A 144179-nucleotide genomic window follows, 5' to 3' on the forward strand; every position below is an offset into this window, starting at 1 on the left:
AGGGAGCGTAAGGCTGAATACCTCGAAGACCCATTAGGAGGAAGTAAGGACCTGTAGCGGGTATATACACAATTTCTTCAATAGGAAGCCAACCTAGTGTCCATTCTATTGTCCCGTAGTGGTGGCGCGAAGGCGGGCTATCCATCCTCCAAACCCCTCCGGCAAGTTAAACCCTGAAACCCTTGTGTTGAATTCTTCAATGCAGCTTTTCTCTGCAGATCCATAACTCATATACTGAGGGTGGTGGCACAAGTGCTCGATCATCCACATTTGTAATAGCAAATTGCATCCCTCGAAGAAGTCTGCCCTAGCTTTACAAGCTGTGAGAGCTCGGTATATCTCAGACACTATCATAGGGGCGAGAGTGCTATTGGTGTTGGTAACCAGGACCTTGACGACTCCAGCCACCCGCAAATCGGTATTCCCGTCTTCTTGGGGAAACACCACAAAGCCTAAGAATGCTACCATGAAAGCGAAACGCCTATGCTCATCCCATTTTGTTCGGTTCCCTTTACTGCAAACCCCGCTTTCTGGATCATTGAACCCTCCTACATGCCCTTAGTTCTGGTATATAAAACGTAGAGTGGAAAAAACCCCTTCCAACTTGGAATATGGGATTCCCTTGCTTATCTTTAGCAAATCTATGAATTTGTGAGAGTTAACGGCCCTTGGAGTGATTAGATACTTATGCCTCAAACCTGTAGTACTTTTCATATAACCTGTTATCTCTTTCAAGGTTGGGGTGAGTTCAAAATCCGAGAAGTGAAATACGTTATGGGCCGGGTCCCAAAACGTAACCAAAGCCTTTATGACATCTTCTCTGGACCTGATTTTTAACAACCCGGTAAGACCTCCTAAATGTATATTGACCTTGTCTTGCTCTGATTTTCCCAGATCTTCCCACCACATGTGCAACTCCAAAGGGATCTTATTCATAACTGCAATTGGCAAACTTGGACTCGTGCTCATTCTGCACATTTATTAGGGTGATTAAGCAAAAATCAAGGCTCATTTGACTCGAAGACAAAATTGACACACTTTTTCTTTTCCCCTTTTTTCAAAAAATAAAATCCGGTTTTGCAAATACGGCCTTTCAGCATCTCGAAGAGGACATTCGGCTATTTCTGACAAGAATGGAATCACCCTAACTATTTTCAAATAAAAGTAAATTTTTTGTTCTTTTGGATTATTTTTGCAAAAAGGAAGTTGAACCCGATGGGGGTTGCCTACGTATCTCACACCATGTGAGAATCAAACTGGCGTAGTTCGGGCAAATAAAATGAACTATTTTCGAAAACAAAACTCCTTTCTCATTTTTAATTCGTTTTCTCTTTTTCTTTTTTTAAAAATTCGGCAGAGTTTCAGCGCTATTTGGACACTGGTTTTTCTTTAAATATGTGATTCACTCTCTTAACCCTATACACTGCTATTACTTTCCCAAATTCTCTCCTTTCATTCCAAATCCGGTCAGCATGCAAATCCGAAGCAAATAAATGCGCAAGTAGCAAGGAAGATGCATCAGGATGGTCTTTTTATTTTGGGTGCACCTGTCCTAGACAGACCCAACCCCTGTGTTGAGTCTCCAAAGTCAGAATGCACATGATGCAAACAAACGTTCCTACTAGGGATCCGGCATGAGGTATTGTTATACTAGGTTTAAAAACCTAGGTTTATTTGTTCTAGACCTGGCTTACCCGAGCGGACAACTCGAGCCGAGGGGGCTGCGTACCGGTAACCAAAAGATCATCCGGCTTTGCAACTTGTCCGAACCTCGTTCTATTTAGGATTTGACACTAACAGAAAGAAGTCACGACCAACATGCACTCCTCAGGAGGGAGAAGAGAGGGGTTTCGTAGCAGTTTATATATACAATTCAGACAATATCAAAGCGGTAAAAAGCAACAATTAGCACATCAGGCCCAAACATGTAATCAAATCAGATAATAAATAAAGCCAAATAATAACAATTATTCTAAGCTCGAATTCTGAACCCTGAACCAGAGATTCTGGGTTCGGTCCCCAGCGGAGTCGCCAGAGCTGTCACACCTCCTTTTTCCTACACCCGAAGGTATATAAGGGAGTTTTTCCAATTAAAGTGACATTATTCGAAATGGAATTATTTAATTATTTCAGAGTCTCCACCTGGGATAATTTATGGTGTCCCAAGTCACCGGTTAAAATCCCGAATCCAGGAAGTTGACTCTTATTTAATGGTCTACGAACACAGAAATCTGGGTAAGGAATTTTGTTAACCCGAGAGAAGGTGTTAGGCATTCCCGAGTTCCGTGGTTCTAGCACGGTCGCTTGACTATTATATTCGGCTTAATTATCTGATTTTTAACAATTATGAACCTATGTGCAAATTTTAGTTTTAACCGATGTTATTTATTTTTAGAGAGAATTGCAACGTTATTAAAATACGTCTCGAACCACGTCACATAAATGCACCTATGACTTTTGACATATTTTTCACATCGTTGAGATTTGAATTTGGGTCACATAAATGTGCACCCGAGTTTAGGAAAATCAGTTATTAAAATAATACGCCTAAAAATGACTACGCGTTTGCAATTTGCGGGGCCATGAAACTTTAATTAAATGGCACGCCTCGAATTCTAAGGATCAATACATAATTAAAATAAGAATCGCACAATTGTGCTTTTTGTTTGGCACGGCACACCTCAAATTCATTAAAGCTTAAGGGTTTCTAAATTAATTTATGAGGGGTATAATTTGTTTATGTTATTCAATAACGCGCATCCCAACTAGTTAACAATCTAACTAATCAACACTAAAAAAAATAAAAAAATCAAAGGACCTTTTATGCCAAATTTAGACTTACGTTACAAGAACAAATAATTAAAAGACCCAATCCCCTTTCAAATTGGGTCCAAAGGGGAGCCCACTTACTTGTTGTGTATGCTACTGAATCAGAGATTTTTGGTGACTTAAATCGCATTACATATGAGGCTCAACACTACAAATAGAGGCAGCTATAGCGCTGGGACCCATGGTCGAGCCCCTGCGAGAACCGAAAGCTGCACACACACTCATTAGAATTAAATATTGATCCTATAAAGCTTACATAATAACAAGAAATGTTATTGCCTATTTTTCAATGATTTTTAAGGTTTTTGGGGCCCAAGTTGAGCCCAAATCTAACAATGGAGAAGGAAATGTTATATGGAACCTAGATCGAATCCCCCCCTCTCGATTTCATATTAATTCAACTATAGAGATTGCAACGAAAACTTATTGTTCTAATTCAATATGATATTCAATTAATACCAATAGCCCCGTATTTGAATTCTGATCACCCAAAAAGAGTAATTAGAAGCCGATTTGTTAACCTACTCTAGATCCAAAATTATTCTAAACTATCATGACCATGTCACTTAAAAAGACTACTGGGTCAAAACAAGCCCAAACGAAACTCGTATTGAATTTCCAGTAACAACAAATAACCTCACAACTTCAACCAATTCTTGTTCACCTAGGGTATTCTGGCTTCACGGTGGCCTTAAAAATATATGAATTATACTTGTTGGAATATACAATGTAAAGAAACAATCAAACTTTAAGAATTTATGAGACAAAATCAAGTTTCATTCAAGATCTGATTAAACTTCAAGATGTTTATGTTTGCAGAATAGCAGGTTTGTACGAGAAAGACCAAAATATCATGCTATATCTTACCTTTATTGAAAGCAGATTTCTAGAGCAATTAAAGAGTGATACAAAGCTAAACTAGAACTACTACAATATGAGTTGGACCAAATCAGCCAATGTACAACTTATGGCTACAAATACTTTCAACAACAAACCAAACAACCTCATTCCTGAAATCATTAGCCACCATACTCAGTTATGCATGCCAAAGATCAAAAGTGTGTACCTGGAAATGGAAAGAAACAAACGATGGAGAATCAGCAGTAGCAGTAGCAGCTATCAACAACAATAACAGGAACAAACACAGCCCAGACTTGGTAAATGAACCCAAGAGATTAACCCCAAAAGACCAATGGATTAGTAGTTTCAACAGTTTTATCAAAAATTAATCAAAAGATTTCGATGGAACAGTACTTTTCTTATTGATCCTTTGGGCAGTTTTGATCTCAGAAGGTCTAAACTCTCACTCTCACCAATGTCTATATCTCAGTCTTCCTCCTCTTTTCCTACTCTATCTGTGTGTGTCTATTTAAAGACTAGGACCAACTCCCTTTTATTCAAATCTTTTCTCTTTCCAGCTTGTATATTCCCTTACCATGTGTATCCTTTAGCCTTTTAATCACACCCCTGTTCTTTTTTTATTTACAACTCTTAAAAGAGTCCTTAAACAAGTGTAGTTTCCACTATTAATACCCTTTTCTATTTTTTAATTCATTCCACTAACCTAGTGCTTTTAATTAATTCATTAATGCAATTTCTACCCTACCACTACTTCTAAAGTTAGGTAAACAATCTCTTTTTATTGAATAATTCCTAGACTAACCTTTTAAGTTTATAATTATTCAATTAGGATCTCTGAAAGTTATAAACATTTACAGAACTGCTAGGCAATAAAACCAAAGGGCATCAGTTTCTGAAACCTAAATAGGTTTAGCATTGAAACAGAGTCAAAAATAACCCTTCATATGAACAATCTGAACTGACATTAGCAAGAAACGAAACCTTTGACACATTTAACATAATCATCTTAACAAGTAATCAAAACATCACGAGGATACTAATATGCTGCCTATTAGAATAATACAAACCTAAATTGAAAATTGACAACCTATCTATTCAAAGGCAAATTCATGAACTTAAACAACTATTCACAGAATTTGTAGAACAAACCTACAATCAGAAATCAAAACAAACAAGACCAAATAAATTTAAAAAAAAATTTGAAATTAACAGAAATAAATATGGATAAATAAACTAACCTAAAGCAAAGAAATCGGGTTCGAAGCTAGTCATAACTTCACTCAGAAAAATTGACCAATCAAAAATACATGTAGAAGAGAAGGAGAAGAGGCAGAGGTGAAATGAATTCAAAGAAGAACAGAAAACAATAAAAAGGAACTCACCGGCTAAACTTGAAATTACCCTTGATACCCCGATTCATCTGAAACTGATGTTACTCATTTGTTCTTTGTCAAGAACTAATGAGTAACATCGGTTTTGTAGTGAATCGACCTTCTAATCATAGAAAACTAGAGGCTTGACTCGATGCATGTCATCAGGTTCCATGGAAATTGATTTTGAATTTTTAGGGTTAAAACTTGGATTTAAAATTCGACGAGTCTTGGTTAGATTCGAAGGAAACCATTATGGGATTTGTAAAGAGGGGGTCAAGGTGGTCATATGGTGTTAGTTTGGGGTTGATTGGGTAAACTAGGGTTCAGGTCCGATCTTTGATCTGAAATTCGAGGGATTTGGCTAAAATTCGAAGGCAATGGTTTGGGGATTTGAGATGATGAGGTGAAAGAGAATCAAGGGTGTTAATTTGGGGTTGTTTGGGCCACCGGAACCGCCGTGAGGCGATTTCCGGTGGGCGGAAGAGGGCGGCGTGCGGTGGTGCCTGTTCTTGATCTCTGAAGAGATGAGTGAGGGGTGTTTGGTATATTAAAATAGGGAATTAACCGGGGCCATTGGATTTGAGGGGATCGACGATCCAGATTGATCAAGGGGAAAAATGGGGTTGTTTGGTGGCTAAGTGGGTGGTCCGGGTATGGGAATGGGTCGGGTTGTGGGAAAGGTTTGGGATCGTTCGATCAGGCTGATTCAACGGCCCAGATTAGAGCATGTCCAAATAGCGTCGTTTTGGTTGAGGCTGGAGACGGACCGGGTTGGGGGAGACGGGTCTGGGCTGGTTTGGGGTGTATTTGATTTGGGCTTTGGTGGTTAAATTGAGTTTGGCCCAATTTGATTTCCTTTTCTCTTATTAATTCTTTTTCTTCCTAAATTGTCTTCAAAATTAAAACCAAAAATCCTAACTCAAATTATAAAACCAAAAATTGACTTAAAATACTAATCCACTTTAAATAATATTTATCACAAGTAATTAAATACTAAAAAATAAAATAATCACACAATTTGACATTAAACACTTTAAAAATACAAAATACATTATTTTTTGATTCTTTCATTTTTGTAAAAATAAGTAATTTACTACTCAACTAAAACATTATAAAATTAAATACTAAATGCAAATGAAATGTAATTTTTTGTATTTTTCATTTATTTAAACATACAAACATGCACGAACTCATGCAAATAATGACAGAAAATACTATAAAAATCCATAAAATTGCAAACAACGGAAAAATTATTTTATTTTGAATTTTTTTGGGAGTGATTCTCATAGGGCAAAAATCACGTGCTCACACCACTGAGGTGAGCAAGGATGAAGTGGAGGTCCTTCCAGAGGACGTCTCGCTCGGTAAAGAGTGGGTGATGAAGATGGACGTGGGGATGGACATCGTGGAGATCTTTGGCCAATGCTTGGGGAAGGTGGAAGGCACCCTTAACGTTCTTAAGGGGCACACTCTTGAAGAGATTGAGAGTATCCGAAATGACTTAGAGGGACGTACACAGATTGAGATGGAACTAAGGCAAACCATCACTGCCTTAGAGTGCAGACTCATGGAGGTTTTGAGTACTATCGATGCTATGAAGGCAAAGATAGAGTCACTCGAGAAGTATGTTAATGCTAGCGTGACCGAGGTAGCCAGCAATGTTGTGGTGACGAGGGAGGCCAAGATCGAGGCTCCCAAACCCCCAGTGTTCAAAGGTGTTCGTGATGCACAAGAAGTGGAAAACTTCCTTTGGCACTTGGAGAACTACTTCAGGCACGGAAAAGTGAGGGACGGCGAGGCCAAGATCAATACTGCGGTATTGTACCTCTCAGAAACTGCCATGCTATGGTGGAGAAGGAAGATGACCTACGTGGATAAAGGTCTAGGAAGATATTATCGGGTACTTATTCTTCACGGTGACCTTATTAAGTGCTCAGTCGTCTATGCACAAACGCAACGATCCATCCTTCTTCTTCTTCTGGAACAATACTGGTGTGCCAAAAGGTGCTTTTGATGGGCGAATGTGACCAGCATCTAGCAGCTCCTTCAATTGTTTCCTGAGCTCCTCTAGCTCGGGAGGTGCCATACGATATGGGGAAAATGCGGGTGGCTTAGCCCCTGGCTCCAACTCAATCTTGTGATCCACCTCTCGCCTAGGCGACAGGTGCTTAGGCAACTCCTCGGGCATGACATCTTTGTTTTCCTCAAGCAACTTCTCTATGCAAGTCTTCTTCTTATGTAAGCTTCCACATGGCATTAATATATGCCAAATGGCACCTATGTGGCATGATGACATGGGGGGTCATCACACTCTCTCCCACCTAATATTGCAACGACTGCAGCGCAATGTTGCTGCATAAACTCTCGGATCTTATCTTTGAATTGCCACAAGTTTTCATATCGTTCCCACGTGGCCTCCTCCGGTGATTGCCCTTTCCAATGGACGAGGAACATAGCAGTGGCCTTTTGCCCTTGTTTTCGCCTGGCCTGATAATCTATGATAGCCTCAATCTCCCGATCATGCGAGGCGGTGATAGTCATTGGCGCCCGACTTGATTGGCCCCTACTCGGATCATCCTTATGTTCATGATATGGCTTAAGCATGCTAGCATGGAAGACAGGGTATATCTTGAGATGTGATGGCATGTCAAGCTTGCATTAGATCTTGCCTACCTTGGAGATGATCTTAAATGGCCCCTCATACTTGAGAATCAGATTCTGATGCATGCCCCGTAGTGCCTTGAACTGGGTTAAACTTCACCATGACCATGTCCCCAAATTTATAGTATGTGGGACGCCGCTTACGGTCCGCAAACTTCTTCATCTTCTTAGCTGCCTTATCCAAGTAGGACTTAGCAGTGTCGAGCTCCTCCTCCCATCCTTTGGCCATATGATAAGCCCCCAAACTCTTTCCCTCGAACGCGGCTGGTAATGAATGTGGAGTTTGTGGTTGTTGGTCTGTGGCTAGCTCAAATGGTGTCCGCCCAATGGACTCACTCCGCTGTAAGTTATAAGAGAATTGGGCGGTGTCTAGGAACTTTTCCCAATCTTTCTGATGCGCGTTTACATTATGCCTCAAGTAGCATTCTAGTAAGGCATTGACTCGTTCCATTTGTCCATCCGTCTGTGGGTGAAAACTAGTATAAAAGTGCAGCTCCGTACCAAGTATGTCAAACAACTCTCTCCAAAAGTTTCCAGTAAAGCGGGGGTCTCGATTACTGATTATATGCCTTGGTAATCCCCAATACTTCACCACGTTCTTAAAGAACAGCTTGGCGGCTTCCTTGGCTGTGCAACCTGATGAGGCGGGCATGAAGGTGGCATATTTGGAAAATCTATCCACGACCACCATAATAGTACCATAACCATCGAACTTCGGTAAGCAAGTAATAAAGTCCATAGTTACGCTCTCCCATGGACGCTCTGCAACTGGTAGTGGATCTAAAAGTCCTCCGGGTTGTTGTTGTTCAACCTTGTCCTGTTGACAGACAAGACAAGTCTGCACATAGCACTCTATGTCATCATGCATGCGTGGCCAATAGTAGACTGACTCAACCAGGGCCCTAGTGCGACGTTGACCTGGATGACCAGCCCATATTGTGTCATGACTCTCCCTTATGATCCGTCGTCTAATGTCTCCAAATTTAGGCACGTAGACCCGCCGACCTGTGGTAAGTAGTAGGCCGTCTTCTATCCAAAACCGTCTCGTCTTGCCTTTGTTGGCTAACTCGATAAGCTGTTTGGATGCTAGATCATGCTACATGCCTTATTTTATAGCCTCCCTAATGTCCCATCTCGCTGAAGTAATTGCAGCAAGCTCGACTTTCCGGCTCAAGGCATCGGCTACAACATTACCTTTTCCCGGCTTATACTCCAGTGCATAATCAAACTCGGCCAAGAAATCCTGCCACCTAGCCTGCTTTGGTGTGAGCTTCTTCTGTGTCTGAAAGTAGCTAGTAGCCACATTATCAGTCTTGACCACGAACCTCAACCCGAGCAGATAATGTCTCCATGTACGAAGGCAATGCACAATGGCAGTCATTTCCTTCTCTTGTACCGTGTAACGCCGCTCCGTCTCATTTAACTTGCGGCTCTCAAATGCTATGGGATGCTTATCTTGCATCAGGACACCCCCAATGGCAAAGTCTGAGGCATCTGTGTGCACCTCAAAAGTCTTGGCAAAGTTAGGTAATGCCAAGACTGGCTCCTCTGTTACAGCTGCCTTAAGGCATTCAAATGCCTTTTGACAATGCTCCGTCCAAACTCATGGCTTGTTCTTCTTTAGCAACTCAGTCAATGGTGCGGCCTTTGCTGAGTATCCATTGATGAACCGACGATAGTAGTTAACAAGACCAAGGAAGGATCTCAACTTAGTTACCTTTATAGGTGCCTCCCACTCCTGGATAGCACGTACCTTAGCCTCGTCCATGCGTAGCTCTCCATTGCTAATGACATGACCCAAGAAGTGCACCTTTGATTGTGCGAACTCACATTTCTCCCTCTTGATGTATAGCTCGTTCTCTCGCAAGACTTGGAAATATCAAGGACTTGTGTAATAATTAATATTTACACACTATCCCCTAGGAGACTAGTATATAAAGGGGGTCATTCATTTGTAATTCATCAAGCAAACAATTCAAGTTCTCTCTAATACAAAGTTTCCTTTAACAATTCTCTTGTGTTCTTTCTTTCATTCTCTTAGCGATCTTGAGTGTAGTAAGGCTGACTTGACATAGCAAGAACGTGAGCAAGTTGTGCAAGATCGTGAGCGAGTTGTCAAGTGTCGCACGTGTACTTAATTAACAACTAAGGACGTGACACTAAGCTAATAGCGTTGTAATTCTAAAATACACGGTTTTGTAAGTACATAAGTTCCAGGCTGGTCAAGGTGAAAAACACGATTTTATAATTATAAAATAGACCCTCTCCCCTCCCCCCACTGCTAAGTTACCTGGTACTGCTACAACATAACATGTATATTTGATTGTTATTACTAATTGAATTTTGCACGTTTTTCATTAAAGATGCAGAATATTATTATACGTTATTCAAAAAATATTGGCATGAACGAAAACATACTCTAATAATTAATTTCCAGGTTGACAACTAAACTTGATTTTCATATATACAAATTTCAATTGAGATGGAAATCACGTTGGTACGTGCCCGAATATGATTTTCACCGTTGAACGGGAAGGTATCAAAGCTATCACAAAAGGCAACGAAATAGGAAAAAACTATACTTGGTATTTTGTGTAATAAAATTTTATTATTTAACCATAAGATTATTTAACTTATAATATAACTCTTTAGGTTAAATGACTTGGTTTGGTGACATTATGGGTGTCTAACGGGCCGGGTCAGCCCGTTTTTCGAACCGGCCCAGATGTAAAAGGGGGCCAGATAGGGCTGGGTTAAAAGGGTAGGGGGTTTGGTCCGTTCACCTTGGGGCTACCGATTAACCGGATCGGTCAAATCCGGTCAACGATTTTTACTGTACAACCGGTTAACCGGCCCAGACCGTTATAACGGCTACTTAATTTTATTTTATTTTAAATAATGGGGCCTTTGAATTTACTCTTTTTTCGTTAATTTACTTGTTGTTAAAGGTAAACCTTTCACTTTGTAAGTTTGAATTTTGAAATAAACACAGCACTTGCAATTTATAAGTGCAGTTTTTTCCCATTTTCATTGTATTCTTTATATTTTTACTTTATATTAATATAACTTACAATAGTTATACAAAAACAAAATACAAAAAAAAAATTAAAAAATTACGCTAACCCGGTCCGGCCTGGCCCCTTATACCCTAACCCTTACGGTTCATTTTTTACCCGGATGAACCCGGAACCGGCCCGGAACCGGCCCGGAACCCAACCCGTACGGTTCCAAATTTTGCATGCTCGGCCCGACCGTTAGACACCCTTAGGTGACATGCATATGTACTTTTCCTCACATAGGGTTTCTTGATGTGAAAGGATTAGACCACTTCCAATTTGTGGCATCCAATTCTAACCAATGACCAACGTTTAAAGAAGGCCCCCTTTGTGTCTCATTTCTTTTTCCTTACTCTTCTTTTCTTCAAACTAGTCATATGCCCCTCTGGCACATATATGGATGATGAATTCTTGGCCCAAAAAAAATTGTTCTTTAAATTGAAAGTGAAATAATTCTCCAATAGAAGCCATGTACGAACACCTTCTAATTTTCAATACCCATATGCTGCTGCATCATCCGTGGGCAACTTTAAGGTTCAGCTAAAAACACACACTTATTATCAGCAAAAGGAATCAAACCAACATCCATGTTTAAATTACCAACAATGACACATTTAACATCAAGTTGCAACCAAGCATTACAGCGTATAGCAAGAGTTCAAATACATTCTCCAATGCAAGAATTACATATAGATTCCCACAACATCTACATTCTCCATTAATTTTCATTGTTTTTTTCCTCCTTTTCACTAACCCTTGAGATGGGACCAAGGACAAAGTGAATCGCGATACTTTCTTATCAACCTAATATACATTTAAGGACAAGAAGAATGTTCGTATACATAATCTGCACCAAGAAACCATTATTCCATTACAAGTAGCAATAAAACTATGACTAAGATATGAATTATTTGTTATGGTATCCCGAGTTTGCATCCAGGTGATTGCTATGTCTCCAGCAAGTTGTTCACCAACAAGAACATCTTATCAGTTCCCAAGCCAAGAAACATTAATATATTATGAATTCTATATCGTAGAAATATTCTCCACGTTTGGTTTACCATTTGTTGTGCTGGTGCTGGTTGCAGGGCGAATAAGGTCCAACCCATACACATGGCCCATTTTAGCACGTTTTGTTTCCAGATATTTCTTGTTTTCTTTTGTAATGGGACACAGAAGTGGGACCCTACCAGAAATTGCCAGACCATAACCCTTAAGCCCTCTATATTTTGCAGGATTGTTTGTCATCAACTTCATAGTTCGAACACCAAGATCCCTCAACATCTGCAGAAGGATACAAGTTTAGCTTTGCTATACGATGCATAGATTTACACACAATTTAAAGCATGATGCAGAAAGAGCTCAATACCTGCGCACCAATCCCATACTCTCTTGAATCAACAGGCAAACCAAGCTCTTCATTCGCTTCAACAGTATCACGTCCAGCATCTTGTAAATTATAAGCACGAAGTTTGTGACCCAAACCAATTCCTCTACCCTCATGACCACGGAGGTAAACCAAAACCCCCTTGCCAGCAGCCTCAATTTGTTGCATTGCAAGTGCCAGCTGGTTCCCACAGTCACATCTGGCTGAACCGAATATATCTCCTGTGAGGCACTCCGAGTGTACCCGGACAAGAATATCTTGGCCGTCTCCAATATCTCCCTGTTCATTCCACAAACTCGTCCAAAATCAGTTCCAAAAGTGAAATGAATTTGCCAATCCAATATTACCATACTTTGCATTAATATAAATTTGCTACAAGGATGCCTAACTATAAGATGGTGTAAGATACAATAGCACATGTGCTCTTCCCCTTCACAATTAAGAAAAAGATGGAACCTCATGTTTCTACTAGATATACCTAGTTTTGTGATTACTGAAACACAACAAACTGAAATGTACATACAATTTCAGACTAGTCCTACCACTGCTGAAGATATATGAGAGAATATCCCCAAAGGTGCTCACCTTAACCATAGCAATGTGCTCAATTCCATCTATTATTGACCTGAAGCAATGGGCAGTGAATGGACCCCACATAGTAGGTAATCTTGCAGCAGAAGCATGCTCTACCAACTGATCTCTTTTCCTCCTATATCTGTAAAAGGAAGTTGTTGTCAGATGATGTACCAAAATTTAATGTAGTAGAAACAAGTGGAAGAGGGGCTAAAAGAACGCTTGCTTTCAAGCAAATTGGTTTGCTGGAAAAGCAAGGATAAGGAAAGTCGAATCTAGCCAATTTTAAGATATTAGTGCAGCTAAGTGCATACCAAAAGAAAAAAAAATCAGAATAGACTTCTTATTCAACAAGGAAACTATTGACTTAAAGGGGAACTGACTGATGTAAAAGCGGGGGAAAAAGAACATTCTTAGAAGTGGTTTAGTTAAAAACATAATGTGGATTAATAATTAGGAAGCTATTACAGCTCCGTGCTCCTGGCTATCAAAATAGAACTTTAACACAGTTCTTGGTTTCTCTTAAAGGGATAAGGGGCATGAACTTTTGCATAATTTCTTATGCAGTTAGGATGGAAGAAAGACGAAGCTAAAAAGAAAATAGATCTAGAATAAACATAAAAAAAGCTTCTCATTTCAGAACCATCAAAAGTATCTGGTCATCATGTTGTAGAAGGACAAAACAATAAAGCACCAAGGAACTATTCAGCAACAACGATTCCTAATGAAATCAGAAGGACATCTGTTAACTACCTGATTAAATCAGCAACTGATATGACCTTCAAGTTATGTTCTTTTGCAAATTGACGAAGCTTAGGCAATCTGGCCATGGAACCATCTTCATCCACGATCTCACATATTACTCCAACGGGGTCTAAGCCAGCTAACATGGCAAGATCCACAGATGCTTCAGTATGTCCAGCTCTTTTTAGAACCCCACCTGGCCTATATTTCAAAGGAAAAATATGACCTGGTCGGTTGAAATCCTCAGGCTTCGAATCTCCAGATGCAAGTGCCAGTACTGTCGTTGCTCTATCTTGAGCAGACACCCCTGTAGTTGTTCCATGTTTTGCATCCTGTGTGATTGTTTTACCATCAATGCTCCATAAGTATCAATTTAAGAGGATACTACTAGACTAGGATACTGAAAGGACAACCAGCAGCAAGAGGAAGCACACACAAGGAATAATTCTCAAGAAGTCTTTTGACCAGAATCCCAGTAAGAAATTAAATGCTAGCAGTAAATGTTTTTCAAAAACGAGCCGTAAGTATGTTGGTTTACATGTTTGCCATTAACAAATGTAGAAGTAAAACAGAGAAGTCAAAGATAGTTGTACTCCACACAGCTGCAAGAATTGCAAGACTAGATCCTTAAAATATCCCCTGAGGAAACACAGTATTCCGGCATTGACTGGGAGTTAAAGTTACTGCATTTAGGAAAGTGGTATCTGGAGTAGTCGGGGCTCGAAGAGACTCGGAAACTCGGTGCAAATCAAAAAAAAAACACGCTTGCATACACAAGTTAAACATAAATTTTAGAATTTCTGTTCTCCTCATCTCTCAAAACAGAACAAATCCACTGTGATTCATTTGATATGTTAAAATTGGGAACACTTAGGACATATTTTAATTTTTCATTTTCTGAATTCACGAAGTCATCTTGAGGTCACCACGAATACTTGCTAATTACATATCTTATGTATCCCAGCAATTACGGTGTTGCACTAAGGTAGTATTCTTTCTATCTACAGGCACCCCACAAATTAGTACTAAGCATTTTTTAACTCTTGTAGCGAATTCATAGCAGAAATTCATAACATTCTTTGGGTCGTAAGATTAAGATATCAAGCAAATTAGATACTTCTGAATGTATCACTAATCCAGATTCTGAAATGAGAACTAGCCAGCCAATAAGTAAATCCCTTTGCCCCCCTTCCTCCTCCGACAAAGAGACAGGCATATGTGAGTAATTAAGTTAATACATACCACTGAGACTGTAAATGCTGTACAAAGTTTCTCCTCATTCTTTTTATCGTTTACCATCAACGGAAGTTGTAACCTCTCCAAGTCTTCTTCTAACATGCTCACACAAACTATCCCAGTTCCGTGCCTCACAAAAAAAGCCATAGCTTCTGGTGTAGCTTTGGATGCAGCCATTACTAAATCCCCTTCATTTTCTCTGTCTTCATCATCTACAACTAGCACCATCTGCAAAATGGATTAACTTATTTTACACAACATGAGAGACAAGCTTTTGATGAATTTTAAGAACCTTCTTCTTTCTTTTTTGATAAGTTTAAGAACCTACTTTTCCTTGGCGAACGTCTTCGATGGCCTCAGGAACAGATGAGAAACCTTGTGTCGGCCGATCCAAATCGAATTCATCATTATCTAAAGGAAAGCCATTTGTTGTGGGAACAACATCTGCTGCTAGCGTTCCAAAGGCTACAGCATCAGGTTGAGTCTCAGTTCCAGTAAAGAGACTACTGAACAGAGAACTGTCACCCCTGTATTGAGAACGGGCATCTCCTTCACCCGATAATAACGCAGATCTAATCTTAAAATCGGTCTTGATGTTAAAGTGTGCTCTAGCATTAAGCCGTATGAATGACTCTGAAGAGACCCCATTAACAGAATATACATCTCCAGAGTGCAGTCCATTGAACACCTTGAAGTTCTTTAACGCTCTACAACAAAAGTGAGCAATTCAGGGAGATGAAAAATCGATCTTTAAACGGGTGAATGTAGAATGGCTCAACCACACTACAGATTGGAACATTATAAACTAAGCTTATGCCAATAACTGATGTTAGCAAGTTTGATCGCTAAATGTGCTACACCGGAATAAATTTTATAAATCCATTTTCCTGCTTAGCATCTTCTCAGTGCTATCCAAAATCTATTTGCTTAAAGTAAGATCAGAAGTAGCAACAAAACTGAACCTTTTTTTCTAAACAAAAGACTTCATCAATATACACCAATTGTTACCGTCTGTGCATAAGTTTTCTGATACCAGTACGCATTAAATCTCCTAAAATCTAACAATCATCTATGCAAAAGCGAACTCCTAGCACGCAAACGTGGACTCTTGACACCTTCAAGAGTTCTGTTACTCTTTCTCCCCATATAAGCCCAAAGACATAAAAGCATACAGAAACTTAATAAACCCCTTTTTTTGCAGGAAAATTTTAAATCTTGCTTCAGTTGCTACTGTTAAGCCTCAATCCTTACTAAACAAAAAGGCATCAAAAGATTCCATGACCAAGGCAAATATAAGGAGTCTTAAAAAGCAGTAAAAGATGCAGATGACTCTCTAAGTAGAACAAAACAACAGCATAACTTGCACGAACAAAGGTTGTTGAATCCACAGTGTATTCACATAATAAGAACAAAGTCCTCAAACTGATCAAATAAACATGCCCAAAAAAAGAATGAATCCGGTAGAAGGACTATAAAACCCCAAAATCAAATTAGAAATACAGCTCAATTGAAAAAACACAATTCTCAAAGAAAAACTTACTCGGAGCTAGATAAACATGTTGAAGAGAGAGAAATGTTGATGGAAGCCATTAATGTTGTTTGAACGAAAACAAGAAAACTTCAGAAAGGTTTAGGAAATAGGTTGGTTGGCAAAATTAAATGCTATGGTATTTTGCTGGTGATGTTCTATTTCTCACTGACCAATAGGAATCTATATATAGCTGCGCACAAGTGGAATATTATATCCCAATTGAATACTTTATACTTTGTCCCAACAAATGTTTCTTTATTTTTTTAACAGCATGCCGTTTTTTGTTTTGTTGATAATAAAGGTAACTAATGTGGTTCATATTCCTATCAAAAAGTATTGTATGGATAATCCTTTGTGGCCACGGGGAAGAAAGAATTTAAAGTTTATGGGTTTTAAAATTGTTATAGAATTGCTCGTTTTAGTCTTAACTAAATATTTATATATATATATATATTTAAATATAAATACAATATTTAAGAAAAAGTAATTGGGTTCAGCCGAACCCGAAAACTATATGGTAGCTCCGCCTCTGTGTTGTGACAACTAATTTAATATGTATTGGCATGAATAAAGACGATTGCCGAGTATATTGGTATGGGTCATGCTTCAGCACGATTACAAGCATGGATCCTCATAATATTCTAGTATTAAACACTACAATTAAAAATTAGGCATGTGGATGAATGAGTTTGCATACAAAATATTTGAATTAGGAGTGATTATTAATGCATATAGGCATAGCGGGGAAATAATGTCGAATAAACTCGAAATGCAAATTTTTGAAAAGTTTTTGCAACACTCCATGTTTGGAGAGACAAAAATAATACACCATCTTATCATCTTTATGGATATTTATAATATTAGAGGAACAAATATATTTGCGCTACTTTATAGAAATATGATTTTATTTTCTGGATAATCACTACTCAAATATTAGTAAAATTTGAGATCAAGAGCAACAAATCAATTAGGAAGTTCTAGTCAGTGGACAACAAATATATTTACGCTACTTTTATTTAATCAAAAATTTGATCCCTACATCTACAATTCTACATGCATGCTAAATGTCTACTAGTTACAACAAGTTAGGAACACCTACTAATGTGCTTAAGTAATATACAATACAATACTGGCAATTTGTTATTTTTGTTGTATAACTTTTGAATATACGTGATTAGGACATAGTAAATGGTACCTCTCTATGTTTAATTATTATTATTTTATTTATTGGGAATTTCTGCAAAAGAAGGTCTCAAGTTTGAGCATTGGATATATAATTATTTTTTTACGGAATATTTAAGCCTTTAGCTGGAATTTTTTGATGCAAATTTCAATCTAGTCGAGTCTCATTAGAACCGTAATGATAAAACAGAAGGATAATCAAACCAAATTCAAGGAGAAAACAAGAACAATTTGAGTTATGAAAGAAGGAAGAGGAATGGGCAGAAGCTATGGCCCAATCATACTTGTCTGTTATTAATTGCACATATAACCCATTTGTGGCTTTTATCAGATTCCTATGCCAAACTGTGGGTTGGCGACTGGCTGGCTGTTACGTTCTGCTGGACCAATCCAATTGCAATAAATAAATAAATACACGATTCAGATTCAATCCCTGAACCCAGTTTCACTTTTGAACCAATTTCCAATTCCAATTTTGGCTGCTGGTCAAAGTGTGGCCCACTTGCGTCTTCTTTTACTCGTTTTCACTTCGCTTCATCCCTTTTTATTAGTCCGTTGTACTCCCTCCCTTTTAATTTAGACCAAGTATTTTAACTCAGCATAAAGTAAAAAAATAAAAGAAAAAAAATATGTAAAGCTTGTGATCTTAAAAGTTTAAGTGGTAAAAGTTTTATGGGGTTATAAAAAAATTTTATTAAGGATAAACGGATAAAATAAAAAATTTAAAATTGTATTATTTTCAATTGTAAAAATATGTCATTCTTTTTTAAACAAACTAATAAGGAAAATGTATTTGTGAATGTTCTGAACATTCACAAAGTGTAATATACGAGATTTTTAATTCTCCTCACTACACAAAAAGTGGATTACACGTTATGAAGTAAAAACTTTGGAGAACAATAGTCAATTTGGTCAATTTTGAGTTTATATCGATAACTATTCTTTGATTAGGGAAATAATATAATTTCTTTGATTAGGCAACTAAAAACATCATCCGAAAAAAGACGTCATTTACCTATTCTTAAAGAGGAAAGTAGTTGGAATCTTTGTTATACAAGAATAACGAGTTGTTCGAAGAAATTTGAACAATCAATTTAAAATTTTGATGCGGTGAGAGAAGTAGATTGATACATTAAAAGTCTTTGTTACAATCTTACACAACTAAAATGGAAAATATAATACTTTCACATATTTAAGTCGGTTTTGGTGTTTAAACATGTACTAAAAATATCTTTTCCGTTAGAAGATTGAAGAACGAACTTAAACGAATAGTTCTAATACCATGTAAAACTCGATCATCTAACTCAAGACCTTTGAACAATAAATAAAGTAGTAGATGAGAATATAAATCCCTTTACAGATCTTTATTATATAAATAGATGATGAAACAGTGTATTCTACAACAGTTAAAATTATAACCTTTAATCTCTAAAATTGGTGGAGCAACATGCTTGATAGGATTTAACAAGACGTTTAAAAAGAAAAAACATATTTTAAAACGAACGGCATGACGAATAGGTGACGAAGATTAAGACCTTTCAAATGGATCATGCTGTGGCAAATTGGTAAAAGGAAGTTGGTGAAGGTAGATGATCTGGTCCATGTTAACGTGATAACATTCATTGGAGAAATAAACTCACACTTCCACCCAAAAAAAAAATCCTGCTTATGGGTCTCCCTCACCGATCAAACATTTTCCTATTACTAAAACAATAGAAATTAGCTATGGATAAATTCTGTAGCTAAAAAATTAAATATGTTGCTAACAGGGGCGTACGCTGAACTTTCTTTTAAGAGATGTCGTATTTATATAAATAAAAAATAAATTACTTTCCTACAAGTTAAAAGCTTGACCCAATGGTTTAGTTGAATATTATTGCAAAGAGAGTAGGGATTCAATTTTCTTAGTCTCAAATTTTTAACAAGAAAGCCCTCTCAAATATGTTCAAAAAATAGAATATCTGAGTCCATTCTCCAACCTACGACCTTTACAAACCCAAATATGAGCATGACCAATGAATCAAGAAATACTCTATGCCTGGAAGCGGTGTGCCGGTGTTATTACTATTCATATTGCTCCATTTTTGCAAGAATATTAGTATAAATATTTAGTATTTCTTTTCGGTGAAGCGGGGTCGGATGAACCGCTTCTACCCATTTGCGTCCCCCCGGTTGCTAATCATATTACAACTACGAATTAGCGATAACTTATTAAGAAATTCTATTAGCTACAAGCAATTTAGCGATATAGCTTTTTTTATTTTATTTTTTGTTATATAACCTCGAATGATGAATTAGTAATTGCCCGAGCTGGCTTGGCGTCAGTGTTATTAGATTGACATATAAGTACTGTTTAATATTCTAGCGTACCTTATTTCAATTTGCTTGTGATGTTGTGCTTAACATAGTTGCAGACAGCATACGTACTACTGTACTAGAGACACTTAGAGTTCTGTGCGAAAGCGAGAATATTTTTAGTGAAAAAGCCATGGAAAATAAAAAAAAAGAAAATAAATGGGCACAGAAAAAGAATTTAAATCGTAATGGTTCCAGCAATAAACTTAATATAAACAAAGGACATGCATGGAATAAATAATTTCTGAATTTCGGTAGGAAACAAAGGGGTCGTTTGGTAGGAGGTATTAGAAAAAATAATGCAAACATTAGTTTTATGCATTACTAATATCTTGTTTGGTACCTTTTTTTCAACTTGTGTATAACTAATACGTATTAGTTATACATCATATTTGGCATTATCCTATGCATAAGTAATACATAGAAAACCATGGCATTAGTAATACCAAGACTTTAATGCATGCATTGGCATGGTTAAAGACAAAATTATCCTTAAAGTCCCTTAAAGCTAGAGAATATGGAGGGCATTTTTGTAAGCAACTATTTTTTTTAAAAAATTATGCAATGCATTATAATTTTAATACACCACACCAAACAATAGATAAAAAATAATATTTGCATAACTAATGCTTGCATTACTAATACACATTATTCTGCATTGTTCTTATACACCCTACCAAACGACCCCAAAGTAATATAATCTGGTGTGGAAAATGTCAACCACTATTAAGGGTGTGTTTGGTATGAAGGAAAATATTTTTTATTTTTTTCATATTTGGTTGGTTTAAATGTTTTGGAAAATATTTTCCCCATGAACTCATTTTAATGTTTTCCCTAATCAAAAGAAGAGAAAATATTTTCCAAAACTCTTTTTCAACTTTTCTCATCCTATTCTCCATCCCCATCAACCCACCCCACACCCCTCACCTACCCACCCACCCTACCCTACCCCATCCAAAATAAAAATATTACTATTAATAGTACTTTCTTTTCATGATGTAAAAAAAAATTCTTTTATTTCAACAAAATATTGTAAAAAGTATCTTCTTTTATTTCAACAAAGAGTATTTTTCATGATGTGAAAAAAATATTTTCTTTCATTTCAAAAAAGAATACTTTCTTTTCATGATGTAGAAAAAGTAATTTTTTTTCATTTTAACAAATTGAGTATTTTCTTTTCATGGTGTAGAAAAAGTATTTTCTTTTATTTAAATAAAATTTGTACTTTATTTTCATGTTGTAGAAAGAGTATTTTCTTTTTCAACCAAAAAAAAGTATTTTCTTTTTAGTTATTGAGCACAAATTTCAACGTTTTTTTGCATAAAAAGTAAAGTAGCACATTAGTTCCTTTAGGTTTGTGTGAATTTTTAGAAATTCTTAAAGAAAATAGAGTCCAGAAAACGTTAGGTATTTGGGGGGGAGGGGGGTAAAGAAACATGTGGACTTGGGGAAGGGGGTAAGGAGAGTAGCATAAAAAAAATTATTTTCTACTCTCGAACCAAATACTAAAAAATATTATCCGGAAATAATTTTTCACTCACCAACCAAATAAGGGAAAATTGGGGGGGGGGGGGGGGGGTTGGAGGAGGAGTAAAGAAACATGTGGATTTGGGGAAGGGGGTAAGGAGAGTAGCATAAAAAAATTATTTTCTACTCTCTAACCAAATACTAAAAAATATTATCCGAAAACAATTTTCCACTCACCAACCAATTAAGGGAAAATAAGTGATAAAGTCACTCATTTTCTATGAAAATTTTCCTTCATACCAAACACACCCTAAATGTCACAACTTTAGACCTTTTGATGTTGGGAAGTACTTGACGGCTCCTCTTGGGGGCATCCTTTACCATTCTGCTCATGTATTTCCTTCAATATTTTTTGTTGTAATTAAGACGTGCATAGTGCAAGGTAGCAAAAAGAAAGGAGAAAAAAACAAAGATGGATGAAAATTGAGATCTCTCCTCTCTTAATTTAGAGGTAAAAGTTCTTAATAGAACATGAAGCCATATGCAATATGAAAACAGATTAATTGGTTCAGTGCCAAATCCCGAATAATTACAAAAAGAAGAGTGGAAATCATAAGGGTAAAGAACTATGAATAGACTTGTCTTTCAGGGGTAAAGAACTATGGTCCAATCATACATGTCTTGACTTCGCACATCGCAACTTAGGATGGTAGAGAATTATAGATATACTTTGGATAAGTACTGAACTTCTCGAAACAAGTCCATAGGGTAATTTATGACTTTTCTGATACATAAAAATGTGACATTCACAAATTCGACTTTGAAGGATTTCATGATATCTAAAAGTCCACAAATTTGACTAGGTACATCCCTGCTCAACATTGGATGAAGCTGAATTTGGGATAAACACGTTAGTTCTGATTATCATTTCAAAACAGAAATGAACAAATTCATGATAAAATGATCAAACATCACAAATGAAGGACAGAAAAATGGTGTAATCTGGCTAGGAAAAAATGCACAATGTCAGACAAGCGTGTGACTGCGTGATTGTCATGCCTTTTTAATACTAGTATCACATACAGTCAAACTTTTCTGTAACGATCATCCTCTATAATAACACGTTACTATAAAAAGTTCTATCTGGAACCAATTTTTCAAATTATATTATAATATATGTTCTCTATAACAAGTTCTATAATAGTACTTCACTATAACAACTAAAAAAAATCCGGAACAAACGAGACTGTTATCGTTAGGCTTGACTGTATTGCTCATCCGATATCCGTATTTGTTTCCTCTGAGCCTTATTTATTTATTTGTAGTTAGACCGACTATGTTGTATGAAGCAGAGTGTTGGCCTGTCAAGAACCCTCATGTCCAAAAGATAAAAGTAGCTGAGATGAGGATATTAAGGTGGATGTGTGGGCATACCAAGTTGGATAAGATTAGGAATGAAGTTATTCGAGATAAGGCGGGAGTGGACCCTGTGGAGGATAAGATGCGGGAGGCGAGGTTGAGATGGTTCGGGCATGCTAAGAGGAGAAGTATAGAAGCCTCAGTCAGAAGGTGCGAGAGGTTAGCCTCAGTGGGTATCAGGAGGGATAGAGGTATGCCTAAGAAGTCTTGGGGAGAGATTATTAGGCAGGACCTTGCGCAGTTGGAGCTATGGTTGTTCAACGGGACGGGACGAGACGACATTTAGCGGGGACGGTGGTACGGGACAAAACAGGACGGGACAAACGAGATGAAACGGTAAGTCCATCTCATCCCGCTAACAAACGGGATGAGATGGGATGGAATGGGACGGAACGTGACGGGTTCGCGGGCCTTAAGTGCGGTTTTAAAAAATATATATTTAAGCATTAAGTTTGGCAACGTCTATTTTTTTACAATTACTAAGTTTTTAAAGTTTGCAACGGCTAGTTTTTTGACTTATTTAATAAACTTAAATGTTAAAACGGAAATTAGGAAAATAAGTAAAGAATTATAAAATATTAAAATAAAAGACTTGTAATGAAATATTCTAGTAATTATAATAGAGTTATAATTTATTTAATATAATTTCAAACTATTAAGTAACTAAGACAATTCATACAAAAAATTCAACACTTAGAGTCTTTTATTTTATTAATAGAACTTTCAAATCTCACATACAAATATAATTCTTTTGAAGAGCACCTAATCTACGCAGCCACCTTCTAGGAAGGGTTCTATTTGAATTAGGTTTCTTAGTAGCCAATTATAAATTATCATACTAATATTTGTAAGCTCCTATACCGCTTCTTTGTAACTTATCTATAATTTCTCTCGGATATTGTTCTGGAATTGGCAATATTGATTGATGTTCCATGAGCTCTATGTCGTCATCGCTCCCAGTGCTAAGTATCTCATTCTATTCTTCTTCTTCCCTAGTGGTTAATTTGTCAAAACTAAGATTTCTTCTTTCTGAATTAATCCAATCTCTGAATAATACAGAAATCTCTAGGATGTCCTCTGCTAATGAATGTCTATGATCTCCAATTTGAAATCTTTTCGCGCTAAAAACACTCTCTGATGCTACTGATGATGCTTGAATAGCCAGGATATCTCGGGCCATTATTGAAAGTGTTGGAAAAACCTTGTCACGTTCCCTCCACCATGCCAAAGGTTGTTCGTTGTCTCCTTCGTCTTTAATACTTTCCAATCCTTGATTAAGATAGGAATCAAGTTCATCATCAATAGAGGAATCAAAACATGTTATATCATCCATAGTTTCCCATAGAACTTCTGCTCTAGACTTAGAAGTAGAAGGAGCAGTTTCACCATCTGTTGTTTCTATAAATTTATATTTATCAAATATTGATCTAGCATAAGAATAGATGTTAGCTTGGCAGTCTCGAAAAATGGTTGTTCATTTTCTTGAATTGTTAATTCCCATAAATTTTACGAACAAGTCCCTTTGCACCTCTTAGTTTTAAAGATGGGTTAAGTAGAGTAGAAATTAAATAAATTTGGGGAATAGGGAAAATACTTTTTAAATTTGAAATCATTTTATTAATGGCCGGTGCATAAGTTGGATTTGTTTTATACTTACCAAATACAACAGAAATTCCACAAATATACCATAATATTTGTGTAACAGTAGGATAATATATACCAGAAAATGGTTTTGTAGCATAATAAAAAAATTTAAAAATTTAGTAAGCTCTTTGATCTTATCCCAATCAGAATCAATAATTTGATCAGCGGGGATACCATTATGCATGCCAAATACCTTTTGTATAGGCACTCGATAATCATAAGCAACTTTAAACATTTCATAAGTAGAATTCCACCTAGTACAAACATCTTTTGGAAATTTTCTATATGGAAGGTTAGCACTAGCACATTGCTGAGCAAATTCACGAAGATTACTCGCTTTATTAGCACGAAAAATATAGCTGCAAACATGTAGTATTTTACTACAAGCATCAGAAAATAATTAATATCATCTTTTACAATCAAGTTAAAAATATGGCATGCACATATAACATGAAAAATTGCTAGATTAATTGGACAAAGCCTACTTTTTAAGCTAGTTGTTGCGGTTGTGTTAGCAGTAGCATTATCCAAGGTGATAGTTAAAACTTTATCAATGAGTCAATAAAAATCAAGTATTTGTAGAACAGTAGTTGCAATATATGTTCCTATGTGTTTTGAATCGATAAATTTATAGCCAATAATACGTTTTTGCATGTTCCCGTGATGATCAATCCAATGAATTGTAACAGTTAAATAATCACAACCATTAGGACTACGACCTATATCAGATGTGATAGACACTTTACAATCTAAGTGAAAAAATACACAACGAATATACTGAAGATATTCGGTTTGAAATTTAAAAACATCATTTCTAACCGTGGTCTTAGGAAAACCTTGAAAAACAGTATTATAAATTTCTTGTATATAATGCACTGGGTACATATTACCCAGTGGGTACATAATGCACTGGGTATAAATTTCTGGAAACAGCCTCTCTGCCCATCGGGGTAGAGGTAAGGTCTGCGTACATATTACCCTCCCCAGACCCCACTTGTGGGATTACACTGGGTTGTTGTTGTTGTTGTTGTTGTTGTTGTTGTATATAATGCACAAAAGTAGGGTGAGAAGAAAAAGTAAAAGGTAAGCCACAGACAGCCACTATAATCACACGATCTCTATCTTTGTTATAGGGGTGTAAAATAGTACCAGAAGTAGGGTCAAACTGTTGTTGTAAAAAATTAGAACCCCCGCCAGATCCACTAGGAGTGTCAGTACCAGTGCTAGGATCCGTAATTTTTTTGGCTTCTATGTTAGCTTGTTTCCATAAATATTTGTGCTCCTTAAGTAAGTGCTTGGTTAAACCCCCCGTCCCACCACTTTTTTGTGTACAAATCGTTGCTTACATTTTTCACATATAGCATGTGATTGACTTTATCATGTTTAAAAAATTTCCATACAAGTGATGTTTTGGGACGTTCAGCCTTAGGCTTACCCCTTACAGGAGGTACAGGGGTAAAGCTCTAGACCGAGATTGACTCTGTGTTGGAGCTTGTGTTGCGGGACTAGTGGGTGTTTCATCTAATTATTCTTCTTTAATTTCTTCTTCCTCATTTTCTTCATCCTCATTTTCTTCGTCCTCAATAAAAATATCATTGTCAAATTATTTTTGTACAATTTTATGATCTAGTTGTTCTCCGAAATTAATATTATAACATGCGGGGGGTTGGGAAAATGAAGTTTCATCAACATGAGTCATTTCATCTATATGTTTTCTAATTCTAGGAGAAGGGTTAGGATTAGGACTAGGATTACAATTACTACTACTTTCACCTTTACTGTTTTTTCACTACTTTTTTTAAATAAGCCAAATATATTTTTAGGTGTCATAATTTAAATACGAAATTAAATTTAAAAAGTTAACACAAAATTAAACACACAAATGAAATACGAAAATAGAACATGTAAAGTAAATACAAAAATTAAGCACTAAAATGATATGCAAAAATTATATATTAAAATTAGGAGATGGAACAAGTGCTCCGTGATTAAATATTGAAACTTGAAAAAATTGCCCAAAATATTGCTCCAAATACTTAACAAATTAATTTGAAGCTTGAAAGTTGCTCCAAAATTTTGCCCAAATACTTGAAACTTATCATTTGATAGTGAAAAAATTGAGAGAATAAAATAGATAGAATGTAAGAGACTTGAGAGAGAATGATTGATTTTTGTGGGAAAAAATAAAGAAGGATGGGGGTATTTATAGTAGAAAATAGGGTCAAAATATAATTTAATAAACTTAGGGGTTATATTAAAAGTTTGGGAGGGGAAAAGGAGGTTGTTTGGGGGGGGGGAGTGGAGGCCAATTATAGCCATTTTGGCCGTTGGGAACGGCTATTTTGCAATTGAAGTTGTTGCCCAATGACTAGAATTCAAAAAAAAAGGACGCGGGACAGGCTGGACGGGACGGGACGAAACGCGACGGAATGGTCATCCCGTCCCATTCCGTATCCCATTTAATATGGGTCCATCCCGTTTAGAATGAAGTGGGACGGCCCGTCTCATTGGACAACCTTAGCTGGAGCTGACTAAGGACATGACCCTAGATAGGAGGGTGTAGAGGTCGAGGATTAGCATAGAAGGCTAGTAAGTAGTCAAGCGTTTCTCTTTGTCTTACCTAGTTCGTGTCACGACCCGAATTTCTCACCCTCGAAAGTCGTGATGGCACCTACTAATATGAGCTAGGCAAGCCAAACCTTTAATCTAATTACTTCATTAACCAATTATTTTTTTTAACAAATATAAGACGATAACGTGGTAACAACGGAAATTCAAATTTAAGCGGAAGACAACAATAGAATATATGAAAATTGCATCTATTACAAATACTTAAGCCTTAACCACCCAAAACCTGGTGTCACAGTGTCACAGACTGTCTAAGATTGCTACATACAAAGTCTGAAGAAATAACAGTACACTGTTTCTGAATAAAAGGAAAATGAAATAGGAAATAGGGATAGAGGGAGACGCCAGAGCCTGCGGACGCCTGCAGATCTACCTTGGGTCTCCGTGTGGACTGAAGGTAGACTCCAACTACGGTCCAAGAGCTGCTCCGGGATCTGCACATAGTGCAGAGTGTAGTATCAGCACAACCGACCCCATGTGCTGGTAAGTGTCTAGCCTAACCTCGGCGAAGTAGTGACGAGGCTAGGACCAGACCACCAAATAAACCTGTGCAGTTATATAATATATAGCGGAAAGTAAAGCAGGAATAAACAAGTAAAGATGGGAGGGGGAAACATGCTTCGGGGAATAACAGGTAAAACAGAATATCAAGAGAACTATAAAGGAATCGAAATCCAACCACTAATAAGAATAAGGAAAACAAAGGCAGATTTCACTTTCTTTTCACATCTTGTTGCAAGCGTGCAACCCGATCCCATTTCCTGTATCTCGTGGCAGGCGTTCCACCCGCTCCCATTTCATGTATCTCGTGGCAGGCGTGTCACCCGCTCCCATTTCATTTATCTCGTGGCAGGTGTACCACCCGCTCCCATTTCATTATATCTTGTGGTAGGTGTACCACCAACTTCTATTTTATTATATTTTGTGGTAGGCGTACCACCCGCTCCCATTTCATTATATCTTGTGGTAGGCGTATCACCCACTCCCATTTCATTATCTCTTGTGGTAGGCGTATCACCCGCTCCCAGTTACAAGCCAACAATAATCACAAGGGAAAACGGCAAAGGAACAATGATATTTCAACAACATCCTGGCAAGGGAACAATAATATCAAAACAAACATCCCGACAAGGGATCATTAATATCAAACAAACATCCCGGCAAGGAAACAATGGTGATAATAACATATGAAGTGCAATAAACCACAACGGAGTCAAAAAAATTATAATACAAGACTTAAGGGCATGCTTGACACCAACGTATAGATACTCGTCACCATGCCTATACGTCGTACTCCGCAATTAACATGTAGCAAATAAGACACAACTCTTAATCCCTCAAGCTAAGGTTAGACTAAACACTAACCTCGATGCCACGAACACAACCCAAGTTTCAATTATAGCTTTACCCCTTGATTCCACCGCCAATTCGCTCGTATCTATTTAAAAATTACTTAATTACATCAATAAATGCTAAATGAATCAATTTGAATGATGAAAATGAATTTTCCAAAGTTTTACCAAAAAAGTCAAAAATATCCCCCGGGCCCACATGATCAAAATTCGAGGTTCGAACCAAAACCCGATTACCCATTCCCCCACGAACCCAAATATATAATTTGTTTTAAAATCGGACCTCAAATCGAGGTCCAAATCCCCAATTTTTGAAAAACCTAGGTTCTACCCAAAACACTCAATTTCCCCCATGAAAATCATTAATTTTGAGTTGAAATCATGTTAAAAGATGTTAATGATTGAAGAAAATGAGTAAAAATTAACTTACAATCGATTTGGAAGAAGAATTATTCTTGGAAAATCGCCCAAAGGAGTTTGTGTTTTGAAAAGATGTGAAAAATGAGTTTAAAATCGTCTAAGTATAAAAGTTGCAGGTCTCAGATGTGGGAATTGCGAACAGGGGTTTGCAATTGCGAACCCCGACCTTTGCTAGCTTGGGAATTGCGAAGGGAAGCTTGCATTTGCGAACCCTTAAGAAATTTGGGGTTTTCGCATTTGCGACTTCAAGCCTTCCCAGCATACATCACATTTGCGAAGGGGATCCTCGCATTTGTGAGGTCGCATTTGCGAAACATAGCTCGCATTTGCAAGATAAGGCAGGCCTGGGCTGGTTTGCATTTGCAACCAAGCCCTCGCATTTGCGAGCCATGCGAAGCCTGCAAGCCTGATCATACTAGCAAACTTTCTGCAATTTTTCCAAGCTCAAAATGCACCCCGTGGCCTATCCAAAACTCACCCGAGCCCTTGGGGCTCCAAACTAAATATACACACAACCTCAAAAACATCTTACGGACTTGTTCGTGTACTCAAATCATCAAAATAACATTATGAACATCGAATTAAACCTCAAGATCAATGAAATTTCTCAAAACTTCTTTAACCATCAAATTTGCATTTAAGGTCCGAATCACGTCAAATGGATTTCGTTTCTTACCAAACTTCACAGAATTATCTTAAATCACATATAAGACCTGTACCGGGTGCCGGAACCTAAATACGGGCCCAATACCAACATGTTCTAATCAAAATTCATTTCCAAATCCTTTAAACAATTTCAGAAAATAATTTTCTTTAAAAATTCATTCCTCGGGCTTGGGACCTCGGAATTCGATTTCGAGCATACGCCCAAGTCCCATATTTTCCTATGGACCCTCCGGAACCGTCAAATCATGGGTCCAGGTCCGTTTACTCAAAACGTTGATTGAAGTCAAATTAATTCATTTTATAGTCAAAATTTATCATTTTTCATAGATTTTCACATATAGGCTTTCCGGCTATGCGCCCGGACTATGCACGCAAATCGAGGTGATGCTAAAAGAGGTTTTTAAAGCCTCGAAACGCAGAATTCCTTTTAAAAATAAGTGAGGTCATCACATTCTCCGCCTCTAAAACAACTGTTTGTCCTCGAATGGACAGAAGAAGGAAGTACCTGAGTTGGGGAAAAGATGGGGATAACGGCTCCGTATATCAGACTCGGACTCCCAGGTTGATGCCTCATGAGGCTAACCTCTCCACTGAACACGAACAGAAGTAAAACTCTTCGATCTTAGCTGACGAACCTGCCGGTCTAGAATAGGTACCGGCTCCTCCTCATAAGACAACTCCTTGTCCAACTGGACAGTGCTGAAATCTAACACGTGGGATGGATCGCCGTGATATTTTCGAAGCATGGATACATGAAACACTGGATGCACGGCTGATAAGTTCGGCGGCAATGTAAGTCTATAAGCCACCTCCCCCACTCGATCAAGAATCTCAAACGGGCGAATGAACCTAGGGCTAAGCTTGCCCTTCTTCCCAAATCTCATCACGCCCTTCGTAGGCGATACTCAAAGCAATACCCACTCACCGACCATGAATTCCAAATCACGAGCCTTGCGGTCGGCATAACTCTTTTGCCTGGACTGAGCTGTACGAAGTTTGTCCTGAATAGGGGTGGACATCGGTCGGTTCGGTCGGTTATTATAAAAATACTGTTCGATTTATCGGTTTTGTAATATTAATAACCAAATCAAACCAAAATATTTACGGTTCGGTGCGGTTTTTTCAAAGTTTGGTTCGGTTATTTCCGGTTTATATTTTCGATTTCAAACGGTTGTAGACTTGTAGGAACAACGAAGTCTGTCCTTATATAATTATGTACAATACAATTAAATCTACCACATATATGCAAACAATAAGCAACGCCTTTCAAATTAACATACAATACCACCTTCATTGCAATACTTCACAGACTAGAGATGCATCAAATACTAGAGTATATGAGCTGTCCATCTTGACATTGACTACATTCAAAGAAACAGATAATAAATTGCTCACAATTCACTTCCAGAAAAAAGATGGATCTTGTACTGGAAAATCCACACATGGACCTCAATAAAACAGTATTGATATAGAATGGTACCATACTAGGTTTCACAATTTCATTCACTAGAAACTTCTATATCGAGTAAAAGTGGAAGCACTTTAAGCAAAAGCATAGTATCTACTGATCAGTCAAATGTAAGTGCTATTTTTTTCTAAATAAAGCAAAATCTGCCGCTTCTTTTCCTTCTTCTCTGTTCCATCAGATGATTTAACTTACTACTTTTTCTTTCTTCTTCTTATTATTATTTGATCTATTATTGGCAAACCATGAGATAAGATTATATAAAAAAAATGTCTAAATGGTATATTTTATATGTAATTTCTTTGATTGTGAAGTTTAGGTAAATAAACTTGGGGTTTAAGATATTTGCTAAAAAAGTGATTCGTTTTGTTTGATTATGAAGTTAAAAAATGAGTAGAGTTTTTCCATGGAAAAATCATTAAAATCTTGGTTTCGAATGGCTGCTTTAATTTTCTCTTCTTTTCTTTTTAAAATTGCATAGAGCATTTACTTTGTTTTAATTTGTTTTTGGGATTGGTTTCATTTTAGGTCAGTGACTTTCAATATTCTGGTTCCTCCCAATGCCTCTGCTAAAGTTACTTTGTAGTTCCTTATAAGGTCATTCTCGTCTCTTTTGTAAATGTCGTGGGGCTTCTCGTCGATTACAAATGCTAGGTCTTTACGTTGCAAACACCTGGGGATTCAATGGGTCGATTACAAAATTTTGATTTTTCGGTTTAACCGAAAACCTAAATACAAAAACCACAAATCGCACCGAAAAATTGAAAATTAATAATTTTAAAATCGTGAACCGACCAAAAAACCGATTAAATCGAAGCCAAAAAACTGAAATTCACGGTTCGGCCGATTTTTTCGGTTCGGTCGATATTATGCCCACCCCTAATCCTGAATGATCCTGACCTTGTCCAAGGCATCCTGTACTAGATCTATACCCAACAACTGAGTCTTTCCCAGTTCAAACCATCCAACCGGAGACCAACACCGCCTACCATATAAAGCCTCGTAAGGAGCCATCTGAATGCTCGATTGGTAGCTGTTGTTGTAGGCAAACTCTACTAAAGACAAAAATTGATCCCACGAGCCTCCAAAGTCAACGAAACAAGCTCGGAGCATATCCTCCAAAATCTGAATAGTCCGCTCGGACTGCCCGTCCGTCTGAGGGTGAAACGTTGTATTCAACTCAACCCGTGTGCCCAATTCTCACTGAACTGCTCTCCAAAAATGGGAGGTAAACTGAGTACCTCGATCCGAAATGATAGACTCGGGCACACCATGAAGGCGAACAATCTCCCGGATATAGATCTTAGCTAACCTCTTGGAAGAATAGGAGAATGCTACAGGAATGAAATGCGCTAACTTGGTCAGCCTATCAACAATAACCTACACTACATCGAACTTCCTCTGAGTCCGTGGGAGACCAATAACAAAGTCCATGGTGATATGTGTAGACACCTGATTTTTTACCCTCCCCGAGAATTTTTACATTTTTAGCGTGAATATGTGAAATTGGGTCTAATATAGCTATTTTAACTATTTTACTTTATTTCGTTGCAAAAGGGAAAAATTACAAAAATATATATATAAATTTTAGTTTATGTATTTCTCATAAACTTGAAAAATACAAAAAATAGTACCTTATTTTTGTACTTTATATAATTTCGAAAATTACCAAAAAATATAGTTCTATTAATGTTTTGTAGTAATTTTTTTTTTTTTGAAAAAATATAAAAATATTACTTTATATTTTATCTTTATATAAAAACGAAAATTACAAAAAATAGTTTTATTAATATTTTGTAGCTATTTTAATCTTGAAAAATATTTAAAAAAGATATAGTTTTGTTTTAAATATTAGTCTTATTTTTGTAGTTATTTTTATTTACATAGGATTAGTCGAACAACGTCGTGTTCTTATTCTCGAGTCCGGGCAAAAGAATAATATTCAGGTTCAAACTACCCGATTTTAGGCCTAATTTTCGGACCTAGCCCATAATAATCCGAGTCCACCACACATGGGGGACACGCGTGGGGAACGCGGACGGAACACGACACACGGGGAACCCCACCACGCGTGGGGGACACAAGTCTTGAACCCCACCACGCGTGGGGCTCATTTTTCTTGGCAGAAGGTTACAAATGCACGGGCAAAACATTTGACAAAGGGGACAGATTTTGAAATTTTGGAGGAGGAGCACTGTTCATCTTCCTGCTCCTTTGAAAAAACCAACGGGGAATTTTTTTTGGAAAAAACCAGAAGCACTATTGATTCATCTTCTCCAAAAGGAGAAGAACAAAAAACCCTAACGAACCCTCACCCAAAACCAGTCGGAACCCGACCCAAACCAACCAGTCCCACACCCTCACGACCACCGTCAACCACCAGCTTCCCCTTCGTCGTCACTGTCCAGTCGACGACCAAACCACCAGCGAACATCACCGGAAAAACCAGACCGACGACACCAGCCCCCTCGTCGTCATTTTCCGGTCGACAACCACCCAACTCAGCTCCTTCCATTGCATCGTCACCCCCCAACGGCTGAAACACCAGCACAACAGACCACCAGCTCCTGCTGCGTCGTCACTGCCCAAGCGACCCATCCAGTGACGCCAGTCCGTCAGCTTCCTCCACCGTATCCAGCCTCCGTCAAGCAGCGACTGCTGCTGCTTTCCCGGCATCATGCCGCCCCGTCGACCCGCTGCCGTTACCAGCGCAGTCCTCGACCATTGCCCAGACGAGATCCCCACTCCCTCACATCAAAAACACTACCACCAAAACGGGCTCGCTACCAGCTCCCTCCATCGCCCAAATAACCCACTGCCCGTCAAGGTCGTAGAGAGAGAGAAGGTGAGCGTCGAGGTCGTTGACAATCTTGGTTCGAGTTTTCATTTCCGTTGAGGTCGTCGTTGTTCGTCGAGGTCCGTTACGTTGAGGACAAAGAAAGGTTCGTTCCTATCACTCTCTTTTATTGATCCATAGATATATTACACGATTCCGTGAGTTTATGAATCTACTATGATCCTAATGTTGGTCATTGATTGTATTTTGTTTAAGTTGGGTTTTAATGGTTGAACTATGTGTTGAATGCTTTATTCAGCATATTTCAAAAAGAAAAGAAACAAAAACATTACAAGTTTGAGGTCCAGTTTTATTCTCTCTTTGTTCTGTTCTTGCGTGATTACATTTTTAGCCGGAGTGATACTTGAATCTCGAATGAATACGTGATATTGCTTTAGTCGTAAAATTTCCATCTTTTGATTCTCTGTTTCGGGATTTTCCCTTAGCATGCTTCTAAATTTCTGTGATTGAATGATGTAGCGTGAATTTAGTTTGTGTATGAATTATGAAACTGTTAGTTCTCATGAACGAATGAGCCTTGATCGTTATTTTTATTAATTATTTTCGGTCGTTATGAACATTCGTAGCTTACTTTAGGCATGTATACAAATCATCATCGTGATTAGGGGTACGGTTCCCATGACATGGTTACAATGCCTAAAATTCGGGGGTACATTTTATGTGACCCGATTATAATGACTTTCAGATCTTAGTGAATAAATTAGGATTTTTTAGAGGCAAATAAAGTAGATAATCATAGTTGTTTTTAGGCTTGCCTTTAATAAAAATGAGACGAGCCTCGACACACAAAAAATGCACAAGCTGCGGGGCCCTCCAAACGTGTCTATTAAAATACTTAGAATTCGGGACAGGCCGTTTAGCGAAATTCCACGGCCTTACCCAAAATAATAATACGCTAGTCGCTTTAGGCGCGCCTTTAATAATTTAATTTTCTTAAACTCGGGTGCACATTTATGTCACCCAAATCCAAATCTCAACGGAGTCGAAATGTGTCTCTAATCACGGGTACATTGATTGTGACGTGGTTTGAGATGCATTTCCATGACGTTGCAAATTCCTTTCAAAAAATAAGAATGAGATGAGCCTCGCCAAATAAAATACAAAATAGCGGGGCCCTCAGTAAATATTTGCTTTAAAATTATTTAGACTTCGGGATGGACCGTCTAGTAAAATTCCACGGCCCTACCCAAAGTAAATGATACGCTAGTCGCTTTAGGCGCGCCTTTAATAATTTATCTTCCTAAACTCGGGTGCACAGTTATGTGACTCAAATCCCAATCCCAACAGAGTTGAAATGTAGCTCTAACCATGGGTACATTGATTGTAACGTGGTTCGAGATGTGTTTCCATGATGTTGCAATTCTTGTTAAAAATAACAGTAAATGATAAAAGCAGTTTAAAAGTTAAATTTTTCACATAAGTTCAATATATAAAAAATCAGATAATCAAACCGAATATAACAAGTGAGCGACCGTGCTAGAACCACGAAACTCGGGAATGCCTAACACCTTCTCCCGGGTTAACAGAATTCCTTATCCGGATTTCTGGTACGCAGACTATAATATGGAGTCATTCTTTTCCTCGATTCGGGATTAAAATTGGTGACTTGGGACACCCTAAATCTCCCAAGTGGCGACTCTGAAATAAATAAACCAATCCCGTTTCGATTGTCCTTTAATTGGAAAAAACTCCCTTGCACCCTCTCGGGGGCGGAAAAAGGAGGTGTGACAGCTCTGGCGACTCTGCTGGGGACTAATGACCCAGAACCACTGGTTCAGGGTTAGAAATTCGAGCTTAGATAAATTGTTATATTTGGTTTTATCTGATTTTTACATGTTTGAGCCTAATGTGCTAAATGCTGCTTTTACCGCTTTGATATTATTTGAACTGTACATATAAACTGTGTCGAAACCCTTCTCTTCTTACCTCCGGGGAGAAGCTCGCTGGTCGAGACTCCCTATTCTGTTAGTGTCAATACCTGAAATAAGAAAGAGGCCGGACAAGTTACAAAGTCGGACGACCCCGCGGGTCCCCGGTACGTAGCCCCCTCCTCGACTCGAGTTGTCCACTCGGGTACACAGTCTAGAACAAATACCCAGGTTATGAACCTAGAATAACTCAGCTTCATTTCGGATCCCTAATAGGAACGTTTGTTTGCATCACGTTGCATTTGACTTAGGGGACTCAACACAGGGGTTGGGTCCGTCTAGGACAAGCAACCTGAAAATAATGGACCATCTTTTGGCATCCTATGTGCTACATGCTGTATTTATTCAAGGGTGAATGAGTCATTTGGCGGACCAATAATAGTTTAGGACAAATGACACTCCTTATCATGCTGATCACGTCAAATAAGAAAGTTGCACGATTTTTTAGATAAGCATGCTATTATGTTAATTAAGCACATGAGGAACATTGTGGAATTCAAGAAGCCTTGGTATTCCACATGCCCCCCCACGCTTCGTTTTTCGGGAAAAGCACATGGGGAACATTTGTGGAATCCAAGAAGTCTTGGAATTCCCTATGTCCCTCATGCCACATTTTTGAAAATAATAACAAAATAATAATAAATAAAAAAGAGCATTGAAAAATTCAAAAGATTTTGTATGTTTCATCATTTTCCACAAATTAGAAAATCGTGAAAAAGAGGAGAAAATAACAGTGTAGAGATATAACTACTTATTTTTAGAAAAAAAAAAACCAATGTCCAAGTAGTGTCGAAACTCTACCGAAATTTTGAAAAAAGAAAAAAGAAGGAATGTTTTTTATTAGTTTGTTTGTTTGCTATGAATGGAAAATAATAGTTTGTTTGATTGTTGTGAAAAAATAGAAAACGGAAAAAGGTCTTCTCAAAAATAGTTTGTTTGCCCGAACTACGCGGGTTTGATTCTCACCGGATGTGAGATACGTAGGCAACCCTCATCGGGTCCAACCCCACCTTTTGCTAAAATAGCCAAAAACAAATTAAAAAAAAACATGTCAAAATTTCAATTCTGTCATAAAGAGGTCGGGTGATGCTGTTTTGTCATAAATAGCCGAATGTTCCCGAAAGGGACGCCGGAAGGCTGACTTTGCATAAACAGCCACTTTCTGGGTCATGTTTAGGATTTTTGGTCTAGTTGACCCACACAGCCATATAAATCTTCGTCCCCGAGGCGCTGAAGGGCCGTGTTTGCAACACCAGGTTTTTTTCTGTAATTTGAAAAGAAGAAAAAAAAACAAAGAGTCAGCGGTCAGGTGAATACCGTTTGAATTTTGTCAAAAACAAGTCAAGCCAGATTCGGCCGCGTCTTAAACCGTTCTTGCCGAAATAACCTTAGAGTATCTTTCAGTTGTCGAAAGGTTATTTTCGTAAAAGAATGGATGAGTTTGTAAAAGTGTCAAAATAATCCTCCCTGGCCTCAAATTCATGTGAAATTTGGAAGGGGCCACATTTGCAAAAATAACCATTTGGTTGCATTTGTCGAACAGAGATAGGGAGCTAGCCTTTTGTTTTTGAGTTGATAAATCTCTTGATCAGAATATATGGGTTGTTTGATTTTCGAGTTTGTAGGTCATCTTTAAACCTTTGAAACCCAGTTTGTTTATTATGAAAATTGATAAGAAAAATGTTTATTATTGTTTATCTTTTATTGGTCCGAACTACGCACGGTCTGATTCATGCGGGGTCATGATACGTAGGCAATCTCCATAAGATTCGACCACAACAAAAAAAGAAAATGAAAAAAAAATCGAAAAGAAGGAAAATGAAAAAAGGAGAAAAGGAAAGAGATGAAAAAAAATGGAAAAAGAAAAGAAAAATGAAGAAAAAAATCGAAAAAAAAAGAAAGAAAAAAAAGGAAAAAAAAAAGATGTTAATAATGAGGACCGACTGGGTCCATTCTAACCTGTTTGTTTCGCAAAGAATGTTAAGGTGGTTGGTTTGTGGTAAGCTGGACAATGGCACCCAGAATCCTTTACTGGCATCTCATGATACACACTCTGCGGGAATCAGGCCTGATAATAGAAGCACTCAAATCCTATTGGGAACTTGTTGACGGAGGTTGCTGATATTGAAGCTGGCAATGGTCTTGACAATACTGATGCAAAGCTCAGTGGCTAAAATGCCAGTTTTGATAAAGTGGGAGGACGCTCCGTTCCTTGGTTAGCAAGAAAGAGGCATTTGGTGGCTTATTTTGTTGTCATTTCTTTTGTTCAGATTATTAGGATTGTAATTCGGATTGTGTCCTGTGTCAAACTTTCTTATCTTTCCATTTTTGTCATATCGGTTTGTTTAAGTTTTGTCCAGGTTATTTTAGGATTTCATTCTGGTTTGTTTTGTTTGTTTTGTTAATCAAACCATTTCACCGGTAGTCTAATGCAAAATCCGGTCTTTTATTATTTCCAGTCATCTTTTTGTTTAGTTCTTTTATCATTTTTGTTCAGTGCCGATTCTAGTGACATGACATGCGCACACAGTTCGGGCCTAATCTTAAAAGTTAATCATAAAACCCCGAGAAGGTGATCAAAGCATTTAAAGGAAATAAGGACGGTTTGAGATTATTCAGAGCCCGAGTCATATGGAACTGGGGGAAGTAAAACATACAGAAAAACCGTTAAAAGCAAGACTCGCCAAATTGGCATGAGGGCCTTTCATGATAATGAGAGTTAGAGTGTCGCCCAACGGTGCTTTAGAAGTGACAAATGAACAAGCAGGTGTTGAACATAATTGTCAAGTCCGGCACCATCGGAAGAGACTATAAATCTATTGTTTAATTGTGTTGTTTGCACTTGGCATGTTTTGAAGACTGGAATGACGAAGGCATTTTGTTCTGCTACCTAAACACTTTATCCTTCATTACCCCTCTTGAGCCTTATTTATTTTCTTTCATACCCCTCGTTCGGAATCAGTAGCAACGAAGAAAAAAAAAAGAAAAAAGAAAGAAAACGACAAAACGAAAAAAAAAAGAGAAAAAAAAACGAAAAAGAAAAGAAAAATGATAACAAAAACAAAAGAAAGTCAGAAGAAAAAAAAGGAATTGGGAACTACGTTTGACCTGATTCCTCAAAGAAGATACGTAGGCGCTTCACGGCTCGGTCATAGTTTTGAAAAATGAAAAAAAAATCAATCTATTAAGATATCCCCAAGCAAGAAACTGGGGCAGAGGTTGTGTTCGTTGTAAATAAATCTAATTCCGAAGGTTGTAACTAATAACCCAAAATTAATGCATTTTTTGAGCCTTTAATATCCTTTTTTTTCTAGCCCTATCCAAAAACCCACATTACGGTCCAAAGAAAGACCTTTTGATCAGTCTTCAAAAGATGCCAAGTCAGACAAACGAAGAGTCTTACCGGTGAACATAACATTTTGTTCCACAGCAGAAAGGACTCTAATCTCCAACAGAAAGAGTCATACCGGCAACACTCCAAATCCCCAGCTAGAGAGAGATATAAAACGAGAGAGTCTTATTGGTGAAAACCTTCACAGGCACCATAAGGCGATGAAAGCTGAGAGACAAACCAAAATGAGAGAGGCTTGATAGTGAAAACCCTTCGGGCACTACAAGTCGAATAAGATTAAGAATCAGATGGGGAATTGCCAAACGAAGATCTTGAAAGATGATTGACGGCAGAGGATAGGCCACATGTGCATGTCATGACCAATAGAGTCGGTATCTGCGTTTGATAGATTTTTATTTATAGTTTCTTTTGTTAAAGAGTCATCTTTTCCTTTGTCTTTTATTTTGTTTCTTTTTATCTTTTTCCTTTCATAGAAAACTTCCCTAGTAGAGTCTGTTTGGTCAGAACCAGTGGGAAATGACTTCAAAATAGGCCATCAACTAGTACACCCAAGTGGTACAAGGAACAGGCGCAAAACCCGTGTCAAGAAGGGTATCCCCATCAAGATGAGATTGATAAAAGGGATGGGCCAGTGTCAGCAATTAATATCATCCCCAGCAAGTTTTGATAGCATAATGGAACACAAAGCTGGGAAAGGAGAAAGAGGAAACCATCCACAACAAGAGTGGCATGACCGCTTACCATGTTTTTAAACTAACAAAATTTTCTTTGATTTAGAAACAGGGAAAATGAACGTTATTGATGGCGGAAAGACATGCCATAAAGAAAATCATCAAACCGGGGCAGAAAATTTTCTCATTGTGAAAATTTTCTTGAAGGCGGGTGCCCATTTGGGGAAGAAGAAAGATAACACCAGTCTCAAGGGAGCTGATCTTTGAACCAGTGTTATCCCCAAGTTTTAATAAAGGAAGTTGAATCCTCAGCAGACCGAACAAAAAGATTGAAACTTGTGTTTGGAAAGGCAAAGGGCCAGTGTCGCTCCCAGCAGGCTTCAGAAGAGTGGAGCACCAATTTTGAAGGAATGCAAATCCCCCAGCAGTGTTATCCTCAACAGCGTTATCCCCAGCTCATAACACTTATCCCCCAGCAGGTAAGTAAATAATCCCCAGCAAGTATTGAGGTAAGACATTTTCAAGTTTTAAGGATATTTTGGGTTCATCCTCCCTCGAATAGGATATGTTGGGTTCATCCGCCCTCAAATAGGATATGTCGGGTTCATCTGCCCTCAAATAGGATATGTCGGGTTCATCTGCCCTCAAATAGGATATTCGGGTTCATCCGCCCTCAAACAGGATATGTTGGGTTCATCCGCCCTCAAACAGGATATGTTGGGTTCATCCGCCCTCGAACAGGATATGTCGGGTTCATCCGCCCTCAAACAGGATATGTCGGGTTCATCCGCCCTCGAACAGGATATGTCGGGTTCATCCTCCCTCAAATAGGATATGTCGGGTTCATCCGCCCTCAAATAGGATATGTCGGGTTCATCCGCCCTCAAACAGGATATGCCGGGTTCATCCGCCCTCAAACAGGATATGTTGGGTTCATCCGCCCTCAAATAGGATAGTTCGGGTTCATCCGCCCTCAAATAGGATATGTCGGGTTCATCCGCCCTCAAATAGGATATGTCGGGATCATCCGCCCTCAAACAGGATATGTCGGGTTCATCCGCCCTCAAATAGGATATGTCGGGTTAATCCGCCCTCAAATAGGATATGTCGGGTTCATACGCCCTCAAATAGGATATGTCGGGTTCATCCGCCCTCAAACAGGATATGTTGGGTTCATCCGCCCTCAAATAGGATATGTTGGGATCATCCGCCCTCAAATAGGATCTTATTTTCAAAGTTATTGTCTTGCCAGGCGCCCACCTGAATAACGAGAGGAATACATTTCTGTCTTTTCATTTCTGTTCTAGGTCACCCACCAGTATAATGCAGGCATATCATTTTTCATGTCCTTACTATTAGGCGCCCACCTGCACAATAAGGGAATACATTTCATGTCTTTACCACCAGGCGCCCACCTGAATAACGAGAGGAATACTTTTATGTCTTAGTTTAGACAAGCGCCCACCTGAATAACGAGAGGAATACTTTTTGTCTGTCCATTTCATATTTTAGGCGCCCACATGCATAACAAGGGAATACATTTCATGTCTTTACCACCAGGCGCCCACCTGTATAACGAGAGGAATACATTTCAGTTTTTAAATTTCATGTTAGGCGCCCACCTGCACAACAAGGGAATACATTTCATGTGTTTACCAACATGCGCCCACCTGAATAACGAGAGGAATACTTTTATGTCTTAGTTTAGACAAGCGGCCACCTGAATAACGAGAGGAATACTTTTTGTCTGTGCATTTCATATCTTAGGCGCCCACCTGTATAACAAGGGAATACATTTTGTGTCTTTACCATTAGGCGCCCACCTGTATAACAAGGGAATACATTCCACGTCTTTACCCATAGGAGATGCATTTCCTCCTAAGTTTGTTTTAGTTTCACCCATAGGAGATGCATTTCCTCCTAAGTTTGTCTTTACCCATAGGAGATGTATTTCCTCCTAAGTTAGTTTCACCAACAGGAGACGCACATCCTAAGTAAGTTTCACCAACAGGAGACGCACATCCTAAGTTAGTTTCACCAACAGGAGACGCACTTCCTAAGAATAGTTTCACCAAGAGGAGACGCACTTCCTAAGTTAGTTTCACCAACAGGAGACGCACTTCCTAAGAATAGTTTCACCAAGAGGAGACGCACTTCCTAAGATAAGTTTCACCAAGAGGAGACGCACTTCCTAAGAATAGTTTCACCTATAGGAGACACACTTCCTAAGAATAGTTTCACCTATAGGAGACGCACTTCCTAAGAATAGTTTCACCAATAGGAGACGCACGTCCTAAGGAGACGCACTTCCTAAGTTAAGTTTCACCAATAGGAGACGCACGTCCTAAGGAGACGCACTTCCTAAGAATAGTTTCACCTATAGGAGACGCACTTCCCAAGAATAGTTTCACCAATAGGAGACGCACGTCCTAAGGAGACGCACTTCCTAAGTTAAGTTTACCAATAGGAGACGCACTTCCTAAGAATGGTTTTACCAATAGGAGACGCACGTCCTAAGGAGACGCACTTCCTAAGATAAGTTTCACCCAGAGGAGATGCACTTCCTAAGAATAATCTCACCAATAGGAGACGCACTTCCTAAGTATAGTTGTACCCAACAGGAGACGCACTTCCTAAGTATAGTTGTACCCATATGAGACGCACTTCCTAAGTAAGTTTTACCAATAGGAGACGCACTTCCTAAGAACAGTTTTTCCCAATAGGAGACGCACTTCCTAAGTTTATTGTACCCACAGGAGACGCACTTCCTAAGTTTATTGTACCCAATAGGAGACGCACTTCCTTAAAGTTTAGTTTTGCCCATAGGAGACGCACTTCCTAAGTTTACTTTTATCCCATAGGAGACGCACTTCCTAAATTAAGATTTCACGCATCACCCATAGGAGACGCACTTCCTAAGAATATTTTACCCCTAGGAGACGCACTTCCTAAGTTTAATTTCATACATAGAAATGCACTTCCTGAATCAAGTTTTCATTATTAGGAGACGCACTTCCTAGTCTGGTTCGCTCAGGTTATATTTTTGCTTTAGGAGACGCACTTCCTAGTCTGGTTCATTTAAGATTTCATTCGTAGGAGACGCATTTCCTGGTTTGAGTCATTGAGATTTTACCCATAAGAGGCACACTTCCTAATATTGATAGTTCATTTATAGGAGATGCACTTCCTAGTTTGGCTTTTTCAGGTTATATTTTATTTCAGGAGACGCACTTCCGGAATTGAGATTTCACCCTTAGGAGTTGCACTTCCTAGTTTGATTCATTTTAAGTTCGACCATAGGAGACACAATTCCTAGTCCAGTTTTTGAAGTTTACCCGTAGGAGACGCACTTCCTAATCAAGGTCTTTCAAGTTTTTTAGGAGACGCACTTCCTAGTTCTAGTCACTAAAGTTTTCACCCTTAGGAGACGCACTTCCTAGTTTAGCTCATTCCGATTCAACCATAGAAGAAGCACTTTCTAGTTTGAGTCATTGAGGTTTTTATTTTAGCAGACACATTTGCTAGCAAGAGTTTTGGTTTTACTCGTAGGAGATGCACATCCTAGCCTAGTCTTTAGTTTACTCTCATCATTGCATCAGTAGTGTAAGTGAGTTACAATTTTGCTAACGACTCACAAATCTTCCCAGTACAAACTGGGTTAGGAAATTTTGTTTGTTTTGGTTGTCAGGGACCCGCCTGTAGAATGTAGGTTGTTGTATGTCGAAGATCGAAGAAGTTAGGAGTCTGCCTGTAGAACAGAGGAATATTTTTCAAGACCAAGCAGTGACCCACTGGACGGCAGAAGGTTACAACAGAAATCCCCAGCATTCAATCCAAGTTATAAATAGCAGAAGCTCGCCTCAAGAATGCGGGTCAACAGTCTGAGATGGTCAACAAAAGCTGGTCACAAAAAAAAAACAAGAAAAAAAAGGGAGAAAAAATGAATCCAAAGTACGGAAGTGGAGAACATATGTGGTCTGCTCAAGAACTAGCACCTATAACTCGCAAGTATCAAGGTTCAAAATCCAAAGTCTATATGAAGCACCATTCAAGACTCAAGACCAAGTTTCAGAAGACTTAAAGATAGGAATCCTTGTAACTAGCAGCTGATAGGCTTAGTTAGTCTTTTTCAGTTTTCATTTTTGATGTAATGACAGGACCACGGACCGGAACCTCAACGGAACGGCACCTCGATCGGCTCTTCACCTCGGTACACTCTACCATCTCTCTCATTTCCGAACTACACGTGGCCTGATTCCTGTATAACCAAGGATATGTAGGCAGCTCAGATACCAGGGCTCGGTCACATCCCCTTCCTTTCCGTAGTGTAGTCCCTCCAAGTAATGGTCGGGTCAAAAACATGTCTAGTCGTTCTTTGTCGGAAAACTCTTCGTGTTTCCAGTCAAAGAGGGGCAGCTGTAGACACCTGATTTTTGACCCTCCCCGAGAATTTTCACATTTTTAGCGTGAATATGTGAAATTGGGTCTAATATAGCTATTTTAACTATTTTACTTTATTTCGTCGCAAAAGGGAAAAATTACAAAAATATATATATAAATTTTAGTTTATGTATTTCTCATAAATTTGAAAAATACAAAAAATAGTACCTTATTTTTGTACTTTATATAATTTCAAAAATTACCAAAAAATATAGTTCTATTAATGTTTTGTAGTCATTTTAATTTTTTTTGAAAAAATACAAAAATATTACTTTATATTTTATCTTTATATAAAAACGAAAATTACAAAAAATAGTTTTATTAATATTTTGTAGCTATTTTAATCTTGAAAAATATTAAAAAAAAGATATAGTTTTGTTTTAAATATTAGTCTTATTTTTGTAGTTATTTTTATTTACATAGGATTAGTCGAACAACGTCGTGTTCTTATTCTCGGGTCCGGGCAAAAGAATAATATTCAGGTTCAAACTACCCGGTTTTAGGCCTAATTTTCGGACCTAGCCCATAATAATCCGAGTCCACTACACATGGGGGACACGCGTGGGGAACGCGGACGGAACACGACACACGGGGAACCCCACCACGCGTGGGGGACACAAGTCTTGAACCCCACCACGCGTGGGGCTCATTTTTCTTGGCAGAAGGTTACAAATGCACGGGCAAAACATTTGACAAAGGGGACAGATTTTGAAATTTTGGAGGAGGAGCGCTGTTCATCTTCCTCCTCCTTTGAAAAAACCAACGGGGAAATTTTTTTGGAAAAAACCAGAAGCACTATTGATTCATCTTCTCCAAAAGGAGAAGAACAAAAAACCCTAACGAACCCTCACCCAAAACCAGTCGGAACCCGACCCAAACCAACCAGTCCCACACCCTCACGACCACCGTCAACCACCAGCTTCCCCCCTCGTCGTCACTGTCCAGTCGATGACCAAACAACCAGCGAACATCACCGGAAAAACCAGACCGACGACACCAGCCCCCTCGTCGTCATTTTCCGGTCGACAACCACCCAACCCAGCTCCTTCCATTGCATCGTCACCCCCAACGCTTGAAATACCAGCACAACAGACCACCAGTTCCTGCTGCGTCGTCACTGCCCAAGCGACCCATCCAGCGACGCCAGTCCGTCAGCTTCCTCCACCGTATCCAGCCTCCATCAAGCAGTGACTGTTGCTGCTTTCCCGGCATCATGCCGCCCCGTCGACCCACTGCCGCTACCAGCGCAGTCCTCGACCATTGCCCAGACGAGACCCCCACTCCCTCACGTCAAAAACACTACCACCAAACGGGCTCGCTACCAGCTCCCTCCATCGCCCAAATAACCCACTGCCCGTCAAGGTCGTAGAGAGAGAGAAGGTGAGCGTCGAGGTCGTTGACAATCTTGGTTCGAGTTTTCGTTTCCGTTGAGGTTGTCGTTGTTCGTCGAGGTCCGTTACGTTGAGTACAAAGAAAGGTCCATTCCTATCACTCTCTTTTATTGATCCATAGATATATTACACGATTCCGTGAGTTTTGGAATCTACTATGATCCTAATGTTGGTCATTGATTGTATTTTGTTTAAGTTGGGTTTTAATGGTTGAACTATGTGTTGAATGCTTTATTCAGCATATTTCAAAAAGAAAAGAAACGAAAACATTACAAGTTTGAGGTCCAGTTTTATTCTCTCTTTGTTCTATTCTTGCGTGATTACATTTTTAGCCGGAGTGATACTTGAATCTCGAATGAATACGTGATATTGCTTTAGTCGTAAAATTTCCATCTTTTGATTCTCTGTTTCGGGATTTTCCCTTAGCATGCTTCTAAATTTCTGTGATTGAATGATGTAGCGTGAATTTAGTTTGTGTATGAATTATGATACTGTTAGTTCTCGTGAACGAATGAGCCTTGATCGTTCTTTTTATTAATTATTTTCGGTCGTTATGAACATTCGTAGCTTACTTTAGGCATGTATACAAATCATCATCGTGATTAGGGGTACGGTTCCCATGACATGGTTACAATGCCTAAAATTCGGGGGTACATTTTATGTGACCCGATTATAATGACTTTCAGATCTTAGTGAATAAATTAGGATTTTTTAGAGGCGAATAAAGTAGATAATCATAGTTGTTTTTAGGCTTGCCTTTAATAAAAATGAGACGAGCCTCGACACACAAAAAATGCACAAGCTGCGGGGGCCTCCAAACGTGTCTATTAAAATACTTAGAATTCGGGACAGGCCGTTTAGCGAAATTCCACGGCCTTACCCAAAATAATAATACGCTAGTCGCTTTAGGCGCGCCTTTAATAATTTAATTTTCTTAAACTCGGGTGCACATTTATGTGACCCAAATCTAAATCTCAACGGAGTCGAAATGTGTCTCTAATCACGGGTACATTGATTGTGACGTGGTTTGAGATGCATTTCCATGACGTTGCAAATTCCTTTCAAAAAATAAGAATGAGATGAGCCTCGCCAAATAAAATACAAAATAGCGGGGCCCTTAGTAAATATTTGCTTTAAAATTATTTAGGCTTCGGGATGGACCGTCTAGTAAAATTCCACGGCCCTACCCAAAGTAAATGATACGCTAGTCGCTTTAGGCACGCCTTTAATAATTTATCTTCCTAAACTCTGGTGCACAGTTATGTGACTCAAATCCCAATCCCAACAGAGTTGAAATGTAGCTCTAACCACGGGTACATTGATTGTAACGTGGTTCGAGATGTGTTTCCACGATGTTGCAATTCTTGATAAAAATAACAGTAAATGATAAAAGCGGTTAAAAGTTAAATTTTGCACATAAGTTCATATTTGTATAAAAATCAGATAATCAAGCCGAATATAACAGTTGAGCGACCGTGCTAGAACCACGGAACTCGGGAATGCCTAACACCTTCTCCCGGGTTAACAGAATTCCTTATCCGGATTTCTGGTACGCAGACTATAATATGGAGTCATTCTTTTCATCGATTCGGGATTAAAATTGGTGACTTGGGACACCCTAAATCTCCCAAGTGGCGATTCTGAAATAAATAAACCAATCCCATTTCGATTGTCCTTTAATTGGAAAAAACTCCCTCGTCCCCCCTCGGGGGCGGAAAAAGGAGGTGTGACAATATGCCCATTTCCACTCAGGAATCTCAATCTATTGAAATGAACCACCGGGCCTCTAATACTCGTACTTAACCTGCTGACAATTTAAACACCAAGCCACATATGCAACGATATCCTTCTTCATTCTCCGCCAATAATAATGCTGCCGCAAATCCTGATACATCTTCGTGGAGCCTGGATGAATAGAGTACCGGGAACTATGGGCCTCTTCTAAAATCAACTCTTGAATCCCATCCACATTAGGCATGCAAACTCGACCCTGCAATCTCAAAACTCCATCATCACCTAAGGTAACCTGCTTGGCACCTCCGTACTGCACCGTGTCTCTAAGGACACATAAATGGGGATCAACATACTGCCGATCTCAGATCCGCTCCAATAATGAAGAACGAGCGACTGTGCAAGCTAACACACGGCTGGGCTCAGAAACATCCAACCTCACAAACTGATTGGCCAAAGCCCGAACATCCAAAACAAACGGCCTCTCACCGACCGGAATATAAGCAAGACTGCCCATACTGGCTGACTTCCTGCTCAAAGCATCGGTCACCACATTGGCCTTTCCCGGGTAATATAAGATGGTGATATCATAATCCTTCAACAACTCCAACTACCTCCTTTGCCTCAAGTTCAACCATTTTTGCTTGAACAAATACTGAAGACTCTTATGATCCGTGAACACCTCATATGCCATGCCATACAGATAATGCCTCCAAATCTTCAATGAGTGAACAATGGCTTCCAACTCCAAATCATGAATCAGATAGTTCTTCTCATGAATCTTTAACTGCTGCGAAGCGTAGGCAATGACATTGCCATCCTGCATCAATATTGCACCAAGTTCAATACGAGATGCATCACAATAAACTGTATAAGGCCCTGAACCTATGGGAAGAACCAACACCGGTGCCGTAGTCAGAGCTGTCTTGAGCTTCTAAAAGCTCGCCTTACACTCGTTCGACCATCTAAACTAGGCACCCTTCTAGTTCAACCTGGTCATCGGGGTTGCGATAGATGAAAACCCCTCCACGAACCAATGATAGTAGCTTGTCAATCCCAAGAAACTCCGAATCTCTATAGCTGATGCTGGTCTAGGCCAGTTCTTGACTGCCTCAATCTTCTTCGGATCACCCTGAATACCCTCTGCTGATACAACATAACCCAGAAATGCAACTGAACTCAACTAGAACTCACACTTCGAGAACTTAGCATATAACTGACTATCCCTCAAGGTCTGAAGAACCACTCTAAGATGTTGCTCGTGCTCCTCCCGGCTACGGGAATATATCAAAATATCATCAATGAAGACTATCACGAATGAATCCAAGTAAGGCCTGAACACTCGGTTCATCAGATCCATAAAAGCTGTTGGGGCATTTGTTAACCAGAATGACATCACCAGGAACTCATAATGCCCGTACCGAGTGCGAAAGGCTGTCTTAGGGACATCGGATGCTCTAATCCTCAATTGATGGTAGCCAGATCTCAAATCAATCTTCGAAAATACCTTGTCACCCTTAAGCTAATCAAACAAATCATCAATCATTGGCAATGGATACTTATTCTTGATTGTAACCTTGTTCAACTACTGGTAATCAATGCGCATTCTCATCGATCTGTCCTTCTTCTTAACAAACAACATCGGTGCACCCCAAGGCGAAACACTCGGCCTAATGAAACACTTCTCAAGAAAGTCTTGCAACTACTCCTTCAACTCTTTCAACTCAGGCGAGGCCATACGATACAGCAGAATAGAATGAGCTGAGTGCCCGGAGCCAAATCAATGCAAAAGTCAATATCCTTGTCAGGTGGCATACCCGGCAGGTCTGAAGGGAAAACCTCAGGAAACTCACGAACAACGGGCACATAATCAATAGAAGGAACCTCAGCGCTAGAGTCACAAAAATATGCCAAATAGGCCAAACACCCCTTCTCGACCATATGCCGAGCCTTCACATAAGAGATATCACTATGAGTAGAATGATTAGGAGTCCCTCTCCACTCTAAATGAGGTAAAACCGGTAAGGCTAAGGTTACCGTCTTGGCATGACACTCCAAGATAGCGTGGTAAGGTGATAACCAGTCCATCCCTAATATGATATCAAAATCGACCATGTCCAAAAGAAACAAATCTACACGAGTCTCAAGACCTCCAATCAAAACTATACAAGAATGATGGACTCGATCTACCACAATAGAGTCACCCACTGGTGTAGACACATAAACAAGAACACTCAAAAAATTACTAGGCATGACCAGATACAGTGCAAAATAAGATGACACATACAAGTATGTAGACCCTGGATCAAACAACACTGATGCATCTCTATCACAAACCAGAACCGTACCTGTAATAACTGCATCAGAAGCCTCAAGCTCGGGCCTGGCTAGAAGAGCATAACATAGAAGCTGGGCCCTACCACCCTGAACTACATCCCTAGGACGGCCTGCTGCTGGCTGGCCTCCACCTCTAGCGGCTTGAGCTTCACATCTAATACCTCTACCTCCACTTCTAGCACATCTACCCCTACCTCTAACTTGCTGGGCGGGCTGTGGAACACTTGGTGCCTGAACCATGGCACAGGAACCTTGCTGCTGAGAACTGCTCGGTGCTCAAGGGCAATATCTAGCAATGTGCCTCGTGTCGCCACAAGTAAAATAAGCCCTCGGCTGCTGGGACTGACGACCCTGGAAACTCTGAAGCGGCGGTACACTGATAGGAGCTGGTGGTGCACTGTAGGACTGCTGATCAGAATACTATATCTAAGAATCACAGCCACCTGAAGCACTGTGAGAAACCTGAAGTGCTGACTGAAAAGGCCTGAGATGATGGCCTCTACCATACAAATCCCTACCTCCAGACGAGGTACCACTAAATCGGCCTGAATGATGAGGCCTCTTGTCAGACCCCTAACCACCTCCCTGCGATAGAACCATCTCAACTCTCCGGGCCACATTGGCCGCCTCCTGGAAGGAAATCTCACTCCCTGTCTCCCTAACCATATGAAGACGAATCGGCTGAATAAGTCCCTCAATGAACCTCCTCACCCTCTCTCTCTCTCTCTGTGGGAAGTATGATAAGAGCATGACGATCCAAGTCGATGAATTTGGTCTCATACTAGATAACAGTCATAGAACCCTGCTGGAGACGCTCAAACTGCCTCTGATAGGCCTCTCTCTGAGTGACGGGGAGAACTTCTCTAGAAATAGCTGAGTAAACTGCTCCCAAGTCAAAACTGGCGATCCGGCTGGTCTAGCCAAACAATAATCCCTCCACCAAGTCTTGGCGGATCCAGACAAGCGAAAAATAGCAAAATTGACCCCATTGATCTCAACTATCCCCATGTTCCTGAGAACCTCGTGACAGTTGTCTAGATAATCCCGGGGATCCTCAGTAGATGCACCACTAAAAGTAGTAGTGAAGAGCTTGGTGAACCTATCCAACCTCCACAAAGCATTGGTAGACATAGCTACTCCATCACCGGTCAGAGCTACCACACCCGACTGAACTGCTCCAACTAGCTGAACTGCTAGAGTCTGGAACTGGGGAGCTACCTGCTCCGGAGTGCGAGTAGCAGGGGTCTAGGCTCCTCCTCCAGCCTGAGAGATGTCTGGTGCTATAGGAAGCAAGCCTGCTCGGGTGACACTCTCCATGAGGCCCACTAGACGGACCAGAGCATCCTGAAGGACTAGGGTAGCAATAAACCCCTCTGGGACCTAAGCTGGGCCCACCGGAACTGCTGGGACCGGAACCTCATCATCAAAATCAACCTGAGGCTCCGCTGTGGGGGCTGCTGCCCTAAGCTGAGCTTTGCCCCTACCTCGACCTTTAGCATGGCCTTGCCCGCTGCCCCTCATGGGAGCTGCTGCTGGGGGCTCGGGCTGCTGGTCAGTGGATGAGGAAGCGCGTGTTCTCGCCATCTGCGAAAGAACAGAGTAGAAATTCAATTAGCTTTGAGAAACCAAATTGCACGATATGAAAGAATAAATGTGAAGTTTTTCCTAACTCTGTAGCCTCTAGGGGATAAATACAGACGTCTCTGTACCGATCCCTCAGACTCTACTAAGCTTGTCTGTGAATTGGGAGACCCATGTAACCTAGAACTCTAATACCAACTTGTCACATTCCGAATTTTTCACCCTCGGGAGTCATGATGGCGCCTACTAATGTGAGATAGGCAAGCCAAACCTTTAATCTAATTACTTCATTAACCAATTATTTCTTTTTAACAAATATAAGACGATAACGTGGTAACAGCGAAAATTCAAATTTAAGCGGAAGACAACAATAGAATATATGAAAACTGCATCTATTACAAATACTTAAGCCTTAACTACCCAAAACCTGGTGTCACAAACTGTCTAAGATTGCTACATATAAAGTCTGAAGAAATAACAGTACACTATTTCTGAATAAAAGGAAAATGAAACAGAAAATAGGGACAAAGGGAGACGCCAGGGCCTGTGGACGCCTGCAGATCTACCTTGGGTCTCCGCGTGGAATGAAGGTAGCCTTCAACTACAGTTAAAGAACTGATCTGGGATCTGCACATAGTGCAGAGTGTAGTATCAGCACAACCGACCCCATGTGCTGGTAAGTATCTAGCCTAACCTCGACGAAGTAATGACGAGGCTAGAACTAGACCACCAAATAAACCTATGCAGTTATATAATATACATTGGAAAGTAAAGCAGGAATAAACAAGTAAAGATGGGAGGGGGAAACATGGTTCAGGGAATAACAGGTAAAACAGAATATCAAGAGAACTATAAAGGAATCAAAATCCAACCACTAACAATAATAAGGAAAACAAAGGCAGATTTCACTTTCTTTTCACATCTTGTTGCGGGTGTGCAACCCGATCCCATTTCCTGTATCTCGTGGCAGGCGTGCCACCCGCTCCCATTTCATGTATCTCATGGCAGGCATGCCACCCGCTCCCATTTTATTTATCTCGTGGTAGGCGTACCACCCTCTCCCATTTTATTATATCTTGTGGTAGGCGTACCACCCGCTCCCATTTTATTATATTTTGTGGTAGGCGTACCACCCGCTCCCATTTCATTATATCTTGTGGTAGGCGAACCACCCGCTCCCATTTCATTATCTCTTGTGGTAGGCGTACCACCCGCTCCCAGTTACAAACCAACCATAATCACAAGGAATCCCGGCAAGAGAACAATGATATTTCAACAATATCCCGGCAAGGGAACAATAATATCAAAACAAACATCCCGACAAGGGAACAATGGAGATAATAACATATGAAGCGCAATAAACCACAATAGAGTCATAACAATTATAATACAAGACTCACGGGCATGATTGACACCAACGTCTAGATAGTCACCATGCCTATACGGCATACTCCGCAATTAACATGTAGTAAATAAGACACAACTCTTAATCCCCTAAGCTAAGTTTAGACCAAACACTAACCTCGATGCCACGAACACAACTCAAGTTTCAATTATAGCTTTACCCTTTAATTCCACCGCCAATTCGCTCGTATCTAGTCAAACATTACTTAATTACATCAATAAACGCTAAATGAATCAATTTGAATGCATGAAAATGAATTTTCCAAAGTTTTACCCAAAAATTCAAAAATTGCCCCCGGGCCCACATGGTCAAAACCTGAAGTTCAAACCAAAACCCGATTACCCATTCTCCCACGAACCCAAATATATAATTTGTTTTGAAATCGGATCTCAAGTCGAGGTCCAAATCTCCAATTTTTGAAAAAACCTAGGTTCTACCCAAAACACCCAATTTCCCCCATAAAAATCATTGATTTTGAGTTGAAACCATGTAAAAAGATGTTAATGATTGAAGGAAATGAGTAAAAATTAACTTACAATCGATTTGGAAGAAGAGTTGTTCTTGAAAAATCGCCCAAAGGAGTTTGTGTTTTGAAAAGATGTGAAAAATGAGTTTAAAATCGTCTAAGTATAAAAGTTGCAGGTCTCAGATGTGGGAATTGCGAACAGGGGTTCGCAATTACGAACTCCGACCTCTACTGGCTTGGGAATTGCGAAGGGAAGCTCGCATTTGCGAACCCTTAGGAAATCCGGGCTTTTCGCATTTGCGAACAATAAGTCGCATTTGCGATTTCAAGCCTTCCCAGCATACGTCACATTTGCGAAGGGGATCTTCGCATTTGCGAGGTCGCATTTGCGAAACATAGCTCACATTTGCAAAATAAGGTAGACCTGGGCTGGTTTGCATTTGCGACCAAGCCCTCGCATTTGCGATATCGCATTTGCGAAGCTTGCACACCTGATCATACTAGCAAAATTTCTGCAATTTTTCTAAGTTCAAAATGCACCCCATGGCCTATCCAAAACTCACCCGAGCCCTCGGGGCTCCAAACCAAATATACACACAACCTCAAAAATATCCTACGAACTTGTTCGTGTACTCAAATCACCAAAATAACATTATGAACATCGAGTTAAACCTCAAGATCAATGAAATTTCTCAAAACTTCTTTAACCATCAAATTTGCATCTAAGGTCCGAATCACGTCAAATGGATTCCGTTTCTTACCAAACTTCACAAAATTATCTTAAATCATATATAAGACCTGTACCGGGTACCAAAACTAAAATACGGGCCCGATACCAACATGTTCTAATCAAAATTCATTTCCAAATCCTTTAAACAATTTTAGAAAATAATTTTCTTTAAAAATTCATTCTTCGAGCTTGGGACCTCGGAATTCGATTCCGGGCATACGTCCAAGTCCCATATTTTCCTACGGACCCTCCGGGACCGTCAAATTACGAGTCCGGGTCTGTTTACCCAAAACGTTGACCGAAGTCAAATTAATTTATTTTATAGTCAAAATTTATCATTTTTCATAGATTTTTACATATAGGCTTTCTGGCTACGCGCTCGAACTGCGCACGCAAATCGTAGTGATGCTAAAAGAGGTTTTTAAAGTCTCGGAACGCAGAATTCCTTTTAAAAACAAGTGATGACCTTTTGTGTCATCACAGTTCGCTAGCATTAGTGTTAGTATAATGTCCTTTTATTCATAGACTGCTATTACTACCTAGAGTTTAACTGCTTTCTTGGCTTCGGCCTTTTTTTATCTTGTTGTTATTCCTACTTGTTGCTATTACTTTTTTTTATCCGTTCTCCAGTCGAGGGTCTATCGGAAACAACATCTCTGCCCTTCCAAGGTAGGGGTAAGCCCGTGTACATCTTAACCTCCACAAACCCCACTTATAAAGAATTACTGGGCTTCTTGTTGTTGTTTGTGTCAATTTCAAGGGAAATACTTAATGAAACTCTAAGGCCCAAGTAATGAAATTTGAACCGCAACATTAGTAACCAAGCTTAAAGAAGTTGAAAGGCCCAAAGTAGTTGGTGGCCAGTATCTTCTTTGGTATTTGGGGTAAACGAAAGGGCAATAGGCGGAAGAAATTCAAAAATAGGCAGATTTATAACTGGTCGTTCAAAAATAGCTCAGTTTCAAAAGTAATTAAAATTTAGCTACTTTTCATGTAAGGATAAATTTGAGCGAAAACACTGTTCAAAACCCGGAAAATACGCCAGTATATTATACTGGAGTTCCAACATAAGTATGCTTGAACTCCACCATATTATACTGGAGTTCCAGGATAAGTGTGCTGGAACTCCAGCATAATATGATGGAGTTCCAGCATAAGTACACTAGAACTCCAGTATAATATACTGGAGTTCCAGCAAGTATAATTATACAATATAATATACTGGAGTTTGGAGCACCGGTGCTCCAGTCTCCAGTATATTATACTAGAGTCAGTAAAGTATACCGGTCCAACATAATATGTTAGAGTTCATACACAGGTGTACCGAACTCCAGTATATTATGCTGGACCGATCTTTGTTGCAGCAAAATAGTGGCTATTTTTCATTGACTTCATAAACGCTAGCTATTTTTGAATGACCAATCCGAAAACTGGCTATACCGTGCTATTTTTACGCAATAGGCCAATACTCAATTCGAAATCACATGCAATACCAATAATAATTCCTCCTTTGTTTGTTTCATCTGGAAAATGTAGCTATTTGAGGTTTTGTTTCCATTCTATTGTCGAAGGAGAAAACAGCTCTAGAGGAGAGCATATGGACGTTCAAAACAATGTAAACTGCACAGAGGTGATAAAGATAAAAGAGTATACGATCTCTACATTAACAATAGTGCATTTTTTATTTTTTTGGTGGTAGCAGTCAGTAGCGTAGCCATATAGAGTGAATGGTGTTTAAACCTTGATCGAAAAATTATATTTAGTATATAGAAATTTATACTATATATATATATATATATATATATATATATATATATATATAGGTTATAAAATTGTATTTTATAAATATATAGTATCAAATTTTGGATAGCCTTTACGAAATTCCTGTTTTTGAAATGGTTTAACCCAACAAATTACCATCAAAGCCGATAGTTCATTGGAAATGTGAAGATGACAGAGTAGCTCACACGCTCATAGTTTAGAGACAAACACACAAGAAAAGATTTGTAGATGGCGATAAATACTCGCATGTTGTGAGCGTTACAAGTGTATTTTTGTATAAGACTATAAATCTTAGTGATTGGTCGTTTTGTACTTAATTAATTTGAAAGAAAATTTGTGCCAAAAAAAAAAAAAAAATTAGATACGAAATGACATCAAAGTCACTGTTCTGAAATGACTTCATCGAACATAATATGCAAGTTAAAGAGTCGTTTTGTCAGATTTGTAACATATACCAATCATCTATCCCAAGAGGGAAGTTATCAACGTCTATTGAGCACCAGAATTCCCCAAGTAAGAAAAGTTTGGTTTAATCTTGAATTCTTTTCTTTGAATACCACTCTTGTATAAGAACTCTTGCAAATTTGTCCCTTGTAATTACTTTTGGTCATAATAAGAAAAGAATAAATAAAGAGGAAAAGAAAAAGAAAAAGTAGGAGAAGTGTGGCCCTTTATTTCTGAAACGAACTAAACGATCACTCTCTATGTATGTGGTTATTGTAGTTTCCGCCACCCTCGCTCAGCCAAATCCCTCTTCATTTTCACAGAAAATTCCCTCATTTTAATACACACATACACACACTCTTTCTCTTTTCTCTTCACTCTAACAATGGAGAGTTTAGCACTTTACTCTCCATCTTCAGCCACCTCCGCCGCCACCACTTCCTTCTCTCGTCTCTCCTTCCACCACCACCATCTCCGATCACGCCCCTCCTCCATTTCCGCCGCCGCTCTCCGTCCAGTTTCTTCCCTCCGATCACCTCCATCCGGCCCAGGATTCAATCTGTCCGGCCCAAGATTCAATCTTTTTCATCCCAAGCCTTTCATTTTCAATCCCCTTTCAAAACCCACTTCCAAAAATTCACCATCTCACAAACCCATTAATGCTTCCTCATCTCCTGACCCAGATAAGGTAGTTACTATAGATGCAAAACCCAAACCCCAAGGAGCAAAGCTCATTCCTTTGATCATTTCTGTTTCAATTGGGCTTATTGTCCGTTTCTTTGTTCCAAAACCACCTGAAGTTTCACCTCAAGCATGGCAATTGCTTTCCATTTTCCTCTCTACCATTGCTGGTTTGGTCCTCAGCCCATTGCCAGTAGGGGCATGGGCTTTTCTTGGGCTTACAACTTCAGTTCTAACCAAGACTCTAACTTTTACTGCTGCATTTAATGCATTCACTAATGAAGTCATTTGGTTAATTGTGATTTCATTCTTTTTCGCTCGCGGATTTGTCAAGACTGGTTTAGGGGATAGGATTGCCACGTATTTTGTTAAGTGGCTGGGGAAGAGTACACTTGGTTTGTCCTATGGATTGACACTTAGTGAGGCTTTGATTGCACCTGCAATGCCTAGTACTACTGCTAGAGCTGGTGGAGTATTTTTGCCTATTATTAAATCTCTCTCGCTGTCCGCTGGAAGTAAGCCTGGTGATCCCTCCTCCAGGAAGCTCGGTTCTTACTTGATCCAATCTCAATTTCAGGTTGCCTTTGCTTTTTGCCTGCTATACATATGTGTGTGTGTGTGTGTGTGTCACAGAACTAGGTGTATTTTAATGATATTTGTAGCATACTCTGTGGATGCACGAATTGGTACGGATCAAATAATCCTAGTTATGAACGAATTCAATTTGTATACACCAAGAGTGGAAAGTTTTTTTGAGCTATCAGGTTCTTTAAAAGCCAACACAGTTTACTGTCTAAAGTAACATTGAGTTTGTAACCTGGAAATTAAGGTTTTTAACCTACTACAATAGGTTAAACTGTATTGATATTGTAAAATTTTATTACAATGTCGGTATGTGTAATTTAAATTTATTATGGAATAGATCTAAGCAGCTATGCTGGATGGAGATGTGTCTCATTTGTTGAGATTGAATAGTTTTCAAGAAAGAGTTGAGGAAATTTGCAATTTCTGATTCTAAGATTGCAACGGCTTTATACCTGAGAGATTTTTTTCAGGGCACTTTGGTTTATCTTGAATTTGCAACTGGGACATTATGCATTTGATCTAGTATTACTATATATTCTGAGTATTGCATATGAAGTGATTCCAGTCCTTCCCAATTAGATGAGCAGTTTCCTTTTGTTGAATAAGCATGTTCATAAGAAATTGATTATTTATTAGTCTAATAATAGTAGTTGTGTGCTTAAAATCAGTATTAAGTCTGGTTGAGACGTATCATGTATCGTTTCGAGCTCATTTAGCAATCTGATGTTAAATTGCTTTATATCTCCATAAATAAATGCTTTAGCGTCTGCACTCTTTGTGTTTATTTGCAGTTATTTTTTTTTATATCTGGTGAAATTTGTATTGATAGTACTGATTTTTTTGTATGCATGCATCTCATATTAAGCAGAGGAATATAATCATTTATGCCGTCCTCCATCCCTTTGATTTTTTGGCTGATTTAGCAACTCGGCTAAATATTTTGGTCTGGTACATACGAATACTATATTTTATGCAGCATTAAAATTTCTGAAGATGTACCATTTTGCGACCACTCTAGATGTCCATCCACTTACAGATTGCTTTTTTTGTGGTGCATGACAGTCTGCAGGTAACTCTAGTGCTCTTTTCCTAACTGCTGCAGCTCAAAATCTACTCTGCCTCAAGCTAGCTGAGGAACTTGGGGTTGTAATCTCAAACCCATGGGTGTCTTGGTTCAAGGCTGCTAGTTTACCTGCATTTATCTCCCTTTTGGCTACTCCATTCATCTTGTACAAGCTTTTTCCTCCTGAAACCAAAGATACACCTGATGCCCCTGCTATGGCAGCTAAAAAACTGGATCTCATGGGTCCTGTGACCAAAAATGAATGGGTGATGATTGGCACAATGCTTCTTGCAGTATCTTTGTGGGTTTTCGGGTAGGTATCATTTCTCAATTGATGTTGATACCTGTAACTCGCCGTGCTTTATCTCTTTGTGATTTTGATTTTAGGTAAAAGTTGATTATTAAGGGTAGAAAATAGTTGCAATCCCAGACAGAAAGAATGAGGCTGCAGAGAGGCAGTAGGGGGTCTGTAATTGTGGTTACGAACTCTCTGTTTTTGCCGATGATTTCCTTTTTCATTATTTTACCAAACACAACACCAAAATACCATTCTTCTTGAAACCCTTCCTGTTACAGGACCATTTTGGATTTCCTCTAATCTGAGACTTCTGAGAACAGTCAGAAGCTTCTGAAGCATTTATAATATGTCATCATTGACTACAGTGCGTGTGACTTGTTTATGGGCTGTGTTCGTGTGGTCTTAATGTATTTAATTTCTAACACACTGACTTTTATATTGTTCCCAGTGACGCTCTTGGTATTGCGAGCGTTGTTGCCGCAATGCTTGGGTTATCAATTCTCTTGCTGTTGGGAGTGCTTGATTGGGATGACTGTTTAAGTGAAAAATCAGCATGGGATACTTTGGCTTGGTTTGCTGTCCTAGTTGGCATGGCTGGGCAGTTGACAAACCTTGGTATTGTTGGTTGGATGTCTAGTTGTGTAGCTAAATCCCTCCAAGCTTTATCATTGAGCTGGCCAGCTGCATTTGGTGTTCTTCAAGCGGCATACTTCTTTATCCACTACTTATTTGCAAGTCAAACTGGCCATGTTGGAGCACTATACTCTGCATTCCTTGCTATGCATTTGGCGTCTGGGGTTCCTGGTGTATTGGCGGCCCTGGCTTTAGCTTACAATACTAATCTATTTGGTGCTTTGACGCATTATAGCAGTGGCCAGGCTGCTGTCTACTTTGGAGGTATGTCTCTCCTCTTCTAGGTTCTTTAGTTGGTGTTTTGCATTCAACTAATTCCGCTTGGCTATATCTTTTGAAACAATTGCTTTTCTCAGAGAATCATCTTTAGTTACTTCTGGGGTGACAAGATGAAAATTATCCATTCCCTTTCTGTTTGCTGATATGAAAATGAACAATAAAGATTGCAATTAAGACAGTCTTTGTTCTTTCGCTGTTTTAGGATCTTCGACTGACTCTATTTTGTTGCTTCTATGACAGCTGGTTATGTAGATCTCCCGGATGTCTTCAAAATGGGATTCATAATGGCACTCGTCAATGCTACTATATGGGGAGTCGTCGGGACATTTTGGTGGAAGTTCTTGGGTCTATACTGATTCTTAGTTTTTGGTGTAAGTAGTTTTTTCCCCAGTTATACGTGCCATTCTGTTGTGGCATTTTAGCAACGTCCTTGAAATTATCGACTCCAAGCTGAAGTACAATCAACACTTCTCCATTGTAACATTCTTAAAACATGCGGATGAAAAAAGTTATGTTTTTTTGGCGTTGAGTCAACATTTAGGAAGTAGAATCAAAATAATCTCTGGTGAATGAGTGACTAGTGGATCTCTTGCTACGGTACTACGTTTTAGGTCCTTCATTTACCCAGCCATGGATCATTTCACCTTTGCAGTTTGAGTGGCATGAGTGTAAATATGCACAAGGTTAGAGTATTCCAAGAACAGATGCTAACACTTGAAATAGTAATCTTCTATATTTCACTATTGGAAGATGAAAAGGATGTCGGACGAAAGTAAACTACAAAATGAGCTCAGGAAACCTGCAGAGTTACCACAATTAAACACCGCTAATGAAAGGATCAAAATCTTCATCATTCTAAATTTTTTAATCTATGGTCTTACAACAATCAAAAGAGGCAAAACTTGTTATTGTCGTTTATACTGGACTGGTTTCTTCCAAGTTCCAACCCACGAGTAATAAGCAGAACATTTAAGCATGTAACGAAATGTGGTGCTCTTTTTTAATCTGGAAAACTAACAAATATATCTGCTAATCATACTCAGAAGTGACCCAGGCAATTTAACTGGATACGGGCAATGACTACCTACCAATTGATGAAGCTAATAGCCGTTGCATCTGAATTACTAGTATTTGATTTTACATGCTGAAGATGACTTGGACTTCTTCCTTCAGCTAACAGATCCAGCTCCTTGCCTTCATTGGGGATATGTGCGCACTAAAATGTTGGACCCTGTTCTTGGTTTGATCTATAAGAGATGCTGTATAACAACATTTGAGGTTTTTTTTTTTTTTCTGAAACTGATTAGTAATATAACAAATTCTGAATTGTTTGGAAGAAATAATCAGTGGCCATGGAAGAAAATATGGAAAACAAAATCCCAGGCAATGTTGTTTGGTGCTGGTTTTTGTTGATTAATAAAATAACAATAACTCTGAATTCTTTTGCTCCAATGTCAATAAACGTAACATATTAAGAAAAAAACATTGGCACATGATACATGAGCTAACAGTATAGAAATTGCATTTCCATATATGAGAAGTCAATTTAGTCAAGATGCTGCAACTTTCATACGCACACTTTTCAATTTATAGATTTGGTTAATGGACTGCAATTGCTGATGAGCATAGGGTACCTATCAATAAAGGTATAAGTGTTTCATAGTGATTTTCGTACCTTTATGATCATTTTTGGTGTTACACAAGGTCGTGCGATGTGGTACAGGTATATATATATATATATATATATATATAAGAGAGAGAGAGAATCAGCAATCACTCTAATTACCTGTTCCAGGATACAGATTGAACTTCATCAGCATATTGAGCTTCCGGTACTGATTACTTCAGGGAATTCGTGTAGTAAGTTCAACTTCTCAAGGATCAGTTTTTCTTGCTTGGCGTCTATAATATGTGTTGTCAAGAATAACATACGATATGCAAAAATAAATGAATATGAAGCATCTATAGAAGGAGCATTTGCTTAAATATACAACCCAACTCTGCTATAGATGAAACAAAGAGAATAAACTTCTTGCTGCTAGCACCCCAGACAGGAAGCCAATTCACAAGCAGATTGGAATAGATTTACTGAAATACCATTCGGCAGATTATGACAAAAGGGTAACTTAATACACAAACTAACAAAAAACAAGTTTACATATGTTCTGTCATGGGCGGCTTTCCAACCATGCCCCATGACCCCTTGGGCGCGCCCCGTGGCGTCCTAGCAAGCCTCCCAATACCTAGCGCCACGGACGGCCCCGTGGTCTTGGCCGCGCCAAGTGACAAGCGTGCATGTGCCTCTGTCGCCCCACCGATATCCCTCGCCAGCGCCCAACCGCAGGCGGAGGCCAACAGCGTCGCGCGCGCAGACCCTGATGCCAAAGACTATGCTGCTGACAACGGACCTGTTTCTGCCTTGTAGAAAACTAAGTCCTTTTCATTGTAAATATAGAGTAGTTTTATTCCATGTACTTCCATTATGTTTCTCTAGTTTAATCAAGTCTAGTCTTGTAGTTTTGGTTTATCTTTTTTAAGTATTATTAGGGGGGATCAAGCAATCAAACTTTCTAGCAAGCAAACAATTCTCTGTACTGGTGTCTCTCCCCCTCGACACCGTGTTGTCTTTCTGTAATAGCTTTCATTAATGCAATCAAGCTTTCTTTCATTCTCAATTCTCATTTCTGTTCTCTCAATTTCTCTTGACATTGGTTTTCCCGTACAACACTGACAATCTAGTCTAGCGCACGGAGGGGACCTCAGTTGGCGGACAGTAACTGCACTGACATCAGTTGCTTAGCCTTACGTCGCCCTTCCAAGGAATCTCAGGAAGGCGCCACGTAATAGTTGGTATCAGAGCCTAGGCTCAACATCGGACGAGGGAACGCATTGCCATTACCACCATTTCTCACCATGGTGAATCATGGGGACCGCATTGCAGCCCTTGAACAGACGGTTAACGGATTACGGCCCATTGTGGATACAGTGCCTGAACTAAGAACCAGCCTAGGGCAAAGGTTGGACGGCCTGGACCGCAGGATGTTCCAGGCCGAAGTTGACATAGAAAACATCAGTCGCGACTCCGAGGGGGACCGACAAACGACAGCCACAGAGGCAGCCGAAATTTTTGGCAAATTCGAGGGACTCCAACAGGAGTGTGCCGAGGATTTAGCTTACAGGGCACAAGAGGCAGACAGGGTGACTGCCATGCAACAAACTATTGACGACTTGACAGACAAACTCAATGTTGTCAATGCTGCTTTACAGGGCCTGCTTCGAGGCGGTGGAAACCAAATCGGGGGCGCTGCGAACCCCGCTTCCGCGACACAAAAACTAAAAATTCCTGAGCCAAAGCCATACAGTGGAGCTAGGAATGCCAAGGAAGTGGAAAACTTCATCTTTGACATCGAACAATACTTTGATGTTGTTGGAGGCCTAGAAGAAGCTAAGAAGGTAGCAATTGCTGCCATGTATCTTCATGGTGATGCTAAACTCTGGTGGCGAGTGAAGTACGAAGCCATCAAGGCCGGTGAAGATGCTCTCGAGACATGGGCAGAACTGAAGGCAGCCATACGCCTACAGTTCTTCCCCGAAAATGTTGAATACAATGCAAGGAGAAAGTTACGGGAGCTCCGCCAGACCAAGTCAGTGCAGGACTACGTGCGGGAATTCTCCACGCTCATGCTAAACATACATGACATGGGGGACAAAGACAAGCTCTTCACCTTCCTAGAAGGGTTGAAACCTTAGGCCCACATGGAACTGCAAAGACAAAGGGTAGATACCCTACCCAAGGCGATCCAAGCAGCTGAATGCCTTGGGGACTATCAAGTGGAAGCTCACAGCCGCCTGTCCGAGCGGGATTTAAAGGGGGCCAACCTAGCAATGATGGCTCTAGTAGAAGTGGGGGAGATCGGAGTGCAACCAAATCTAAGGCTCCCTCCTCGGGCAGCAATAGTGCTACGTCAAACAACAATGACCGGGGGAGAAAGCCTCCTTCGGGATGCCGTCATTGCGGCGGACCACATTGGAATAATGAGTGTCCACATGCACAGATGAACGCCCATCAAGCCTTTGACAATGGGACAGATGACGACACAGACGATGCAGACCAAACCGAGCCCGTAGGTGCCTTCAATGCAATTGTTGGCTCCATTTCTGAGGCCTTAGCGGGAATCAGTGCTGGCATTCGTAAGAAGGACCCCTGCCCAAGCACCAAGAAAGGGAAAAAGAAGGCGGATGAGAGGAATCCTCCTACACAAGAGAGGACCTTAATATTCGTTGAGATGAAGGTAAATGGCAAGCCCATTTGGGCGATGATAGACACGGGTGCTACCCACAACTACTTAGCCTCGACTCAGGTGGAGCACCTTGGTCTAGTTGTAGGAAAGGGCATAGGTAGTATCAAGGCTATCAACTCACCTCCTCAGCCAGTGGGTGGGATAGCCAAAGAGGTACCAGTGAAGTTTGGCCCTTACGAAGGAAAATTCAACTTGTGTGTGGTGATCATAGATGACTTCGAGTTGATAGTGGGATTGGAATTCCTGAGGCAAACCAACACCATGCCTGTACCGTATGCTGACATGTTACTGATGATGGGAACAAACGGGACCAAGCACTGCATTATCCCGTGCATGCCCATGAAAATGGCCGTTGAAAACATCTCGGCCTTGCAGTTGAAGAAGGGGGTCAAAAGACATGAACCTACGTTCCTGGCAACCCTCTGCATTGAAGATGTAGAACGCTCCTCAGGTCCCATTCCTGAGCCCGTGAAGGAGCTACTACTAGAGTTTGAAGATGTCATGCCACAAGACATGCCAAAGCGACTACCGCCTAGGCGCACTATGGACCATGAAATTGAGCTGGTGCCGGGCGCGAAGCCACCCGCCCGGGCGCCATACAAAATGTCACAACCCGAACTCACCGAGCTTCAGAGACAATTGACATAAATGCTAGACACAGGGATCATCGTGCCCTCCATATCCCAATACGGGTCCCCTGTGCTATTCCAAAAGAAACATGATGGCAACCTACGACTCTGTGTGGACTAACGGGCCCTAAACAAAATTACTGTGAAGAACAAGTACCCTATTCCGCTAATGGCAGACTTGTTCGATAGACTGGGTGGTGCGACGGTGTTCACCAAAATAGACCCGAAGACAGGTTATTGGCAAGTTCGGATTGCAGAGGGTGATGAACACAAAACGACTTCTGTGACAAGATATGGGTCGTACGACTTCCTGGTTATGCCATTCGGCTTGACTAACGCCCCAGCTACGTTTTGCACTTTGATGAACCAAGTCTTCCGAGAGTACATTGATGAATTCGTGGTGGTTTATTTGGATGACATTGTGGTATATAGCCAAACATTGGAGGAACAGCTGATGCACTTGCGGAAGGTCCTAGCTCGATTGCGGGAGCATGAACTATATGCGAAGCTATCTAAGTGCTCCTTTGCTCAAAAGCAAATTGACTTCCTCGAACATGTTATCGAGGAAGGGCGGATCAAGATGGACCAGCAGAAGATTCAGGCAATCACAGATTGGCCGCCGCCTAAGGATATCCACGCCTTGAGGGCGTTCCTTGGTCTATGCAATTTCTATCGACGATTTGTGAAAAACTACTCCCTCATTGCAGTACCATTGACAGAACTTCTCAAGAAGGTCACGCCTTGGGAATGGGGACCCAAGCGAGCGGAGGCCTTCAACGCATTGAAAGCGGCTATGTCTAGTAGCCCCGTCTTGGCCGTTCCTGACCTGGCCAAGCCATTTGAAGTACAAACAAATGCATCTGACTATGCCCTCGGCGGAGTCTTGCTATAAGAAGGGCATCCTATAGCGTACGAGAGTCGGAAGCTGAAAGATGCAGAGCGGCGCTATGCCGCCCATGAGAAAGAATTATTGGCTGTCGTCCACTGCTTGCGCCTCTAGAGGCACTATCTGCTGGGGACCCCGTTCGTGGTCAAGACAGACAACACAGTTGTTAGCCATTTCATGACCCAGCCGAAGTTGAATGGTCGACAGGCCAGGTGGCAGGAACTCCTAGCTGAATTCCACTTCAACCTGGAGTACCGAAGTGGGAAGACCAATCATGTTGCTGATGCACTCAGTCGGAGAGCTAATCTAGCATCGGTGTGCCTACTCGCCACCCTAAGGGGGAGCGAAGTACCCACCTCCATCAAGGACCAGATACAGGATTTACTCATCAAGGATCCTGCTGCACAGTATTTGGTTGATTTGGTAGGATAGGGCAAGACTCGCCAGTTCTACATGGAAGATGGTTTCCTAAAAGTGAAAGGGAACCGACTTTATGTTCCTAAAGGAGGAGATCTGCGAAGGACTCTTCTGGCTGAATGTCACTATACTCTGTGGGCCGGCCATCCCGATGAGGAATGCACCATGGCGTTACTTTGTCGTGCATATTATTGGCCTCAAATGGCCGATGACGTTGCTCAGTATGTGAATATTTGTCTAGTATGCCAGAAGGACAAGTCGGACCGCTTAACACAAGCGGGACTCTTTGAACCACTAGCTGTCCCAAAGAGACCTTGGGAAAGCGTTTCCCTAGATTTCATCACCAGATTTCCCAAGGTCGGAGATCTAACAACTATCTTGGTTGTGGTAGATCGGTTTTCCAAATATGCTACCTTTATTGCTGCCCCACAATATATATCAGCAGAAGATACAGCTCGACTCTTCTTCTCTCATGTCGTCAAATATTGGGGCCTACCCAAAGATATTGTTAGTGATCGTGACTCACGCTTCACTAGCAACTTTTGGACCCAACTCTTTAAGTGTCTTGGGTCGAAGCTGAATCACAGCTCAAGTTTTCATCCGCAATCTGATGGCCAGACGGAGCGGTTCAATGGTATGTTGGAGGAATATTTGCGTCATTTTGTAACCGGATCGCAGAAGAATTGGGTGAAGCTTCTGGATGCTGCTCAACTGTGTTTCAATTCACAAAAGAGCTCTAGTACAAACAAAAGCGCTTTTGAAATTGTTACCGGACAGCAACCGCTACTCCCACACACAGTCAATGCACCAAATATGTCTAAATCTCCTCGAGCTGCTAGCTTCTCTAAAGAGTGGAAGCAAAATTTGGAGATAGTGCGGAGCTATCTTGTCAAGGCTCAAAAGCGGATGAAGAGGCATGCTGATCAGAATCGTCGCTTTGTTGAATACCAAGTAGGAGACAAAGTGATGGTCAAAATTCCAAAGCGTTACTTATTTGCAGGGGTCCATGACCCTCGCCTATTGCAAAAATACATTGGACCCTTGTCCATTGAAAGGCGCATTGGGAAAGTTGCATACCGAGTGGATACCCCAGCTTGGTGGAAAATTCATCTTGTCTTCCATGTCAGCCTCTTGAAACCTTTTCGGGAAGACACGGAGGATCCTTCACGGAGCCAGCTCACAATACCCAGTATTCGAGGGCCCAATTCAACCGGGAAAAGGCATGTTGAAGCTATCCTTGATGATAGAGTGATTCATGCCTCAAGGAAAGATCACCAAAAGTTCTTGGTGAAATGGCAGGGCTGTGATGCAGAGGAGAACACTTGGAGAGGGGAACAAACCTCAAAGCCTACAAGAGCCTAATTGAAGATTATCTTGCAAGTAAGGCGCTGAAGACATCCCCAACTCAAGTGGGGGAGAATGTCATGGGCAGCTTTCCAGCCATGCCCCATGACCCCTTGGGCGCGCCCCGTGGAGTCCTAGCAAGCCTCCCAATACCTAGCGCCACGGACGGCCCCGTGGTCTTGGCCGCGCCAAGTGACAAGCGTGCATGTGCCTCTGTCGCCCCACCGATATCCCTCGCCAGCGCCCAACCGCAGGCGGAGGCCAACAGCGTCGCGCGCGCAGACCCTGATGCCAAAGACTATGCTGCTGACAACGGACCTGTTTCTGCCTTGTAGAAAACTAAGTCCTTTTCATTGTAAATATAGAGTAGTTTTATTCCATGTACTTCCATTATGTTTCTCTAGTTTAATCAAGTCTAGTCTTGTAGTTTTGGTTTATCTTTTTTAAGTATTATTAGGGGGGATCAAGCAATCAAACTTTCTAGCAAGCAAACAATTCTCTGTACTGGTGTCTCTCCCCCTCGACACCGTGTTGTCTTTCTGTAATAGCTTTCATTAATGCAATCAAGCTTTCTTTCATTCTCAATTCTCATTTCTGTTCTCTCAATTTCTCTTGACATTGGTTTTCCCGTACAACACTGACAATCTAGTCTAGCGCACGGAGGGGACCTCAGTTGGCGGACAGTAACTGCACTGACATCAGTTGCTTAGCCTTACGTCGCCCTTCCAAGGAATCTCAGGAAGGCGCCACGTAACAGTTGGTATCAGAGCCTAGGCTCAACATCGGACGAGGGAACGCATTGCCATTACCACCATTTCTCACCATGGTGAATCATGGGGACCGCATTGCAGCCCTTGAACAGACGGTTAACGGATTACGGCCCATTGTGGATACAGTGCCTGAACTAAGAACCAGCCTAGGGCAAAGGTTGGACGGCCTGGACCGCAGGATGTTCCAGGCCGAAGTTGACATAGAAAACATCAGTCGCGACTCCGAGGGGGACCGACAAACGACAGCCACAGAGGCAGCCGAAATTTTTGGCAAATTCGAGGGACTCCAACAGGAGTGTGCCGAGGATTTAGCTTACAGGGCACAAGAGGCAGACAGGGTGACTGCCATGCAACAAACTATTGACGACTTGACAGACAAACTCAATGTTGTCAATGCTGCTTTACAGGGCCTGCTTCGAGGCGGTGGAAACCAAATCGGGGGCGCTGCGAACCCCGCTTCCGCGACACAAAAACTAAAAATTCCTGAGCCAAAGCCATACAGTGGAGCTAGGAATGCCAAGGAAGTGGAAAACTTCATCTTTGACATCGAACAATACTTTGATGTTGTTGGAGGCCTAGAAGAAGCTAAGAAGGTAGCAATTGCTGCCATGTATCTTCATGGTGATGCTAAACTCTGGTGGCGAGTGAAGTACGAAGCCATCAAGGCCGGTGAAGATGCTCTCGAGACATGGGCAGAACTGAAGGCAGCCATACGCCTACAGTTCTTCCCCGAAAATGTTGAATACAATGCAAGGAGAAAGTTACGGGAGCTCCGCCAGACCAAGTCAGTGCAGGACTATGTGCGGGAATTCTCCACGCTCATGCTAAACATACATGACATGGGGGACAAAGACAAGCTCTTCACCTTCCTAGAAGGGTTGAAACCTTAGGCCCACATGGAACTGCAAAGACAAAGGGTAGATACCCTACCCAAGGCGATCCAAGCAGCTGAATGCCTTGGGGACTATCAAGTGGAAGCTCACAGCCGCCTGTCCGAGCGGGATTTAAAGGGGGCCAACCTAGCAATGATGGCTCTAGTAGAAGTGGGGGAGATCGGAGTGCAACCAAATCTAAGGCTCCCTCCTCGGGCAGCAATAGTGCTACGTCAAACAACAATGACCGGGGGAGAAAGCCTCCTTCGGGATGCCGTCATTGCGGCGGACCACATTGGAATAATGAGTGTCCACATGCACAGATGAATGCCCATCAAGCCTTTGACAATGGGACAGATGACGACACAGACGATGCAGACCAAACCGAGCCCGTAGGTGCCTTCAATGCAATTGTTGGCTCCATTTCTGAGGCCTTAGCGGGAATCAGTGCTGGCATTCGTAAGAAGGACCCCTGCCCAAGCACCAAGAAAGGGAAAAAGAAGGCGGATGAGAGGAATCCTCCTACACAAGAGAGGACCTTAATATTCGTTGAGATGAAGGTAAATGGCAAGCCCATTTGGGCGATGATAGACACGGGTGCTACCCACAACTACTTAGCCTCGACTCAGGTGGAGCACCTTGGTCTAGTTGTAGGAAAGGGCAGAGGTAGTATCAAGGCTATCAACTCACCTCCTCAGCCAGTGGGTGGGATAGCCAAAGAGGTACCAGTGAAGTTTGGCCCTTACGAAGGAAAATTCAACTTGTGTGTGGTGATCATAGATGACTTCGAGTTGATAGTGGGATTGGAATTCCTGAGGCAAACCAACACCATGCCTGTACCGTATGCTGACATGTTACTGATGATGGGAACAAACGGGACCAAGCACTGCATTATCCCGTGCATGCCCATGAAAATGGCCGTTGAAAACATCTCGGCCTTGCAGTTGAAGAAGGGGGTCAAAAGACATGAACCTACGTTCCTGGCAACCCTCTGCATTGAAGATGTAGAACGCTCCTCAGGTCCCATTCCTGAGCCCGTGAAGGAGCTACTACTAGAGTTTGAAGATGTCATGCCACAAGACATGCCAAAGCGACTACCGCCTAGGCGCACTATGGACCATGAAATTGAGCTGGTGCCGGGCGCGAAGCCACCCGCCCGGGCGCCATACAAAATGTCACAACCCGAACTCACCGAGCTTCAGAGACAATTGACAGAAATGCTAGACACAGGGATCATCGTGCCCTCCAAATCCCAATACGGGTCCCCTGTGCTATTCCAAAAGAAACATGATGGCAACCTACGACTCTGTGTGGACTAACGGGCCCTAAACAAAATTACTGTGAAGAACAAGTACCCTATTCCGCTAATGGCAGACTTGTTCGATAGACTGGGTGGTGCGACGGTGTTCACCAAAATAGACCCGAAGACAGGTTATTGGCAAGTTCGGATTGCAGAGGGTGATGAACACAAAACGACTTCTGTGACAAGATATGGGTCGTACGACTTCCTGGTTATGCCATTCGGCTTGACTAACGCCCCAGCTACGTTTTGCACTTTGATGAACCAAGTCTTCCGAGAGTACATTGATGAATTCGTGGTGGTTTATTTGGATGACATTGTGGTATATAGCCAAACATTGGAGGAACAGCTGATGCACTTGCGGAAGGTCCTAGCTCGATTGCGGGAGCATGAACTATATGCGAAGCTATCTAAGTGCTCCTTTGCTCAAAAGCAAATTGACTTCCTCGAACATGTTATCGAGGAAGGGCGGATCAAGATGGACCAGCAGAAGATTCAGGCAATCACAGATTGGCCGCCGCCTAAGGATATCCACGCCTTGAGGGCGTTCCTTGGTCTATGCAATTTCTATCGACGATTTGTGAAAAACTACTCCCTCATTGCAGTACCATTGACAGAACTTCTCAAGAAGGTCACGCCTTGGGAATGGGGACCCAAGCGAGCGGAGGCCTTCAACGCATTGAAAGCGGCTATGTCTAGTAGCCCCGTCTTGGCCGTTCCTGACCTGGCCAAGCCATTTGAAGTACAAACAAATGCATCTGACTATGCCCTCGGCGGAGTCTTGCTATAAGAAGGGCATCCTATAGCGTACGAGAGTCGGAAGCTGAAAGATGCAGAGCGGCGCTATGCCGCCCATGAGAAAGAATTATTGGCTGTCGTCCACTGCTTGCGCCTCTAGAGGCACTATCTGCTGGGGACCCCGTTCGTGGTCAAGACAGACAACACAGTTGTTAGCCATTTCATGACCCAGCCGAAGTTGAATGGTCGACAGGCCAGGTGGCAGGAACTCCTAGCTGAATTCCACTTCAACCTGGAGTACCGAAGTGGGAAGACCAATCATGTTGCTGATGCACTCAGTCGGAGAGCTAATCTAGCATCGGTGTGCCTACTCGCCACCCTAAGGGGGAGCGAAGTACCCACCTCCATCAAGGACCAGATACAGGATTTACTCATCAAGGATCCTGCTGCACAGTATTTGGTTGATTTGGTAGGATAGGGCAAGACTCGCCAGTTCTACATGGAAGATGGTTTCCTAAAAGTGAAAGGGAACCGACTTTATGTTCCTAAAGGAGGAGATCTGCGAAGGACTCTTCTGGCTGAATGTCACTATACTCTGTGGGCCGGCCATCCCGGTGAGGAATGCACCATGGCGTTACTTTGTCGTGCATATTATTGGCCTCAAATGGCCGATGACGTTGCTCAGTATGTGAATATTTGTCTAGTATGCCAGAAGGACAAGTCGGACCGCTTAACACAAGCGGGACTCTTTGAACCACTAGCTGTCCCAAAGAGACCTTGGGAAAGCGTTTCCCTAGATTTCATCACCAGATTTCCCAAGGTCGGAGATCTCACAACTATCTTGGTTGTGGTAGATCAGTTTTCCAAGTATGCTACCTTTATTGCTGCCCCACAATATATATCAGCAGAAGATACAGCTCGACTCTTCTTCTCTCATGTCGTCAAATATTGGGGCCTGCCCTAAGATATTGTTAGTGATCGCGACTCACGCTTCACTAGTAACTTTTGGACCTAACTCTTTAAGTGCCTTGGGTCAAAGCTGGGTCACAGCTCAAGTTTTCATCCGCAATTTGATGGCCAGACGGAGCAGTTCAATGGTATGTTGGAGGAATATCTCCGTCACTTTGTAACTGAATCGCAGAATAATTGGGTGAAGCTTTTAGATGTTGCTCAACTGTGTTTCAATTCACAAAAGAGCTCTAGTACAAACAAAAACGCTTTTGAAATTGTTACTGGACAACAACCGCTACTCCCACACACAGTTAATGCACCAAATATGTCTAAATCTCCTCGAGCTGCTAGCTTCTCAAAAGAGTGGAAGCGATATTTGGAGATAGTGCGGAGCTATCTTGTCAAGGCTCAAAAGCGGATGAAGAGGCATGCTGATCAGAATCGTCGCTTTGTTGAATACCAAGCAGGAGACAAAGTGATGGTCAAAATTCCAAAGCAGTACTTATTTGCGGGGGTCCATGACCCTCGCCTATTGCAAAAATACATTGGACCCTTGTCCATTGAAAGGCGCATTTTGAAAGTTGCATACCGAGTGGATACCCCAGCTTGGTGGAAAATTCATCTTGTCTTCCATGTCAGCCTCTTGAAACCTTTTCGGGAAGACACGGAGGATCCTTCACGGAGCCAGCTCACAATACCCAGTATTCGAGGGCCCAATTCAACCGGGAAAAGGCATGTTGAAGCTATCCTTGATGATAGAGTGATTCATGCCTCAAGGAAAGATCACCAAAAGTTCTTGGTGAAATGGCAGGGCTGTGATGCAGAGGAGAACACTTGGAGAGGGGAACAAACCTCAAAGCCTACAAGAGCCTAATTGAAGATTATCTTGCAAGTAAGGCGCTGAAGACATCCCCAACTCAAGTGGGGGAGAATGTCATGGGCAGCTTTCCAGCCATGCCCCATGACCCCTTGGGCGCGCCCCGTGGAGTCCTAGCAAGCCTCCCAATGCCTAGCGCCATGAACGGCTCCGTGGTCTTGGCCGCGCCAAGTGACAAGCGTGCATGTGCCTCTGTCGCCCCACCGATATCCCTCGCCAGCGCCCAACCTCAGGCAGATGCCAACAACGCCGCGCGCGCAGACCCTGATGCCAAAGACTATGCTGCTGACAACGGACCTGTTTCTGCCTTGTAGAAAACTAAGTCCTTTCCATTGTAAATATAGAGTAGTTTTATTCCATGTACTTCCATTATGTTTCTCTAGTTTAATCAAGTCTAGTCTTGTAGCTTTGGTTTATCTTTTTTAAGTAATATTAGGGGGGATCAAGCAATCAAACTTTCTAGCAAGCAAACAATTCTCTGTACTGGTGTCTCTCCCCCTCGACACCGTGTTGCCTTTCTGTAATAGCTTTCATTAATGCAATCGAGCTTTCTTTCATTCTCAATTCTCATTTCTGTTCTCTCAATTGCTCTTGACATTGGTTTTCCCGTACGACACTGACAATCTAGTCTAGCATACGGAGGGGAACTCAGTTGGCGGACAGTAACTGCACTGACATCAGTTGTTGAGCCTTACGTCGCCCTTCCAAGGAATCTCAGGAAGGCGTCGCGTAACAGTTCATACAAGTACTTTTTATGCATTTTCCGTGTAGCTTGGATGTTGAGGGCACGGCTCAGAGGCACAATATTTACTAGGTCCTCAACATAGAAAATTATTTGACCAACTTTGGCACTAATGACTGAAGACACTCGCATAGAAGTAAATAAAATTTTGTTAGAAGAGCTCAATTTCAAAGGTTTCTGTGTCATGATTCATGTGCGTGTGAATAAGAAGATGCCATTAGGATACATTCTTGATCAGGATTTTCTGCAAAATTGGAGTGCAATGCATTCCCCATGCTGTCCACTATAGCCGAGGTAGTCATGGATGACTCAATGCATAAGATGGCAGTGATGGCATCCAATCTAGTGACCTCATTTCTAAACATCAATCTTGCATGTGCTGTAAAATTCCATATTGGTTCTTCAGAACAAGTCACAAATAGATCATATAGGGCCAAACCATGAAAAAAGCTAGAGTCAATGATACACCTTGTGCAAGTCTTATCAGACTCTCCAGCATACGCACGGTTGTTCTTGCTGCAGATATTCACAGTTGTTAAGTGCATAGCCATGCAACAAATAGAATATTTAGTGACAACGATGATGCCTAGTGACCTGCATTTTGAGTCACAGATCTTCTCTGCAATTGGTAATAGCTTGAGATAACCTTTTCTGCCTCCTTTGTGAGGACTGGTCTAAAGTATCTCTTCACAAATTGAATGTACCTATAAGATGTCATCAGAAGACATAACGCTGCCATCTCATCAACAGAATGTGATGGAGTAATTGCTGCTAAAGATTTTCTTTTGCTGGAGTTAACATGGTAATAAAATGGGAGAACACAAATAATAAATTAGAATTAATCTTTTCCTTAGTGTCGTGTGCATTTCCATTATGCTAAATTGTTTTGATAAGTTACACTCACCGACACTGCACACTGTTCAGGAGCCCATGACATATTTTTTTTTTAAGGTAAAGTAACAGCCCGAGACATTAACATGATTAAACTGTTTTTCTAACTACCAACCAAAGCCTACTGTACAACACGCGACATGAAAGTCTCGTGACAATTCAGACACTCAAAATCAGTGCTGCTAGCAAGACTATGGATATGCTTTTAGACTTTAATCTTTTGGCTCCCAAATGACCCTTTAACCTTTTTGTTTACTTATACATGCATCCCAATTGGAGACCTTCCAGTTTTAAACGCTTTTAAGAAAATTCATGCTAAACAACCTTCTCCCAATAAGAATTAGCATTAAATTAAAAACCTTTGCAGAATTAAGAAATGTGAAAAGAGAGAAATTTCTTGCATTTTCCTTTACGTAACTCAGTCTTATACCAGCTTCTACAAGGGAAAAAGAAACCATAAGAGTAGCGCATCATCCATATTGAAATAGATGTGGGGGGAGGGGGGGGGAATAAGCTAATACTATTGGTTTAGGCAATACTTGGAACAGTCAATAATCATTTTTAGGGACTTATCTCACCTTGGCCAGTTTCACTGTTATTGATATGCAAAAGCACATGCATAGTCTCTTACTGTTCATGAACAATGTCAATAATCATATTTGGGAATGAGTCTTTATATATATAAGCAGTGTAGCCAAAGTGGCAAGAAACCACAAAATAGACTAGTGGAGTAGTAGTTAATTAAAGATGAGCACATATCATATATATCAGAATCCGGATGGTTGTTGGGAAGTATTTTACCTTCTGAGCATTGGAAGTGCCCAGGTACTCCTTAGATCCTCTTCAGAATTGTGGCTCTTTGTTTCTTCCTTTCAATCACATAAAAGAGAATTTTCATCCACCTAATTGACGCTTCATGACTAAATAATAATGTATTCACATTGTTATAGATCCATCACCTCAGCAAGAATATGTGAAGAAACAACAGCATCCCACTCTGGGTTTCTAGTGTCTAAGAGAACTAGGACTATATCAAATCTGCTCAGCAGCGGTCCAGAGAGCGTCGTATTAACAGATAGAGCTAGCGTGTGTTAAGAACATAGAAAACAAAATGAGACGGGGAGCAAAGCGTTTAAGATGCCTGATGGAGATTCTAGCTTGCAGAAAGATGAAAGGTAAAAGAAAAGAAAAAAAGAGGACATCAGAAGAAAAGATACGCTGATCCTTGTCATATTGCCCCTTAGGGTTAGTTGCTCCAAACACAAGTGTCCTTGTACTGAGAGTTGTCACCAGACCAGCCTAGAGATTAACCAATCATCAAGGATCAGAAAAGGATTCATCGAAGTAATTAAGAACACCTAGAACAGTAGATATTAGGGGGACTGGAAATAAGGCGGAAAAAGGAAGAATGAAGAAAATATCAAGAACTCATGACCTTGAAAATCATGCAGGTATTGGTAGTTTGGTACTTTACCAAAAGAAGAAAAATTAGGTTCTTCAAAGAATGATATACCTTTGCAACACTTATAGTCTGCTGCTCCATTGCTTCATGGATGGTTGCTCTGTCATGCTCCCTCATGCTGCCAAACAGAATTTGATGAGTCAACATCAAATGAATGTGTAGGATAACATTACTGGCTATATTTTACTACAGAAAGCAATCATTAAATAATTTGAATCGACAACCTACTAAACCGTAACTAAAGTGCAGACTGTACTTCAAGCCACACAAGTTATATCAAAACATGGAGAAACTGAAATAAATCAACCTAAGACTCCAAAACAGCTGTAAGATACCTGTCAAACTCATCAATGCAACAGAGACCACCATCTGCTAATACAAGTGCACCAGCTTCTAACATCCACTCTCCTGAAAATATAGCTCGCCTTTACACTTGATGATCAACTAACTGTACATATAGGTCAAAATATTATCAAGAATTAAGAGCATGTTTGGTTCGCGTGATGGAGAGGCATTCCAATGAATCGTCCTCTCATATTGTTTCTGGATTTAAAAGGTATAACAGCCTGAGTTAACCCACATGTCCGTTATTTCAACATAACAGATTATATAGCTCTTTTCTTTATATATAAAAAAAACAGATCATTTGATCTTAGCACGGTACTAGTACTAACTCAGAACCAGGGTCATCACATTTGAATTCAACAAGACTATTATGCCTTTAAGTCAGATTAACAAACCATAATACTACCTAAACTTCCTTTGCTTTGTACAATTTTTTTGTTGATGTAAATTTTGTGAACAAAAAATTTTAGGTTGTTATATGCTTATTTTGATTTTCATGGTGCAAGTAAAAATGCTGTTCTATATAGAATCTAAAGTGTTTTAAGGTTAGAATTATTCCTAATAGTAATATACACTATTATATTACTTTAAACACTGCTCCCTAGTTTCTCAAAGCTGCAAAACAAATTTGATTAGATTTACTTTCTTCATTATGGGAGATTTTAATCATCTAGCATTAACTAAAGAGGATGGAACCATATCAAAGTATTCAACATATGCAGTGGATAGGGAAATTCATTTGGGTATGTCCCATCCTACTTTATCCAGTTTGTGAACTGATAATGCACTAGTATAAATCTCAAACAAATTACATGCGTCACTTTCTAATAGAAAAGGGACTAAAGAAGATTAGAGATGTAAGAAGAATTCCCAGCAGTACCCAGTAGACCACACAAACTATTAGTCTTAGTTTCATCGGAGAATTAATGTAGATGGGCTTGCTATCATGACTGTCTCTGTGCGAGTGTTGTGATGGAACACAGACAGATTACCACTTCAATATGATCAACGCAAATAGATAGAGACAGCTCAAAACTTCAAGACAGTTGTTAGTGAGTAACAAGATAACAGGAACAATCTACCTCCATCTTTAACTGCTGTAACAGTCAATCCAGCGCTAGTGCTTCCCAACCCAGTCGTTATGACAGATCTATTGCTTAATTTAGCAGCAAACTTCAGAAACTGTGACTTCCCGGTGCCTGACAGGATAAGTAAGCAACCATATTATCTCATTTGTGACAACAGCCCAAATTCAAATGAATATCACGCTCCATAAAATGTCACCACAACCATGAAAGAAGGTGAAATCAAGTATACCGGCTGCTATGCAGCACATTAGCGCTAGACACAATTAAATGAGTGCAGGAAGAAGTGAAAATCTCTAAAGATAACCATTTGCCTACAAAGAACATATACTCCAATCTTGATTCAAAACATTTAACATTACAATTCATTACCAGGATCACCAACGAGAAGCAAATGAGACTCTCCTCTAACTTTTGTTCCAGAAGCATCAACATGTTGGACACCTCCAATAAGCGTCAATGCCACTACATTGAACTCGAAGTTGGTCATTGGCCAAAATGGTAAAGGGATTATCCATCATCATTTGGACAGATTGAATTATACATTAACATCATAGGGGATACTTTTCACGATGCACAGTTGCTGAGAGAAAACCAAGAGTAACACAAATTCCCTCTACTTTATATCGAACAAGTTAAAACTATAAATTAACAATTACACATGTGACATCAACTGAAAAGGAGACACTTGCAGGGGACAATACCTGCAAGCTTGACTGTGAAAAGCCCAAAGACCTGTGGGCAAATACCTTTTAGAATCGCATTCCTACCTGCGTTTAGGAATAAAAGGAGAACAGAAAGAAAAGCAGGTCTGAGTCCCAAGTACTTTTAGCAAGTAATTTAAAATCCAGCTTTTATAAAGAAATTTTACCCTTTAAAGGAGTATCTTTGAAATCAGTCCAAAACTGCTTGAATTTCAGAATAGCATCATCAGGGATATCGATTTCTGACTTTAGCTCATTCATTCTCCTGAAGATACATTATAGGAAATACGTGAAGAGAAAGGCAGTTTATTTCATGAGAAAGAGTCAGAGAAATGTATTACCTCCTCCAAGTAGTGGTGGAGACAAAAGGTGGTAGGCCAACAAAGCCTTCCACCTCTAAATTTTGAAAGTCATGTTTTGCTTCGTGTAAGTTTTTGAAATATTTTGAGAGATAAAAGTGTACATCTGCTCCTGATACTTTTTAATAAAAACAATTATATTATTGTTATCTCTTCTAAGTTTAAATCCTTATTTGGCCATTCCTCCTTGGATATAAGATTCACTAAGCTCTACAAATATCACAATGCTATTTTAGCTTGGGAAGATGACAAATTAAATTAGTAATATCATATATTTCTTTACCTATCAATCAAAAGGAAAGAGGAACTACAACAAGATCCTGGAGGATGATCACCTTTCTGGTAACAAAAATCAGTGAAAGAATTCAAAGGCAATTCTTCATACTCTGAGCCCTTCATTGGGACTCCCCTATACTGTCAATAAAAGGCCTACTACATACTCTCATCCTAAGTTGCTTGCACACGAGTGCGGGTAATCCGACACAGGTGCAGATCTAGAGGTCGGATCATTAAAAAAGTAAATTCTAAGATTCGTGGATATAGATCCTAGTATGGATACGGGTGCGAGGATCCGGTTAAAAATAATTTTAAAAAATAAAAATATCTCTAAATTATGAGAAATTTTGTGGAATACTTACGTATAGCTTGTAAAGTGTGAATTTCTTTTTTATTCTCAAATTGTAGATAAATAAAGGATTGATAGATAAGGTATGCTATTTTCTTCAAATTTACCAAGATCCGATACAAATCCCATATCCACACATATACTAGTGTCGTGTCGACAAGGGTACGACACCTAAACTGCTGTGTCGGAGCAAATTAGCTCTCATCCAAAGTCTTCGTCGCATCTACACCATGCTTTACTGTAAAATAATAAAATAATATAAAGAAAGAAGTTTTTTCTGTCCTTTAGCACAAGGGTAGAAGGAAGCCTAGAGGCAAGGGTCCAACTCTTCCTAAAATTGCGCTTAGTCTCGCTACCTCTTTAGTTGCCGCCCCCTAAAAGTCAGTGCTTGCTGCAGACCGATGAACGTGGATTATCTAGTATTGAGCAGCGGTCTAGCATCCTTACGCCTTCTACTAGTCTAAGCCACACTGGGACTGAGAGTGGAGTCATTCCTGTTTGAATGAAAAAGGTACGAAGTAGCTCGGTGTCGGCTCTGCTTGTTGGCGGAGGATGAAAAGACGTAAGCGAAAGGGTGTTTTGGAGCACTAAGGGCGACTAGTGGTTGCTTCGCTCGACAAGACTGAAACCTTCGCTTGCACCACTAGAGTCGTTCCGGCACTTTGAGTTGTTACCAATAGTAGTGTAAACAACATCCCCGAAACTAGCGCATGCGATATCCCTCGGTGTCTTTATGGTAACCAGCATGCGTTAGGGAAAGAGTATAGCAAGCCGAAGGCGATCCCCATAACTACAGGTGCTGGGGATCGTTTGCCATAAGGCTCTAACGCACGTCGTTATGGCGCTTTGGAACACTGCCGATCGCCACCTCTTGCAAGCAACCGTCGGTCACAAATGGGAATAATCATACGCTATCATAGGCGCTTCTAATTTCTTTGGAGATTCTCAATGCAGCATGCGCTGAAATCCGCCTAGCTACTTACTACTCTACAACACTTAAAATAAAAAATGAAATGGAATTCAAATTGGTCGAGAAAAAGAACCGCGCTAGTCGGAATTTGGGGAAAGATAGAGAGCTCTCTAGGCTCTCCTGATCAAATTGAGAGTTCGCTTTGCCAGTCCATGAATATGCCGCACCCAGCAGTTCGAGGAGTTGGCCAGATACGGGTCGAAGCCCTGCCTCGAAAAAGTCAGGACTTTTGGGCAGATTCCAGTATCCGACCCATCTCTTTCTGCCGATTCCCCGGGTTGTCGGAATCTCTGGTTCGATCAGGACCAGGAGTCCCATTCATTCGTTTATGGGAGCGACTCTCTGTTCCCATTCTCCACCGGGTCATCAAGTAATTAGCCAGCTCAATCCATTTTTCCATCCGATGATCTTCACCCTAGGACTGACTCTGTTCGACCTGCCTTGATTGCCTAGCTAATGCTACCGTCGCAAGCAACCTCTCAAAGAATAGGGAGTGAACGACCCTTCTATCTAGATCGGTGATTCCGTTCGGCCGAGCCAGCTATTTGAAACTTGTGGTCTTAAAAGCTTAACGGGTAACAGCTTTGTGGGCTCATGAAATTTGCGTGGTTACAAAAGCTTCTCATTAAGGGTAAAATGTGTAAAATGAAAATTTTAAAGTTGAATTATTTCCAATTATAGAACTGTGTCATTCTTTTTGGAACGGACTAATAAGGAAAGTGTGTCATCTAAATTGAAACGGAGGGAGTAATACTTAAGGACAAATCAAAGTGATGCACTCCATCTCAAGCAACAACAATGATTTGTACAATATATCAATAATTCGCATTCATAGGTTCTGCACATATAATGGGATAACAATCCTTTAACTATCCGGGTTTGACTTGTGGTCCCATGAAATGAATTGAAATCTTTCTCAAAATGAACTGAGTGTACTCCCTTTACCTTACATGGTTGGCAATTAGTACCGGATCAAGGTCACAGCGAACATCTCTTAAATCGGGGGACCATTTGGCGGTTAAGATCCCAGTGACAATCACATCATCTGACAACATTAAAACATGGCAGTAAATTAAGGACAAGGAAGAAAATCTGTATCAAGCTTATCAGTGAAAAAGAGGAAGAAAAGAGAGAATTGTCTCTCATTAGGGTAGAAGATGAATTAACATAAAATAACACAGAATAATATTGCAAATAAGCAGACTGTCATATAAACTACTTCCATTACGAAAAGCAACCTATTACTGTTTCAAATTCAAAACACATCTTAACTTTGACCTTGATTACTCAAACAAATGCTTCGAAATTTTCATTACAAAATTTGTAGCGAATAGGGTGCTTTACATCAACAATTTTTTTCTATAACAAGTGAATGATAAATGTCCGAAATGAGACTAAACATTGATCTTTTTGAACCATGTAGGATGGAGGGGCTTAAATCTTTGTGGCGTCAGAGCATTAGATGTTTTAGTATATTCCATAGTAAAAGCAGCAAGGGACAGCTAATCAGCCCAGACACCTTTATTGAACTGCAAACAAGCTAGTTTTATCAAAATAGTACCTCCAGCTTTAACCGTGTCAACAAGATCATCCTTCAGAATGACAGGAATGGAGCGAGGAATAGCCCCAACACCCAATACCTGAGTACTTTCTTGGATTTTAATCTCCTGATAATCATGACAGATCTTATTGTCTTCTACAAGCTGAAAACTTGTGCTTTCACAAAACTTAGGCCTCTGTAAAAGAACTTTAAGAGATTATTGATTTTCTTACAAGCAGCTGGTTTTAGAAAATGATAAACCAAACTGGATGAAAGTTATTGCAAAACCAACATGGAGAATGGGATGCAATGAGGGTAGAAAAGTAGAGAATAGAAATTCAAGATTGAATAATGAAGTAAAAAAAACAAAGCATATATAATCTATGAAGCAGTTTGGATTTTACTGTTACCAGCATGGTTATCAGAGGCGAAAAGCATAAACAAGCACCAAGTGTCTGTTGGGGTTTTAAACAGAAAGCACAGATAAAGTGCACACTTAGTAAAGGTAAAGGAAAGATAACATAGTCATATTTATTATGTTGCCTCTAATTTCAGACGTTGTGTGAAAATGATCCAATACCTCAAATATAGGAGGATACCATACAAAACGTTTCACTCGTCCCACGTTTGGTATCTATTTCAATTTTTTACTATTCCAGTTCTTTTCCATAAACTCAATTTATGGACATATTTAGCTTCTAATGCTTAATTTTCTTGTATTTCTCACACTTATGTGACAATTAAAGGAAACCTGATTATACAAACATTAGTATAGTGCAGCTTATGTTAATATCTCCTCATGTTGCACTAGGCCAGCCCGCTGCACTAAGCTCTCCGCTATGCGCAGGGTCCGGCAAAGGGCAGGACTAGCTTCCTTCATCTACGGTGCACTAAACTCCCACTATGCGCAAGGTCCGACAAAGGGGCAGCTTAGTTCACCAGCACTAATCCACTGGGTGTTCTGCTGTAGCCCACAAATTACACTCCAAAATTTCATACTTGGCCAAATCTGTTGCTAGTTATCAGGTTTCTCAAAATAAAATGTGGTAGAAATTCATATCTAACCAAAAAGAGCCTCTCTTGTCGGGACAAATTGTTTGCAAAATTACCCATACCAATCTACTTCTAGTTGAATACTTAGTACAAACAAAAGTCTCTATCAAATCAATTGACATGGTTGAATATGTGAAGTTCCTAAATTCAGTGAGACAGATCTAGAACTGCTAAAGTACGAAGCACGTTTCGTTCATAAGAATGCAGTATGACTGTCCTTTTTTATTATAAGGTAAAGTATCTAATTGAACAGTACTAAGAAGGTACCAAAACGTTTACGAAGGATCAGGATTCTAACAAAAACTACACAGTAACAGAGCCCAGCAAATTCGTGAAATCGGAAAAGCTAATTACAGAATCAACTCTAAGCCAACAAGATAATCTCTGTAAACATCTAGAAAGAATTCAATATGCCTGTTATTTGTTCTTAATAGGGAAAAATGTATTCTTTTCCACTCTAAAATAGTTTGAAATGCTTTGCGGTATTGCTTACTTACATTTAAGTATGTTATTTTAAAAAATTTAATATTTGTGATTTTCATAACCAGAAAACATAAAAATGCAAAACAACCCACCCATTGTGTTATTGCTAACAAGCTGCCAGAAAAAGGTATCCAAGTGCAATCTCATTGCATCAATTGGAACAATGCCACAAAGCAACATCCATTTTTTTCAAAGCTAAAAGTAACTACAAAATCCAAAAGAAGAATCTAGCTGGAATTCACATAGACCCTACTCTTATGAGATAAGGCTTAAAGGAAATGTGAATGTATACTGATGTATAGCAAAAGCAAAAGAAGATTAAAAAGAGCTTTTATTCCACGCATAATCAAATCGAGATACACAAAATATATTAGCAAATTCAAAGCATTGCGTGTTTTTCCACGCAATAAAATAATAAGGATAGTTGGGAACAGACCTGTGAGGGACAAAAAATTGGTTTTGGAATTGAATTCCTAGTTTCCACCTCCGGATAAACCTTGAACCTACATAAAATTTCCTTCTTAGCCAATAATCTGTTAGGGGTAGATTAGCATAGGGTAAGACCTTGACCATGTAATCTTGCCATAAGACTAAATTGAATTTTTTGGTACGACCAGTTAAAAGGAAAGCAGAAAAAATGTGCGGACGTTTTGACCTCTGAGTGATAAAGAGTTGTCTAAGAAAATTATGTTATAAACAAGCTAAATCACCTTTCTAGAAATTTTGTTTCATGCATCAGAGAAATGCAAGCCCCAATATGAGATGTAGAAGTTGTTTTTGACATAAGCATATCTTCTGAGAAGCCAAATTCTGGCAAATTGGAGGTTTTAGCCTAACTTATAAATCTGTTCGAAAGTTAGTTATGTCAAGCAATATCTTACACAACTCACTTAGCCTATATAGAAATGGAAGCATCTTTACCTATTGTAGTAACCAAACACATCCTACATGATTATAGAAGTCAGAACAAAACGGAAGTTTAGCCAACAGAATTATTCTACTGGAGCAATATACAGACTCTACCAATCGAATTAAGCATGTCTGTATTGAGTTCGGTCCCATAAAGGATTAACAAAAGCTGAGCTCAACTTTTTAAGGATGCGAAGCACCCCACAAAGTCTTACAGGGGAATCATCCATATTCAATTACAATTACCAGATATATCTTTAATATAAGATGAAACATGGAGATCTGCTGCTAAATTTGCAATTGCTCATTCTGTTGTACCAACCCCATGCCACTTATTTGGCGACCCAATATTGTTGAAACACCAGATGAGCACCCTTAGTCACTCGGCTCTATCTCTATGTCTATCAGGTGCAACTATTTGTTTTGTTAGTTAGAGATATCACTGACAAAGAAGTGAAAATAATTTGTCTAAAGGAGACTAAGGTTGAGGCACAGTTGTGGTAAGTGAAAACTACGGCAATCCGATTCTAGTATAAAAGTTTTCTGGCAAATTGGAATTATAATTGCAAAGATAAGACGTTTTTCAGTTGAATCCTGCCATACTAATTTCCATCTGGTAGAACCAATTACCTTGATTAGTTTGTATTAGACTTGATAAAATAAATCAATGATTCCATTAATGCTTTGTGAAAATATCTCTATGATTTTCAACCTGGTTGGAAGAATTGAAACTAGCAGAATGACTAGGTGAGAGGCACACAAGGATAACCTGTGCTTACATCGCCGACACTCATATATCCTCTCCCCTTCAATCATCTTCATTGCTCCAGACCTGATTATAGTCCCTTTGATAGTAAGAAGCATTCCACGATGCTTCACCCTCACACGGCCAATGCTGGGAAATGTCTCTAAAACATTATAAAAAATGACTAAGTTTGATATTACAAGGTTTATTTTTTTGAGAATGTGATATGACAAGGTATACTTAAAACTACATTGCACTGAAGCATTATATAGCAAGGGTAGTGAAGGATTTATGACTTGGACATAGAAAAGAAATATGCAAGGAATAGCTGAAAGAATACTAGTAATATGTGCTTTTTCTGATAGGAGCATGTGCATTTACATGTGAAACTTGTAAAAATTCCAGTATTAGGAACATAACCAATAGAGTTTAACTTTTATACACTAATAGTATAAAATTTCTTCCCACTATCATTTTGGAAGCCTATTACAGGTACTTGTGCAAAGTGAGGACAAATTGTAATTAAGGCTAGTAACATGTCATAACCAGTTAAAATAGTGTAAATATTCTCTACACAGTCAGTAAGATAATTTAAATCCTAAACAATAATGGGTTTATTTTATCTACACTGATGGAGTAGAAGATTTTTGATAGATACTATCAAGTTGTTCAAAACCCAACTACAAGTAAGCATGGGGCAGTAATATGGAAAATAAGATATGTAACCTCCGTTGGATCAAGGATTTAAGCTTTAAGGGTTCGAGTTTGGGAAATTACCATAACTCATTTTATTTACTGAATTCGCAACCAATTATTCGTACTTTTTTGTTGAATTTTTAAACACACATACGGGTCCGAACAAAGCTACTACCCAAGTTGAACTCTAAATTCGCCGGGGTAACCTCTACAACCGGTTAAACTACACAAATAATATAGAAGAATCTTTAAAATATTCATACATATAGCTTAAATCCAACAAAAATAATGCGAAAAAAAGGGATAAAAAAGGAACAAACCAGGGCATTCAAGAGGAGAACCACTGATATTGATACGAACATGTATGTTGTCCTTGAGGCTTGCGTTTTCACGTTGTTTAAGATCTCCCAAAATAACTTTCTACACAAAGACAACAAAAAACATTGATTATGTAGATTACTAATCTAAGTATACAGAATTTTGAACAAGAGGGTAAAGTAATATACCTGAGCCCAGACGGCAGCTTCATCAAAAAGGGGTAAATATTCTGTGGGTTTAGCGAAAATGAACTGAGAAAGGGTTGGATTATCATCCATTATCTCTGCAAAACTGTTTCAGAAAACCAAACTCGTTAGCAGGATTTTTGCGGAGGCAGATGCGAAGTATACTGTAGTGTTGCTTACTCGACAAGGAGCGGATAGTGAAGTCGAGGATCAGGAGAGAGAATGATGGAACACAGCTGCTCCGAGTGGTGCTTTAGCAAATACGCCGCCAGTTCTTTGCTGTCACCGTTGCCCTCCATCGGATTTTCCCACGTCGGGAGAGGCTTTTCGCTTTCACCGTGGGCGGCGCGTATGGCGGGAATTTGGGTACCAAGAATTTTGGGCGGGAAAAATTTGTGTGCACTGTGTACCGCAGGGTTTAGGGGAAATGATATTTGGTCCGCGTTGAAAAGAAAAGAAAAATAGATATTTGGTCCGCTGTTTATTTTGATATGGGCTCGTATTATTAAAAGGAAGAAGATTGCAATAAATTGAAACTAATTAATGATGACCTTCAAATTAAGAAAGTATTCAACGATTAAATAACAGATTGAAATGAGTTCAAATGAAGCACAATTAATAGTGCAAATTATATAGTCAACTCTAATTAATTTGGAAATATATAGCATACCTGAAAACTGAAAGGGGGGGGGGGGGTTGTTATGGTGACAAGACCATTTTCTTTTTGTTTAACTTTTATCCACTGATGTTGCAAACAAACTTATTCATTCCGTATAATTTAATCAGTTTCAACAAATTATCACCAGCTTTCCAATAGATGCTCAGCGGGATATGCTTGTACACAATTGTCTCATTATATTCCTACAGAGCAAGTGCTTAAGGGAGTGTTACAGAAACTGTGCGTGAGTCGTTACAGAAACTTGAGTTTCCAAATAACAATGTTTCGAACTCTTTAAGAAGGTTTTCAAGTTGTGGCTTATGCTTCTTGTATGGTAATTTGTAAAGGAGGGACTATTCTATACTCGTTACAACAAAACAGATGCCAAAAGGATCTGCAACGCAGAAACCTGCTACTTAGAGACAAGAATATTGAACAAACTTTACAACCAATATCCTGATTCTGGCACAAAATTGGTAGCCTGCTCTCTGACAAAATTTTACATATATTATCTTCTTGGTTTTGAACTTTTCAGGCTCATTTCGTAAACATCATCGTCACTGTCATAGTTTGTAGATTCTGAACCTGGCCTCTTTATCTTCTCAAATATTTCATCCAGGGATTCAGTTGAGGAAGCACGACTGTGTCCTGCATCTTGAACTTGATGTAAAGGGACGAATCCCTTTGATTCCATGTTAGACTTGAAGTTGCTAAAACCTGTTTTCATTGATCTCCATGTTGAGGATAAGCTTCTAGAAGGTTGAACTTGCATATCCATCATGGAGCTTTCGTCCCGTGAAGACAAGGGGCGGTCCCTGCTCTTCTCATTTGAACTTATGCTATTTCCTCTCTTCATCTGTCTTGCTCTTTTTGCCTTGTACTTTCCACTGATCCCCTCTTTGCTGTTCTCATATTGTGCCTCTCCTTTTAGAGGTTTTGAATGGCTAACATTATCGTCTTCCCTCTGTCTTGTTGATGGTTTTGCTTCCTGGAGCTTTTACCAATATAAACCCAAAGTCAGATGCAACATAGAAGAATAATCATTCACGGTGGATATGCGCCGCAAAACTAATAAAAGCTTGCACACTTAGAGCACATCACTATTTTGGAAAGAATAACCAAACATAAACTGCTTCCGAGAGTGTAGCCTAGTGGTCAATGAAGTGGGTCGAGAACCATGAGGTCTCAGATTCAAATTCCAATGGAGGCAAAAACAATAGGTGGTTTCATCCCACCTGTCCAAGCCTTGCTGGACACAGTTACCCAGTACTTGTACAAGTGGGGAGGTAGTAGCATGCACCCCGTGAAATTAGTCGAGGTTCGCACAAGTTGGCCCGAGCACCATGGTTATAAAAAAAACTGCTTCCATAATACTTCTCAAATGATTTGGCCAATCACAAATAGCTACGTCTAAAAGTACTTTTTCTAAAATTCTATTTGAGAAAAAGTACTGTTCAAATTAAGCAAATTTTGGAAGTTCAGGAAAACAGGCTTTAAATGTGCCAATCCTGCCTTGCAATATAGTTCTCCTGTTTAGTATCATTTGCAAGGCAGGTGAAAATTGTAAAACAGTGGACGCCAAAGTGTAAAACACCAAGAAATTTATGTGAGAAATAAGACATCTGTAAAATTAATATTTTCCAGATCACTGATGGAAAGAATATGTCATGTTCCGAGAATCACATACCATATTATTGCCGCCAGATTCAAGATCCAAGCTTGCATTTTGGAAATTCCTAGCCAATGGAACAACTAGCTCACCTACTTTATGTCCTTGTTCAAGCCAAGAACGTTCTGAGAAGTGAAATCAAAGTCATTTTGTGCATTACCTGGTTTTGCATAAAGTTTAAACTACTTGTCTTAAATTGTCTTCTTTTAGACTTCCATTCTCCAAAAAACAATACCCAAGCTACAAATTTATTTTGGAAAAATGACTCCAATTACATGAGTTACATAGGGATAAATGCCAAGCTAACCTTTTTGCACAATAATGAGTCCTGAGGGGTCAAATCCATCAAAATCATCAGCCTCTTCACTCAGGAATTTGAAAATTTTCCAGTTCCCAAAATAGCTAAGGACTCGATCAAAAAAGTTGCTCGCAACCATTAAGGTGTAGATGACCATAATAAGCGGATATATTTTATTGAAATTTCTTCCAAAGAATGGGACTGCATCATCAATATTCCCCATTCTCTGCATAAGTGCAATGACAAAATCATCAACTTGCTTGGTCAATTAGAAAGACGAATTTCTTATCAAAGTTCAGAATATCTGTTCATCCCCCTCCTTTTTCTAATTACTTCCCGGTGCCTGCTTGTGTCTATGCATCCAACTACCAATTGCAAGTGGACTAGGAAAAGATGAATTTGTTTAGTATTAGGATTAGACAAGAGAACTTGAGTAAACTGACCAATTAACTAGATTGGTTAACTTTATTCTAAACTTCTAATGGCCCTAGATCATCATGAAAGACAAAAAGGATGATTATAGCAAAATTGAATTTATTAAGCTATAGTTAGAAGTATTATGAACTTAATTTATTTGTCTGACGAATATTATGAACTACACCATGTCACCTAAATTCCCAAATTTACGCTGAAATTTAAGATTTGTGTCCGAATATTTGCTAAAGGGAAGTATACTAATAAAGAACAAATCCCTCGTGGTCTCTCTGCAAAATATATATATATATATATATATATCAATACAGTGTAGGTCTGGAACCAAGTACGCATTTCAACTTTCTGTAATCTTTTCTTTGAAGTAGCTTCTCTGTAATCTCTCTCTCTCTCTCTCGTTGCAATCCTATAATCATACATGGAATACTAACTAAGAAAGCAAAAACACAGCTGCATATTTCAGAGTGGTTGTGTTCCACTTCCTTCGTCTCATCTCATTTGACTTGTTTTCTGTTTCAGTACATAACTTCTCCCTTACATGACAAAGTCCAACATTTTCTAAAAAATTTACTAAAATATAAGATTAATAGGGAAAACCCGGTGCACTAAGCTCCCGTTATGCGCGGGGTCCGGGGAAAGGCCAAACCACATTAGGTCTTATTGTACGCAGCCTTACCTTACATTTTTGCAAGAAACTATTTTCACGGCTTGAACCTGTGATCTTATATAGTAATCTTGTATTCTTAAAATATAATATTACATTATTTAATTTTATTTGACATCCACATTGTCCAACCATTATTTTAAAATGTACAAATTCAAATATAAAAAGTCATCCAAGCCCTAACTCTAAAACTTCATGAAAGCCAATCAAAGTCATGCAAAATGGGCAAATGGGAGTTCTGGTTGTGCCTCACAAGAAAATCGAATATGTGATTATAATTTGACATATGTCCCGGAATTAAACATTCTAGCTAACAAAATGACATACTGATCAGTTACTTACCTTTTCAAAGATAGTCTTTGCACGGTTGTCAAGATGGATAAGGTTGAGAAAGTTGTATGAAATAGGAGGAGCATAGCGTGCAACCATCCTAATATGATTTACATGGTTATTATAAGAAGTATTAGGCAGAGAATGGTTGCAAATTCCCGTAAGAAAGAAAAAGAAAGAACAAAGAGACATACGAGCATATCATAAGCAAACTGACTGAACTTGTTTGTCTTGGAGTCAGTGAATAAAATGTCAACATTCCTATTTTGAACAAGGAATAGTATGTGCACAAACACATATACATTAAAGGAATAAAGGCAGCCACCTGCACCAGAAATAAGGGAAAAGAAGACAACATCATAAGTAGTCAAACAACAATCTATAATATCCAAGGGAAAAGTAAGTCAGACAAGCTCCCAATAAAACTAAAACTAATGAAACTTTCTTTTCCAAAGAGGGAAAGGCCATGCAAATTCTGCAATCCACTTGTTCCCTGAATAAAAAAGTTTTCAGGAAAGAAGCCATATAGCATTTAACTTAATTACAGTTACCAGTAGATATCCATCAACCATTAAGAGCCATCAAAAGAATCAAGCTATAAGAAAGGGGGGAAAACATGTCACAGCTAACTCAGTCATATTAACAAATATCTTGATCTCGTAGATCTAAACAATGAGAATACCTGTAGCGTGAGAGAAGCTTTGAAGAACAAAAAAGGACATGTATGGCATTACTAACTCTTCTCACTACATCTTTACCTCTATGTAGTCTGTAGAAGAATATGATCCAAACAAGGAACAAAAGAAAGCTACAGAGAAATAGAAAAAGAAAACAGATGTTTAGTCCATCTTGTTAGTAACAAATGTTTCCTCCATCTTACTTTAGATCATTTATGGAATCCAAACAACTAGTGAAAGAAAAAGCACCTTCTCAGTTCAATCACTATTCAGGAGATTTGTGCACAGGGTAAATGATGCAAACAGTATCACAATGTTGTGCTGACTATTGCTAAATAACTCATTTGGAAAGTTCCATGCCAAATCTAGTCAAGGTCTTCAGCAGAAGGTTTCATCATTACAAAGTTATATATCTTAATTTCAAAAACTAAGAGAGGATAGAGGTAAAAAAAAAAAAAAGAGAGAAAATTTTACCTGTACAAGCATCTCGTGCTCTTTCGTGGCATTAATCAGAATAGAAAAGAGAGATAAATCAACTCCACTTGGTAGAATTGTTGCCTCAGCAAGAAGTATAGAAGCCGATATACAGCCTAAGAGGATCGCCAAAAATTTCTGAAGCTGCTTTGCCAATACACAACGCCATATCAACTCTGTAGAGATGCGACTTAGTAATCACATTGTATTTGATCATTTAATTTATTCTCTTTTTAGAATTGTTCCTTTGCAATTTGGTCATTTATTGTGAATGCATTTTCTTTGATTGCTTTATATAGAAAAATACATTTTCTTCCTGAAGCCAAAAGATAGGAAAGGCATTTTCTTCCTGAAGCCATTTTACATGGCTACATTTTGTAGTATGAACTAGAAAATGTATTATTTTTGAAGGTAGGATTATGTATCTCAAACCAATGAGAATTACCAATATTCTCTTTTGCAAATCATCATCAAGATAAAATCAATTCTTGTAACATAATCTGCCATTTGCTTAGCATTTAAGTAGGAAGTGTTTCAAGAAATGCCAGAATGAGAACTTCCATTTATAGAATAAAAGAAAAATCGGAAGATCACCTATTTTGTCCAGCATAGACCCTAAACTTCCACCTCTTTCAGGCCGGAAGCTTGATATATATTTCCTGCCAAGTTTAAGAAATAGATTCCTACAGTCAAATAAGAATTAAGTACAAACAACTTTACATACAAGACAAGATCTTGAATCCCAAAATGTCATTCTATCAATTTGTTATATGAAGATATGAACTACAGGTGTTAAATAAAATAACTAAATCAGTAATGATGGCCCAGACAAAAACCTATGCAACAGAATTAGCAGGCAGGTCTAAGCACATGATAATGGAAAGTGAAAGAGAACAGTACTCTTTGATTCTGCTGGTTCACTTCATCATCGATCAATTTTAAGTTCTGAATCATGAATTTCGTACAGAAAGAATAGCATAATTAACGCACTAGATATTTGAACAACGACCAGCTAATTACTGGTTTGCAGAGTTATGTATATACGACTATAGCTATAAAAGACTGCTAGAACAACAACTATGTCCATCCCAAACTAGTTTGGATCGGCTATATGTATCCTCATTCCTCAACATTCATTCTGATCATTTGAAAACCAGTTACATTCCAATACTCAACACTCTGTTTTTTAATACAAATTAGGGATATAATGCTTCTAAGACTTTCCCATAACTGTCTAGCTTCTACTGTTAATATAAAAGGAAATAACAAGAAAGAAAGGAAATAGATCAAACCATCCAGTGCCACTTCGGTGCTCAAAGTTCTTTATGGTATCTTCCAGCTCAAGCGCTTGAGTTACAAAATTCATATACTCGCTGTATTAGAGAAGAGACATAGAGTTAATTATATGCTATTAGTGTGCCGAATGTTAAATGAAATCAGGAACTGCATGAGTTGAATGTATGAAGTTGGATGTTTCACCCATAAATCATGTGGTTCTCTGAATAGATAATTCTCATTAGCACACACCAGCGCACAAATGTATTACTAGTTTATTGATTTACTCTCTGCATCTTAAATATATAGTAATGTTTCAGTATTTCCCTCTTACACAACAACAACAACAACGACCAAGTGTAGTCCCACAAGTGGCGTCTAGGAAGGGTAGTGTGTACGCAGACCTTACCTCTGCCCCGATGGGGTAGAGAGGCTATTTCCGAAAGACCCTCAGCTCAAGAAGACGAAAAGACAAAAAGAAACAATATATCAGTACCATCATGGAAATAATAACAACAACACAAGAACCATCGAATAGATGAAAGGCAGAAATAATGACCAGTAAATAAGGCCCGGCACTATGAAAACGGAAGAGTAGTGTAAACACAGCACTGACCACTAGCAGTCTAAGATTAAATCCTATCAGCCTAGCCTCACACTGGTAGACTAAATATGCTCAACTACCTCCTAACCCACAACCTTAATGCTCGACCTCCACATCTTCTTATCGAGCGTCATGTCCTCGGAGATCTGAAGTCTCGCCATATCCTGCCTGATCACCTCTCCCCAATACTTCTTAGGCCGCTCTCTACCTCTCCTCGTACCCACCAACGCCAACCACTCGCACCTCCTTACTGGGGCATCCAAGCTCCTCCTCTGAACGTGCTCGAACCATCTAAGTCTCGCTTCCAGCATCTTGTCATCAATAGGAGTCACGTCCACCTTCTCCCGAATATCTTCATTCCTAATCTTATCCATCCTAGTGTGCCCGCACATCCACCTCAACATCATCATTTCTGCTACTTTCATCTTCTGGGTATGTGAATTCTTAACTGGCCAACACTTAGCTCCATACAACATGGCCGGCCTAACCACCGCCTTATAAAACTTACCTTTGAGTAACGGAGGCACTTTCTTGTCACATAGGACTCTAGATGCTAACCTCCATTTCATCCACCCCACCCCTATACGGTGTGTGACATCCTCGTTGATCTCCTTATCCCCATGGATAACTGACACAAGGTACTTGAAACTGCCTCTCTTTGAAATGACCTGCGATCCAAGCCTTACGTTCATGCCCGCTTCCCTCGGCTCGGCACTGAACTTGCACTCAAGATATTCCGTCTTCGCCCTGCTCAACTTGAAACCCTTTGACTCAAAGGCCTGTCTCCAAACCTCCAGTCTCTCGTTAACGTCACTCCGCATCTCGTCAATCAGAACAATGTCATAAGTGAATAACATACACCATGGCATCTCTCCTTGAACATAGTCTGTCAATGCATCCATCACCAGAGCAAAACAAGAATGGGCTAAGCGTAGATCCTTGGTGTAACCCCATAACAACCGGGAAATGGTCGGAGCCGCCTCCCACTGTCCTAACCCGAGTCTTAGCTCCATCATACATGTCCTTAATCGCCCTAATGTAAGCAACCGGCACACCTTTAGCCTCTAGACATCTCCAAAGAACCTCTCTAGGAACCTTGACATACGCTTTTTCCAGATTAATAAACACCATGTGCAGATCCTTCTTCCTATCCCTGTACTGTTCCACTAACCTCCTAATAAGGTGGATAGCTTCCGTAGTAGAACGACCCGGCATGAACCCGAACTGGTTGTCTGATACAGACACCGTCCTCCTCACCCTCGCTTCTACTACCCTCTCTCACACTTTCATGGTATGACTCAATAGTTTTATACCCCTATAGTTATTACAATTCTGGATGTCACCTTTGTTCTTGTACAACGGAACCACCGTACTCCACCTCCACTCGTCTGGCATCCTCTTCGTCCTGAAAATAACATTAAATAACCCTGTTAGCCACTCCAAACCTGCTCTACCCACACACCTCCAAAATTCTACCGGGATCTCGTCGGGCCCGGTAGCTCTGTCCCTGCTCATCTTACGCATAGCTCACACGACCTCCCTAACCTTGATGCGCCTACAGTACCCAAAATCGCGGTGGCTCTCAGAATGCCCCAACTCGCCTAGCACACTATCCCGATCCCCTTCTTCATTTAGAAGTTTATGAAAGTAAGTGCCATCTCCGCTTAATCTGGGCCTCTCCTATCAATACTCTACCGACCTCGTCTCTGATACACCTCACTTGATCTAAATCCCGAGCCCTTCCTCTCCCTCGCCTTAGCCAGCCGGAATAACTTCTTCTCCCCGCCTTTGGCCCCTAGATCCTCGTACAGACGACTAAAAGTCGCAGTCTTAGCTTTCATGACCGCCAGTTTTGCCTCCTTCCTAGCTACTTTATACCTCTCCATATTCGCACTCCTCTCAACCTCGCATGTGCTCCCTACTAACTTCAGGTACGCCGCCTTCTTCGCTTCCACTTTACCTTGGACCACTTCATTCCACCACCAGTCGTCTTTGTGCCCGCCAGCAAACCCTTCGAGACTCCCAACACCTCTCTCACTGCCTCCCGTATATAATCTGCCGTTGTCGACCACATAACGCTCGCGTCCCCACCACTCCTCCAGGCTCCCACAGCCGATAGCCTCCCTTCCACTCCTGAGCTTTATCCTTAGTCAAGGTTCCCCACCTGATCCTCGGTCGACCTCGTGCAATCCTCTTCTTCCTCTTCATCATAATACCGACGTCCATCACCAAGAGCCTATGCTGCGACGCGAGGGTCTCACCCAGGATAACCTTGCAATCCTTACACAGCCCTCTATCACACCTCGTAAGGAGCAGATAGTCAATCTGAGTCTTCGCCACCGTGCTCTGAAAAGTAACCAAATGCTCCTCCCTCTTTGAGAAACTAGAGTTAGCAATCACCAGCTCAAACGCCCTTGCGAAATCCAACAGCGAAGTTCCTCCTGCGTTCCTATCCCCAAAACCGAAGCCACCATACACCTCGCCATAGCCGCCTGCAATTGACCCAATATGACCATTAAAATCCCCTCCTATAAATAACCTCTCAGCAGGCGGAATACTACGCACAATCTCATTCAACCCCTCCCAGAAGCGCCTCTTGATATCCTCATCCAAGCCCGCTTGCGGTGCATACGCACTAACGACATTTATGGTGCACTCTCCAACCACCAACTTAATAGACATTAACCTATCATTCACCCGCCTAACCTCTACCACAGACTCTCTAAGTTCCCTATCCACCAGAATGCCTATACCATTCTTACCCTTCAGGACTCCAGAGTACCACAGCTTATACTCGTTTGCATCCCTCGCCGTCGAACCTACCCACCGAGTTTCTTGGACACACGCTATATTGACCTTCCTCTTCCGTAGGATCTTCACCAGCTCTATAGACTTACCCTCTTACACAAATACCAATTTTCGTAAAAATTGAGAGCTTAAGTGGGTTCAACAGTTGAAGAGAGCAGCAAAAACATAGCTCTTAAATAGAAACCATGGTCTCCAGAACTTTTAAGGACAATGTTGTTGCAAGATATGTTAATGTTCATCCCAATGCTTGCGAATGTTCCTGATTATACACCACTAACCTACAGCAACATAGTTGTTAACTTGTCATACATGGAAAGACTTGCCTTTTAAGACCATTGCCACAGAGTTACACGTGATGAAACTACTAACATTTCAAATCTGGAAATTAGATAAAGATAAAATGAAGAAGATTTCAAAGATACCAGGGCTCTAACATGGTTCTTGCAGTCATAAAGTATAAGAGAATTTTCTTGGGCTAGTTTTCCACCGGTGCAGAATGGATTCCTAAGCAATTAATATCATTCGTAAGCTCAAAATAAAGGTCTCAAACCTGGGAGTGTATCCAGGCTATAACAATATGTGGATAGGCAATTATACGGCATGACTAAACACTTATGATCCAAAAAATTAACCATGGACCACATGTACTCAAACTTTTGAGTCGGCAATGAACATGTACCTTCTGTATCGGCAGTATTTCTCTCGAGCTATCTTGAGTTGACGTCTAAGTGCAGCCATTGTTTTAGCATCAGTGTCATAATCCATATCATTTTCTCCTAAATTTCCACCTTGTGGTTTAAAAGAGGGATCTTCGCTAAGCTGCACTCGAAGTAATACTAGAAAAGGCTTTAATGCATCTGAGAAGATAAGCATTTAAACAAGAATAGAAGTGCCTAAATTGCTGATATGAAGCTTTGAGGCAAAATCATCTGCAAAGAGAAGCATGATTACCATCTGAATCAGCATCTTGTCTATGACATTCATGTAAGGTCTCAAAGGATCACGCTTTGACATCTGTTTTGACGTGGCTTGGGCAACCTGAAAGTGTGAAACCACATCTTTACTGGTGGAAGAGAAATCTTGAGTTGTTCATCTTCAACAAGATTAATCTTTGCTCCAACTGCAGCATTTTGGGTAGGTTGAAAAGATGAACGGTCAAAGCAAATATAGCCCAGGATGGGAAAATGCATGCACAATTGCACATACCTACCAATCCACCCCACCAATTGTCTCAAAAGCAGCTAGAGGTAATGCTAGATTCTTGATTGTATACATAGGGTATTGGCAATTATGGAACTGCGCTCAAGATATGAACATCACTTTCACAACTGAAACTGAAATTTGTGGAGAGTTTCAGAAATGAACCCAATTCGTCTTTGAGCTCTTCCTTTTCTTCTAGTGATTTTTATGGGGAAATCCCCAATTCTCATGTTGGTCGGTTTGAGAAGCGACTGACAGTGGGGTTCAGTTAAAAGAACTTGTGTCATTCTAAACCACAATGGTAAGCATGGGACAATAAGGCCAATTGAAAATGAATTAGCAAGTTCTTTGTGCAGATTATCTTGTATTACAATATGTTGCAAATCAAACCTCCCCAGTATCTTCTCAACATTTCCATAAAAAATTACTTGTCAAGAAAATCTTTTACAAATAAATGTTAACAAGCAGAGTAGATGTTATGACAATTTAGACTTTGTAATGAACAATCATAGAAGACAAGCCACGTGTCAAGTACAGAACTTATGACTATACAACAACAACAACCCAGTGAGCTCCCACGAGTGGGGTCTGGAGAGGGTAAGATGTACGCAGCCTTACCCCTACCCTGGAAGGATATAAAACTTACTACTATAGCATTTGAAAATTCCTGATGAGCATCATCAAGTTTGACGGCCATTTTCGCCACCTTATGTGAGAGAATCTTTTGGTGAGTTGTCCAATCTGCACTTCTCCAGATGCCCTTTGGAATTTCACTTAGACCAAAGCCAAGGAGAAATGCACCAGTCACAAGACCAAATGTATTGGAGCAAGCCATAGCAAAACCAGGAATGTTTCCTATCCTGCATGTGCATATTCACTGCTTGAGAATGCAAGAAAGGGGTCAATAGTTGGAAATTGAAGCTAGAAGCAGTAAAAGGTGGAGAGAATTTTGCAGGGAAAAAAAGAATGGAGTAAGCCGTGTTGCTTTATTTCCTAGGCTTCCTACATGACCAAATAGATAAAATAAAATATAACATGAGCTCTTTCTTGATATTAAATTTAAGAATCGCATCATCTCCTAACATTTCATACTTTAGGAGAGACTAACATGTCAGTTCATTAATCCCAAAATAGAGGTGGTCTGCTTAACCAAGATGCTTCCATGGCACAGTTAAAAGCATGCCTTGCAGCCTTCTTGTTGCACTTGGCAAGCAGAGTTGCCTTACTGTAAAACCAGTGTACTTCTTTTTATTAGAGCAAATATATTAATCCAATGACAAACAATCCAATATGATTGGTACCACAAAGAGCAGAATCAGGAGAAGAGAAACATGATACTGCAGTCCCATGTTATCAAAGGCGAAAAGCGCAAAAAAGCTCTAAGGTCGGTTGGGGCTTTAAGCGCAATCAAAGATTGGCTTTAATGAAGAAAGGCGCAAATGGAGAAAAACGACGAATATGTATGTGTAGTCCAAGACTAATATCTATAAGCATGAATACCAAATATATGGACAAAGAAATGAAGAAAATTTAAATATCAATTGTTTAGTGTCGCCTCTTCAGGATTACGCTCATTGGCAAGGAAAAGTATGTCGTAGAGCCTTGATGATAACAGCGAAGTGCCTGCTAAGAGAGACGAAGCGCTCAACATGTTTTGAGCCTTGCGTCAGGGCTTAAGTGCGCTTTAAGCGCGCCTTTGATAACACTGCTGCAGTCTACACAAACTATTGAGAAAGTGAGAGATAAACCGGTATTCTTGAACAACGATGAGCAAGAGAAGTCCGAAAAGCCCGATAGCACCAACACATAAGTAGTAAACTAAGTTTGCATGTGCACTAGTCTTCAGCCTTTCAGTTATAGTGAAGTCCCCTGCATCTTCATAACCCTGAATTATAGGCACCACAGCCCTGAAAATAGCCATAATGCATGATGAAATGCTCACTTCTCATAGCATCCTAACCACTGCCATCCAAATTTTAGTAAAGCACTATCTAAAGGAAGGTATGAAATTTGAAACTAAAGAGAACCATTAATTATCAAGTAATAGCACCTATTTGCCACAGTCAACAGTTTGAACATAAGTAATATATTTTCTTCGTGTGTCATTAAAGGAAATGAAAACTGGTAATGTCCAGTTGAATATCAATAAAATATAAGGATAGAAATATAAGGCTTAGATATCTATTTTGACTGTCTTGAGAGGGGATTAATTCTCGAGTTGCATTATTTTCCTAGTGGATGGGGGCACATACCAAATGCTGCATGGTATTTGCCTTTTTAAATGAAACTCTGAGATAGCTGGGCATATAAATATCCAACAGGTACACCAAACAATTTACAAACCTAAAATGGAAAACTTAAAGAGGAAACAACAGCAGATTAAAGCCATAAATAAAGCTGATAGGTACCTCTAACCAAAGATATCATGCTGAATCATCAAGAAAGATTCAGCAGAAGCATTGTCATATATTTTTCCTAATCTTAGCCACAAGTTAATGTGATAAAGTACCAGTAAGACTAAGAAGTTGAGGAGCATTGATACAGGTAATACGAGCTAAATTGATCATCCACCCACACAGTTAAACAAAAACAAAAGCCTGTGGCAGTCTGCACATAAGACATTCACTCCCATTGAAAATTTTCGAGTTTCCAGTGTTTCCTTCAATCTGGACTAACATTGAAAAGATTGATGCACAAATACTCTTATTTTTCCTCATATGACTGATCAAAAATAATCGTACTTTTCCTCGTATGTCAATACTTTAAAAGATAACCCTTCAGCCCAAAAGCTGGCAATACCAAAAAACGTCCTGATCACATGTTAGCTTACAACATTTAAAGAAAAATGAAAAAAAAAAAAAAAACAATGTACTTCAAGTACTATTAGTCTTCTATATTTAAATTATTCACACATCAATACAATGCATTTCAAGCAAGCATTTAACTAAGCAATCAACGATACTGAAAGTTAGCATAAGATTACACATTTTCAAAAGAACTGGTTTAAAGAATATCAGATGGTGTAGCTTACCAAGTGAGTAAAAATGTACTCCAATAAGACCAGCTCCAAAAGAAAGAGATTTGTCCCTTATCATGATTCGATAATGTCTGCACAAAAACAAACGACACTGAAACCTTTGTCAAGTAGAAATCAAACAAATTCATAATGCAACTATGCATATTCGGCTAAGTTGATGCCAGGGGCGGGATGGACATTGTCTTTGATGGGGATGGGTTCATTGAACCCATTATTTTCGACGCCAAGAATAAATATACATCTGAAAAAATCATTAAACGTCACCAATAATAAATTCCAAACCCATAATTTTGAATTGCAGTGCGTAATAAGAATCTTAAAGATTGAACCGTAGAGTACAAATTCACTATTTGCCTCTAGTTGCCCAGCTAAAACTAGTCAATATTTGATGAATTATCACAGTATTGACTACGTTACGAAGTACTCTCCTATTTCCACCTTACATCCGTACCGGCTAATAGGTTGAAATAAAGCGAAAAGATATTGAGGATTATAAAATTGAACCCAACTAAAGCACAGTGATAACATGCTGAAGAAAAGAAAAAAGGAAGCTGGCCGATAGCTTAGTTGAGATGCAGAGAGCTGATTCGTCATCCAAAAAAGGAATGAGAATGGGGAGGGGGAGTGAAGAACGTACAGTCCAGATATCAGCGGGAACAAGGATGATGATAGAGAGAGAGCAGAACCAGGTGTATCCCACGGTGTAACGTACGTAACGAGGTACGTCTGGTCCGGCGAAGTACCAAAGCGTTACCCCCACCATCCCCATCGTCAGGGGTAACGATATCAGGTAAAATACCCACATAATTAATTCTTCTGATCGAACTTTCCTTTAATTCGCCGTACGTCGTCTGATCAAGGAAAGCGATCGAAGAGATGTTGAGGTCGATGGCGTCTTACGTCCCTTTGCCTCTGCGTAGAGAATGAAATTACGAACTGGAGACCGAGTCATGCTACCACCTCACTCACTCGCCTACCTTTCCAATTGACCATTTGCCTCCAATGGCGGAATCACAGTTACTCTACTTGGAAATTTTTTAAGTACCACTCCTAATGGACCCTATTATTTTGAGTTTAACTTGGAATATAAAAATATAATTATTCATAATAAATGTATTAGAAAATTGAAAAATAAGAAAAATAATACGATAGAACAAATTAAATTATACCGATTACATTATCGTTATATATACGTCAAATCTTGTATAAGATTAACTACCACTATGATGTTATAAATACTATTCGTAGTGAACCATATAATATATTTTGCACAAGTATCCGGTAACTTAATTCACCGAAGCTTAAATATAAGGAATTATCTAATATTTTTCTCTGCTATTTGAATGTTAGTTTCAATGATATTTACTCACTTCATTAATTACTAGTCTTTAGGGTACGCATGTTATGTGTGTATCTCATATTCGTGAGTATAAAATTCTAAAAGAATTACATAAATTTTAAATTGAAAATTATTTTTGATTTATTCTAAAAAAAATAAAGAAAAAAAGTTTAAGTTTTTAAAATAATAATTGTTGTATCCTATTTATCTAATTACTCAATTCAGAAAGATATTTTGCCATATGTCTCTTCCTATAAATATGCAATATTATGAGTGTGCTTTTATTTTAGAGCTCATATATTGCATATTTAGCTATAACTTTTATATACTTTTACTTATGTAAGGTACGTAACTTTTGTAAAAGTTTAAATATTTACATTAGTGCTCAATTTGATGTGTTTATTCCAATTGAAGTGATAGAATCTAAATAAAATTTAAAGTTTTAATATTAGAGCTCGCATTTAATTCAAATTAGGAAGGATTCATGTAACGATTCGGTCGGTCGTTTCATGAGTTATATTTTTCCCATTTCTACTTCTTATTGCTTTGTTTATCGGTTCTATGTGGGATCAGGTTGGTTGGCTCGGGTTCGGAAAGGTTTTGGTAAGGTTTGAGACACTTAGTCTCTTTTGAGGAAGTTTAAGTTGGAAAAGTCATCCGGATGTTGACTTATGTGTTAAACGGCTCGGATGTGAGTTCCGGTGGTTCGGATAGCTTCGGGAGGTGATTTGGGACTTAGGAGCGTGATCGGAATGTGTTTTGAAGGTCCGAAGTAGATTTAGGCTTGAATTGGCGAAATTGGAATTTTTGCGTTTTTCGGTTGATAGGTGAGATTTTGATATATGGGTCAGAATGGAATTTCGGAAGTTGCAATAGGTTCGTTGTGTTATTTGGGATGTGTGTGCAAAATTTCAGGTCATTCGGACGTGGTTTGGTAGACTTTTTGATCAAAAGCGGAATTCGGAAGATTTTGGAAACTTAAACTTAAATCCGATGTGTTTTGGTTGATTCGATGTTGTTCGAGGTGTTTAGAAGATTGGTATAAGTTTGGATGGTGGTATATGATATGTTTGTACTTTTGGTTGAGGTACCGGGGGCCTCGGGGTGATTTCGAATGGTTAGCGGAAGATTGGAGTTGGGTTGTGACAGCTGAAGTTTTCCCATTACTGTCATAACCGCACCTACGGCCAGGGGACCGCAGGTGCAGTCTTGTAGAAGCGAGCTTGGAGTCGCAAAAGCGGAAGAAGGCAAGGAGGGCAGGAACCGCAGAAGCAGTTAAGGAACCGCACCTGCAATGGCGCAAGTGCGGCTTGTGTATCGCAGATGCGAAAGCTGAGATGCTTAAGTGAAAACCGTAGAAGCGGTTCATGGACCGCAAAAGCGGTACCACAGGAGCGGGATTTTGGCCGCAGATGCGAAATCCCTGGGCCAGAAGGTATAAAAGCATTCCTTCGCGATTTTTGAGTTGTTCTTCTCCATTTCAAGTTGGTTTTGGAGCTTTTGGGGAGATTTTGAAGAGGGAATCAAGGGATATCATCTGGAGGTAAGATTTTTGAGTCTAATAAGCAATCTTATGGTATTATTTCACGGATTAGAGCTATGATTATGGAAATTTAAGGGTTAAAATTGGGAAAACTAGGGTTTGGTATTGGAGACCTAGACTTGAGAATTTGAGGGGCCATTGTGGTCGGATTTTGGAACTTTTGATATGTATGAACTCGTGGGGAGATAAGCAATTTATTGATGTAAATTTTATCGAATTCTGAGACGTGGGCCCGGGGGTCGGGTTTTAGTTAATTTCGGGATTTATGCTATAACTTGATTATTTTCGCATGGGCTTCATTTCCTTAGCATAGTTTGACGTCGTGATTCTGATTTTGGATAGATTTGACGCGAGTTGAGGCCAATTCGAGGGGAAAAGGCGTCGTGGGCTAGAGTTTGGATCGGATTGAGGTGAGTAATGATTGTAAATATTGTCCTGAGTGTATGAAACCCGGGATTGCACATCGTTGTGCTATATTGAGGTGACGCACACGCTAGATGTCGAGCGTGGGGTCGTGCACCATTGGGGATTGTGACTTAGTCCATCCTGAATGATTATTTTATCGCGTATTTGATTGAAAACTATCTGCTATCATCATGTTTTGGGTTGAATGCCATATTTGGGCCTTGTGCCAACTATTCAGACCCTTAGGGGTTTTTTACTGATATTTTCTCACTGTTTAGACTTTATATTTGAACTCAGTCATGCTATATTCTACTGCTTTCATAACTCAGCCATGTTTAATTTGTTTTAACACATTAAATGACTTTTTTAAATGATAATCTGGGTTGAGCATCATGTTTTACTGTTGCCCGAGCGGCTTATGTGATTCTGACTGAGTAAGACCGAGGGCCTGTGTTGTGAGGATACACTGATTCATGATTTTGAGGCCGATGGGCCTGAGATTGTACGCCACGAGGTAGTTTGTTGATATGAGGCCAAGAGCCTATTGAATATGCCACGAGATGGCTTGATATTGCGCTTGGGCCGTAAAGGGCCCCTCCAGGAGTCTGCATACCCCCAGTGAGCGCGAGTACCCATTGTGATATGAGATATAGCCCGAGGGGCTGGTGTTGTTCCATGATATTGCCCGAGGGGCGGATTTTTATGTGTTGATCTGTTCTAATTGTTTTTCATTTAATTGTTTAACTGTTAAAAAGGTGTTTTAAAGAAGTTTCTTCTGAACTAAATGTTTTTACATATTTCCACTGTTTCATTGCTTTTTACTAGATTTTTACTGCTTCTTATAGCCTGTTGATGTGCCTTTATGTGATTTCTTATCGCTCAGTCTTCATTTATTATTATTACTCACTGAGTTGGAGTACTCACTTTACTCCCTGTACCCCGTGTGCAGATTCAGGCGCTTCAGGTCCTGCTTGCGAGGGTTGAGTGAGCTTCCTGCAGATTTCTGCAGATTTCGGAGATTCACTAGGTAGCTGCCGGCGTTCGCAGCCCAGTGCTTCTCCCTCTATCTTATTTTCTATTGTTTTAGTTATGCAATAGTTGTGTAGACTCTTTCAGACTTGTAATTTTTGCGATAGATGCTCATGACTGGTGACATCCCGATATCGGGCTATATCTATTGTGCAAACTGTATTATCCACCTTATTTTGGGATTATTATTATTATTATGTTAAAGACTTAGTTTTTATTATTTAATTGCATAAAATGAATTGGGAGTGTGTCGACTGGCCTTGTCTTCATGAGAGGCGCCATCACGACCGGGTCCGGATTTAGGGTCGTGACAATTCAATAAATAAATTTAGTTGATTTCAAAGTCAAAGAATTAGTGAAATAATTAAATATTCTTAGAAAAATAATAAAATGACTATTTTGTCTAATATGAAACTTATTATTAAAGAGTAAAAAGGCGAACGATATTTCGATGATAGGCTTTGTGCTTTTAATATAGTATAGATTATGTTACAATCGTACTATAATATTATATCCACATACAAATCTTTCTCTTTTATTAAGAGCCCGCCAAAATGCCAAAAATTGCTTATTTTAAAAAATATTTTGTTTAAAAGTGCTTTTTGAAAAGTGTTTTTTTGCAAAATAGTTTCTCTTTGGCCAATTCGTTTGAGTAGTACTTTTTGCAAGCTCATTGTGTTTGACCAATCTTTTAAAAAAGTACTTTAAATATCAAATTATGAAAAAGGATAGTAAAGGTTCAATTAACAATTAGTATTATTTAGAAAAGAAAAATAAATTTAAACATATATTATAAAAAATTCAATTAAATATAAAACGTAAAGTAAAATTATAAAATAAAAATTCCAAACAATATAAATATAGGCATTCCAAAGCAATAGCATTGACTATGTTTGGTATTACTTATTGTTTACATGATAAAATAAATATATATTATTTAATATAAATTTAAAATCTACTCTTAGAAATAGGAGAAAGAGAATAAAAATATACAACAACAACAAATCCAGTATATTCTCACAAGTGTGGTATGAGGAAAGAGAATAAAAATATAATTAAAATAAAAAAGGAAATGTATAGTAGAAATAAAAGAAAAAGGACAGAAAAAAATATTAAATTAATGAGGAAAAATTTGAAAAATATAAATTTATTGTAAGGTTATTTTTGTCTTGAATAAATTAACTTTTTTGCTCCTGCTTCTACTTCTTGCAAGAAGCTAGAATTTATAGCTTCTCCCCAAAAAGTAAAATTGTTTTTTTGGTGCTGCTCAAAAGTATTTTTTTAAAAATTTTGGTCAAACACCTTAACATTTCTAAAAAGTATTTTTTTGATAACAAAAAATACTTTTGGCCTCGCAAAATCTTGGCGAAACAGTCTCTAAAAGTTGATAAGTGTGAAGCACCCAACATGTCCCCCTGCACGCTTCAGCATTAGCAACCGGTTTACACATCATAAGAAAATCACATCTCTTTTCACAACGGATATGTTCTTTTTTTCTTCAAATTAAGGGCCTTTTGGAAAACCATTTTATAATTGGATTTGGGTGTAATTGGTCGTAATTACATAATTTTGGCGTGTTTGTCTGACCAAGTAATTACTCAATCAGCATGTAATTGGGTGGGTATGTAATTACAATCTGCAATTCTCAAGGGGGAGCTTAGAGTTAGTTGTAATTACTGTGTAATTATCAAGTTATTTTTTGAATCTCTTTTCTTTTTAATTTACTTTTTATTTTTATTCTTTTTTTTTAATTTTTAATTTTTAACTTTTAAAATTCTTATTTTTCCAAATATTATTTTTCACATTATTTTCCCCTTATTTCTCGTTTTCCAACATTTACTTCACGTGTTTCAACATAATTTCTCATATTTTATTTCTTTTTTAATTATTTTTTTTTAATTTTCTATTATACTTAGCTATGTTATTATTCTAATTTTTCTAAAAAATTATACCTCGTAATCTCATAACGAATAAGTCATCCACAAACTTCACTTATAATGAGCGATGTCATTAAAGTTGAACTTTGTTATTGGATGAAGTGATATACAAACTTAACTATGTTAAAATAATATATTACTTTTTAAAATTTAAATAATATTCTCATTTTTCAACCTTTATTTTTTATGATTCCATGTAGTTGCTCATATATTATTTTTTTTAATCATAATTGTACTATTATTCTAGTTTTGAAATTACTCCTCCTAATATTAGAAATAATGAACCATTAATAAAATTAGCATATAATGAGTGATGTTATTAAAGTATAATATCATTGTTGATTGAGGTTATAGATTTATTTTTCCCTTTCTTTTGAATTATATTTACTTAAACAATGTTAGAAACTTATTTTATATTATGTTATAGTTTTCATAAGAGTATTATGTTAATTTTTTTTTTTGAATTTTGAATTTATGTTATATTTTCGCATCTATTTTATTTGCTTTATTAGTATTCATTTATTAATTCAGATTGCATGCCATTCATTTTTCAATTAGAATTGATAGATTATTTTTTCGTAAAACATTTGAGTAATGTCATGACATTATATTTGTTTAACCTTGAATCAGATAACAATTAAATTTGTACGTGATTTTAAGGATATGTGGACTTATTCAACACAAATAATCAAGAATATTAGATAAACGAATTATAGACAAAATGAATGATCAAACCAGTTGTAATGCTACGACCTAGCCCAAATCTAGGTTGAATAGTAGTTTCTCCCTCGATCGGACCCTTGGTCCGAACCCAAATCGGATGAAGAACAAACGGTTAAGTAAGAGCTTTTGCAATAGCTAAAAAGCATAAAAATAAGTTTGTATAGCCTTGATTTGCGTGTTACAATGTGTGTTATCAAAGAAAAACTTCCCATTTATATAGTAGGAGAGTTTCATCACTAGTACAAGTCTAAAAAAGGTAAAAATCTTCCTCTCTCTCGTTAATTACTGATCCGTAACCGACATCGGGCGAGATCTGTATCGTGATATCCGGTTAGGTATGGATATCACGACCATTTTTTCATCGTGCGTAACCATTTGCCATATTTCTTGAGGTCTTAGAGCTCGTTCTAGGTCCGGGGAGCGTTACTTTATCACGCCTGACGATGAGTACATCGTTCATCTTTCATGGATCTCGGTACGAAGGGCTCCTAGCCTCGATTTCAACCTCGTGCGTCCGCGCTCTTCTTCCGTCTTCTTCACCAGGAAATCAGGGTATGTATTGTCCCCAATTTTGCTTATATACAGATAGTCCCCTCATTTTTCAGAGAGTAGGTTTGCCGGAAAGATAGGAAACGAATAGATGAACCCCGGTTTTTTCCCTTATACATTATAACTGAGATGACGGGTAAATCGAAACGTCCCATCAGTCGCGTCGTTCTGACTTCGGACACGTGTCGATCATCGGATGGATGTCTTCAAATGCGAAATGTTGCGCATTGATTGCATTTTCCCCTATAAAAGCTGCAGCCCTTCTCACCTCTCCCACTTTTCGATTCTAAACTTTACCTTCGAACAGTCTAATGGCTTTTAACTTCTCCATATCTTCATACATTGTTCATTGAGCCTTCATATCTTCATCTTCATCTTCAAACATCTTCCCTTCATATCTTCATCTTCATCTTCAAACATCTTCTTTGAACCTTCACCTCAGACCTCCATACCTTCATACCATCTTCAAGTCTTCATATTTTTCCTCAGACCTATATTTGCAAGATCATAATGGCAAAAACTTCCAAGTCAATGCCTCAACAGATTGCCTCTTCATCTTTCCACCAGGCCGCATATGCCGAGGTGGAAACACCATTTCCGAGGTGGCTTAGTAACCTTCCATGAAGAGCTTCATACCCGGGGGATGCTCTATCGGGGATGTCACGACCCTAACCCCGAACCCGGTCGTGATGGCGCCTCTCGTGAAGACAAGGCCAGCCAGTCTAACCCAATTCATCTTTTAAATCAGTTGACTAACACAAATATAGTCTAAACATGATTTAATAATACTAAATAGCGGAAAATATAGATAAAAATGCGGAAATCCAGCCCGACACAGCCCTAACTGGGGTGTCACAAGTCATGAGCATCTATGAGTCATAATACAAGTCTGCTAAATCCAATAACTAGTACCATGTCCGTAAGGAATATAAAAGATGAGATAATAAAGACATGGGGTTGCAGACGTCAACAGCTACCTCGTAATCCCTGAAAGCCGCCTGAAACTGGAGGAATCAGCACTCAGGAGCGGAACCAGCAATGCCTGAATCTGCACACATGGTGCAGGGAGTAATGTGAGTACTCCGACCCAGTGAGTAATAAATATAAATAATGACTGAAGATAAGAAATCACGTAAAAACACAAGGCATTCCATACTGAAGCAGAAAAATCACTTTAATCAGTAAAGCAGTGAGAAATCAAGTAAAAATCCCTTTTTTTCCAACAAGTAAAACAAGTAGTTTACAAGTGAGTAACAAAATGGAAATTCGCCCCTCGGGCATGGTATCAACAAATTCGGCCCCCGGGCAACATTTCAGAACAATATCATCCCCTCGGGCTCAATATCAAAATAATGCCAGCCCCTCGGGCTCAATATCAAAACAATAATAGCCCCTCAGGCTCAATATTAGATCAAAATGGGTACCCGCGCTCACTAGGGTGTACAGACTCCAGGAGGGGCCCCTTACGGCCCAAACGCAATATCAAGCCATCTCGTGACATCAAATCTAGGCCCTCGGCCTCATATCAATCAAGCCACCTCGTGGCGTATATAAGTATCTCAGGCCCTCGGCCTCATATCAACACCAGTGTATCCTCACAACTAGGCCCTCAGCCTTTAATCAGTCCAAAATCATCACAAGCCCCTCAGGCAATAGTAAAACAATATTTCTCAGCCCAAAACATCATTTAGAATATCATTTAAATCTCAAAACTGAGTAAAATGGCTGAGTAGTAAAATAGTGGAAAAATAACAGGACTGAGTTCAAGTAATAAGTCAAAACAGTGAGGAAATGATAGTAAAAATCCCCGAAGGATTCAAATAGTTGGCACGAAGCCCAAATATGGAAATTAGCCCAAAGCATAATGAAAACAAATAAGTCTCACTCAAATACGCGGTAAAAACATCAATGTAGGATGAATCAAGTCACAATCCCCAATAGTATAAGACCACACGCTCGTCATCAAACGTGTGTCTCACATCAATATAGCACTACGATGTGCAATCTGGGGTTTCAAACCCTCAGAGCATCATTTACAATCATTAATCACCTCGAATCGGCTAATTCTCTAGATCGCGATGCCTTTGCCCCTCGAATTGGCCTCCACGTGCGTCGAATCTATCCAAAATCAGAACGAATACGTCACAATATGCTAAGGGAACAAAGCCTAAGCAAAAACAATCAAAAAATGTCAAAATCCCGAAATTAGCAAAACCCGAGCCCTGGGCCCACTTCTCGAAACTCAGAAATTTTTACATCAACGGATTCCTTATCTCCCCACGAGTCTAACCATACCAAAATTATCCAAATCCCATCACATTTTGACCCTCAGTTCCGCGACTCTATCCAAGAGGGTTTTCTAAACCTTTCCAACAAAATCACAGATTAAATGCCAAAACTAGTAATAGATTCGAGTTATCTAACAAAATTAAGTTAAGAATACTTACCCCGTTGTTTCCTCTAAAAATCTCCCAAAAATCGCCTGTCCCCGAGCTCCAATTTGGTAAAAATAGAAAATGGGACGAGTCCCATTTTCAGAACTTGAAAATAATCGGCCCAGCAATTTTCGCATCTGCGGTACTGTTCACCACAGATGCGGGATTACTGTTCATTGCAGGTGCGGTACTGTTCAACACAGATGCAGTCGCGCAGGTGCGGTTACTGTTCACGCACCTGCGAAAAATTTAGAAGCTGAAATTTCAGCAGCTTTCTTAAAGTCCGAATTGATCTGTTAACATTCCGAAATCCACCCGAGGCCCTCGGGACCTTAACAAAATACACCAACCAATCCTAAAACATCATTCGAACTTGTTCCAATCTCTAGAATGCTCAAAACAACATCAAAACACAAATTTTACATCGGATTCAAGCCTAAGAATTCCAAAACTCTCGAATTATGCTTTCGATTAAAAAGTCTATCAAACCTGGTCCGAATGATCTGAAATTTTGCACACAAGTCATAAATGACATAACGAAGCTATAAAAAATTTCAGAACTTGTTTCTGACCTCGATATCAAAAAGTCAACCCCACAGTCAAACTTCCAAACTTATATTTCTTATTTTCGCCATTTCAAGCCTAATTTAGCTACGAACCTCGAAATAAATATCCGAATACACTCCTAAGCCTGAAATCACCATACAGAGATATAGGAATCATCAAAAACCCATTCCGGGGTCGTTTACATATATTTCACCTTTCGGTCAATTTGTTCAACTTAAGCTTTCTTCTTGAAGACTAAGTGTCTCAATTCATTTGAAAACCTCACTGGACCCGAACCAATTACCCCAACAAGTTATGTAACAACTATAAAGCATGAATTTAGCAGTAAATGGGGGAAATGGACTATAATATTCATAATGACCGGTCGGGTCGTTACATCCTCCCCCTCTTAAACAAACGTTCATCCTCGAACGGGTTTAGAAAAATACCTAGAGTCTCAAATAGATGTGGATATTTTGTTCGCATCTCCTGTTCAGTCTCCCAAGTAGCTTCTCCGACTGGATGGTCTCTCCACTGCACTTTCACTGAAGCTATGTTCTTTGACCTCAACTTTCGAACCTGCCGATCTAAAATTGCCACTGGCTCTACATCATAAGTCAAATTACCATCCAATTGAACTATACTGAAATCCAAAAAAATTGGACAGATCCCCAATATACTTTTGTTAGGTTAGGTGGCAAAGCGAGTTCATAGGCCACCTCTCCGATCCTTTTAAGTACTTCAAAAGGTCCAATATACCTAAGACTCAACTTGACCTTCTTCCCGAATCTCATAACACCCTTCATAGGCGAAACCTTTAGCAGAACCTTCTCCCCAACCATGTAAGACACGTCGCGGGCCTTCCTGTCGGCATAACTCTTCTATCTAGATTGCGTCGTGCGAAGTCACTCCCGAATCAATTTAGCCTTGTCCAAAGCATCCTGAACCAAGTCAGTACCTAATAGCCTAGCCTCACCCGGCTCAAACCAACCCACCGGAGACCGACATTGTCTCCCATATAAAGCCTCATACGGAGCCATCTGAATGCTCGACTGGTAGCTATTATTATAAGCAAACTCCGCTAGCGGTAGGAACTGATCCCAAGAACCTCCAAAATCAATAACAAGCGCGCGCAACATATCTTCCAATATCTGAATAGTGCGCTCGGACTGTCCGTCCATCTGAGGGTGAAATGCTGTACTCAGTTGTACCTATGTACCTAACTCTCGTTGCATTGCCCTCCAAAACTGTGAAGTAAACTGCGTACCTCTATCTGAAATGATGGAAACCGGAACACCATGCAAATGAACAATCTCCCAAATATATATCCTTGCCAACCGCTCTGAAGAATAGGTAATACACATAGGAATAAAGTGCGCGGACTTGGTCAGTCGATCCACAATCACCCAAATAGCATCGAACTTCTTCAAAGTACGTGAAAGTCCAACAATAAAGTCCATAGTAATCCTCTCCCATTTCCACTCAGGAATAACCATCTGCTGAAGCAAGCCACCCAGTCTCTGATGCTCATATTTCACCTGTTGACAATTGAGACACCGAGCTATAAATCCCACAATATCTTTCTTCATTCTTCTCCACCAATAGTGCTGCCTCAAATCCTGATACATCTTCGTGGCACCCGGATGAATAGAATACCGCGAGCGATGGGCCTCTTCCAGAATCAACTCCCAAAGCCCATCCACATTGGGCACACAAATCCGGCCCTACATTCTCAATGCACCATCATCACCAATGATCACATCTCTGACATCATCATGCCGAACTCTGTCCTTAAGGACAAGCAAATGCAGATCATCACACTGGCGCTCTCTGATGCGATCATATAAAGAAGGTCGAGAAACCACACATGCCAATATCTGACTAGGCTTTGAAATATCCAACCTCACGAACCGATTGGCCAAGGCCTGAACCTCGACTGCAAGAGGTCTCTCCCCAACTGGAATATATGTCAAACTCCCCATACTCACTACCTTTCGGCTCAAAGCATTGGCTACCATATTGGCATGAACTATGGCAGCCAACTCTAAATCATGAACGGGGTAATTCTTCTCATGGGGTTTCAACTAACGAGAAGCATAAGCGATAACTCTACCCTCCTGCATCAACACACAACCAATCCCCACTCTCAAAGCATCACAATACACGGTACATGAACCTGAAGCTGATGGCAAAACTAATACTAGATCTGGGGTCAAAGCTGTCTTGAGCTTCTAAAAGCTCTTCTCACACTCGTCCGACCATACAAATGGAGCACCCTTCTGAGTAAACTTGGTCAAGGGAGATGCGATAGATGAGAATCCCTGAACAAACCGGCGATAATAGCCTGCCAAACCAAGAAAGCTGCGAATCTCTGTGGTTGAGGATGGTTTAGGCCAACTCTGAACCCCCTCTATCTTCTTTGGATCAACTTGAATACCCTCGCTGGACACCACGTGCCCCAAGAAAGCCACTGAACCGAGCCAAAATTCACACTTGGAGAATTTTGCATAAATCTTCTCCTCTCTCAATCTCTGCAACACAACTTTCAAATGCTCCACGTGCTCCTCCTGACTACGCGAATACACCAGAATATCATCAATGAAGACTACGACAAATGAATCGAGATAAGACCGGAACACACTATTCATCAAATGCATGAACGCTGCTGGGGCATTGGTTAGCCCAAAAGACATAACAAGAAACTCATAATGACCGTATATGGTCCTGAAAGCTGTCTTAAGAATGTCTGAATCTCTGATCTTCAACTGGTGATAGCTTGAACAGAGATCAATCATGGAGAACACACTCGCTCCCTGAAGCTAATCAAATAAATCATCAATGCGAGGCAAAGGATACTTGTTCTTCACTGTTACCTTGTTCAATTGCCTATAATCAATGCACATTCTCATTGTACCATCCTTCTTCTTCATAAATTGTGATGACCTTTGGGTCATCACTTGTTTTAAAACAAAACTTCCGTGTTCTGAGGCCTTTAAAACCTCATTTAGAGTCACCTCGAGTTGCATGCACAGTTCGGGCACGTAATCGGAAAGCTTAAATATGATAATATGTGAAAAATGATAAGTTTTGATTGTAAAATGAGCTAATTTGACTTCGGTCAATGTTTTGGGTAAATGAATCCGGACCCATGGTTTGACGGTCCTGGAGGGTCCGTAGGAAAATATGGAACTTGGGCGTATGCCCAGAATCGAATTCCGAGGTCCCAAGCCCGAGAAATGAATTTTTTTAAAGGAAATTGTTTTCTGGAATTGTTTAAAGAAATTTGAAATGAAATTTGATTAGAACATGATGGTATCGGGCCCGTATTTTGGTTCCGACGCCCGGTACAGGTCTTATATATGGCTTAAGTCATTTACGTAAAGTTTGGTTGAAAATGGACGTCGTTTGACGTGATTCGAACCTAAATTGTTAAATTTGATACTTGATGAAGTTTGAGAAAAAGTTCTTGATTTTGAGGTTTGATTCATTGTTATTGAGGTTATTTTGGCGATTTGATCGCACGGATAAGTCCGTATGTTGTTGTTGAGTTATACGTGTGTTTGGTTAGGATCCCCGAGGGCTCGAGTGTATTTCGGATGTGTTTCGGCAAGTTTTGAACTTAGGAAAAAAAGTTGCACATTCAGAGAAGTTGCAGGTGCCAGGTCTCGCAGTCCGCGGTGAGCAAGGCCAAGCATTCGTGGCCGCGCTCAATTTCTTGCGGTCCGCGGTGGAGACCTGTGCAGCCGTGGTCCATTTCATGTGGTCCGCATAGGGCACTGGACCACAGTACCTTAGGAAGGCCTGTGCGGCCACAGTCTATTTTGTGCGGTCCGCACAGGGGGTCTGAGAGGGGTATAAATAGACAGAATTTCTAGTTATTTTTATTTTTCAAAACCCCAAAACCTAAGAAGCGATTTTTCAAACAACCTTTCTTCTCCAAATCAATTGTAAGTCGTTTTTAACTAGTTTTCTTCAATCATTAACATCTTTTAACATGATATCAACTTCAAATCAATTATTTTCATGGGGGAAATTGGGTGTTTTGGGTAAAACCTAGGTTTTTCAAAAATGGGGATTTGGACCTTGATTTGAGGTCCGATTTCAAAATAAATTACATATTTGAGCTCATGGGGGAATGGGTAATCGGGTTTTGGTTCGAACCTCGGGTTTTGACCATGTGGGTCGGGGAGCGATTTTTGACTTTTTGGGTAAAACTTTAGAAAACTCATTTTCATGCATTCAAATTGATTCATTTAGTGTTTATTGATGTAATTAAGTAACTTGTAGCTAGATACAAGCGAATTGGTGGTGGAATCAAGGGGTAAAGCTATTGTTGAAACTTGAGTTGTGTTCGAGGCATCGAGGTAAGTGTTTGGTCTAACCTTAGCTTGAGGGATTAGGAGTTGTGTCCTATTTGCTATTTGCTTCTTGTCGAGTACGACGTATAGGCATGGTGACGAGTATCTATACGTTGGTGTCAAGCATGACCGTGAGTCTTATATTGTGATTTTCATGATTTTGTTGTATTATTCATGCCTTGGTGAAGATTTCTAATTGTTGTATAAAGTTTGTGGAATGAATTGTGACCTATGAATATTGAGGAGCATTGACTCAAGTTGTATAGTGAAATTGTGAAAATATAAGTGACAATTGAACTTTTAGAGCATTTGCTCAAGTTCTGAAATGAGTTGTGAAAGTATAAGTGATAATCGAACCTCTAGAGCATTGGCTCGAGTTGTGAAGTGAATTGTGAAGTAAAAATTAAGAAAGAGTTATTAAATTGTTCCCTTGCCGGGGTATTGTTGCTTTGTTAATTATCTCCCTTACCGGGATGCTGCGATTATTGATGTTGTTCTCTTGCCGGGATTTAATTGTTTAATTGTGTTCCCTTTCCAGGATTTCTATTATTTATTTTGTTTATTTCCTTGCCCCTTTGTTTGTGATTGTTATTTGGGTGAGGAAGAGTGTAAAGCACGAAGGGTGATGCCGTGCATTGTTTGTTATTACGAGGAAAAAGTGTAAAGCACGAAGGGTGATGCCATGCATTGTTTGTTATTGTGTGTAAAGAGTGTAAAACACGAAGGGTGATGTCATGCCGCAAAACGTACCATTCCGTGCCAATTCTATTGATTATATGGTAAGGAAAGAGGGTAAAATCACGAAGGGTGATGCCGTGCACATTTGATTATATGATTGCTTTGGAACGAGAGTAAAAGCACGAATGGTGATGCCGTGCAATTGTTGATTCCTGCTTCCTTGTTGATATTCTAGTTATGTTGTTTCCTTCCTTACTTGATGCCTTTCTATTCGGAACTAATATCTCCCCCACAACATGTTTTCCCCTCCCACATTGACTGGTTATTTTTGTATCTCTTTTCCGCTGTATATATATATATATATATATATTTCTTTTCCGCTATATATATATATATGAACTGCACAGGTTTATTTGGTAGTTTGGTCCTAGCCTCGTCACTACTTCGCCGAGGTTAGGCTAGACACTTACCAACACATAGGGTCGGTTGTGCTGATACTACACTCTGCACTGTGTGCAGATCCAAGCACAACTTTCAGACAATAGTTGGAGGGCTTACTTCAGTCCACTTGGAGACCCAAGGTAGATCTGCAGGCGTTCGCAGGCCCTGACATCTCCCTCTATCTCTATTTCCTGTTTCATTTCCTTTGTTCAGAAACAGTGTATTATATTTCTTCAGACCTTGTATGTAGTAACTCTTAGACAGTCTGTGACACTATGACACCAGGTTTTGGGTATTTGAGGTTTTAAAAGTTGTAATAAACGTAGCCTTAAGATATATAATTGTTGACTTCTGCTTATTTATTTAAAAGTCCGCTTTTATCACATTATCGGCTTGTGTTTGTTAAAAAAGGCAAAAAATGAAAGAGTTGCAAGTAGTTAAGGTTTTGCTTGCCTAGCTCCCATTAGTAGGTGCCATCATGACTCCCGAGGGTGAAAAATCCGGGTCGTGACACAAATAGAACCGGCGCACCCCAAGGTGACACACTAGGCCGAATGAACCCCTTATCTAGGAGTTACTCAAAACTGCTCCTTCAATTCCTTCAACTCCGCTGGTGCCATACGATATGACGAAATAGAAATGGGTTGAGTGTCCGGCACCAAGTTGATACCAAAATCAATATCCCTGTCCGGTGGCATGCCCGACAGGTCTGCAGGAAACACATCAAGAAAGTCCCTCACAACTAGAACAGAATCAATACTGGGAGTCTCAGCTCCGACATCCCTCACAAATGCTAGATATGAAAGGCAACCCTTCATAACCATACGCTAGGCCTTCAAGAAAGAGATCACTCTACTGGGAACATAATCAGTCACCCCACGCCACTCGATCCGCGGTACACTCGGCATAGCCAAAGTGATCGTCTTAGCATGACAGTCAAGAATAGCACAACACGGAGATAATCAGTCCATTCCCAAAATAACATCAAAATCCACCATGCTCAATAACAATAGATCCACTCGGGTCTTCAAACCCCCAATAGTCACCACATATGACTGTTACACACAGTCCACAATAACAGTATCGCCCACCGGGGTAGATACTTGAACATGTAAAACAAGATATTCACAGGGCGTACCCAAATAGAGAGCAAAGTATGATGACACATAAGAAAAGGTGGAAGCGGGATCAAATAGTACAGAGGCATCTCTGTGGCAGACTGAAACAATACTTGTGATAACAGCATCTAAAGCAATAGCATCGGGTCTGCCTGGGATAACATAGAAACGGGCCTGACTACCCCTGATCGACCTCCCCCTCTGGGGTGACCCCTGGTTGTCTGACCTCCACCCCTAGCTGGCTGGGCGGGTGGTGAAGAAACTGGCGCTGAAGCCGATGATTGGCCCTTCTGCTGGGATGAACTAGCAATACAGCGAGGACACTACCTCCATATGTGGCCAAACTCGCCACACTCATAACAACTCCCAGGTGCTGGGGAAGGGTACTGAAGAGAACCCCTCGCACCGAAGTGACTAGCAGATGCACCCGGAATAGAAGAACTCTGAACTGATAGAGCACGAGATGAAGTATGAGCTAGAAGGGGGCTAAGTGATGACTGGCCCTGCTGAGATCCATGATAACCATGACCTGAAGATGCCCCACGATAACTTGGGCGAGATGACTGAGCAGGCCTAAATGAACAACCTCTACCATGCTGAAACTAGCCCCTCGAAGGAGCACTACTGTAACTGCCTGATCCTCGAGCCCTCTTGGCCTCCCTCTTATCTCGCTCTTAACGGCGAACAGACTCAATCTCACGGGTGATATCAACCACCTCCTCCAACGTAGCACCCATCACTCTCTCTAGTTATAAGAATACAGAGATGATAATTAAGGTCATCAACAAATCTCCTGATCCTCTCTCGATCTGTCGGAACCATCTAGATGGCATGATGAGTCAACTTAGAAAACCTCAACTCATACTGCGATACAGTCATATCTGGTACTATAAACTCCTGAGCTACCAAACCTCTCAAGTCGACGCTGCTCATCATCTAGCATAACTGGTACTATAAACTCCTGAGCTGGTGTAACCGGCTGGGCTGGAGGTGCCTCTGGCGTCTGAAGTCCCTACACTACCTACTCAGGTGTGCGAGCAACGGGAGTCTGGGTGCCTTCCCTAGCCTGTGACGTAGCTGCGGCTGTAGTGGCTGAAATCGCCTGAGCCAGGCCAATGCAAACTGATAAGATCTGTGCCAAGGTCTCCTGAAGACCCGGAATCACAATGGGCACAACTGGTGCCTGATCCTGGCTGGGGCAGCTGGTGGATCAATAGGTGCTGCCATCGCTGCCCTGCCTCTACCATGACCACAACCACGTCTTCGACCTCTGGTGCCTGCAGCTGGTGACACTGGTGGTCATCCACCTTGTCCGGTAGCTTGTGTCCTCACCATCTATGAGAGAATAGAATAATAGAAGTTTAGTAATCGGATCAACAAGTTCGCACGACAAGAATTTCAAGAATATGAAGTTTTCCTAAAGGTTCTGCAGCCTCTCGAGGATAAATACAGACGTCTCCGTACCGATCCGCATGACTCTACTAAACCTGCTCATGACTCGTGAGACCTATGTAACCTAGGTTTTAATACCAATTTGTCATGACCCTAACCCCGAACCCGATCGTGATGGCGCCTCTCGTGAAGACAAGGCCAACCAGTCTAACCCAATTCATCTTTTAGAGCAGTTAATTAACACAAATATAGTCTAAACATGGTTTAATAATACTAAATAGCGAAAAATATAGATAAAAATACGGAAATCCAGCCCGATACAGCCCTAACTGGGGTGTCACAAGTCATGAGCATCTATGAGTCATAATACAAGTCTGCTAAATCCAATAACTAGTACCATGTCCGTAAGGAATATAAAAGATGATATAAAAGAGACACGGGGCTGTAGACGTCAACAACTACCTCATAATCCCTGAAAGCCACATAAAACTGGAGGAATCAACACTCAGGAGCGGAACCAGCAACGCCTGAATCTGTATACATGGTGTCGGGAGTAATGTGAGTACTCCGACCCAGTGAGTAATAAATATAAATAATGACTGAAGATAAGAAATCACGTAAAAACACAAGGCATTCCATACTGAAGCAGAAAAATCACTTTAATCAGTAAAACAGTGAGAAATCAAGTGAAAATCCCTTTTTCCAACAAGTAAAACAAGTAGTTTACAAGTGAGTAACAAAATGGAAATTCGCCCCTTAGGCATGGTATCAACAAATCCGCCCCTCGGGCAACATCTCAGAACAGTACCAGCCCCTCGGGCTCAATATTAGAACAGTGCCAGCCCCTCGAGCTCAATATCAGAATAGTAACAGCCCCTTTGGCTCAATATCAGATCATAATGGGTATCCGCGCTCACTGGGGCTGTACAGACTCCGAGAGGGGCCCCTTACAGCCCAAACGTAATATCAAGCCATCTCGTGGCATCAAATCTAGGCCCTCGGACTCATATCAATCAAGCCACCTCGTGGCGTATATAAGTATTTCAGGCCCTCAGCCTCATATCAGTACCAGTGTATCCTCACAACTAGGCCCTCGGCCTTTAATCAGTCCAAAATCATCACAAGTCTCTCGGGCAATAGTAAAACAATATTTCTTAGCCCAAAACATCATTTAGAATATCATTTAAATCTCAAAATTGAGTAAAATGGCTGAGTAGTAAAACAGTGGAAAAATAATAGGACTGAGTTCAAGTAATAAGTCAAAATAGTGAGGAAATGGTAGTAAAAATCCCCGAAGGATTCAAATAGTTGGAACGAAGCCCAAATATGGCAATTAGCCCAAAGCATGATGAAAACAAATAAGCCTTAGTCAAATACGTGGTAAAATCATCAATGCGGGATGGACCAAGTCACAATCCCCAATAGTATATGACCACACGATCGTTATCAAATGTGTGTCTCACATCAATATAGCACTACGATGAGTAATCCGGGGTTTCAAACCCTCAGAGCATCATTTAAAATCATTACTCATCTCGAACCGGCTAATTCTCTAGCTCGTGATGCCTTTGCCCCTTGAATTGGCCTCCACGCGCGTGAATCTATCCAAAATTAGAACGAATACGTCACAATATGCTAAGGGAACAAAGCCCAAGCAAAAAAAATCGAAAAATGTCAAAAATCACGAAATTAGCAAAATCTGAGCCCCGAGCCCACTTCTCGAAACTCAGAAATTTTTACATCAACAGATTCCTTATCTCCCCACGAGTATAACCATACAAAAATTATCCAAATTCCATCACATTTCAACCCTCAAATCTGCGATTCTATCCAAGAGGGTTTTCTAAACTTTTCCAACAAAATCACAGATTAAATGCCAAAACTAGTAATAGATTCGAGTTTTCTAACAAAATTAAGTTAAGAATACTTACCCCGTTGTTTCCTCTAAAAATCTCCCAAAAATTGCCTCTCCCCGAGCTCCAATTTGGTAAAAATGGAAAATGGACAGAACTTGAAAATAATCTGCCCAGCAATTTTCGCATATGCGGTACTGTTCACCGCAGATGTGGTACTGTTCACCGCAGATGCGGGATTACTGTTCACCGCAGGTGCGGTAATGTTCACCGCAGATGCGGTCGCGCAGGTGCGGTTACTGTTCACGCACCTGCAAAAAATGCAGAAGCTGAAATTTCAACAGCTTTCTTCAAGTCCGAATTGATCCGTTAACCTTCCGAAATCCACCCGAGGCCCTTGGGACCTCAACAAAATACACCAACCAATCCTAAAACATCTTTCGAACTTTTTCCAATATTTAGAACGCTTAAAACAATATCAAAACACAAATTTTACATCAAATTCAAGTCTAAGAATTCCAAAACTCTCGAATTATGATTTCGATCAAAAGTCTATCAAACCTGGTCCGAATTACCTGGAATTTTGCACACAAGTCATAAATGATATAACGAAGCTATGAAAATTTTAGAACTTCATTCCGACCTCGATATCAAAAAGTCAACCCCCCGATCAAACTTGCAAACTTAAATTTCTTATTTTCGCCATTTCAAGCCTAATTTAGCTACGGACCTCGAAATAAATATCCGGATACACTCCTAAGCCCTAAATCACCATACAGAGCTATAGGAATCATCAAAAACCCATTCCGGGGTCGTTTACATATATTTCACCTTTCGGTCAATTTAGTCAACTTAAGCTTTCTTCTTGAAAACTAAGTGTCTCAATTCATTTGAAAGCCTCACCGGACCCGAACCAATTACCCCGGTGAGTTATGTAACAACTGTAAAGCATGAATTTAGCAGTAAATAGGGAAAATGGACTGTAATATTCAAAACGACCGGTCGGGTCATTACAGGGGACGACTTCAAGGTCGAGAAGGCCTCTAGCCAATAAGACCAAAGCGAGGTAGCATGGAGATACAAATGCTCTGTCACTGAAGAAACCCTATATATAGTCAAAGAGGACTATAAATTAGAGGGTAAGTACATGGTCGTCCCCAGACCCAATGACGATATTACCACTCACGTGAAAGGGTATCTGAGTGTTTACACTTACCCCTTCACGCTCGCCCCAATGGACCCCATAGTCCTTGCTTTCTGCAAAAGGTATGAGGTGTGACTTGGACAAATTCACCTATCCTTTTGGAGGATCGTGATCCTCTTACACCATTTTGTGAATAACACTGAATCTCCTCGGTTCACCCTTGACCATCTACTCTGCCTATACAGTGCCCAAATCTTTCGAGGGGGACTGATCAAGCTTGTTCATCAAGCAAGCAAGGATCCTTTCTCGAGCATTAACGAGGACCAAGACTGAGGCTAGCAGGGGCGGTTCGTTCGGGTAAAAATCGAAGACCTGATTCCTCCTGATTTCCTGCCGTTCCCTGAGGAGTGGAACGTATCCGGTAAGTATTGTCTTTATTGAGTATTCATTCCTTTCCCCCCTCCCTTTTAATTCTTTCTCTCATTGATGTGTTTGTGGTCGTGCAATTATTGACTAAGTTTATGATGCAATCCCCCGATTCAAGGAGTGGATCAAAGGGATCTACAAACAGATGCCATACTCTGAGCGTGCATGGCACAAGTTTTTGAAGGGCAAATGGGAGGCCTGTTCTTATGGTGAGGTTCTTCCTTGAAATTATCACCATGTTCTTAACTTACATATTGCTAATGTTTTCTCTTTTCTAACAGGTTTGCCTAAGACCACATAACTTAGGTTCTGCCCTCGCTAGCCGAGCCCTCTGTTTTGGGGAAGCTCGGGGCTACCGTGAAGAAGGAGAAGAAGAATAAAAGGAAGTCCTCGGGTTCCCCGGACATCGAGGCAAACAAGAAGAAAAGGGTGGCCATCCGGGTCCGGAGGCCCAAGAAAGAGCTCTAGGTCCAGGGTACCAGACCCCGATGCTTTCTACCAGCTCTGGGATGAGCCCAAAGATGACGACCTTTTCATCGCTCATGGGTTGACCCATAATGAAGGAGAGAAAGCGACGATAGAGAAAAAGGATCATGAGGTCGATCCCCCTCTAACTCCGGAACCGGAGGGAGAGATGGAGGCTGTGGCCTCCCAAGAAGCTGCCCCTACCCCAAAGGAGGCAATCAGTGTTATTGACCTGCGGAGATGCCATCTTATACTGATTCTATGCTTGAAAAGGCCCAAGCAGGCAAAGAGAAGTAAAGCAAGGGAACATAGGGCCCAAACGATGCCCTCAATACATTTTTTGACGGCATGGATATGGCCGCACTAGAGGATTTTTTCGGGCTTGGTCACTTGGAGGTCCCGAAGAAGAATGTGCCCTCAGAAACTGGTGGGCTGAGTTTGAGCCCAAAACTAGTGAAGAAATTTCCTACTCCGAGCATGGACCCTGAGTGCAAGAGAATGGTCGTTCTTTCAATCCCGGAGGATGTCCAGGTCTTGTCCGCTCCGGTGGGCATCTCCGATGCCTGGTGACCTAGGAAGACCAGTCAAAGATAAATGAGATAAATACGTCAAGCCTTTTCAACGAGGCACAACAGGCATTGAACCGGATAAGGCGTCAACCTCTTTGTAAATCTCACTTAGGTTTTTGATGTCTTCTACTAACTTCATTGTTTTTAGGCTTCAGTGCTTCACTATGAAAGCTTCCTCCGGTACTGCCTGGAGGTTAGCCAGCTCGAGTTTGAGCTCAAAGAGCAGGTCCGGAAGAAGGACATGTATAAAGATCTTAGCGAGCAGCAAGACGAGGCCCTTAAAGACCTCCCAATTCTCCATGCTGAGCAGAAAAAGCTCAAAAGGAGGCCTCGACCCTGAAGTGGGAACATGCCGACCTAGTTGAGAAGGTAATGATCTTTGAGGCTAAAATGGAGCAGCTAGTCATGGTGACTAACACAACTTTGAAGGTCCAATAGAAGATAGACCTAATCGACCAGCTCAGGGCCGAGATGGACGAGGTCAAGGCCACAACCGAAGTGTGGAAGGGCAAGAAGGACCTGCTGGCTTTGGAGAAGGAAGCTGTGAAGGCAGAGCTGGCATCGGTTGAAAACCAACTTCGGGTTGCGAAGGACAAAGCCGGTAAATGGTTTCAGCGAATGATGATCTTCAGGAATAGTTGAGCTCAGCCGTCATAGAACGGGATGCCCTTGGGCAAGAATATGATGTACTGTGGTCCAAACTGGATGCGTGCTCTGCTGATGCCGAAGAACTAGTGGCCCAGTACAATTGCGATGTAGAGGCAGCTGAGACTCGCTTAAAGATGAAGACTGAGTACATAAAGAGGCTATACTAGAGAGAGACCCTCGAAGAGATCCATGCCCGAGGATTTGACCTATCTGCCGAGATTGAAGAATCTAGGAGACTAGAGGCCGAGGTAAAGGATTTTTACGAGCCCGAGGGTCCCGAAGGCTTAAAGGGCTCCGAGAGCCTTCGGGACCCGATGGCTCCGATAGTTCTGGCGACGAATCGAGCCTCAGTGAAGACCAGACATGGATGCGTTAGTTTTTTTTCCAGTTTTTTCCTTATGTATTTTTTATTCTAGGCCATTCTATCAGACTTTTTAACATTTATTTTGGGGTATATATAAAAAAAATTCCCTTTTAGCAATACCGTGTATTTACTCTTTTTCAACATCTTCTTGCAATTTATACTTGCATATTATTTTTGATGCCCTAGCATAAAACCAAACCTCGATGCCACTTTGGTGTACTTGCAATTTCGAACCCTCGGTGATACCGAAGGTTTTTAAGATGCTAAAGTATTTTTAGATGATGTTTTTGCCGAAGGTAACCATTTAATAAGTTTTGAATTTTCGTATGGGCCTTACTTTCTGGTTACGGACTCCGGACATCTTTAAGCCATTTTTAGGGTGGCCGGAGACTTTTATCTTTAGGCACTGCCTAATGGTTTTGGTGCCTCCCGGATTTTGAAGCCCGGATCATCCAAATTTTTATCAGGCAATATTCCCCGAGGTGGGGGTAGCTCATGAGCTTGACAGTCCCCGAGGTGGGGGTAGCCCGTGGGCTCGACAGTCCCGGAGTAGGGGTAGCTAGTGGGCTTTAGGATCCGGGATAAAAAAAATGTTGTAAGAAAGTGTAAGGGAAGTAGAATTTTCTTTCATCGCTTAGTATGCAAGGTACACAATCGGTGGCGTATAAAAACTTATGTCATGACTAGAGTGGACTATGTGAGCACGATTAATACAACCATTTGGTTCTTACAATGAATCCTAACCACCAAGCCTTAGCTTTTAGCACATAAAGTTTTCTTTTTCACTTGCTAAATACCTTAATCTGAGGGTGATGGACCCTAATATTTGAGATCGAACTCGTGAGGGCTCGGATACTGTTGACGCGAAACATTAATTACGATTTAAAATCGGTCTTCAAATCTAAGGTAGCATGTTTTACTGTTGCCTCATTAAAAACCTTGTCGAAAAACCCACTTCGAGACAAAACCAGTTCAAGGAAAAAAGAGTGAAACACGTGCTTTAAGACCTAATAGCCACATCTGACCTTGGCCGAACTAGTCCGATTATAACATGATTAAAAATTAATTGGGTTCATACCTTAGCAGTAGTACCACTTTAAGTGTGCCACGTTCTAGTTGTTTGGTAGTTGTATACTATTTTCCAGCTTCGAGTTTATATGAGCCTTTGCCAGTTGTTCTGATAACTCGATATGGTTCTTGCAAGTTCGGGACCAGCTTCCCTTCATTCGAGTTCCTGGTCTGTAACGTTACCTTCCTCAACACCAAGTCCCCGACTTGAAAGTGTCGGAGGCTGGCTCTTCGGTTGTAATACCTCTCTCTTTACTGTTTTTGGGAAGCCAACCGAACCAGGGCGGCCTCCCACTTTTCATCTAGTAGTTCCAAGCTCGTGATCATGGCATCACCGTTTATCTCTTTTTAATTGCATACTGGAACCTGAGGCTCAGTTCTCCCACCTCGACTGGTATTAAGGCTTCGGCTCCATAGACCAATGAAAACATAGTGGCCCCGTCGCTAGAGTTTGAAGTCATATGGTATACCTACAGGACTTCAGGCAAGATCTCCTTCCATTTCCCTTTCGCATCGGTCAACCTCTTTTTTAGGTTTTGAAGTATGGTTTTGTTTATTCATTTTGCATGCCCATTCCCACTAGGGTGATAAGGTGTTGATAGTATCTTCTTGATCTTGTGATCTTCGAAACATTATTCACCTTGTTGCTGGCGAATTGCTTTTCATTATAGCAAACGATCTTGGTTGGCATCCCAAATCGACATATTATGTGGTCCCAGATGAAGTCATTGACTTCTTTCTCCCGGACTTATTCGAATGCTTGAGCCTCGACCCATTTGGAAAAATAATAGGCCATGAATAATATGAATTGAGATTTACCAGGTGTCCATGGTAGGGGACCGATGATGTCTGTTCCCCACTTTATAAATAGCCACGGGGACAAAATTGAGTGGAGCATTTCTCCCAGTTGATGGATCATCGGGGCATGTCTTTGGCAGTCGTCGCATTTCCGTATGAATTCCTTCGAATCTTTCTCCATTTTGGTCCAGTAATAGCCTTCCCTAATTAGTTTCTGAACCAAAGATTTTTCCCCCGAATGGTTCCCACAAGTGCCTTCGTGAACTTCTCTCATGGCGTATTCGGTCTCTCCCAGTCCCAAGCATCTGGCTAGTAGACCGTCAAAGGTTTTCCTAAACAATGCCCTTTCAACCAAGCTAAATCTGGCAACCTTTGTGTGCATGGCTCTTAATTCTTTGGGATCTTAAGGCAACCTTCTGGTCTTCAAGAAGTCTATGTATTTGTTCCTCCAGTCTCAAGTTAAACTCATTGAGTTTACTTCGGCGTGACCTTCTTCTATCACCGACTTTATTAGCTCTGCTACTGTTCCTGAACCGAATTTATCGGTATCGACCGATGACCCCGAGTTAGCCAGTGCATCGACCTCACTGTTCTGATCACGAGGTACGTGTTGTAGGGTCCATTCCCTGAATTAATGCTGGGTTACCTATAATTTGTCCAAGTACTTTCGTATCCATTCTTATTTTACTTTGAACGTCCCGTTAACTTGATTTGGCACGAGGAGGGAGTCACACTTAGCATAGATCACCTTGGCCCCAAGGCTTTTAGCTAATTCTAGACGTACAATCATGGCCTCAAACTCAGCCGCATTGTTAGTCAATTTCATAGTTCTAATAGATTGCCTAATTACATTTTACGTATGCGATTTTAATATGATGCCGGGCCTGGACCCCGTCGGGTTTGAGGCACCATCCGTAAAAAGGTTCAGATTCCCGAAGTGGTCCTCGAGGTTAACAGTAATTCCCTTTCGACTTCGGTATTAAGGCCGACGTAAAGTCGGCCACAAGTTCTGCCAAAATCTGAGATTTTATGGCAGTTCGGGGTCGATATTCGATATCACACCCGCTAATTTTCACGGCCCATTTGGACAACTGGCCCGAGAGCTCAGGCTTATGCATGATATTCCTTAGTGGGTTAGAGGTAACGACACATATGGGGTGGCATTGAAAGTACGGTTTTAGCTTCCTTGAGGCGCTTAGCAAAGCGAGCGCCATTTTTTTCCAAGTGAGGATACTTTGATTCGGCCTCTCCCAGAGTTCTACTGATATAGTGAATAGGGAATTCTCATACCTTCTTATTCCTGGACTAGGACTCCACTTACCTTGGAAACCGCCAAGTAGAGGTATAACTATTAGTCCACCTTTGGAGTGTGCTACATGGGGGACTCGATAAGTAGCATTTGAGTTCCTCCAAATCTTGTTGGCATTCTGGGGTCCAGGAGAAGTTTTTGTTCTTCTTCTTCAATAGTGAGAAAAATCGATGGCTCTTGTTCGAGGACCTCGAGATGAACCGACCCAGGGCGGCTATGCGGCTATACACCTGGTCGACCTTTGAATCGCCTTGACGTTGTCCACCACGATAATGTCCTCTATGACCTTGATTTTGTCGGGGTTGATCTCGACTCCCCGATTGAATACCATGAACCCGAGGAATTTTCCCGATCTGACCCCGAATGTGTACTTCTCCGGGTTCAGCTTCATATTATTTTTCTTCAGTATGTCGAAGGTCTCCTGTAAATATTTCAAATGGTCCTCTGTTTGCAAGGAATTGACCAACATATTGTAAATATAAACTTCCATTGATTTTCCTATATGTTCTTTGATCGTCCGATTTACTAGGCGTTGGTAAGTGGTGTCGATGTTCTTTAATCCAAACGTCATTACATTATAACAGTAAGCTCCAAATTTAGTAATGACAGAAATCTTTTGCTAATCGTCTGGGTCCATCCGAATTTGGTTGTATCCGGAATAAGCTTCCAGAAAGCTGAGTATCTCATGACCGATCATCGCGTCGATCATCTCATCGATGTTAGGCAAAAGGAAAGAATCCTTAGGGCATGCTTTGTTTAGTTCTTTGTAATCTACACGCATTCTTAGCTTATTCCCCTTTTTAGGCACTACCACTATGTTAGCTAACCAGTCTAGGTATTTAACTTCTCGGATGAATCCTATTTTAAGGAGTTTGGATACTTCGTCCTTGATGAACACATGCTTGATCTCAGGCTGCAGCCTCTTCTTCTACTTAACCGGGTAGAACTTCAAGTCCAAACTTAGATTATGAGTGACTACCTCTGGCGGGATCCCTAACATGTCAAAATGGGACCAAGCAAAATAATCTATGTTAGATGTAAGAAAATCTATGAGTTTTTTCCGGAGCTGAGGGCTTAACCCCGTACCCACGTATACCTTTTGATCGATCAGGTGTTCGATTAGTATGACTTGCTCCAACTCTTCGACTGTCGATTTGGTGGCGTCGGTGTCATCAGGAGTAATTAATGATCTCAGAACTCCGTATCATCCTCCTCGTCTGCTCCCCGTTCCTCCGGTTTGGCCAAGATTGGCATCTGTGATTGCTATTTAATTTCTTCCTTTCAGGTCGACTCTGCGTTCCTTGATGTCTAAACCGCAGGCATCGAGATTACCTTGTCGATTGGGAACATCTCTTTTGTAGTCGGATGCTCTCTATAGACAATTTTGACCCCTCTCGATGTAAGGAATTTTAGTGCTTGTTGTAAGGTCGAGGGTACCACCTTCATGTTGTGAACCCACGACCTTCCGAATAGGGCGTTATACCTCATGTCCCCTTCCATCACGTAGAATTTTATTTTCTGGGCCATCCCAGCGGTGTTCATCGATAGGGTTATTTCCCCTTTAGTAGTTTTGCATGCAATGTTAAACCCGTTCAACACCTGGACTGCTAGCACTATTTGGTCTTGCAACCCCAATTGCTCTACGACCCTCAATTCGATGATATTGGCTGAGCTACCTGGATTAATCAACACACGTTTAACTCAAAATTTATTGATAAGTACGAATATTACCAGTGCATCATTGTGAGGTTGCGCGATGCCCTCGACATCCTTGTCGCTGAATGAAATATTTCCTTTCGGGACATAATCTTGGGTGCATTTTTCTCTTGTTATAGACACTTTGGTGCACTTTATCATTGCCCCTTGGGGGACGACGACCCCTCCGGTGATCATGTTCATGACATGATGGGACTCCTCTTGTTCGACCTATTTGTTCGCATCCCTATTCCTGAAGTGATTTTTGGCTCGATCATTCAGAAATTCTCGGAGGTGTCCGTTATTGAACAATCGGGCAACTTCTTCTCTCAATTATCGGTGACCTTCGGTCCTATGACCATGAGTTCCGTAATACCTACACATCAAGTTAGGATCTCTTTACATATGGTTGGACTACAATGGCTGAGGCCACTTAGTCTCTTTGATGCACCCGATGGCTGACACGATGCTGGCAACATCAACTGAAGTTATATTCTAATAATCTCGGTGCTACCCTACCCCGAGCGGCTTGTCGAAACCATTTTTGCTTATCAGACCTTGGCTACTAGGTCCTCGATTACTTCTCTTCTCGTTCCTCGTGGGATGATGCTCGAACTTATTTCCCCTTCGGTCTGCACTATATAGCTGGTATTGATCTCGAACCAGTTTTGGCTCATGATCAACGGTTCTCTTAGGCCTGTCATGGGTCCTGATGGGTTAAACAAATTCGGACAGAGCTCTGAGTTGGTCGTCCTGGACCCTAATCTTTGATCGGTACCTGTTTTGGATGTCGGCCCAAGTCACCACTGGGTATTTTACCAAATTTTATTTTAGTTGTTGTAAGGCCAAGGAACTTCGGGGTTAAGCCCCTGAATGAATGTCTGGATGGCCCAATCATCTGCAATTGGAGGTAGGTCCATGTGTTCCATCTGGAACCTTGACACGAACTCCCTGAGCATCTCGTTGTCTCTTTGTTTAACCTTGAAAAGGTTTGACTTTCTGGTCTCGACCTTGATGGCCTCGACATGGACTTTTAGGAAATCATCTGCAAGCATAGCAAAAAAGTCAATGAAATTTGGGGGTAAGTTGTGATACTATATCATTACTTCTTTGGACAAAGTCTCCCCAAATTTCTTTAGTAACACCAACTCGATTTCATCGTCTTCCAAGTAATTCCCCTTGATTGCACACATCTAGGAGGTCATTTGCTCGTTTGGCTCCTTAGTTTCGCTATACTTGGGAATATCAGGCATAAGAAACCTCTTCGGGATTGGCTTCGGTACCGCACTCGAGGGAAAATGTTTCTGGATAAATTTCTTAGAATCCAGTCCCTTCAATATCAGGGGTGCTCCCGCGATTTGATCGACCCTGGACTTGTATGTTTCCACTTTTTTGTTATTAGCGTCAATTTTCTTCTCACCTGACTCCACCAGCTTCGTTAATGCTTTAAGCATTTTCATTATCTCAGGGTTGACCACAGGCTCGACTTCACCCGATCTTTAGGTGATTTGTTCATTTCTTTGAGTGCTTTCCTGGGGTTGTTCAGGCTCGACCCTACTGAGGGCATGGTCTTGATTCTGTAGCTGCACTATTGTTGCCTGTTGAGTCTGCAATATTTCGAAGATTAGCCGCAGGCTTATCCTATCACCTTCGCCTTCGGGAGCTTCTCGAGCTGTTGGTCAAGGTCCTCCGTGAATACTATTTTCAAGATCAGTTGGCAAATTAATGTCGATGGCCACTTACGAGTTAACATTGACCAGATCGGCGATTGTGACGCTGTAGGGATCAGCATGAGGCACCTCGTTGCTAGGCACCAGATTATTGTTTTCGCCATGATGGCCATACTAAGCATCAATGTTTAAGTGGTAGACTGAGAATTTAACATTTTTAAGCTGACCTGAAATTAAGACTTTAAAGAACAAGCATAAAATAAAGTGTGTTGCAGAGATTTATATCAAATCACCACTATTATCCTTAGCCCCGCGGTGGGCGCCAAACTGTTTACCCTTAAATCGGATAACAATTAAATTTGTACGCGATTTTAAGGATATGTGGACCGATTCAACACAAACAATCAAGAATATTAGATAAATGAGTTAAAGACAAAATGAATGATCAAACTAGTTGTAATGTTATGGCCTAGCCTGAATCTAGGCTGAATAGTAGTTTCGCCCTTGATCAGACCCTGGGATCGAACCCAAATCGGATGAAGAACAAATAGTTAAGTAAGAGCTTTTGCAATAGCTAAAAAGTAGAAAATTAAATTTGTATTGCCTTGATTTGCGTGTTACAATGTGTGTTATCAAAGAAAAACTTCTCCTTTATATAGTATGAGAGTTTCATCACTAGTACAAGTCTAAAAAAAGGTAAAAATCTTTCCCTCTCATTAATTACTGATCCGTGACCGACATTGGGCAAGATCTGCCTCATGATATCTGGTTAGGTACGGATATCACGATCCTTTATTCGTCGTGCGTAACCGTTTACTATATTTCCCGAGGTCTTAGAGCTCATTCTAGGTCCGGGGAGCATTGCTTTATCACGCCCGACGATGAGTACATCGTTCACCTTTCATGGATCTCGGTACGAAGGGCTCTCAGCCTCGATTTCAACCTCGTCCGCGCCCTTCTTCTGTCTTCTTCACCAGGAAATCGGGGTATGCAGTGTCCCCGATTTTACCCGTATACAATATTTATATATATTTATCATTTTATCAAGCATTCAGTCCATGATGTTATTACAAAATATATACTTTTAGATTTTATAATTAACTAAAGTTAAATATTATTAATTTAAAAAAAATATATCAAGTAATTTTACAATATTAGTTACAGATATATGATTAGTAATTAGTATATTTTCAAGAAAGAACGTCTATCTTAAATGTAAAATTTAATATTATTTATAAAGGCATATAATTTATATCTTGATTTTTAATTTGTGTTAATTAACTTTATATTTAAAATTTAATGTAACTGTGTACTTAAGCTTGTGCAACTAAATAGTACAATTTTAATTATATTGTAATTACATTATGACAAATAAATAGGTCATCGTAATTAGAATACTATGTAATTATTACTCTAGTAATTACACCAACTCTAATTTTCTGGTGGCTTTCCAAAAAGTCTAAAAGAAAAATGTAAGGAAAAATGCGTAAGCCTTTTATATCCCTTTCTTACCCCCTTTTTCCTGCTTTTCTTGTTTTTTTTTTAGAGTACCATGCATTTACCAGTTTAATTCATAGCTGGTATTGACAGCAATATTAGGATTGGAATGTATATAATGCATCTGATATGCATTGATGAGTTCTTAAAAAAGAAAGAAAAATTCCTTGGTATTACGATAGGCTCTAATTGACATGGATTCTTTATTTGCTAAATACATATACATCTTTGTTGGATGGTATGACGTTATAGGTACTTCGAGTGTATCATTAATTGAAACGCGCAAAAACTTGGTAAAGACTGTATGCACAAGATTTTGAAACTAGCATACAAATCGATGTACAAAGGATATGGTTAAGTGCATTTAGTCGTGGTTAATTTCACCAAAGATAAATTGACAGATGGAGGTAACCATTAATTAATCTTGTATACGGTTAAAACCGGGCCATCGAAACCAGAGAATTATTTTGAGGGTTAGCCTCGAAGTGGAGCGGATCGAAGTGACGAAGGCAAGGTACTGTGTTCGAGAATTGAAGTGCCTACCGAGATCTAAGTCGGTAGTGATCGAGGTCAAATGGGGCAGACTCCGAGCGAAACATAATAACGGGAAAGCGAGATGTCTGTGACTGGTTGAAGATCACGGCGGGGATCTCGAAACAGATCAAATCAAAGGCGAGGTAATCATGTGATTTCCTTCCGTTATTAGAGTTATACCATAATTAGGATTCCTCTACTATATAAAGAAAAGTCCCCATCATTTGTAAGTACCGGATATTCACACAGATCAAAGCAATACAATATTCTCTCTTTAATTTACATTCTCTTGTTTATCAGTTTGTTGCTTTTTAACTGTTCTTGCTCTACTAGCTCGAAGGTATTCCAACTCGAGGGCTCTGTTCAAACACTCATTTGCTTTACATTATTGTCAATTTCCATTACTTATCTTTACGTCTCTCAATTAGTATTAAGTGAAATCACGTATCCTTAAAACCACATTATAAGTTTAATTGTTATCCAATTTTTAGGGTAAATAGTTTGATGCCCACCGTGGGGCTAAGGATAATAGTGATTGCTTAGTATTAATCCTCATAACACACACTACTTTTACGCTTGTTCTCGTAAGTGTTTTTTTTATTTCAGGAATCAACATGTCAAATTCTCAAGTAGCACCCACACGTACAGATAACAACCTTGGTCTTCAGGGCGAGAATGAGAATGTTGCTGCCCCGTAAAACGGAGTACCTCCAGTCAACCCCGATGGACCACAAGCCGTTAATTCAATTGGCGTCAGATCCCATGTTGTCATTAATGGAAATATTTGGCGTCGACCCCAAAAATAACATTCGCAGAGATGTTCGAGCAGCCGATCAGAATGCACAGAGTGGTGAAGAAGGAATAATTAGCCTTCGAATGATATTTGAAATGTTACAGACCTAGCAAGTTGCGATAGCGCAACTCCAAAATCGGAATCGATCACCAAGCAGAATTGAGCTCGATACATCGCAAAAAGTTATTCATAGGGTCGAACGTATACTGGAGAAATCGAACGATAATGGATCGGGAACTGACCCAGCCATCATGAAGATGCTCGGGGAGCTCACTAAACTGGTCAAAATGGGAGAAAGGAAAATCGAGGCTAATGATAAAAAGGTAGAAACATACAACTCACGAGGTTATCAAATACCGGGGGCACCCCCGATTCTAAAGGGTTTAGATTCGAAGAAGTTTGTATAGAAGCCTTTCCCACCAAGTACGACTCCGAAGCCCATTCCAAAGAAGTTTCGCATGCCAGAAATTCCTAAGTACAATGGAACCACTGATCCTAATGAGCATGTCACTTCTTATACATACACAATAAAGGGAAATGACTTGGAGGATGATGAAAATGAATATGTTTTATTGAAAAAATTCGGAGACACTTTATCGAAAGAGGCGATGATATGGCACCATAATTTGCCGCCCAATTCCATTGATTCCTTCGCCATGCTTGCTGATTCGTTCGTAAAGGCACACGCCGGAGCGATAAAGGTTGGGACTAGGAAGTCAGACCTCTTCAAAGTAAGACAAACGGATAATGAAATTCTAAGGGAATTTGTATCTCGGTTCCAGATGGAACGCATGGACCTACCTCCGATCACCGATAATTAGGCTGTCCAAGCCTTCACTCAAGGATTGAACGAGCGAAGTTCAGTAGCATCACGATAGCTAAAGCAGAATTTGATTGAATATCCAGTTGTTACCTGGGCCGATGTACATAATCGATACCAGTTAAAGGTCAGAGTCGAGGATGATCATTTAGGAGCCCCTTCCAGTTCCATTTACCCAAATAGGTCCGAAGGCAGGATTCAAAGAGACATCGACAGAGAGGTCCGATTGAATAGAGATCGATACCAACTATATAGTACAAATCGTAGGAATAACGGACCAGAACATAATCCCATTCGGAATGATCGAGGAAAAACTTCCCGAGGGCTCATGAGTAAGGATGGATTCGAAAAACATGTCGAACCCAAAGAAGCGCCACGGTTATCAGAATACAATTTCAGCATCGATGCCTCGGGTATTGTATCAGTCATTGGACAAATCAAGGATACTAGGTGGTCCAGACCTCTACATATCGATCTGACTCAAAGGAACCATAATCAAATATGCAAATACCATGGAACCTATGGTCAAAAAATCGAAGACTGCAGATAGTTAAGGGAGGAGGTAGCTCATTTATTCAACAAGGGTCACCTTCGAGAATTCCTGAGTGACCGAGCTAAAAATCACTTCTGAGACAGGAATGCAAACAGGAAAAACGAACTGGAGGAACCGCATCACGTGATTCATATGATCATTAGTGGAGTTGATATTCCTCAAGGCCCGATATTTAAATGCAACAAAGTGACAATCACAAGGGAGAAATGTACCCGGGACTACTTACCGGAAGATACCTTATCTTTCAACGATGAGCACGCAGAAGGGATTGAACAGCCTCACAATGACACACTAGTAATATCTATACCTATGAATAAAATTCAAGTTAAACGTGTGTTAGTTGATCTAGGTAGCTCGACAAATATTATTTGTTCGAGGGTCGTAGAATAACTCGGCCTCCAGGATCAAATTGTGTCTGCAGTTCGAGTACTTAACGGTTTTAACATGGTAAGTGAAACCACCAAAATGTAAATCATGTTGCCAGTAAACATGGCCAGGACTATCCAGGAAACAAGTTTCCATGTAATCGAAGGTGATATGAGATACAACGCGCTGCTCGGAAGACCTTGGATTCATAATATAAGGGTAGTACCTTCGACGCTCCATCAGGTCTTCAAATTCCCGACGTTGGAAGGAATCAAAATAGTGTACGGCGAACAACCCGTCGCCAAAGAGATGTTTTCAATCAATGAAGTAGTACTGGTATCAGCGCTTTCACCAGCAAAGGAATCGGAGCTAAAGGGAAAACAAGAAGTCAAATAGAAACCGCAGGTATTGGCCTCGGCCCCGTCGGAGGAGTAGGAGATCTTTGAGGGTGAAGATTTTATGATACCTCGAACCTTCATGACCCCCAATGATTCTGATGCAACGAAGTCGATAGTCGAGGAGCTGGAACAAATCATATTGATCGAGCATCTTCCCGATCGAAAGGTATACCTGGGCACGAGGGTAACTCTCGAGCTCAGGAAAAAACTCGTTCAATTCCTTTTAAATAATATGGATTGTTTTTCTTGGTCCCACCTAGATATGAAAGGAATCCCATCGGAGATCACAACACATTGATTGAGCCTGGACTCAAAGTTCAGACCGGTAAAACAAAAGAAAAGACCCCAGTCTGAGATAAAACATGCATTAATCAAGGACGAGATAACTAAACTTCTCAAAATAGGGTCCATCTGGGAAGTAAAATATCCCGAATGGTACGTAGTTGTAGTCCCCAAGAAGGGGAACAAACTTAGAATGTGGGTAGATTATAAAGATTTAAATAAAGCATGTCCCAAAGACTCTTTCCTCTGCCGAATTTCGATCGCATGATCGATGCCACGACCGGTCACGAGACCCTAATTTTTCTCGACACCTATTTCGGGTACAATCAAATTCAAATAAACCCAGAGGATCAGGAAAAAACTTCCTTCATCACTAGGTATGGCACCTACTGTTATAATGTAATGCCGTTTGGGCTAAAAAGTGCCGGTGCTACTTACCAATGCCTAGTGAATCGAATGTTTGAAGAGCAAATTGGTAAATCAATGGAGGTAAATATTGACGATATGCTAGTTAAGTCCCTGCGGGTAGAGGACCATTTGACACATTTGCAGGAAACCTTCAACATATTAAGAAAATACAACATGAAACTCAATAAAAATGTGCACTCGGCGTCGGTTCAGGCAAGTTCCTCGGCTTTATGGTGTCAAATCGAGGAATCGAGATCAACCCCGATAAAATAAAGGTGATCGAGGACCTTATAATCATGGACAATATTAAGGCCATACAGAGATTAACAAGGCAGATAGCCGCCTTAGGCTGATTCATCTCGAGGTCTTCAGATCGAAGTTGTGTTCTTCTCACTTCTAAAAAAGAAGAACAATTTTGCTTGGACTTCGGAATGCCAACAAGCGTTGGAAGAGTTAAAGCGGTATCTTTCGAGCCCACCATTGCTTTATACTCCAAAAGTGGACAAGTAGCTCTACTTATATCTGGCAGTCTCGGAAGTCGTGGTAAGTGGTGTCGTAGTCCGAGAAGAGCAAGTTACACAATTTCCTATTTACTATGTTAGTCGAACTCTAGGTGAAGCCGAGACCCGGTACCCACACTTAGAAAAATTAGGGCTTGCTCTAATAAGTGCCTCTAGGAAATTAAAACCATATTTTTAGTGCCACCCAATTTGCGTGGTGACAACTTACCCTCTTTGTAATGTTCTGCACAAGCCCCGAACTCTCGGGCAGATTGGCTAAATGGACTGTCGAAATCAGTGGGTATGATATCGAGTATCAACCCCGAACAACCATCAAGTCTCAAATCTTGGCAGATTTCGTGGCCGACTTTACGCCAGCCCTTGTGCCCGAGGTCGAAAAGGAACTTTTGTTAAGAACGGGTACATCTTCAAGGGTGTGGACCCTTTTAATAGATGGTGCTTCAAATGTGAAGGGGTCCGGGCTAGGCATCATTTTGAAGTCGCCCACAGGAAATACAATTAGACAATCTATCAAAACCCCTAAGTTGACTAACAATGAGGTTGAGTATGAGGCCATGATTGCAGGTCTCGAGCTGGCTAAAAACTTGGGAGCATAATTCATCGAGGCCAAGTGTCACTCCCTACTTGTAGTTAACCAAGTCAACAGGACCTTCGAGGTTCGAGAAGATCGAATGTAAAGGTACCTAGACAAGCTACAGGTAACCCTACAACGATTTAGAGAATGGACCCTACAACATGTACCTCTTGAACAGAACAGTGAAGCCGATGCCCTTGCAAATTTGGGGTCATCGGTTGAAGACAACGAAATTAGCTCGGGGGCTGTCGTACAACTTTCAAAGTCAGTAGTCGAGGAAAGCCATGTCGAAATAAACTCCACAAGCTTAACTTGGGATTGGAGGAACAAATACATCGAGTATCTAAAAAACAGGAAGCTCCCATTGGACCCTAAGGAATCGAGAACCCTGCGAACAAAGGTTACACTATTAACATTGGCCAAAGATGGAACATTATACAGAATGATGTTCGATGGACTGTTGGCAATATGTTTGGGTATGGGAGATGCTGACTACGTCCTATGAGAAATTCACGAGGGTAGTTGCGGGAACCTGTCACGACCCTAAACCCAACCCGGTCGTGATGGTTCCTCTCGTGAAGACACGGCCAGCCAACTCACTTCCAATTCACTTTAAGCAATTAAAATAATAACTACTAAGTCTTTAATCAAAAATAAAATCCCAAAATAAGCATTTAACAGTATAATTTGCTGAAATAAAAGCCAACACAGCCCGTCATCGGAGTGTCACCAGTCATGAGCATCTAAAACAATACTATCAGTCTAAAGGTCTACTCCACTACTAAATAACTGAATCAAAAAAGAAATAAGATAGAGGGAGGTTGCACTGGGTTGCGAATCACCAAACAGCTACCTAGTAAACCTCCGAAGATCTGCTGGAAATGTCAACCCTTATTAGCAGGACCTGTAGTGCCCGAATCTGCACACAAAGGAGCAGGGAGTAAAGTGAGTACTTCCAACTCAGTGAGTAATAAGAATAAATGAAGGCTGAACGATATAAAATCACGTTAAACACAACATTTAGCTATTAGAGGCATAACAAAATCAGCAACACAATTTAACAACGAAATCTTATAAAAACACCTTTTTGTAGTCAACAATAGATAGGAAAAAACAAATAGGAATGGTACACACATAAGAACTACCCCTCGGGCACAATAACATCACATCAGCCCCTTGGGCAATATCAAAGAACAATACCAGCCCCTCGGGTTATATCTCATGTCACAATGGGTACCTGCGCTCACTGGGGGTGTGCAGACTCCTGGAGGGCCCCCTTACGGCCCAAGCGTAATATTAAGCCATCTCGTGGCATCAAAAACAGGCTCTCGGCCTCATATAAATATCAAGCTACACTGTGGCGTACAATCTCAGGCCCTCGGCCTCATTATCATAATTAGTGTATCATTGCTATGGCGTGCAGCCCGACCCAAAAGTATCCTCACAATACAGGACCTCGGCCTTACTCAGTCAGAATCTTATAAGCCCTTCAGGCAATAGTAAAAATATGCAGCTCAGCTCAAAATATCTTTAAAAAATCATTTAAGGTTTCTAAAACAGAATAACATAGCTGAGTTTTGAAAACATTGAAAGATCTGGCATGACTGAGCACAAGTATGAAATCAAACAGTGAGGAAAATATAATTAATGATCCCCTAAGGGTTCAAATTGTTGGCACGAAGCCCAAATATGGCATTTAGCTCAAGGTATAATAATATCAAACAATTAGCTTCCAAATATACAGAAAAATAGTCATTCGGGATGGACTAAGTCACAATCTCCAACGGTGCACGACCTCACGATCGTCATTTAGCATGTACGTCACCTCAACATAGCCGAACGTTGTATAATCTGGGGTTTCATACCCTCAAAACAACATTTAAAATCATTACTCACCTCGAACTAGCCCGAAAAGCTACTCTGCAACACGCTTGCCTCTCGAACCAACTTCCGAGTCCTCCAAATCTACCAAGTTCAGATTTTTATCATCAAATTATGCTAAACGAATGAATTTCAATTGAAAAATATCAATTTTAAGCACAAAACCCGAAATCGGTCAAAACCCGACCCGGGGCCCACATCCTGGAACTGGACAAACTTTATACCAAAATGTTCTTCATCATCTCACGAGTCCGTACATATAAAGAACTCGAAAATCGGAGTTCATTTGACCCCTCAAATCATCCCTAGAAGGTCTCATAATCTCAAGCCCTAACTCCACCTTTTTCTACTATTTTTATGAATTAAACACTGATATTTTGTTCCTTAATCACAAATAATCGAGTTTTAGGGTCCAAAATCCTTACCTCAATGAAGAACAATGATTTTCTCTCTTCAAAATCTCCTCAGAGCTCTTTTCCCGTTCAAAAATGGTGTAAGGGTTTAATGGTCGCATATGGTTTATTTAAATACTGCTCACACGTTTTACTATTCACCCGAGTTACTATTCATGCTGCTGTGAAAAATGCAGCAGCTTTTTTTCTAGTCTAAATTGATCCGTTAACCTTTTGAGATCCACCTGAGGCCCTCGGAAATCTCAACAAATATACCAACAGGCGTCATAACATCATTCGAACTTAGTCGAGCCTTCGAAACACCAAAAACAACATCAAAACACCAAAATCACATCAAATTCAAGCCTTTGAACTTTGAAATTCCTAAATTCCACCAACAACGCGAAAACTATCCAAAACAACTCCGATTGACCTGAAATTTTGCAGACATATCCAAAATGACATTATGAACCTGTTCCAACTATCGGAATTCCATTTCGACCCCGATAGCCATAATTCCACTGCCGACCGAAAATTGTCAAAACTAACTTTCGCCAATTCAAGCCTAATTATACACCGGACATCACAAAAATATTTCGGACACACTCCTAAGTCCCAAATCATCTAACGAAGCTATCTAAGCCATAAATGCGCATTCCGAGGTCGTTTACCAATAAGTCAACTCTCCGTTGACTTTTCTAACTCTAAAGCTACTTTTAGAGACTAAGTGTCTCAAACCTTACCAAAACCATTCTAGATTCGATCCGACCAACCCGATACCATATAACATGGATAAACAAAGCATAAAGAAGCAGAAATGGGGAAAAACGGAGTGGTAGCTCATGAGACGACTAGGCGGATCGTTACATCCTCCCCAACTTAAACAAACGTTCGTCCTCGAATGAGTCAAGAAACCTACCTGAAGCCTCAAACAGGTGAGGCAAGAAACTCACAGGGCATACCCAAATAACAAGCAAAGTATGATGACACATAAGAAAAGGTGAAACCGGGAACAAATAATACAGAGGTATCTTTGTGGCAGACTAAAACAATACCTGTAATAACATCATCTGAAGTAATAGCATCGGGTCTTCCCGGGAGTGCATTGAAACGGGCCTGACCACCACCTAATCGACCTCCCCTCTAGGGAAACTCCTAGCTGACTGGGCGGGTGGTGGTGAAGTAACTAGCATTGAAGCCGATGACTGATTCGCCCGCACACCTCAAACTAGAACCAACATAGCACATAACCGTGCAATCGACTAATTAATAGTGGATTCCCCCACTTGGCTCGAAGCCATAGACCAAAACATACACAATAACTCATAACACATATACTTTATTGCTGCCATAATACCATAGTGAGATTAAACTCAATCCTTCATAAGCTCGTAGAATACAGGCCATCTGGTACTTTATATCTTCTGCAAATCTCGCATTCACTCTCGTAGTAATCAAGCCTACTCTCTTGGAGCAACCGAAATTCAAATTGTAAAGAATATATTTCCCTAGTAACAGAGATCTTCCAATAAATGACACAAGGGATTACACAAACTTCAGTACAATCCGCAGGAGATAACCCCACCTGCCTTGCCTCAAACTAACATTTCTGTATACCTTCCACCGTCATAAATATTATGCAGTCACTTAAACTTATTGAGTCTGAACTCAGACCGCAACATAAAATTTACTTCACTCCCAACTAGGAAACATGGAAAGATTCTTCATACACGTCGTCTCATGAGTTGTCGCTCCATTTTTTCCCATTTCTGCTTCTTTATGCTTTGTTTATCCGTGTTATGTGGTATCGGGTTAGTCGGATCGAATCCGGAATGGTTTTGATAATGTTTGAGATACTTAGTCTCTAAAAGTAGCTTTAGAGTTAGAAAAGTCAACCAAAAGTTGACTTATTGGTAAACGACCTCGGAATGCAGATTTTATGGCTCAGATAGATTCGTTAAGTAATTTGGGACTTAGGAGTGTGTCTGGAATATTTTTGTGATGTCCTGTGTAGAATTATGCTTGAATTGGCGAAAGTTAGTTTTTGGCGATTTCCGGTCGGCAGTGGAAAATAGGATATCGGGGTCGGAATGGAATTCTGACAGTTGGAACAGGTTTGTAATGTCATTTTGGATATGGCTGCAAAATTTCAGGTCAATCGGAGTTATTTTGGATAGTTTCGGCGTCATTGGTGGAATTTAGGAATCTCAAAGTTCATAGGCTTGAATTTGATGTGATTTTGGTATTTTGATGTTGTTTTTGGTGTTTCGAAGGCTCGACTATGTTCAAATGATGTTATGGGATGTGTTGGTATATTTGTTGAGATTTTCGAGGGCCTCGGGTAGATTTCGAAATGTTAACGAATCAATTTAGACTAGAAGAAAAGTTTCTGCATTTTTCATAGCAGCATGAACAGTAACTCGGGTGAAAAGTAAAACACGTGAGCAGTATTTAAATAAACCCTGCGCGACCATTAAACCCATTTACACCATTTTTGAACGAGAAAAGAGCTTTGAGGCGATTTTGAAGAGAGGAAATCATTGGTCTTCATTGAGGTAAGGATTTTGGATCCTAAAACTCTTAAGGAACAAAATATCAGTGTTTAATTCATGAAAATCAGTAGAAAAAGGTGGAATTAGGGCTTGAGATTATGAGACCTTCTAGGGATGATTTGAGGGGTCAACGAACTCCGATTTTCGAGTTCTTTATATGTACGGACTCATGAGATGATGAAGAACATTTTGGTATAAAGTTTGTCCAGTTTTGGGATGCGGGCCTGGGGGTCGGGTTTTGACTGATTTCGGGGTTTGTGCTTAAAATCGATATTTTTCAATTGGAATTCATTCGTTTAGCATAATTTGATGATAAAAATCTGAACTTGGTAGATTTGGAGCACTCAGAAGTTGGTTCGAGAGGCAAGTGTGTTGCAGAGTAGCTTTTCGGGCTAGTTCGAGGTGAGTAATGATTTTCAATGTTGTTCTAAGAGTATGAAACCCCTGATTATACAACGTTCGGCTATTTTGAGGTGACGCACATGCTAGATGACGAGCGTGGGGTCGTGTACCGTTGGGGATTGTGACTTAGTCCATCCCAAATGACTATTTATCTGTATATTTGGTAGCTAATTGTTTGATATTATTATACCTTGGGCTAAATACCATATTTGGGCTTCGTGCCAACTGTTTGAACCCTTAGGGGATCGTTAATGATATTTTCTCACTGTTTAATTTCATACTTGTGCTCAGTCATGCCATATCTTTCAATGTTTTCAAAACTCAGCTATGTTATTCTGTTTTAGAAACCTTAAATGATATTTTAAAGATATTTTGAGTTGAGCTGCATATTTTTACTATTGCCTGAAGGGCTTATGAGATTCTGACTGAGTAAGACCGAGGGCATGTATTGTGAAGATACTTTTGGGTCGGGCTGCACGCCGCAACAATGATACACTAATTCCGATAATGAGGCCAAGGGTCTGAGATTGTACGCCACGAAGTGGCTTGATATTGATATGAGGCCGAGAGCCTGTATATGATGCCACGAGATGGCTTGATATTGCGCTTGGGCCGTAAAGGGCCCTTCTAGGAGTCTGTACACCCCAGTGAGCGCGAGTACCCATAGGGATGGTATTGTTCTGTGATATTGCCCGAGAGGCTGGTGTGACGTTATTGTGCCCGAGGGGCAGTTCTTATGTGCTTACCATTACTAGTTGTTTTTTTCCCATCTATTGTTGACTGTTTAAAAAGGTGTTTTTATGAGATTTCATTGTTAAATTGTGTTACTGATTTTGTTATGCCTCTGATAGCTAAGTATTGTGTTTAACATGATTTTATATCGTTCAGTATTCATTTATTCTTATTACTCATTGAGTTGGAAGTACTCACTTTACTCCATGCATCTCTATATGCAGATTCGGGCGCTACAGGTCCTGCTACTGAGGGTTGACAGTTACAACAGATCTTCAGAGGTTTATTAGGTAGTTGCTTGGCGATTCGCAGCCCAGTGCAACCTCCCTCTATCTTATTTCTTTTCTGATTCAGTTATTTAGTAGTGGAGTAGACTTTTAGACTAGTAGTATTATTTTAGATGCTCTTGAATGGTAACACCCCGATGTCGGGCTGTATTGGCTTTTATTTATGCAAATTATACTGTTAAATACTTATTTTGGGATTTTATTTCTGATTAAAGACTTAGTAGTTATTATTTTAATTGCTTAAAGTGAATTGGAAGTGAGTCGGCTGGCCTTGTCTTCACGAGAGGCGCCATTACAACTGGGTTGGGTTTAGGGTTATGATAGAACAATTCCGGTGCTGAATCACTGGTTCACAAAGTCATCAGATAAGGATACTATTGGGCCAATATGGAAAAACATACTAAGGAGTTCGTTCGAAAATTTGACAAATGCCAAAGACATGCACCGATGATCCACCAGCCCAGAGAGCAACTTCATTCAGTCTTATCCCCATGGCCGTTCATGAAATAGGGAATGGATATCGTTGGCCTTCTGCTATCGGCCCCAGGTAAAGCTAAATTCATTCTATTTATGACTGACTATTTGTCTAAGTGGGTTGAAGCACAGTCTTTTGGGAAAGTTAGAGAAGAAGAGGTCATTGACTTCATTTGGGATCACATCATATGCCGATTCAGGATACCTGCCGAGATCGTATACGACAATGGAAAACAATTCATCGGCAGCAAAATAACAAAGTTCCTCGAAGATCACAAAATAAAAAGGATCTTGTCGACGCCGTATCATCCTAGTGGGAACAAATAGGCCGAATTGACAAATAAGACCATCATTCAGAATCTAAAGAAGATATTGAACGATGCTA

The 144179-nt window shown here is 40.2% G+C and overlaps 4 protein-coding genes across 8 annotated transcripts; 1 reads left to right on the forward strand and 3 right to left on the reverse strand.

Moving 5' to 3' along the window:
* Positions 1–11353: 11353 nt before the first annotated feature.
* On the reverse strand, positions 11354–16405 carry LOC104234158 (bifunctional riboflavin biosynthesis protein RIBA 1, chloroplastic-like). The gene is made up of 7 exons (XM_009787670.2): positions 16261–16405; positions 15049–15427; positions 14727–14948; positions 13494–13816; positions 12753–12882; positions 12150–12446; positions 11354–12064 (listed from the first exon to the last, which is right to left on the reverse strand). The coding sequence occupies exons 1-7, from the start codon at positions 16308–16310 to the stop codon at positions 11807–11809; spliced, it is 1659 nt and encodes a 552-aa protein (XP_009785972.1). The 5' UTR covers positions 16311–16405; the 3' UTR covers positions 11354–11806.
* Positions 16406–56194: 39789 nt separating this feature from the next.
* LOC104224956 (dicarboxylate transporter 2.1, chloroplastic) lies at positions 56195–60032 on the forward strand. Its single transcript, XM_009776691.2, has 4 exons — positions 56195–57222; positions 58293–58606; positions 59040–59488; positions 59744–60032. The coding sequence occupies exons 1-4, from the start codon at positions 56350–56352 to the stop codon at positions 59857–59859; spliced, it is 1752 nt and encodes a 583-aa protein (XP_009774993.1). The 5' UTR covers positions 56195–56349; the 3' UTR covers positions 59860–60032.
* Positions 60033–60333: 301 nt separating this feature from the next.
* Positions 60334–86175, reverse strand: LOC104224955 (probable DNA helicase MCM9). Its single transcript, XM_009776689.2, has 21 exons — positions 85881–86175; positions 85704–85806; positions 85518–85617; positions 84526–84664; positions 83284–83350; positions 81333–81507; positions 80717–80816; positions 77985–78082; positions 77818–77883; positions 77486–77578; positions 77111–77227; positions 76019–76091; positions 75735–75801; positions 75439–75520; positions 75181–75302; positions 75023–75090; positions 73925–74034; positions 73799–73846; positions 73557–73709; positions 61290–61405; positions 60334–60762 (listed from the first exon to the last, which is right to left on the reverse strand). The coding sequence occupies exons 1-20, from the start codon at positions 85997–85999 to the stop codon at positions 61317–61319; spliced, it is 1989 nt and encodes a 662-aa protein (XP_009774991.1). The 5' UTR covers positions 86000–86175; the 3' UTR covers positions 60334–60762; positions 61290–61316.
* Positions 86176–86641: 466 nt separating this feature from the next.
* Positions 86642–100868, reverse strand: LOC104224954 (uncharacterized). 5 transcript variants are annotated; one of them, XM_009776684.2, is made up of 14 exons: positions 100464–100867; positions 99821–99897; positions 98538–98696; positions 97436–97649; positions 96541–96627; positions 96269–96408; positions 92195–92275; positions 91497–91561; positions 90903–91078; positions 89946–90076; positions 89764–89851; positions 88335–88551; positions 88046–88152; positions 86642–87352 (listed from the first exon to the last, which is right to left on the reverse strand). In XM_009776684.2, exons 1-14 carry the CDS (start codon positions 100629–100631, stop codon positions 86867–86869), a joined length of 2196 nt encoding a protein of 731 aa, XP_009774986.1. In that variant the 5' UTR covers positions 100632–100867; the 3' UTR covers positions 86642–86866. The 5 variants fall into 5 exon arrangements, 4 of the variants coding, with proteins under 4 accessions (XP_009774986.1, XP_009774987.1, XP_009774990.1 ...); XR_011404919.1 differs by having other exon boundaries at positions 87227–87352; positions 88046–88187; positions 100464–100868; XM_009776685.2 differs by lacking the exon at positions 98538–98696.
* Between the last annotated feature and the right edge of the window lie 43311 nt (positions 100869–144179).

The sequence above is a fragment of the Nicotiana sylvestris genome, chromosome 1 (assembly GCF_000393655.2).
Source record: "Nicotiana sylvestris chromosome 1, ASM39365v2, whole genome shotgun sequence".
Taxonomy (NCBI): Eukaryota; Viridiplantae; Streptophyta; class Magnoliopsida; order Solanales; family Solanaceae; genus Nicotiana; species Nicotiana sylvestris.

Excerpts from the sequence above, each read along its gene's own strand:
- LOC104234158 (XM_009787670.2), bottom strand. The coding sequence starts at position 16,310 with ATGGCTTCCATCAACATTTCTCTCTCTTCAACATGTTTATCTAGCTCC. Across the intron at positions 13,817-14,726 it reads CAGCATTTACAGTCTCAGTG|GATGCAAAACATGGAACAAC; the intron begins GTATGTATTAAC and ends ACAATCACACAG. Across the intron at positions 12,065-12,149 it reads AGTATGGGATTGGTGCGCAG|ATGTTGAGGGATCTTGGTGT; the intron begins GTATTGAGCTCT and ends ATCCTTCTGCAG.
- LOC104224956 (XM_009776691.2), top strand. The coding sequence starts at position 56,350 with ATGGAGAGTTTAGCACTTTACTCTCCATCTTCAGCCACCTCCGCCGCC. Across the intron at positions 58,607-59,039 it reads GTATCTTTGTGGGTTTTCGG|TGACGCTCTTGGTATTGCGA; the intron begins GTAGGTATCATT and ends TATTGTTCCCAG. Across the intron at positions 59,489-59,743 it reads GGCTGCTGTCTACTTTGGAG|CTGGTTATGTAGATCTCCCG; the intron begins GTATGTCTCTCC and ends CTTCTATGACAG.
- LOC104224955 (XM_009776689.2), bottom strand. The coding sequence starts at position 85,999 with ATGGAGGGCAACGGTGACAGCAAAGAACTGGCGGCGTATTTGCTAAAG. Across the intron at positions 77,228-77,485 it reads GCTTCTCGTTGGTGATCCTG|GCACCGGGAAGTCACAGTTT; the intron begins GTAATGAATTGT and ends TTATCCTGTCAG. Across the intron at positions 73,847-73,924 it reads ATCTGTGACTCAAAATGCAG|CAAGAACAACCGTGCGTATG; the intron begins GTCACTAGGCAT and ends GAATATCTGCAG.
- LOC104224954 (XM_009776684.2), bottom strand. The coding sequence starts at position 100,631 with ATGTGGGTATTTTACCTGATATCGTTACCCCTGACGATGGGGATGGTG. Across the intron at positions 99,898-100,463 it reads TTCCCGCTGATATCTGGACT|ACATTATCGAATCATGATAA; the intron begins GTACGTTCTTCA and ends GTTTTTGTGCAG. Across the intron at positions 88,153-88,334 it reads ACTCATTATTGTGCAAAAAG|AACGTTCTTGGCTTGAACAA; the intron begins GTTAGCTTGGCA and ends TTCACTTCTCAG.